Here is a 101665-nt window from a genome sequence, read left to right on the forward strand (position 1 = left end):
TCCCTTACTCAGACCTCCACAGTCTGAGCAGGTGTCTGGGCCTCATCTGTAAAATGGGGGACATAAGAGCCTGTCTCTGTCTACTTTGTGTCAGGAATAACTGAGATAAGTCACTTGCAGCAGATGAAGTACCTGGCACATACTAAGCACTCAGTTAAGCAAACCGCACTGTTGTTCCTTTGCCAGAGAAGCTTCAGCTGCAATCCCTCCCTAGGGGGATCCCCATCGCCTAAATGACCCCTCCTTCCCGGGACCCCGACTCGGGAGGATGCCCTGGCTGTTGGGTCCGGTCTCCAGACACCACTACCATCCAATCAAGTCAAGAATAGAAACCACCGCCTCCGGCCGCCCGCGGCCTCCCTCCCTCCCCCGGCAGCGATCGATGCGTCCTCAGCCGCGGGGACGGAGGCGGACAAGGAGCAGGAGGAGGGTGCAGCGGGGCCGCAGACAGCAGCGAGCTTCGGCGGGGCCGCCGGGACAGAGAAAAGCCCGAGCACAGCCAGAGGCTCCCCAGCCTCGGCGCTTTTGGGGACACACGCACAGGGCGCCCGGGAGGGCCCGCGACAGGTAAGGGGCCTCCTCGGAGAGGGGCGTGGTCCGAGCAAGGTCCCAAGTGGGAGACGGGGCTGCCTGGAGTTCCCGGTGCTCCTTCCCCCTCCAGGCGAGGCCCCCAAGGACGGAGCGACTTGGGGTGGCAGGCTTTGGGGAGAGCCAAGCCTGTCCTGCTTGCTCATCTGTAAAATGGGAGCAGAAAACCTCCCTGGCAGGGTTGCTGTGGGGATTAAACAGAGTGCGGTGTGTACAAAGCCCAGCCAAGCGACTGGCGGGTAGCAGGTGCTCAAAATAAGTGTGTGGAAATACTCTCCCATCAAAAAGCCTGGTCTCCAGCCTTATTTGTGCCGTGGACTAGCTGGGTGATTTTGAACAAGTCACTTAATCTTTCTTACTGATACTCAGATTCTTGTCAGGAAATGTTTGGCGAACTAATTAACCCAGTTCATAGAGCAGGAGAGTGAGTTCCAGATAGATGAAGGGATTTGCCCCATGTCATGCCTCTAGTGGGTGATGGAACTGGATTAGAAAGTTCATCTTCCGATGCCAAATCCAGGTGGAGGTGGGAGTGGGGCTGCAGAACACACATATTTATGCGCACAGGTTATGTGCCAGGGACTGTGCTGCCGATAAACATCTTGCATCATTTAATCCTCCTGGCCTCTCATGGAAAGTATAGTGTTGCCCAGGGTACAGAGGGGGAAACTGAAGCCCAGAGAGGGCAATGAGCCACTCAAGGTCAGCAGCTAGTAAGTGGCAGACTCGGAATCTGAATGCAGGTCTGACCAGAGGGAACTACAAGGGGTCAATGCTTATTGAGCACCGACTGTGTTCTGGGGCTTTGCACACATACAGTAACTGTTCATCCAAAGTGCCATTATCCCCATTCTCTTAGAGGTAAGAAAGTTAAAACCCAGAGCAGGTAAGAGACTGGCCTGAGGTCACACAAGTGACAGAGCTAAGGACCAGCTTAATACCAAGCCCAGGATAAGTGAAGGGCATTTGGGCTCCCTGCCAGGTACTGGGCTGGCTTGATGCATACTTGATCCTCAGTCCACCCAGGGAAGTAGGCATTACTGAGCCCACAGTGCAGATGACATTAGCAAGGGTCAGGATGTGAGTCACTAGCCCTCAGTTCCAGCAGAGCCAGGAGTCAGTGGGCAGTGGAAAGACCTGAGTCCCTCCTGAGTATCCACTAAGGCCGAGCACTTTCCATAACCTACCTTAATCCTCCAGCCATCCTTGTGGGTAGGCACTCTTGTCTGCGTTGTGCGTGTGCAGGAAAGTGAGTCCTGGAGAGTGAAGAGCTCCCTCAAGGTCCCAGGTGCATCAAGTGTGGATATAAACCCGGTTTGCCTGACTCCAGAAGACAATGACGCAGGTGGATAATTTTGTAAACCCCGTGAGCCAGGCCCAATAAATATATTAGATCACTTAATGTTTTTAACCGCACTTAGAGGTGGGTATTTTTATCTCCATTTGACAGACTCGGAAAGGTGATGTGACATGCCTAAGGTCACACAAGAGAGCCAAGGTTCAAGGTCAGGTCTATCTCTACAGATGCTTTACATAATTATAAGCCGGTGGCTCTCAAACTTGACTATGTATCCAAATCACCCTTGAAGCGAGTTAAAACAGACTGCTGAACCCCCACCCCCAGAGTTTCTGGTTCAGTAAATCTATGGCAGGCTGAGAATTTGCATCTTTCACAAATTCCCAGGTGATGCTGATGCTGCTCGTCCGGGGAACACACTTTGAGAACAACTGGTCTAAACTGATTCCACCAGCACCCCTAGATGGTAAGTATTAACATCCCCATTTTGCAGAGCAGGAAACTAAGATTCAGAGGGCCGGCATGTCCAAGATCCCACAATAGACTTCTGGTGTGCTTATCCAAGTTTGTCGGGGAACAGGAGACCCCCTATATGGGCACCCACCAGGTGCCCGGACACCCTGCCATTCCATTGCTTTCATAATCCTTCAAGGTAGATCTCAGCATTCGTTTTCCGCTGAAGGAAAATGAAATGGGCATGTGGAAGGTCACCGATTTGGCCAATGTGCCCCGTTGGGGGTTGGGGGTATTGAAATCCAGGCCTGACTCAGTCCAGAGGGTACTTGACAGCTACTGAGCATTTACCGCATACCAGGTACTTCAGAGCCTCCGACACCCCCTGGCTGGTGGATGGAGTAAGATATTTTAACACGATTTTCCTGGACGGGAGGCCTGGGGACCCCTCCTCAGCGCGCCCCTCCGGTGTTCGCAGGTGGGAGCACTGCAGCCACGGTGAGCGAGCCCCCGGTGCCCGACTCCGGGGAGCCCGACTCGGGGGTCCCCTGGCGGCGGAGCGACGAGGCGCTGCGCGTGAACGTGGGCGGCGTGCGGCGGCGGCTGAGCGCGCGCGCCCTGGCGCGCTTCCCGGGCACGCGGCTGGGCCGCCTGCAGGCCGCGAAGTCGGAGGAGCAGGCGCGGCGCCTGTGCGACGACTACGACGCGGCGGCGCGCGAATTCTACTTCGACCGCCACCCGGGCTTCTTCCTGAGCCTGCTGCACTTCTACCGCACCGGCCGCCTGCACGTGCTCGACGAGCTGTGCGTCTTCGCCTTCGGCCAGGAGGCCGACTACTGGGGCCTGGGCGAGAACGCGCTGGCCGCCTGCTGCCGCGCGCGCTACCTGGAGCGGCGCGTGGCGCGGCCGCGCGCCTGGGACGAGGACAGCGACACGCCGAGCAGCGTGGACCCGAACCCTGACGAGATCTCCGACGTGCAGCGCGAGCTGGCGCGCTACGGCGCCGCGCGCTGCGGCCGCCTGCGCCGCCGCCTCTGGCTGACCATGGAGAACCCGGGCTACTCGCTGCCCAGCAAGCTCTTCAGCTGCGTCTCCATCGGCGTGGTGCTCGCCTCCATCGCCGCCATGTGCATCCACAGCCTGCCCGAGTACCAGGCCCGTGAGGCGGCGGCCGCCGTGGCCACGGTGGCCGCCGGCCGCAGCGCGGAAGACGTGCGCGACGACCCGGTGCTGCGACGCCTCGAGTACTTCTGCATCGCCTGGTTCAGCTTCGAGGTGTCATCGCGCCTCCTGCTGGCGCCCAGCACGCGCAACTTCTTCTGCCACCCGCTCAACCTCATCGACATCGTGTCGGTGCTGCCCTTCTATCTCACGCTGCTGGCCAGCGTGGCGCTCGGGGGCAACAACCACGGCGGCACGAGTGGCGAGGAGCTCGGCCACCTGGGCAAGGTCGTGCAGGTGTTCCGCCTCATGCGCATCTTCCGTGTGCTCAAGTTGGCGCGCCACTCCACCGGGCTGCGCTCGCTGGGCGCCACGCTCAAGGTAGGACCTTAGCAGGCCGCGCTGCGGTGGAGGGAGGCGGGGAGACCTCGGGCAGGTTGGCGGGCGAACTTACAAACCTGGCACGTCCAGGCGCACATCGAACTGAGATGCAGTCCCTTGTGCCAGACACAGAGCCAGATGCTAGGTGTACAGTTTCACATCTGGTCTGACCTTCCCAACAGCCTTGTAGGGAAGAGCTTACTGTCACCTCTGTTTCCCAAGGAGAAAACTGAGGCATAGCTTTGCTTGTCTTTCCTTTTCAAAACAAACAGAAAACAAGACAAAGGTCACTTTTGATATATCCGTCAAACATAAAATAACACATAGCACACATGTGCAAAGCAGGATGCTAACTGGCTTCTCTGCCAGAGCCTTTCTTCTGGCATTATCGGGGGCACAGACAGTCATAGGTCTCCCTTAATAGGCAAAGTCTAGAAATAGCCCCCACACTAATACTGAGCCCTAAATCTGTGCCCGTTTCACATCCATTATCAATTTAGTCCTTAGGACAGCTTCCTCAGGAAGATGCTATTATTTATTCTCTTCCCGTAGATGAAGAAGCTGAGGTTGGAGGGTTGGCTTTTAAAAGCCTGGTTGCAGTTTATTGAGCACCGTCCTTGTGCCAGGTGCTGCGCTGGGGGTGAACCAGTGCCCTGGCAAGCTTACACTCGAGGCAGGGAAATTAGCCTGGTTTGGGGAGGGAGGCAAGGTGAACCGCTTGTGCCAAGGCCTGGAGAGAGGGCAGGATGAATGGCTGGGAGGGGGGCATGAAGGGAGGAGGTGAGATTGCAGAGGTGAGTGCAGCAGGGTACTGAAGGGCCATGAACTCCTGGCCCACAACTTTGGATTTTAACCCAAGGGCGTAGGGAGCTGGCGGGGACAGGTATTATTGTGGATGTGGAAACTGAGGCTCCAAGAGGTGACAAGACTTGCTGGAGATTCCTTAGTAAGTGGTGGAGCCTAGGGAAGAACCCAGCTGTGCCTGGTTCCAGCGCCTCATGCTCTGTCTCCTAAAGCTCCCTGCAACCCTGCTGACGCTCCCCAGAAAATGGTAAAAGATCCCTTCCACCCATGGCTTAGTAAAGCCTCTTGCATGCCCTTACGGCAGGGCTACCAGGAGACTAGGTACTGGCAGGTGACCTGGGCAGAATCCTAGGGCACTGGGCAGGTATAGGGAATTCCATCAGCCAGACCCCCTGAGCTCAGCATCTCTGCAGGGAAGCTCCCTCTGCCCCAGAACTCGCCTTGCCTCCACCATGCAGAGAGCCAGGGCCTGGTGCTGCCAGCTTTGTCTGCAAGGAGGGAGAAGAGGATTGATGGGAACTGCCGGGGCCTGATATACAGGTGTAAGATAACCCCAGATGAGAGCCTTGCAGCTGAAAGTGAGGCCGCTGACCACTGGCAGCTTTCTCATCACCTGGAAATTTGCTAGAAGTGCAGACGCCCTGGCCCTACCCCAGATCTACTCAATTGCGTTCTGCTTTTTAAACAAGATCCCTACGTGATTCCGCCACACATTACAGTTGGAGAGTTCCTGGTCCAGGTTAGGGGTTCTCAGCCTTGACACGGGGGACCAGATAATTCTTCAATGTGGGGAGTTGTCCTGTGCATTGTAGGATGTTTAGCAGCACCCTGGCCTCCAAGCACTAGATGACAATAGCACACCTGTCCCAGTTGTGACAACCAAAAATGTTTCTAGACATCGCCAAATGTCCCCTCAGGGGCAAAATTGCCTTTTTGAGAATCACTGCCCTGGTGGTTGGCCTCAGGGATGGAGCAAACGGGGACTGCCATAGCAAAGTGCATCCTGTGCATGGTCTAGGGAACCTACAGCCTCTCAGCTTCCTAGAGGGGCAAAAAGTATTTTCCTACTTGTCAAAACAAATCAAAAGTACATGAAACCAACTCTGCATTGTGGAATATAAACTATGGTTCTCTTGGTCCTGCAACAGTGTGAAAATCACAAGCTCTTCCGTCACTGGCTACTGCCACCAGTAACCCTCAAGTTAGATGAAGCAGTGGTGGCCCAGCCGGCACCTTGGACGACAGAAATGAGGCTTGTGTTCAATCCCAGGGAGCTTTGCTTCCTATTTTAGTTGGAAGATTTTAGTTTGGAGTCAGGGGTTCTGGGTCTTGGTAGCCCCTCTACCTTGCTCTGTGACTTGGACCTGTTCCTTATGCTCTCCGGGCCTCAGTTTCCCCATATACCCAATACAAGGTCTGTAAACCCGGCCAGCTCTGATTTGGGTTCCTGCATTCCCTTTCAGCACAGCTACCGTGAGGTGGGCATCTTACTGCTGTACCTGGCCGTGGGTGTGTCAGTGTTCTCCGGCGTGGCCTACACAGCTGAGAAGGAAGAGGACGTGGGCTTTGACACCATCCCGGCCTGCTGGTGGTGGGGCACAGTGAGCATGACCACCGTGGGCTACGGGGATGTGGTGCCGGTGACATTGGCTGGCAAGCTGGCAGCCTCGGGCTGCATCCTAGGGGGCATCCTGGTGGTAGCGCTCCCCATCACCATCATCTTCAACAAGTTCTCCCACTTCTACCAGCGCCAGAAGGCTCTGGAGGCAGCCGTGCGCAACAGCGGCCACCGGGAGTTTGAGGACTTGCTGAGCAGTGTCGACGGGGTGTCAGACGCGTCTCTGGAGACATCCCGAGAGACCTCTCAGGAGGGAAGGTCTGCAGACCTGGAGGCGCCCAGTGAGTCTCCAAAGCCACAGATTTATTAAAACCAGGGCTCCATGACCCCTTCCCACGCCCCTGCAGTCAGCTGGAACAGAGCAGAGATTCCTCCCCTCTTAAGTTCTTCGTGGTAGTGAACCTCTCAGGACCACTCATGCTGGCCTGAGGAAAGGGACTCAGAAGCTGCATACCTTCCTCCCAAGGCCCGGGGCAGGACATGGTAATACTTAGATTCTGCAAGATTCTGAGAGCAGCCTGGAAGCCGTCCACGAAGCAGGCGTGAGCAGGAGAGAGAAAGTCGAAAGGATGCCAGTGATTCCTGAGCACCTCCTATATATTAGCCAGTGTTTGGCCCTGAGAATTATCCCCATTTCACAGATGAGGAAACCGAGGCTCAGAGGAGCAATGACTCGCCCAAACCCACACAATAGAAGTGGCAGAGTCAAGTTTGGAAGCCAGGCTTGTTGGTCTGCTGGAACCAGTGCTCCATCAACTCCCTCTTTCTTCTGAACTCATGAAGTTTGCATGAGGTTTTAAGGGGTTCCTGGATCCCCAAAGTTGATTCATAGGGTGAGAGGCCCCTTTCAGAGTAAGACAAAAGACCAGACAGGAGATTTGGATGAATGATACCTGGATCTCAGCTATGGTTCTTTTCTAGAAGCTTCTGACAGGAGTCAGCTCTCAAAGATGAGTCTTGAGAGAGAGAAGGGAACTGCCTCTTCAGCTGATGTGCAAGATTTGCTAAGCAATACTCTCCCGCACCTTCCTCCCAGGGCTGACTTGAGTTAAAGAAAATCTGAAAGGGCTTGAGGCTTCAAGTCTAGACCCAACTGTGCCAGGACCTGCCATGAGAGGTGGGCCACTCCCTGCCCCCGTCTCCAGATTCCAGCCCATCTGTCGAAGGGTCACAAGTCCATGACCCAGAGCGAGAGGAAAGCCAAGTGGAGCAGAGCGGGCACTAAATTCAAGCCAGCCCAGCTCAGAAATGTTGGTGGCAGGGGGTCTGCCATGCATGGACACCTGCCTCCCAGACCCCTCCAGTCTGACTTTGGCAGTTCCCTCTTGCCCGCCACACAGACCCCCAGCCCTGCCTTGAGTGGCCAGCCAGGCCAACACGTGAGACTTTTGGCCAGCTCCAGCCCCTCATCCTTGCTGGGGCACAGCTCTCATACTCACCTGCTGAGTCCTCTCTCCCCTTGCTGAGAAGGTTGGGGGAGGAGTTCCCATAACCCTTTTCACATACGGTGGCTACAGCACCCATCGCTGACTGTCACTGCCTGACTGTGGCTCTATCTGCCGGTCACACTGAGCCTCAAGACGGAAGACATTGTCGGAACGCCAGGTTTGGTGCAGAGTAGACACTTAGTAAATGTCGAGTGGGTCGATCAATTCGTACGGCCTCCTGGGTGCCACGCATGGAGAGCAAAGAGGAATAGCAGAGAGAAGAGGAATAGCAGAGAGACCCAGTCCTCAAAAGGGTGTGAACAAGACTGCAATGGAGGCCCTCTCAGCTCTGCCACCCCTGTCCCTGCTTAGTTCTTTTTCTTTTTTTTGAGACAGAGTCTCACTCTGTTGCCCGGGCTAGAGTGTCGTGGCATCTGCCTAGCTCACAGCAACCTCAAACTCCTGGGCTTAAGTGATCCTACTGCCTCAGCCTCCCAAGTAGCTGGGACTACAGGCATGCACCACCATGCCCGGACAATTTTTTCTATATATATATTTTTTTAGCTGTCCAAATCATTTCTTTCTATTTTTAGTAGAGATGGGGTCTCGCTCTTGCTCAGGCTGGTGTCAAACTCCTGACCTCGAGTGATCCTCCCGCCTCGGCCTCCCAGAGTGCTAGGATTACAGGCATGAGCCACTGTGCCTGGCCCCTGCTTAGTTCTTAAAGTTTTTACAATGACGTCCTTGTAGGTTCTTCACTTACTCATTCAACAAATATCTATTGGAAGGATCTTAAGTGAGGGCTTCACATGTGGCCTGCAGACATATTTTATTTAGCTGAACAGTATTTTTAGTATATTTAAAAAATTTGAATTCCCCTGGGTGAGGCCTGGACTCTCCCAGTCCCCATAGCGTCTCGCCCACCTGCCGCCTGCCCCCCCCCCCCCCCCCGACTGCCACACACACACTCTGCTGTGTTAAGCCCAAGCACTCCTCAGATTTACTTGACCCACCTGGTCTCTGATTTACTGACTGCTCAAGAGAGACAGTAGTGGATAAAATACATATCCCTATACTCGTGAAGCTTGGACTGGTAGGGGAGATGGACATTAATGCAATAATCACATAAATATATAATAGTGCGCTCTAAGTACAAGGAACTCTAAGTGTGTATAATGTAGCAGGGACCACTGTGCACGCAAGAAGGTCAGAGGCTTTCCCGAGCAAGTGACAATCCAACCCGCCATCAAAAGGATAAGTAGCTAATTAGGCAAAGGGGTTCCTGGGAGGAATATTCCAAGCAGAAGGAACTGCATGTTGAAGGTCTTGTGTCATATACAGGGCAAAGCACGTAGTGGGTCCCCAATTCACCCATGAATCCCGAGTCTCTGGATTGGAGCAGAGCCTGGAGCCAAGCCAAAGGTGCTGTCACGAATTCAGCACACTCCAGCCCTCCCACACACTGGCCTTTCAACGTGGGGCCCCGATCAGAAGGGCTGCATGCACCACTCCCACGGTCTTGTCAAACACACCAAGAAGCCAGACGGCTTCCAGGCTTTCTGACCCTGCAAACAAGTCTCTAAAGCTGGAGTGGGGAAAGCTCAGGAGAGAATCACCTGGGCTGTGCCCCCCACAAGTTTGTGTGTGGTCCTGGCAGAAAAGCAACTGACAACTCCTACTCCTGTGTGTCAGTGAAACCCATTATGCAAATAAAGAGCCCTGCCCAGGGACACTGTATGGAGCTGGCTTCTGTGAGTGACTGGGGGTGGGGGGAAGCATGTGGAGTGGCTTGGAATCCACAGTCTCCGGCTCCAGTCTTGGATCTGGCACAGGCTTTGTCTGTGATTGTACCAGCCAGAACAGGTTGCAAGTGACAGGAATCCAATTGGAGTGTAACTCATTGGAGTAAATCATTAAAATGAGGAAAAACTGTTTCAATTAGAGTTCCTTGGTTGCAAGCAACAGAAATCGACTGACCATCTTAAGCAAAAAGTGAATTTATTGGAAGGTGTATTAGTTTCCAGTGGCTGCTGTAACTAATTACCACAAACTTAATGGCTTACCAGGGGTGGGGAACCTGCGGCCTCAAGGCCACATGTGGCCCCCCAGGTCCCCAAGTGTGGCCCCTCAACTGAATCCAAACTTCACAGAACAAATCTCTTTATTAAAAGGTTCTTAACAGCAGAAATGTATTCTCTTAAAGTTCTGGAGACCAGAAAGCCAAAATCAAGGTGTCGGCAGGGCCACAGTCCCTCTAGAGGGTCTCAGGGAGCGTCCCCTCCTTGCCTCTTCAGATTCAGGGGGCTGCCAGCACTCCTTGGCCTTCTTGGCATGTGGCTGCCTCACTCCAGTGTCTGCTTCTGGCACCACATCACCTCCTCTGTGTGTGTCAAATCTCCCAATGCCTGTGTCTTATAAGCACACTTGTGAGGACATTTCCTAAGACCCATCTAATTTTGCACCAGCCAAACAGGGGAAATTAGTGGTGTTTTGGTAAGAGTCATCACCCTGCAAGTTCTGTGGTACAGGCACTAATCTCTGCAGCCTCCCCAAAGATGGTTCTTTCCACTGTTGATTTTTGTATTTTGAAGCAGTTGTTCAAGTGGATTCTATTGGCCTTTTATTAATATATCGTAACAGCCCTTACTCCGTGCATCAGGGAGCCAATGTGGGGATCTTTTCCAACTATCACTCAGAAACTGGAGACAGAGGATAGCTTTGGAATCCCACTAGGCCTCCAATGACGTGGACAAAAGTCAAAACACTATTTTTCACGATAGGTTGGCCTACAGTGGTGCTCTCGAACCCAAGAAATTGGCATCAGCTCAAAGTCTTCATCCAGGCTTCCTTGAAAGGTTCAGGTATTTCCCTTTCTCCAGCGTCCAGTTACCCTGGTAAATGGCCATAGGTCCTTTTAGAAGGCGAGAGAAATATTTGCATTACGCTCATGTCGTAGTACAGCAGGGGCCCTCCTCAAGGGTGAGTAGCATATGCTTCAATCCAAGGGACTTAGGTCAATAGACTAACTCAAGCCTAGTGTTGGGTGATGATCTGTAACTATCATGATGGCTCAAGTCAGGACTTTTTTCTACCAGAGCTAGAGAGTGTTTTTGGATTTTTTTTTTTTTTTTGCTTTGTTTCTTATATTTTGTTGGTTATACAAATCAAGTAAGGCTTTGGTGGGTCGCCTTTGATTTAACTTTCTGAGGCCCTACATCCTGAGTTCTGGCCTCATCTGGAGCCTGCTGAATATTATAATGCTCATTATCGCTTCATTTCTCAGGATTAAACGCTAACACCTGGCCTCCCACACCTCTACATACTTCTTCCCCTCTGAAATCAGGGAACGTATTTCAAATTGCATTCCCTGCACCGGGCAGCATTCCCGATCTGGACTTTCCTCAAAGCAAGGATAAAGTGTGAGGGCCACAGTTAGAGATATTTGTGGGAAGAATGCCCAAAATAGACCCAATCCAGTATCCTGTCTTCAGAAATCTTTTTTTTTTTTTTTTTTTTTTTGAGACAGAGTCTCGCTCTATTGCCCCTGCTAGAGTGCGGTGGCATCAGCCCAGCTCACAGCAACCTCAAAGTCCCGGGCTCAAGCAATCCTTCTGCCTCAGCCTCCGAAGTAGCTGGGACTACAGGCATGCGCCACCATGCAATTTTTTCTATATATATTTTTAGCTGTCCAAATCATTTCTTTCTACTTTTTAGTAGAGATGGGGGTCTCGCTCTTGCTCAGGCTGGTCTCGAACTCCTGACCTCAAGCGATCCTCCCACCTCGGCCTCCCAGAGTGTTAGGATTACAGGCGTGAGCCTCTGCGCCCGGCCTTCAGAAATCTTTAAATCCCTTCCCCTACATGATGCCAAGGACTTGGGGCCTTTAAGTTCCATTTCACATGGGCCAGCATTTGGTCCAGGTTTGCATTAGCCAACTCATCAAATTGTTAGAGCCCAGCCGGCTCCTGGAGCAGCATGGAGAATGCCAAATCCCTGCTAAGTGACTTCATATCAAGAAGATCAGCCTGGTCCAAAATTACATTTCCCCTTCCTTGATCAAGCACCACAAAAATACATTCCCACAAATATTCCCCAAATTTTGGATGGTGTCAATTAACACATTTCTTCAATTCTGCACGGGTCCGAGATTCGTTCCTACTCAGAGTCTACTTTTCACCCTCTAGGCCAGACTGATCCCTGCCGTCCAGCTAAGCAGCCTCGAGGGGTGGGGCAGGCAGGGAGTGTGAGGAAGGGTGTGAGCTGTTTGCACCCGCGTTTTAGAGAGCTTTGACGTTCTCCCACATCCTCTCATACGACCATTCCACTTGTCATAATCCCACACCCTATCAATGCCTAACTTCGTAAGAGTGAAGCAGGGCTGTGAATTCAACAACCTGCATAACTGGGTACCAACTCTGGCATTTGGAGAACTCAGCCCTACTGCAAATCATGAGATTCATTGGTCATAGAAATGCTGTACATGTCATTCTGCGCCCAGAGAGGAGGAGCGGGGATTGATATTTGGGCTTGCTTTGTGGACTCTCCCTTTACATTATTCTATGCAGCTGAAACAAAACATTCTATCACACAGCCTGGGCATTCCTCACTTCCTTAAAATCAAACTGTGACAGATGCTACCCCTTCTCTGAGATCCTCATCCTCAGTGGTCTGTACACGTTCAGCACAGACACAATTTTTCCCTAACATTCTTAACCCATGGTTGGTCGAATCCATGGACGTAGCACCCGTCTACGCGTAGGGCAGACTGTTTTCCTGATGGCTCTAGTGGAGGACACATTCATGAAGGCGTAATTTTGAAAAACACAAATCTGATCATGCCAGTTCCTCGCTTAAGACCCTCTGACGGCTCTCCCTCAGGAGTGACACCCAAATCCCTTCCCACAGACCACAGGGCCCTGCACACGCTTGCCTTCACTCACCTTGTTCACGCTCTTCCAGCCACATGGCCGTCCTTCAACAGGCCAACTTTTGTTCTTGCCGCAGGGTCTTTGTTCTTGCCATTCCCTCAGCCTGGAATGCGTATCCTCCGGTGTTCCACCAGCCTGGCCTCTTCGTCTTAGTCAGGTCTCCCTTCAAACGTCATCTCTTCAGGGGCTGCCCAGATCACTCTGTATGAAGCCGTCTCTCCCAACACATGCTCTCACACACGTGAGCGCACTCATGGTACTCTCAACCCCACGCCCCTGCTGTGTTTTACAGTACTTCACCACTCTCTGAAATTATGTTTGCACGGTACATAGAATCTCTGTGAATATGACAGCTACAAACCTAAACGGATCTCGGTGTGTTGTCTTGCACTAGTGACTCAAAACTCACCAGCATCGCTGCCTGCCACTGATGATGTGATTTTTCCGAAATAAAGAACAACTCTTGGTAAAGGCCCGAACAAAACAAACTACAGGCATCTCTCCACTTCTACGTAGTTCATTCTTAGAAAATTAACTGTGAAACCCTGTACCAAGTACTGTGTTGACATGTAAATGAAATTTAGTTTAGTTTCAGATATTTGTAAACAAGTTTTTCATGAAAATAAATATCCAGCGAAACATCTCAGTGTTGTGCAGGACACATGACAGTTTTTTCTCGCACAGGACTGCCACTGCTCCTGTGTGAATGGCAGAACATCTAGCAAACCTGCCCCTGCCCATTAAATGCTGGTGGAGCCCCTCAATCCCTGCCACAACAAAACCCTCCCACATGTGTCCAAAACCCCTCCTCACCGGCAGCACTGCACACTGTGAGAATCACAGATTTATAGAAAGGTGTTCGTTACACACCTTGGAGTTTGTGTGAAAAAAAAATGGAGTATTTAATCTAGAAGGCTCTGCATTGTGTCTGGCATATAACAAGTGCTGAATAAATGTAAATTCACTTCATCCCTCCTTCTCGCCGCCTTCTGGCCGTAGATTTTCAGTCTGAGCAAAAGGGAACATCTGTCATCAACCCTGGCAAGGGTAAGGAAGGTACATGAAGTATTTCAGGGAATGAGGTGAGTAGATTAGGCAACAATAAACACACATAGCACCCCACTCCAAGAAAAGCCGGCAGAATTAACGTGACAGTTATACAGACTGTTGAACTGTATTAAATATTGTAGAGCAACTTGACTCAAGAGACGTACACTTACTTTTCAGTGTAACTCTGTTCCCTCCCTGCTGCGAGGTAAACTATTAAGACTTAGAGTCTAACTCAGGGTCAAGCTGGAAAATTATTCCGGGTAAGAATGGGCTATACAAGGGGAGGACCCTGCTGTCCCCACCCACCCCGCTCCCCATTGCTGGGCCATGCCTGGCCTGGCTTCATGCAACAGCAGCCAGGGATGAAGGCTTCCAAGGTGACCTACATAAGACTCTCACACCAGGCCCTTCGAACAGGCTGGGACTTTTGTCTGGGATGCCGTCCCTTCCTCACTGCCTACCCTTTACTGACCTGGCTGTCTCTTCCTCATTTTCCAAGTTTCAGGATGTATTACCTCCTCCAGAAGAGCTTTCTTGGATACCCCAGCAGAAATGATTGTCACTCCCTTCTGTGTGTGTGCACAGCCCGTGTACTTCCTTCTCCCACAGTATTTCCAACATTGTGTGTTTTTGTGCTTGGCTGACTCTGCAGCTGCTCTGCAAGAATTGTGTCTGATTCATCTTTAAGTCCCTGACAATGAGCTCGGTGCCGGGCACACAGCAGGTGCCCAACAAAAGTTTACCTACCTCTCCCCGGCATTGGGCCTTAGAATAAACACACCAGAGTCATGTCATGAAGATTGTTCCCAGCAGCATTATCCAGGCTATATATGGAGAATCTCATGTTTCAAAACGGAATAGTCTGTGGTCCAAAGGACAGTTTATTTAAAACAGGTGACAAGGTATAAGGAGGAGGAAGGAGAACAATTCTAACATAAAAGCACACAGGAAGCATCTCAAACTGTAAAAAAAAAAAAAAAAAAAGGAGGGGGGCAATGGAGGAAGCTATGTCTCATACATATACAAACTGCTGACCGCAACTGATTATTTACATCCAAATCTTACAAAATAGCATTTCAAGTCAGCACATAAGCCAGTGTTATTAGTTTTTGTTACAAAAAGTTAAAGCTACAAACTTCACATTTTTTAATTGTACATCAGCAACAGTATTTAAGCTTTTTTTTTTTCCAAGTTGGTCCGAGTGCAAGCTGGTGGAAGAGATTCTGTTTCCAAACACAAACAAGAACATGTGTTCCAAAGACAATGAATATAATCCCGATGAAAACACAAACACAGTGCTTAAGAAAGGGTGGGGTGGGGTGGAGTTGTGGATTGGGCAGGAACGATTTTCCAGTAAATGAGGAGCTGCAATCTTTAGAGGCAACATGGTGTGCTAGAAAGGACACTGGAGTAAGAATCAGAAGACCTGGACTTGAACCCTGGCCGTGCCATATCCTAGGCCACATGACCTTGAGCAACAGACTTTACCTCTCCCAGCCTCAGTTTCCTCATCTGTAAAGTGAGGACAATAATACCTACATCTCCCAGAGCTACTAAGTTTCAACAGATAAAGGGCTATTCAGATTATCTTCCTTCTTGAGTGAGCTTTGGTACTTCGTATTTTTTAAGGAATTGTCCATTTCATTTATGTGGAAATTATAAGCATAAAGTTGTTCATAATATTGTTATTAGCCTTTTAACAGCCATAGGATCTACAGTGATAACACCTCTCTCACTCCTGATATTGAAAAGAGCTACAGAGTTTTAAATCGTATCATAAATTTCTGTTATCTGGTAGGTGCTCAATAAACGTTTCCTAAGGCAATCTGTTGTAGCCAATAGTGGTGGGGGGGGGGGGGAGAGAAAAAAAAAAGAAAGAATGTTTCCTGAATCAAGCTCTACAATCTCAAGGAGTCAAGGCTACAGTTCTTCAGTTGCTTCAGATGACTGGATTTTTTTAAAGACACAATTAGGGCATCACTTCTTGGAAGCAGAGAACAACTGAGCGTCTCAGAGTTCCCTGGAAGCTTGAGTGGCAAAGGTTCAGGCAATGACTAAAGCTCAGGGCTCAGTGAAAGCAAGCTTATCTATCTTGGATTCAGTATTTAAGAAAAGAATTACTAGGACTTGCTCCTCTGTCTTTTAGTCACTAGAAAACAAACACACCTTGTCAGGAAACTTCTCTGATCTAAGCAAAGGGCTGTCTGGCTAGACTGGCGAGCAACAGACTTTGTTGGACCAGCACATTAGGTGCACGCATGCTTGAAACAAAATAAACTCTGGATCAAGGTTGATGGCCCAAGAATATTTATGGGGGAAAACTGAACTTTCTTTTACTTGGATCTAGCTTAGGGAGGGAGAAAGTGGGCTTTCTCCTCCCTGTCTGGCCAAGTGCAAAGTTCTTTGTTTAAAAAAGAGACTGACACAGAACTATTAATTAGTACACCGAATGGCATGGGAGTATGCATGCCTGATGATTTGGTTTTTAAAACTCTAACTTGGCTGTTAGATTTTACTATTAATTCAGCTGTTTTCCAACCTAAAAATGCCCAGTTAATTACTCTATGCAAGAAAAAGTGGTCACTTCATTCTACCACTTACTAGCTGTACTGCCTTGGGAAGGAATCTTTATCTCTGAACCCATTTCTTCTTCTGTGAAATGGAGATGAAGTACTTAACTCACACGGTTATTGTTAAGTTTGGACCCTCCCTCGCTCAGTGCTAGGTGTATAACAGGTGAGAAACAAATACTAGCTGCCCTTTATTATTCCAGCAAGATCCTCAAATTATCCTCTATTTTCTGTATCTGTCACATAACTACTTCAGTGGCCAAGCCCTGAAGACCAACAACTGCCTCTTGTATTTTTTTAAAACTTGCTTTAATTGCAAAGAACAGAATCTGGCCACAGAAAAGGAACATTCCCTGCCTTTCCATTGATTCCCAGGTTTAGGGAGCAAAAGCAATTATGGAGTCAATTTACAGTATCCTGAGGTGCAACCCAGTCATGGCTCCCCTAGCTGAGGGAAAGAGATAGTAGAAGAAAATGAACAGATATTTGTCTTTCTCGGCTGTCACACAACTTTGCTGTGTGATCAAATGGCATGTGACCTTGAGCCAAAGCTGCAGGAGGATGGCTCGGTGCTGCCTTTTGCAGAGCCCTCGGATCTGCGTCAGGCCCTCAATCTGCCTCCGCGGGTGCCGGTCTGCTATCTGGCAGACGCCGCAAGGCTCATGGCTACGCTGGGACCGAATGATCTGGATCCTCTGAGGAAATTCCTCACAGCCAGGTCACTCACTGAAGAGGCGAGAGCAAGTTTCCGTCAGCAGGTTCCCTGGGATGACTGGACCAAAACTGACGCAGTCTCTTCCCTCAGAGAAGGGGCTGCTTGGCTCAGTGGCCCAGGGCTGAGGACCCTGAGTATCTAGTCCCAGCTCTTACTCTAACTTGCTCTGTGATTTGGGCCACATCACTTGCCTGCTCTAAGCCTCAGTTTTCCTATTCACACAAGAGGGTCGGGCCAGATGATTTCTATGGTCCTTTCCAGCTCTGACACGCTGTGTCTGGGGTGAGCCTCCTGGGGAACAAATCTTAGTCTGAGATTCATTTATCCTTTCCGGGCCCCTTAGCAGTAAAAGAAAAAAGAAAACAGTCACATATTTGAGTGTGGGTCACAAAAGCAAATGCCCTCTACCCCAGTCTGTAAGGAATGAGGAGCAAAATGCCACGTGTATGATTTTCACACGAACAATGAGAGTGTCAAAAACCCTTTCTCGTCTGTGGACGGAGCACAGCCCCGTGTTTGCCGAGAGCTCCTGGTAGGCCTGTCCCCCCGCTGGATCGCGTCTCCTCTTAAGGCACTGGGCAGTGTCTGCGCTGTGACTTTAGGCAGCCGGGCGAGTGCAGATGCATGAAAGGCGCTGAAACAGCAAAGGCCAGTTTGCAGAGAGGATGCCAGGCTTCTGGGGCTCAAAGAGTAAACACAAACTCGAGGCTTGCCCGTGGACATCACCAACAGCTCCAGAAGCCGGTGGTGACCACACAAGGCTGAACCCATGGTGAAAGGGCTGTCACCTAATTTTTAACTGCAGCCCTGCAAAGGGTGAGGTCGGCTCCTGGGACTCAGGGACCCCTAACAGCCTCGTGGTGTCCCCTGCCCTCATGTCCCACAGTACCGTACTCTTACAGAAAAGAGGCAAATTGTTTCAAACTGTACCTGTACAAAGATGCCACCACACGGAGTGGGGAATCTATTTATAATTTATATATATATATGCATATTTATATATTTTTTAAAAGTCTTCCAGAAAGAACAATCGAAAGCTATTGGGAGAATAAAAACAAAAAGACAATGTAAAACTTTCCCAGCTATCACTCAACTAGGAGTCTCTGTTCCTGGGGTTTAAAACTCTGAGTTAAAAGCGCCAATATAAATCCTTTGAAGTAATACACCTGACCAATGGAAACACACAAGGTGGCATGCTGGCCGTCAAGGTAGCCCTTCCCACTGGCGCACATTCCTGAGTTCACAGAGGTGCTGTGGAGAAACAATAGAGCAGAAGTGCAGGCTAACAGGCGTGAGGCGTGCCATCCAGAAGTCACCAAAGGCCTGGGTAGAGGGTCCCCGCCGGGCCTTGCTCAGAAGTTCTGTTGCCGCCTCTTCTTAGCCTCAATGGCATCCAGGATTGGCTGCCGCTTGGACTGGTACTTCTGCCGGATCTCTTCAATCTCCTGCTCCATCATGGGGTCCAGGGCCAGGAGCCTCTTCTGAAGGTCCTCCACTGTCCAACTCTTAAGCTGGGAGAGAAGTGGAAAGTACAGTCACGACAAAGCCTAGGCTGGGGGCAGGACAGCAGGGAAGCCCGCTCTTCCAAGGCACCCAGAGGGAAGCAAGGAGGAGGAGGGCAGTGGGGTCGGCCCACATGTGGGGTGGTGGTGGTTGGAAAGTGACAATTCCTTCCGATGAACAGCACACCTCAAAGCTTTTCTATACAATTTATTCCTGGAAGAGTTCTAAGTGTTAACCTCTTTGATTTAATGAGCTCTGACCAGGACCTTAATGAATAACACTTTCACTTCCCCTATCTTTTAAATTAATTGAACACAGATTCATTATTAGGACATTAAAATAACAGTAACTTGCTATATGTAAAATAATGCCTCCCAGTTCTTGTCCTATCCATAAAGGCAAGTGTCTGGACAGTGGCCATCTCTCTTTTGGGCCACCATGCCATGGAGGACGGATGCTGACCGAGGATCGGATGCTGTCCCCCTCCCCTGCCTTCCTTCCCACACCCTCACTGCCTTGGCACTGTCATACCAATCACCACTCACATTTACTGGGGGCTAATTCTATGCCAGGCACCACTCTAAGCCTCTTGGGAATACAGACACAACCAGTGGTAGGGGTGAGGGGAGGGGGCGGGTAGTTGGAGAAACCCTGAAACTTCTGACATCAAGTTTCCATCATCCAGAGGAAAAACGGACTTGATATATAAATTAATACTCATGGCCAGCACTTATATAGTGCTTTCTATGTGCCAGACACTAAGTGCTCTACATACACTGATGCATTTAATCTTCGCAACAACCCTATGGTATGAATACATTATCTCATGTTACCGATGAACGGGCCAAGGAAGAGCGTGGCTAAATAACCTGTCCCTGGTCTCCTGGCTAGTAAAGTGGCAGAGTCAAGACGTGAACCCAGGCAGTGTGGCTCCAGGCTCTTACCCAATATTACAGAAGAGCAGACTAGCAAAATTTTAGAACTAACTCATGTTTAAAACGTGGTTCTGCCTGTTAAATGTCATGAGATTCTGGCAAGTTATTTTACCAATCTCTTCAGGCCTCCCTCATCTACAGAAAGGGGACAGCAGTGCCTCATCACGTGTATTCTAAGAATCGAATGAGATCATGGCTGTAGGGATCTCAGCACAGTGCCTGGTGCACTGTATGCTTAAAGATGGCCGTGGGTGTCGTAACCTCTCTCTCTTCACTGAAGCCCAGGAGTGCATCTGTGGCCAACCTGTGTCTGTAGCCGTGGGGCAAGTGGCTCTGCTGCCGTGTGTGTAGATTCCAAGCACGGCCGGTCTTGGCTGGGGGGGGGTGGGAATGAATGCCGACATTATCTACCTCGGGTGGCAAAACTTCAACCTGTCTAATAGGTACAGTGTTTCAAGAACTCAAAGGCTCCCCCAAGTCTTACAAGTGGTCTGTTGTGCCCATATTTAGAAAATCACCATCCTCAGCCCCTCCCGAGGCCTCAACAGAAAAGTGGTACAGAAGGTGGGTGAAGGAGCCTCTTTCTGTCCACCCCTCCTTTTGGGGGTGGGGTGTGAACGAATGTGAAGTGCTACAGTGGCCTCCCAAGAAATGGTTTAGTGACCTGTCACCACAGGAATTTTCCTTGGCCTGCTTCCGGGAGGTTGTCTGAGAAGTGAAAAAGCCTAATAGTTCAAGATGAAAGGTTCTTTGTAATGTGAGAATGGAAAGACTTGAGAATGTGGGGAAAAGCTGGAAAGTTGGGCTGAAAAAAATGCACCTTTCTTGCCAGGCTGTGGTTTTATACTACCTTAGAGGTTGGTGTTCTTGGCCCAGGGACACCCTTTTCCAAAGACAGAACTCCCAAACCTAATACTGAACGTTACTGGTAGGTAAGAACTTAATCTTTGGGATCTTGGATCCTAAATCTGTACTGGCTGTGTAACCTTGAACATAACTTTACTGCTTGAGCTTCAGTTTTCTCCTCTGGAAAACAGACAACAGTAGTCCTCCACCCCTGGGCTGTAATGAGGCTCAGAGGAGGTAACGGGTGTGATGTTCTGGGCTCAGAACTTTGTTTGGTGTGTGTTGGGCAGACTCATGTAAGCATTCCATAAATGGTAGTTATCACTGTTGCTATTGTTGCTGTGATTCATGTCATTGTTATTGTTGATATTATTGGTAAGTCCCTAATCTTCCATAAAGAAGCTGCTCCTATAACCTCTGATTCAAGCTAGAATCAAACAAGTGAAAAAGAAACTATTCTACTCTATTTCATGCTAGCAATGCCCAAAGGCTGGTGCTTCCCACAAAGCCCGTTAACTTATTTACAGATTGACAAAATATTTTTCATCCATTTATTTATCAAATATTCACTGAACACCTACTATGGGTCAGGCACTGTTTGAGACACAAAACATACTTCAGTGAGAAACACAAAGAAACAAAAATCATTGCCCTTGCGAAGCCGACATTTTAGTGAGGCCAGGAAAATAACAATAAACACAGTAAATTAGTAAATTATTCTTACATTAGAAGCTGCTTTGGGGGGAAAAAGGAAAAACAGAGTGAAGGAAGGGGAGCTGGGAATTGAGAGGGCAGACTTGCTTTCTGTTCACCCATCAGGATGAAAAGTAAACTAAGTTACTGGAACTGCGCCAGCTTTCTAACTCATCTGCGATGTTGGGCAAGTGCCTCCCTCAGTTTCCCCATGCATGAGAGAGGGCTGACTGGATGATCCTAGAGGGTTTTCCAGACTCGATGTTTCTTGGTGTAGGATCTATGGATCACTGCATCAGAATCACTTATCACAAACAGACTCCGGAGCCCCAACCAGAAGATGCTCAGACTCCCTGGAGGCAAGGCATAGGACTGTGCATCTTAAAGAAGCTATTCAGGTATTTCTTATAAATCTCAAATTTGATAAGTATGATCCTACTTCTTCCTTCTTGTTTATCTGTTAGTAAAATTCTCCCAAAGTAACTGCTGCCTGTCCCTGGTCCAAGGCTTCTTACAGGGTTCCAATTTCTAGGCAGCTTTGTTGTCCTTGATTCTAATCCAGGGGCAACAAGCACCCTTGCTTTATCTCAGCCACCTTCAGACTAATTTATGGTTTCCATAAGGCCTTTGGGGCTTAAGTTACACCTGACCTATTAGAACACAGCCTGCAAGGCACTGCTGATGACTCGGTCACACCATCCAGATATGGATTTTTGTGAAAAACAAGCTCAGACGATGGTTTTATGGCGCCAAGTATAGCATTTCACCTTCCTGGTCCTTGGTAGCATAAATAAATTTCAAATGGTATCTTGCAGTAAACTGTAGTTCTACAGTTTTGCAAAAGCCAGTATTCCAAAGAAGCAAATTCTCAAACCAGCCCTGTAGGTAGCTTGAGCTATGTTCACTAGGTAAGGGAAATATCACCATTTAGTATCTCATCTATCCCCTAGCATTAAATGTCCTCTCTATACTGTGAGTCCCGCATTTATAGCTCTAGTCCAGAATTCTCTAAACTCCAGATTCAGACATCCAAGTCAGATGCTACTGGGTCATCTCAGCCCCTGATTATCTCATGGGAATCTGCAACTTGACACAGCCAAAGCAAAACTCTTGAGCCCCATCTCTCCCTCAGCCCCAAACATCTTCCCATCTCAGGAATGGTGCCACCATCCCCCCAGGTGCTCAGAATCACCCCGACCCTTCCCTTTCCTTCACCAGCAATCCTACCGGATCTCCTCTCTGAAACACTGGCATGACTCAAACCCAACCACTTTTTTCCATCTCCATCCACCTCATTCCAGGTCACCATCGTCTCACAGCAACAAACATAATTAAAAACACAGAAACGAATCCAATCACATCACCCTTATGTTTCCAACTGCATTTAGAATCAAATCCAACTCACTAGGGACTACAAGGGCCAGCCCCCACCTCCCCTCCAACTCCATGGCCTACGGCTCTCCAGTGTGCTCTGGACCCTCCAGACACACTTTATTTCAGATCCTCAAACGAGCCACACGTTTTCCAGCCTCGGTGATCTAAGGAGTTAATGATCCTTTTGCCTTCACGGCTCAGGCCCAGTTCTTCCTTATCCTTTAGGTGTTAGCTCAGATGACAACTCCCTGGAGGATGCAAGCCTTTTCTGACCATCTTATCCAGAAAGGTTGCCTCTTCTCCATTACTATCTCAGTTCCTTATTTATTTCCCTCCCAAAAAATCATGCACCTTGTAATTATTTTTACCTATTTTCTTTTACTTGTCATCTCTCTTACTAGAAAATAAATTCTATGAGGGAATGACCTTGTCTCTCTTCTGCTAATCATAATACCGGTTGAAAAAATGAATAAATTACCCTTCATTTCTAGTCAAGTAATAATGATAGCCACTGAAACCAATGGAGCAAGCTTACATTGAGGTGCTGGGAGGACCCAGTACAGAATAAGAAGTGAGTTTTGCCCTCAAGGGACCTTTAAACTTAAAGGTGATTCCCATCAACATTCTTTTGAAATAAAAAAAAAACCTCTGCTCACCTAATGAAAATGTCTTTTCTTTTTTTGGAGACAGGGTCTCACTCTATGGCTTGGGCTAGAGTGCTATGGCATCATCATAGCTCACTGCAACCTCAAACTCCTGGGCTCAAGTGATCCCCCTATCTCAGCCTTCCAAGTAGCTGGGACTACAGGTGTGCACCACCACGCTCAGCTAATTTTTTGTAGAAATGGGGTCTCACTTTTGTTCAGGCTGGTCTCAAACTTCTGGCCTCAAGCAATCCTCCCACCTCAGCTTCCCAGAGTACTAGGATTACAGGCGTGAGCCACCACGCCAAGCTTGTTTCATGTTGACTGATGTCTCCAGTCCTGGGTCAGTCATCTCTAACGGCACGCCCATTTTAATTTTTTATTCAGACAAAAAATAACTTCCACTGTAAGAAACTGCACTTTGGAAAGAATGAGATCATCAGAAGATTAACAGACAGGATGCTTCCAGACAAGATGAAATAAATGCCAACCCTAGAGCCACAGCCTCATTACTGAAGGTGGGTTATGCTAAAGAGAACAGACCAAGCACAAGAATTTCTGACTGTTTTTCTGGGAGAGGCCACAGAAGGAAGGAGAAACTAAAATAAGCCTCTTAATCACAGCTATTTAGAATTTCCTGACCACTTGAAGGCTAATCAACACATTGGTCTTAGGTAAATGGAAAGGGATGGGAGTCTGAAAGACTCCTGCCAACATCAGTAACACTGCTGATGTTCTGTGGCCGCACTCACTGTTGTCTAATAAACACCTAGACTTCACTCACCACTGCCTTTTACCCAGGCCGATGATGTCTCAGGCCTGTCAGAGGACATCAGCGCAAGTAAAGGCAACAACATGTGTGCAGAGGAGATTTCTCTGAAAACATGTGGCCTCTGGAAATGTGTTATATATCTTAAACTAGACCTTTTTTAGTCTAAAATTCAGCCTCATTGTATCCTGTATTCAGCAGGATATGATGCTGTCGTACTATTGGATTCTACACACACACATGGAAGAAGTATGCTAATTACTTCCCCATTTGCCATGTGTTAGGTGCTAAACTGTTTTATCTGCACTAGTTTATTAAATCAATCTGTAAGGTAAGTATTATTATTATCCTCCTCTTATGAGGTCAATGGAGATAAGAGTAGGCAAGTAATTTAACCAAAGTGATACAACACGGAATTGGAAGAGACAAGGAATTGGAAGAAAGCTGAAGGGCTTCTGGAAATGGGGTCATGTAAGTGAAAAATGTGGACGCCTGGAAGAACTGTGAATCTGGCTGACATTAAATATGTCAGATGGCCCTCACGTTCAAAAATGCCACTAGTGGTGATGAGCGACTTTAAGAAAGTGACTTGTCTTCCCTGGGATTTAGCTTCTTCGTCTAGAAAACAGGTAGGCTGTCTACTTTGCTGCCTTTCTTCGTGTGAAAACACCAAGTGTTTACTACATACGTGGCACTGCTACTGAGGTGCAGCGACTCAAGGTCGCTGAACGTGATTCAAATCGAATCAACCAACTTTCCTGGCAGCTATACGAGGCCAGGAACACTGCTGCGCAACATGAATATAAAGGGCAACGTATCTGTCAGAGAAGCAGCTAAGTTTAGGGGCAAAAGTACTGGCTTTAAGTCAGACAGACCTGGATTCCCTAGGAGGTCTGCCGTTGGTAGCTGGATGCCTTTGGGTAAGTTATCTAATATGTGCCTCGCTTTCTTCATTTTCCAATAGAAGACAACAGTATTTATCCTACAAGGGAAGCTGTGAGGTATACAGGTATTGGTAAAGTGTATAACATAGTGTCTGATGTATACCTGAAAGAAAATGGGTAAGTGAGAGCTACCACCTTAAATCTGTTTTTTGGAAAATGGAGGAAGTATGTAACATAAATAGTAGCCACTATTGCTGTAAGATGAGCTCACAATATGGACACATACCACAGACACAGAGGCATCTCTAGTGAATTCTAGGTAAGAAACCCCAAATCACATCAATCTGGCTTATTTCCTCTGGCCCAGACCTCAGCAAAATCCTCGGATTGCCTGCATTAGTATGAAGGTGGAAGGCCCACGGGAACCGAGTCTTCTCCAATAGCCTCAGCAACTCTGAAATTCTGAATCACATCGTGTCAACTTTGGTTGCACAACTGGCCTGGAGACCAACTGGGAAGCCCCAGCTGATGTTTCATCACAGGAATTACACTGACAATTAGCCTACCTTGAATCAGCAGGGTCAAGTGAAACTCAGTATATAAGAATGTACAGCAGGGTCGCCCTGCCTTGGCAATGAGGCCCACAGAAAACACAAGCAGGTCTGGCCGATATCCAAGGTACAGCATATAGCCCTGTTTCAAAGTTCTGCTCTCTGCTGCCAGAAACCCTCACCTCAGAAGTCTATTGTGCAAACGGTGTAATGAGATGTCCCTAAAAACCTTCAAGGAGAGACTTGCCAAAGCTTTTAAGGACAAGCTTCAATTCCATCCATATTGTACGTGAACACTCACAATTCTGCCTCCAGTGTCACAAACAGGATTTCTCAAATACAGCACCTCTTCTGGATGGGAGAGTCAAACCAATCCCCTATCACACGATATTTTATTGTGACCAAGAATGAGGAGAGAATACACCTTTGGAATTTAGCAAGGTGACAGGGAAGCTTGACAGATGCTAACAAGTAAAATGAAGCTACCAACAAGCCATCCCATACATTCAACACCAGCCATGAGAAAGTCAGCAAAAGTATAATAAAGAAAACACACAAAGGTTGGTCAAAAGGCATCTAGAACATTGATTTAGTTCCACCAAAGATATTTACCTTTTCTTAATGTGAACTTGTCTCTATCTAGGAGTGGATTCTAGGCTGGGGAGAGGTGACTCTGGTAAGATGAAATTCTCAGGTGATGCAGTAGTGTCTCATCGGATGAGGGAGAAGGTAGCCAAGCAGAAAATCAAGGAAGCTGGCAACCAAATCACAACTTGTGTGGATTAAGCAAGCACCACACCATCAATTTCAGAAGATCTTGCTCCTCAAAACGAACCTTGTAAGAATTTTAATGAGAGATTTCCTCTGATTCCAATTACGGTCATGCCGAATTATTCTTCCATCAGTTCCCTATAAAATCTTCCTAAGGCTTCTCCAATAAGGAGGAAACACAGCAAAACCATTAGCGGTTAACGATTACTTTAATCCCATTTTGGTTTTATGATTACTTCAAATCAACACATGGAATTCCTGTTATCAAAATTCCACCCAAAGAAAACATGACTGCATGGATACAAAATATGTACCAGGAAGACTGGGGTGAAATGCAGACTATAAGCCTGGGTAGAACAAAGAAATGTGGCTCAAGTAGGCATGGCAATGTAATGACAAGAGCTCTGACATGGGTCTCGTAGAAGATTGGCCTCAAACAACCGAAGACTTGGCCCACAGAGCCTCACACCTGTAGAGGGCTCAGGAAATACCGTATGTATGTGTGTGCATGTGTATGTAAAGGATATGATTTGGTAGATGGCAAAAACAAAAACACAAAAAGCAAGAGTTTTCTTCTTTAAATCATAGGATTTTACTATGATACAAAGTGCTTGCATGATGTTAGTTATTTGTGAACATAGTAGTCCCCCCAGCCATGGGGTGGGGAGGATGTGTTCCAGTGGATGCCTGAAACTGCAGATAGCACCAAACGCCATCTATGCACCATGTTTTTTCCTATACATACATACCTATGACAAAGTTTAATTTATAAATTAGGCAAAGTAAGAGATTAACAAACAAGGGAGGCATTTTACAGCTTCCCTTTGGCAGATCTGAATTGCCAGCATCACTACTCTCCTGCTCTGGGACATTATTAAATAATATAAGGGTTACTTGAACGTTGACACTGCAATACTGGGTCAGTCAATCTGATAAACAAGACAGCTACTAGGTGACTAATAGGTGGGACAGCGTGGATATGTATGCTCCGGGCAGGATGGGGCAGGACAGTGTGAGATTTCATCACATTAATTGGAACCTCACGCAATGTAAAACTTATGAATTGTTTATTTTTAGAATTCTCCGTTTACTATCTTCAGACCATAGATGACTGTGGGTAACTGAAACCACAGAAAGTGAAACCACAAATTGAGGGGGGACCACTGTAATTGAAAATCATTCTTAAGTTTACAGGACAAAATTAATTTTTGCATGCTTAGAATTGACTCCAATTCTATTCTGGCATGAACTTTTACAGTTTACTCTAAAAATCACAATGCACCTATTTTGTTTTGTTTTTGTTCTGTGAGGTTTATGATAGCCTTTGGCTAAAGGTAATACAGTTTTGACCAAACTTAGATTTTTTCCTATCTTGGCTCTGATTCTCCACAAGGAATTCTCATACCCCCAAATAAAAAAAATTTTTAAAAAGGGATCCCCAAAGGTATTACATTGCTAATAATTAGCATTATATCTTTAACTATAAAAATGTAGCCCTGGCACCCGCTGTGTCAGGGACAGGGATAGGATGATAGAGGGGTGTGCATGAGTAAGAGTGGGACAGGAAAAGTACCTGGCAGGCTCCCTTCACACTAGAAGTGGAGAGGAATGAGGCAGATAAGTCATGAAAACAAACTACAGTCTGAGGCATTTAGTAGGTGCCAGTGATCACGAACAGTAATTAGAGCTACTCTTAATTGAGTGCTACGTACTAGGCACTGTGTTCAGTACCTTACATGCATTATCTCGAGCAATCCTCACAACAGTCCGTGAAATAAGTAGCATTACCCCACTTTTACAGAGGCGGGCACTGAGGCTTAGAGAGAGAGCAATATACCCGTAGTCCCAGAGCTTGTAAGTGGATGAGTTAGGACAGGAGCTCTAGTGTGTCTGCCCGCAAAGCCCGGCCGACTCTGAGTCCAGGCAGTGTGTGCTACAGGAACTGAGAGAAGGATGAATCCCTATGGTCACAGTCTCTGAGAGAAGGATCTTATCTTTTTATATATTTGTAGTACAGATGAGAGGTGGTTACTCTAATTCAGGGAAAGGTCTCAATGTTAGAGCTTTTAAAAATGAAATGCAAATTTTATTTCATGTAACACATTTGGGATACAGAGAACTATTTAATAATAAAATTAGGTTAAATAAATGAAAAAACTTAAGAGCTTATCTGTCAATATTACCAATAACTACTCAAATTCCTTCAGGTGTCATGTTTTTCCACGGTCCCTTGCTTCTGCTGAATCTAATTCTGTCTTCTGCTTAGGGGACTGCCCATTCAGCCCACAGCTCAGCTCAAGCTCCAACTTCTCTCTCAACCCTAATAACTTTTTATTTTACTAAAATTGAAAGTATAGACTATATCTAAGATATTTTCAGAGAGTCAGGACAGCAAAACATAATTCTCAAATACTTAATAAAGAAATATATATTTAATCCTTAAGCCTCTACTCGAAATGACATACTGACTTTTTACTGAGTCCTCTCAATCACTAGTAAGACACTGAGCTTTCAGAAGCTTTGAAAGTATATAATCAATACGTAAGCCCAGGAGGATAATATAAGTTTGTTAAATAAGGTTGTGTCAATTACACAAAATTGACCCATGCAGGCCAAAATCAAAATGAACGGGTCATCCAGTGTCCTGATTGCAATAAAGTTACGAGGAAAAATGAACATAAAAAGTAGTCCCTCCTTATCTCTGGTTTCAATTACCCTCAGTAACTGAGGTCCGAAAATATTAAATGGAAAATTTCAAACTAAACAATTCATGATTTAAATTGTGTGCCGTTCTGAGTAGCATGATGAAAGCTTGTGCTCTCCTGCTCCATCCCACCCGGGACGTGAATTATCCCTTTATCCAGCACATCCACGCTGTACACACTACCCACCCCCCCATTAGTCGCTTAGTAGCCGTCTTGCTCATCAGATGGACTGCTGCAGTATCAGTAGCAGTGCCTGTGTTCAAGGAACTCTTATTTTACTTAATAATAGCCCTGAAGTGCAAGAGTAGTGATGCTGGCAATTTGGACATGCCAAAGAGAAGCCATAAAGCGCTTCCTTTAAGTGAAAACGTACAAGTTCTTGACTAATAATAATTTTAAAAAATCATGTGTGAGGTTGCTAAGACTACTGAACACATCTTCTACCTGTGGAATTGTGAAGAAGAAAAAAGAATTCAGGCTAGTTTTGCCATCGCACCTCAATCTACAAAAGTTACAACCACGTTGTGTGATGAGTGCTGGGTTAAGATGGAAAAGGAGGCCAGGTGTGGTGGCTCATACCTGCAATCCTAGCACTTTGGGAGGCCAAGGCAGGAAGATTACCTGAGGCCAGGAGTTCAAGACCAGTCTAAGCATGAGTGAGACGCCATCTCTAAAAAAATTGAAAACTTGGCCAAGCATGGTGCCTCATGGCTGTAGTTCCAGCTACTTGGGAGGCTGAGGCAGGAGGAACACTTGAGCCCGGGAGTTTGAGATTGCTGTGAGCTATGATGACGCCACTGCACTCTAGCCCAGGAGACAGAGAGAGATCCTGTCTCAAGAACAAAAATAACAAAAGACAAAAAAGGCATTAAATTTGATGGCAATTGGGTTTGGTACTATCCATGATTTTGAGCATCCACTGGGGTCTTGGAACCTATCCCCCATGGACAAGGGAGGACTGCTTACTCTAGCTATAAATTGATGTATAAATTTCACACTTAAGGAAGCCAATCTGCGATAGGAAAACTTTTAGGAAGTTAGTAAACACACATTAAACCTCCTAGAATAATTATTAATGACTACAGAGAACAGAGTATAAGAACAGAGGTGAATGTGCTGCTCTTGATGTTTGAAAGCACTAAAGGGAAACATCAAAAGTAACCTCATTCTTGTAGGGATATTAATCTTTCAGAAGATATGAAAACCTAAAACACCAAGTGCACCAAGCTGCTATTTTAATGTAGCTGAATAATTCAGGAAAAGAGCTAGCTAATCACATAAGAATCTGCCCAAGCCATGCCTCTGTACACTTTCTTGGGCTGGAAATTTCCAAGACAGTAAAAGGGCCAGGCTTCTCTCTCTTCCTGCCAAATAAAAGAAGCCCAAAGAATCCCAAGCAAAATCTGAGAGCTAAAATGCAAATTAATCTCACTTTATTTAATAGATGCAATCTTAAAAGTTATCTTCAAACTAAATAGGATCCAATTTTAAATCCACTAAAAGAACAAAATGTTTACAGAAAACTAGTCAAGAATGCAAATAAAAACTTCCTGGGTAAGCTACTTTGCAGACCTACCTTTTTGTAATTTGGCCTTTCTTAAAGTGGGAAAACTTGCAAGTAAACAGCACTCAGTTTCCAGAAAGTATGTAAAACTCTGTAAGCGCTTCTGGGCACTCTCATGTAATGAAGGGTCAGAGATTCACAACCTAAATATGCACACAGAAATATCCGCTCAAGCAATCCTTTGGGTAAAAAAAGAATTCTGCCACAAAAGCAGACAAGTTCTATCTGCACGGCATGTCAGAATCTTTCTGCAATGGCCATAAAGTCTTAGGACTTGAACCCCTAACGATGTCAAAAACAAAAGTTAGGTCTAGATAGGTAGGTATATGTGCGTAAGACTTTAAATTCTGCCAGAACCACATAACTCTTATATAGAGGTTTTCATGATTTTTTACTTTTATTTTTCTGGCTTAAGACTCACTAGAAAAGGTGAGTTTAATCTTTATTATATAAAAGCATTAATATGTATATGTCCTAGATATTTTGGGATAGTCCTTTATTCTTTTCAGCAGTGTTTAATTGGCATAATAAAATGTGACTTAATTTATGCCATGGTAATACTTTTCAAATGTGTATAAATTCATAAACCAGAAAAAATTCTTTGTAAAGAACATGTGTCTTAGTGTTTTGGTTCAGAAAGTAATGATCACCATACTGCAAACAGTAACCATCTAAGCTCAGGGTTAAAAACACTTAGCTTCTCTGGTATGAAATTATTCTTTAAGATGTGCATCCTAGATGTTTTCTTCAGGAGCAAGCATAATGAGGAAAGTAAGTGCCTCCGATCTGAGGGCTGGCTTACAACTTGGAATCTGTGATTCCAATGATTGGGAGAGGAGAGACTAGTGACAATACCATGATTTGTATATAACACAGATAAGTCCCATGGGAAGGTATAGTTATATGTGTCTACAAACATATTCTTTGTTACTTGAAACTTTGTAAATTCTAATTTTCATAAACTCTTTTCCCCTCATGGAGGGTCTGACTGTTAATAGCACAATCATATAGTTAGTACTGCTTTTGACTTGATGGTATTTCTTTTAAAAAGAACAGAGAGAAGCTGGGCATGGTGGCTCACACTTATAACCTCAATTAATTGGGAGGCTGAGGCAGGAGGATCGCTTGAGGCCAGGAGTTTGAGACCAGCCTAGGAAACATAGTGAGAACCCATCTCTTTAAAAAAACAAAACAAAACAGGGAGAGTGTATCAGTTATTAATTCATTGCCTGTAAGCTCCAAATGCACCCTTCTATAAATGCTCTGCAGTAAGCACTTCTCCTCTGAAGAGTGTGTGATGTGAAACTTTCTCAGTAAAGTGCTGGGAAGAGGCTGTCCTGAGTGTCCAGCCTCTGGCAGTGTGGGTGTGAGGACAGTGGGTGGTGTGGCCCAACCACACAACCTAGAACATGGTCTCTCTGTGACCGTGCCGCCTCAGCACAGCCTAGCCTTTTGAAAGCTCTTTTGACATGAACACCAAAGCCTCCACGTGTCTCTCATGCTCTGAAGGCCTCCTGCCCCAGCCAGTGCCCAGACCCTGCTACATGTTCATATCACTGGATGCTGATGGCCTGCTCCTTGCCTGCACTCCAGAGGGCAGGCAGGCTAGTCTCTTGCCCAGAGACTTTGGACCAACTCCAATCCAGCCAAACCAGAGAACTCTTCTGCTGTTCCACGGGCTGAACCACACCTTGTCCAATGAGGTCTGAATCCCTGGCAGTTTGTCTCTCCTTAGGTATACCCCTTCAGCCCTAAGGAACCATACAGAGTTTCCCTGTATCTTATAGCTACTCTTTTATCATTATAATTTATAGTAAATGTCGCCTGTGTAACCTATTATGTAGTTTGTATTAATATCTCCTGAGTGGACCTAGACTGCTACAAGGAAGAAAGGTATAAGTGACTACACATGAACACTAATGCCCACCAATGGAAAAATCTCCAAAATGCCAAAACCCAAGTAAATATTTAAATTTGAAAACTGCCAAGATACTTTCAAATCCAGAATAGTCTGGTATGTATATTTTTGGCCCAAATACAGAAGTAAAATACCCTCATTTTCTCCCACTGAAAATTAATGGTGAATAAATGAATTCTGGTATATCCATACAATAGAAACCACTCAGCAATAAAAAGTAACAAATTCCAGATATATGCAACAACACGGATGAATCTCAAAACAGTATGCTAAATCAAAGAAGCCAGACACAAAAGGCTATATATGCTGTATGATTCCATTCATATGACATCTTAGAAAAGATAAAACTATGGGACAAAAAACAGGGCATAAAGGAATTTCAAGGGTGAAAGAAATGTTCTATAGCTTGACTGTGGTGGTATTCATTGAACTGTATCTGTCAAAACTCATCAAACTGTACACTAAGTTAATGGGTGCAAAAATACAGTTAGATGGAATGAACAATATTTGATAGCATGACAAAGTGACTATAATCAAGAATAAGTTAGGGTATACTTCAAATTAAATGAAAGAATGGAACTGTAATGTTCTTAACATAAGGAAATGTTAAATGCCTCCTAAGGTGATGGATACCCCAATTACTCTGATTTGAATAATCCACATTGTATGTTTGTATTAAAACATCACATGTTCCCAAAAAGATATTCAACTATTATGTACCCATAATAATTAAAACTTTTTAAAAAACTGTACACTAAAAGGAGCAAATTTCATGGTATATAGATTAAGCCTCAATAAACCGGACTTTACAAAACAAAACAATTACAAATCAAAAATTGTCGAAGGTAACTAAAATAATATCTATAGGGAATTTTATAGCCTTAAATGAATATATTAAAAAAGGAGGATAATTGAAAATTAATATGCTGAATTGTCCAAGTGAAGGCAAATAATCAGAATAAACCATAGAAAGTAGAAAGAAGAAAATGATAAAAGGTCAAAACATAATGTAAGGAATTCAAAAGTTAATGCACAATAGCAAGGATCAGCAAAACCAAAAGCTGGTTTTGGCTAAAAAAATTTTTAAAACCTGTTAAGGTTAATGGGCGGGGGACACAAATAACAGGAATGAAAAGCAAGCTGTAACTACAGACACTGCAAATTTTAAAATCCAAAACTTGATGGCAAAAATTCAAAAGTAAAGAATTTGGATACAATACAGATTTCTTAGGGCAGGGGATGACCCAGATTAATCTAGAATGAAACCAAACAAAACCAAGGACTAAGAAATCTGGACCACAAGGACAAAGCAGAATGAGGTAGATTGTTAAAAACAGGTACACAAATGATAAAGCCACAGAGGATGAAACAATCTTTGAAAATAAAGACAACCATGAATATTGAACAAAGGTGTTTTCCTCTAAGCAGGAAAAAAAGAAAAAAAAAAAAGTTAATGCCCAATTTCCAGTTCTGGCAACATGGCAGGTTACCGAGACAACTTCTGACACTTCTTCCTGTGAGAGAAGCAGGGTGTCCACATTGTGTGTATGCCACCTCCACCCCTTCTTAGGGTATATCATTACTCTCTGTGAATCAGGTTAGGAGGAACACCAAGGGTATCCTACAGAGAGAAAGGACAGGTAGGACAGAGGGCAAGCAGATGCTCTGCCGCACTGCCCCAGTGACAGGGCAGGAGTCAAGGACCTATTGTGTGGTGATTACAGCAATAATAACAATAGCAACAATAAAAGCCAGACTTTTTTTTAACATTTATTGATTGTTCATTTTTAGTAGCCTTAAGCATTACACTAAATGCTTCACATGTATTAATTTCATTTGATCTTCACTGAATCTTACAGCTATAATTACTAACCCAATTCTACAGATGGGGAACTTGAGGTTTGAAGAATTACATCATCGTATGAGGTTACACAGCCAGCAAGTGGCAGAGATCAAAACTAAATCTACTGGACCCTAGGGTTTATACTTTTAATGAAATATCACCCAACATCTACTGTTGGTTAGGTGCTGCCACGCTCATATCTCAGTTAAATAGAGAGAGAGAGAGAGAAGCACGGACACCAATAAAGCCCATATGCTGGGCAGTGTCAGAACACAGAGAATCCACAATTTAGCTGCTTGCGACGGTAACAATGAGCTAGCACAAGGCTGGCAAGTTCTACTCAAGCCAATTTACCATAATAATACCAAGTGGTCAGGGACAAGAGATGGTGACTTTCTCCATCTGTAAAACAGAAAATCCATATAATCCCAACTAATCTTTTGCAAAGTCTTTGTGAGAAATAAAGTGTCACAGGCAGAAGTTCCCTGGGGACAAATTTAGGCTGAAATAAAAAAAATGTAATATCTTTAGACAGAGCTTAGGGCAATGATATGGACTACTTCCAAACCAGAGAATTCTCCCTTGTTCTCAGAAACAACCAGAGGTGGTCAAGAAAATGTTGCACAATGCCTCTTGCTAGAGATCAATCTAGGAGCTGTGACGCATGCCCTTTGAGACTCCTTTCAGTCATGAAAGTCTGTCACTCTTTGACTGATACATAGCTTACTGAGAGAGACAACAGCTTCTAGGAATTCAAAACATGCCAATCACATGTCACCTGTGATTCCAGTGAAGCCACATGGAAGGGACTTCAGAATAGTCACACCTAGGGCCTAAGCTAGCAAGATACATATTTACTGCATTTCTCAGGATCCAATTCTGAGCCATTCTGGACTCAGCTCTTTGGCTTATCATGTAGCTGAGATAAAAAATTATCCTGTATTTTAACATCAGAGAATAATTGGCCATAAGAGTGAACTTTAAAAAGGGCTGCCAAGCAGCCGTGGATCAAGCAGTCTCAGAACCAAACAAAGGAAATGGAAAGCAGTGTCAAGCTCACACAGGCTAACACCATTTTAAGTAACCTCCTGGGGTCACAAACCACAAGCATTCAAGTCTTGCTCTTAGTGCCATTTCAATAACTGAGTTTACAACCAAGCTCGAATCAGCTAGCATGATTCACTGGCAGAACCAGGCTACTGTGGTTCTTAGACAAAGACGACATTCATTAGCCATGTGGTTTCTCAGAAAGCGTATCTACACAGCAGGTTTTCCTGGCAATTTTGGATACATATGTCTTTTTCTGACTGCTGTTCTTGGCTAGTTTTCTGAAAGGAAAGAGTACAAAATCTCATTATATTCCAAAGTACAAATGAATTCAGTCTCAACATACTTTAAACCCAGCTTTACAGGAAAAATAAGAAGTTGAAACAAAAATAGTGTACCCTGTCAAGAACAATTTAGGATAGTCTTCTCAACCAAAAACTGCTCGGCATGATTACCCCAGGAAAGATCCATTAACATGCAACTGGGGTTTATCCTGGCCAGCTCCTGGGTACTCACATGGCACTGCTGGGTCAGAGACCTAAATACTAATCATAGTCTCCATTCATCTTTCTCCTAGCACAGGAGTATGAAAAGAAACTCGTCAGAAAAAAGTTAAAAAGCAAACAACCATGGAGATTGTCCAGAAAGGTGGTAGCAAGAGTTGGAGGGCATACAGTCTAACGGTTAAACTCCTAGCTTAATTCACATACTCAACAGGGAAAAAAAACAACAACAAAAGCAAACATGAATCCCCAATCCCTAAACCTCTTGTTGACAGGAAAAGAGCCTGGCTTAATAAGTTAGAATGATCTAACAGCAACCCAACTCCAACCAAAAAAAGCCCTAAATATTAAATGCCAAATAAAAGAGAATGATTCAATCAATCAAAATAATATAATGTGTTATGTAATATCAAAAATGATGATTTTTATAAATGTTTTAAATGATATGAGAAAATGTTTAAGATATGTTAAGTGGAAAAAACCAAGATATTATACCTACAGAATGATCTCAGCTGAATAAAATAATATATAAGTATAAAAAACTAGAAGGAAATATGTTAAAATATAAATTATGATTATTGCTGGGGGTAGTGGTAGAAGAAATGAAATGTAGGAGACATTGTCTTCTTCGCTCTCTTTTTTTTTCGAGACAGGGTCTCACTGCGTAACCCAAGCTGGGGTGTAGTGGCACAGTCACAGCTCACTGCAGCCTCAAACTCCTGGGCTCAAGCAATCCTCCTGAGTAGCTGGGATTACAGGCTTGAGCCACTCAGCTGACATTTTCTTCTTTAAGATTTTCTTCTACCTCTAAACTTTCTATAATGGGCATGTATTCTTTTTACAAATAGGGGGGAAAATAACACTGTAACATTCTAGAAGAGCAAACTAACACTGAAAAAGAAGAAAAAAAATAACATTTATTAAGAGCTTACTGCAGGCCAGGGACTGTCCCAAATGCTTTACACCATTACAGGTTGAGTAACCCTTATCCGAAATGCTTGGGAACAGAAATGTTCTGGATTTTGGCTTTTCAGATTTGGAGTGCTCAACATGTATCTCATTTGATACTCACAACAGCCCTATGAGATAGGTATGACTTTATCCATGTTTCACAGATAGGAAAGACAGGTAACATAACAAGTGGAGAAGATGGGCTATGCACCCTAACAGAATGACTCCAGTGGTTTTAACCACTTGTGTATACTGCCTCTCAACCACAACGGCAGAATCTGTCTCCCTGCCTGCAAGCTTGACCCAAAAACAAGCCTCAATGATAAAATCTACTTTTAAAGGCCCTATAATAATTTAGAAGGATGAATCCCAGGTATTAAGATATTCAGGTAAATTTTCAAACCAGAGGAACTTAACAGCTCCCTAAGAAGCTATAAAGGAAATCTACATACTAGAGCAACACATCACTGCAACTGAAAATAAACCAGCACAACAAATTCAACCCACAGCTAAATTTTACAATACAAGAGAAAACTAGGAATAACTGTCAAAGAAAGACCCCTGATATCCATTTATCAGATTGCCAAGAAGAAAGACAAGTATTTAAAGATAAAATTATGAGGACTTGGATAGAAAGGATCTGAATTTGCCCTCCAAAAAAGTCCCCCAGGAATAAGAGGCATGGACCACTAGAGACTAGAGAAGAGAAAGAAACTTAAGAAAACAATAAAAAGCATTGTTATTGCTACAACTTGTCTGCAACCAGCTTAGGAAGACCCCCTTACTTTTTTTTTTTTCAGTCTAGCATTAAAGACCTTTTGCTTAGAAATAATCAATTTTGCTTGGCAAAAAGGCATCAAGACATACAAGTACTTTGGATCAAATTCTGTAGAATCAGCCTATTTGAGATACATTAAAGTTAATGCCAAAACCAATATGGTGTTCTGTTCACAGTTCCTTGCTAGAGGTTTTAAAAGCAGAAAAATACTGAAACTCCAAGTCTGAAGTGGAAACTTTTTATCTGTAAATACAAACCACCTTTAGATACTAACCAGAAGCTATCAAGATTTGATAACTCCAAATTAATCATGTATTTTTTAAATCCTTGATTGTTAGGAAAAGTGGCTGTTTAGAAAAACATAAAGCTGAGTTGGTACCTTCCCTTTACACCAAGACAAATTCCAGAAGTATCAGATGTTGAAAAGGAAAAAAAATTCTAAAATAAAGTAGGGATTAATATTTTTGTAATCTTAGAATGTGAAAAACTTTTCTAAACATGACATAAAATTCCAGAAACCACAAAGGAAAAGCTAATAAATCGAAACATATAAAAATTAAAAATGTCTGAACTGTCAGAGACCATAAACAAAGCTTTAAAAAATTAGGAAAATATCTTTACCACATGTTACAAGGTTCATAACCTTACCTGATATATGAGAACTCTTTAAAATCAACAAGGAAAATGAGTGCATTGAAAATTAGATATATAATACAAACTGGCAATTTTCACACCAAAAACAACAGGGAAACCTAACAATGTGTATCACAATTTCAAATTTATGAACAGTTTGACCCAATAATTCTACTTGTAGGAATTAATTCTAAGGACATGCCATATAGAGATATTCATTAAAACAATGTTTATTGACATTAAAAAGCTGAAGTCCACCTAAATGTCCATGAATTGGGGATTAATCAGAGGTCACAAACAAAATGTTTTCAGGGGTTGGCACAGGCGGTAGAAATAAACTCCACAGGCCAGTTGCAAAACAATAAACAGGAAGTGGTGGGATCCGTGGTGAACTGGAAAGCTAATACGCATTTCAGTAATTCAAACTGTAAAAACTGTGTGTGCCACAGGCCAAACTGGCTCTCCCTTCCCCAGTCCCCACACACTGGAGGGTTAGATGTGTAATCTATAGCCATGGGACAAGTACTGCTGCCTATTCTCTCTGTGACAAGCCTAAGAGGGTCCCCTTACTCGGAATGCTCATCTAGTCTATCACATTTGAATAGGTACAGAAGAGTTCACTGATGTGGCAACAAAGACTGTCAGGATTGGACAAAATCTTAAAGGTCACTTGGTCTGACAGGAAACTCCGTGAGGCCGCAGTCATTCAGACTTGTTTAGATCCAGGTAAAGAATGTAGAGGGTGAGGGAAGGACATGGAAAGTGATTGAGTAGAAGGCCAGAAGTCAGGGAATGAGGACTAGACTAGGCTTTCCTGTGGGATTTTCATTTTCCATAGGAATAAAACTAAGATGGGAAGGGAGGTGGGAGAATAGAAGAGGGTGAAATCCTGTGCATCACACACCATCTATGTCACCGTACATAAGACTCCATATATAGATCAAATTCCAGGAACTCAAGAACTACTCTCATATAAACGGCTGAATTCATAATACCATTGTTAAACATTCCTTTAGCAATAAACTTCTGGGCTGCTGTTATCCTCACTAACCAAGCCAGCACAGGGAAGTTGCTACAGATAATGTGACAGATTGTATATGGTATTTTTATTGCAAGATCTTAATTCATCCCAGGAACTGTTTTAAATTATCCTAGAATGGTTGTAGTTTATAATTACAGTCTCAGCAGCACTTCCAAAAGTGGAAAACCTCCACTCGAACCTGGAATGGAACGTTTCTTCCCAACTTGTGAAAATAACTTTATGCTTGGTCCTGCCATATCTGGGAATGGACAGCAAATTTTCTGACTTCACTTCATTTTAAACTCCACTCCTCTAAGGTTTCTGAAATTCAAACTAGATACATCCATGTCTGCAGGCTCCAAAATCTTAGAATAATTTTTGCCATGATTTTCCTAAATAAAAAGCAATGGAAGTGACTGGTGGGGCTATGAAGTGGGTCCAGGTCTGCCCTTCTTCCAGCAGCTGGTCACTTTCTGAGTCAATGCTGTGTGCAGTATGAGCTCAGTGATGCAAATGGGAGCACTGGACAGCTGACGGCTCCCAGATAGATCTCTCTGCCTGTCTATAACACACACACTCACTTGAGTTACTTTACACTAATAACTGTACCAATAGGATTAAAGCTGTTCTGAAAAAAAAAAAAAAATCAATGTAGGAACTATCTAGGCCTTATAGCTTCCAAGCAGGCACGGAAGGGAAGCAATGTGGTCACAGAAAACATAAAAGGTCTGTCAATGTTTCAATTAGCATGCTTGATATTTAAACCCTAGGAACAAGAAAGTCATAACAGGATTAAGCTCATTTTAGGTATTAAATAAATGCCTCAAAGCAAACAACGTTTGCTCTAGGAAGTGGGAACTGCCACAGCAGAGCTCTCAACAAAACTGGGAAATAAGTGTTGGGGCTTCCTCCTACCTCCCTTTGCTTGGGTGGCCTGCCTCAATATCTTTAACTCTTTCCCTTTTCTGGTGGTTTATCCACCTCTCCCACCTTAAGTGTTACAGAAGTAAATAAAATCTACTGCCTGCTTACTCTGTCAGACACTCTGCTAAGCACTATAAAAGCATTTTAAAATGCAATCTTCTCAATAACCCTGAAATAAACATGATTAGTATCTTCATTCTAGGTTGAGTGACTTACCCACGGTCTCATAAATAATGAAGCCAGGATGGAATCCAGGTCTATCTGGCTCTTGGTGAGTATGTTATACTGTCTCCTATCCTCATTTTGGTCTCCAAAGCACCTCTTTGCATTTTAGGACAGGGAAAAAGCCTTACATATGCTGAGCATCATTTCCACGCTTTACACAGGCTCTCTTGCTCAGGCCCACACAATCCCTATGAGCGAGATGTGTTAGGCTCCATTTTAAAGACTGGCAAACAAAGACCAAGAGAGTTTGAGGGCTCTTGAAGACTTTAATCTCACCTTTAGCAGATAAAGAAACAGAGCTCCAGAAAGGTTAGGTGGCTTGCTTAAGGACACAAAGCTATTAATAGTTACTGTCAGAGCTGAGACCTGATTCCTGATCCGCTGCTCTCTATAAGCCGTCATTCTGAAAGGAACCCACATATTAATAATAGAGTAGGAACACCAGGCACTTTACTAATGTTTTATGTGCTTTATCCAAGTACAATCAAAGGGATTCCCAACACTGCAATTCCAGTCAATGTTTTTCTAATAATGTTTTATCAAAGGGGGAAAAATCTAAATTCCACATCTATCAAATTTATAGTCCAATTAATGTGTTCCTATACACACAGATGAATGGATATTACAAAAAGAAAGTTTTGCAAAGAATGTATAAGGAATTCAAACAACATAATCAAATAACACATTTCTGAGCACCTGTGTTCTGTGGCTGTTTGCCAAGTGCTGGGAACACTGGAGAAAGAAAATATGCAGCGTTGGAATTAGATGAATGCTCACCATTGGCGCATATGTAACAGTTCTCACGTTATTCTGAGAAAAATAATGGTCTTGGCATAGAAAATGTGGATTTAAAGCCTGACTCGATCATATGCTGTGATGGGACAGGTCACTTAGGGGCTCTAAGCCTTTCTGTCAAATGAGTGGGAATAAGATCCACTGTGCAAGGATAATGTGAGAAGCAAATGGGACAAAACATTCACAGGGACTGAACACAATAAGCACTCGATAACTATTTTCATCAATTCCTTCTCAAATTCTATAACCTAGCTTTAAGAGAGAAGGTGCCTCTGCCAATAAAATTTAAAATAAGATAATGAACAATTAGTATGAATATTACTAAAAATATTCAATATCAGTGGAGTAAGAAAAGCAAATTAACAGAAAAGCTATTACTGATAGGACAATAGACAGCAGGGTATAGGAGAAGAAAAATTAAGAACCAAGTGCCTGAATGAGACTGACAGAAACACTGTGACAGAGACATCACCAGAAAATATGCCAAATGTATGCTGTCGCCATTAAGATGCCTCTACAATAAACACTTTTGTTTCCACCAAGGTTACATTTGGTCAAAACCAAAAATGTTCTTAAAATAATAATGTCTCTTTAGTCAGCATGACATTTTATAACAGCACAATTACCGCAAAACCCATCCATGCAAAGTAAATAAGAAACAACAGCAAAAAAAGGTAAAAATTAAATTGTTCCAATAAGAGAAATTATTTACAAAATAATTAATGAAACGTAAAACTTGTCAATCTGCATTGAGCTCTGAATAGCATGAAAAATCCATTTTGAGTCAATAACAAATACTCCTCCAATGTCACAAAATTCCCGGTAAGACGCAATTAACCTGAAACCATTCTTCCTGGTTATTCTAGTTCCTATCACATATTATTTTAAAGCTGTTTCTGTTTTCTTTTTTTTTTTTTTTTTTTACATTTACCACAATAATGAGTACATAAGAAAGATGATTCTTTTTCCTGGTTTATACGATTAAGTACCCAGTAGGGCTCACAGTGATTTCTGTTTGTTTTTGGTTTTGTTTTCATGTGAGAAAATGCCTAAGAGTTCATAGGGACAGGAAGCAATCTGAGGATTTGGGTTCTACACTTAATTCTGGCACTAAGCAGGAAAGATAGCTCTGTCTCTGGACTCCAGTTCTTCAAACTATAAAAGGGAATAAGAAACCCCACCTTGCTCCCTCACAGGAACATGGTAAGCATCACCAAATGAAAGAACAAAATATGAACACACCCGTAACTATCTGAAATGCAACATAAACCTAAAGTGACAATAATTTTACTATCATCAGCAAACAGGCATACCAGAAATCTGGACTTAACTGTTCCCTTGGCTTTCCCCTGCTTTCTGGATTATTTGTCATCAAAGAGCTGATGATTTTTTTTTTTACAAAAGTAAAATAAAGTGTGAAAGAATAATATAATAAGTAATAACACTTAATACACAATGAACCAAAACCAAACATAAAACAGCTTTATAATTCTCTAATAGAATTGTACCATAAAATAAAAATCCTACCATAATTCTGAAAGTAAACTTGGTTCAAATATCCAAGGCTACATTTCATTTGATCCTATGTCCAACTCTGTGGGACAAGTATGACAGGTGGCATTATGCCTGAGTTTTACAGACTAAAATCCTGAAACTCAAAGCGTAGAGCAGCTCACCCAAAGGCCCAGCTAAAGCCAGGGCCCTTCACCATTCTTATGATGTAATTTAATGTTCATTCTACTGGTCCCATGTTATGAGGTGCCCCTATTTTCAAGGAAATTCACTTTACACAACGTCAAACTTCTAGGCTGGTAATTTTATCATTCCTTTTACACAGCTTCACCATAAGGGAATTCCAGAGGGGAGACTGTGCACACAAGAAGTGAAAGGGTGGCATCTATTGGCAGAAGTGTGTTGCTGCAATGGAAGTAGTTAGAGCTTCAAGACTGAAAATACCAGCAACGTCAACAGTTCATGAAAGTGAGTGGAAAAAACAACCATATTGATAGAGGTACAAGGGGAAGAAAGCAAGCAAGCAATGAGAAGTTCTAAAAATGATACTAATGATCACTTTGGTGATCAATTTCAACCAGAAATAGTTTTAATTCCTTTGTTTTAAAGCAGTTTTTAAATCAGTCCCTTTGGGAGCAAGTTTTCTTTGGGGAGGTAGCTGTGGTTTTATAATGGAAGTCAATGGCAAATCACTGGGAAAAAGTTTAGGTAACTGAAATTTACTCCATGAACAATGTTTCAAGAAAGGAAGGGAAAGTGGAGGAGGAAAGGAGGCAGCTGACGTTTATGAAGTGCCTACTGGTTAAGTATCCCTGATGCAACATGCTTGGGACCAGAAGTGTTTCACACTTTGGATTTTGGAATATTTGCATTATGATTAACTGTTGAGCATCCTTAATCCAAAAATCTAAAATCTGAAATGTTCCAATGAGTACCTGCTTTTGAGTGTCATGTCCATGCTCAAAAGTTTTGGATTCTGGAGCATTTTGGATTTCAGATTTTCAGATTCAGGATGCTCAAACTGTATTATGTTGCAGGCACTTTATATGCATTTATCCCATTTAACGCTCACACAGACATAAAATATACCCTAAGGTTCTAGTATTACCTGAATTTTACATTGAGGAAAATGAAGCTCAGGGAGAAGAAACTGGCTCAAAGCTACTCAGCAAATGGCAAAGTCAGGATCTGAACCCTGAATACCTGACTCTGGTGATCTTAACTACCAAACATATACTGAAATATCACTTTGGTACACATAGACATGATGTCCATACAAAGAGATACAACTGCAACTTCATAAAACCTTCTAAACAAATGTGAAATCTAACATTTTTCAGTCAAAAAATTTGGATGTATAGAACAACCAATACTCTGAGTTGTGTCTTTTTCTCAGTAGCAATCCAATAAATTATCATCAAACCTCCTCTTTGAATCATCTCCTCAATACTACTTAATCCCTACATTGTCAGTTCAAAATCTCAGTTATATCAGCATCGAACTCCAACAGAGAAAAGAAAGGAAGAGACATGCTTTCCATTCAAGAAATATTATGCTTGGTGTAAACATGTCATCAAAGATGAAAGATGCTCAGTTGTGTTGTATTTCATTCGAGTAGTGGAGCATCAGGATTTCTATTAAGTAAAAGTGGTCCTGTTTGTTGGGAGAGGGAAATGACATAAGGACATCTTAGATAGTGAAAAAGCTTCCACATCATGCTTTTCTTTCACAGACACTGGGCTACAGAAGCAAGTATCACTTTTCAGAGTTCTAATAGAGACTCTTTGGATGGGGGGGTGAGCAAACTGGCACACGATCTTCTCCCTTGCCTTATCAACATTTCATGTCCCAGGAATATGGATTACTGAACTGTCAAGAGTCTATGTGAGAAAAAAATGGGTGGTGAAGCTGAGAAGAAAGATATCTCTGACAGCTCAAAGGAAGAAGAGTAAAAAATATACATCTAGGTGAATGAGATCATAATTGAAAGTCATGGTTGTGGATCTAGTAATAGAAAAAATAATTTACATTCACCTCAGCTAAAAACTAAAAACTTTGCTTTCTAGAACAACTAATTTACATTTTAAAATATTTTTCAGACTTTGGAAGCTTCTTCATGAAGAATAATCAACACTGAGTTTACAATCATTTATCTTTCTCTTCTCTGACTTCAAATCATAGCAAAATTAAAAAAAAACTGAACCAAATCTGGCCTTGGTTGTAATGAGATTCAAACTCAAGAATTTTCAGGGTGTGATTACAGCAATTAGGAATTCCAGGCCTCCAGGTTGTTAATCCCAACCTGGCAATGTTTTGACACCTGGGGCAGGCTAACAATGTTTGCCAGGAGACTGATCACTCACTCTCCCGCAACACATAATGTCATGACTGAATTAGAGTCTTAGGGGCTAGTTTATAGAAACACACCAGACAGTGGCAGAGAGAAACTCCTAAATAAATCTACTGCCTGCAAAGGTAATAATTATAAAAAGTATCATTCACTATTTATGAATAGGTTTACCAAGCAATTAACTTTAAAACCACTGCAAACAACCTAAATGTGTATCAACCAAAGACTGCCGAATAAGCTATGGTACACGCTTAAAATAGAATACTAAGCATCAGAAAGAAAAGAATGAGGACTTTCTCTATATATTGCTATGGAGTGACTTCTAGGATATACAGTTAAGTGAAAACAAAAGTAGAGGAAAGTATGTGTAGTACACTACTGCTACTTCAGAATGGGAGTACAAATACACATGTATTTGTGTGTGTGCATATGTATATACACACATAAATCCCCAAAACATAACAACAAAAAAAAAGAGGGAAAAAACAGAGAGGGGATTGGGATAGAAGCTAAATCTGAATAACTTTGTTTTGTGGATTTACCTTTGGAACCATATAGTTTATATGAAGCAAAACAATAAAAAAGCAATATCTAAAAACAGAAAACAAAATGAAACAAAAAATCTATCTGCATATTTTTGTTTGTGGCATAACCACATAGAAATTATCCCCAGTACCTTTTTTTTTTTTTTTTTTTTTTTTTGAGACAGGTCTTGCTTTGTCACCTGGGCTAGAGTGTAGAGTGCAGTGGCGTGATCACAGCTCACTGCAACCTCAAACTCCTGGGCTTGAGTGATCCTCCTGCCTCAACCTCCCAAGAAGCTGCGTGCCACCATGCCTGGCTCCTGCCTTAGCCTCCCAAGTAGCTGAGACTGCAGGTGTGAGCCACCACACCAGGTCTCACTCTTGTTCAGGCTGATATCAAACTCCGGGCCTCAAACAATTCTCCTGCCTCAGCCTCCCAAAGTGCTGGGCTGCAGGCATTAGCCACTGCACGTGGCTTCCAACTAGCTTTAACATACAATAACTTGACTGTACATCTCTACTGGGAAATGCCCTAAGGATAAAGAGAACTGCAACACAAATCCTAAATTGTTTTCAGTCATAATTGTTGGTGGAAGTACAGGTATTGTGTTTCTGAGGCTGACATTTACGGTGGAATATAGAGCAAATGAGTAATTATATTGGTGTTGCTGGGAAGTTAAGATATTTGGCATGGGGAAAGATTACAGCTGTAGGATCAAGGTCGTTAAGTGAAAAACTGGCAGTGTTCAATCTGTACTAGAAATAGCATAAGAATTCATGAGTTTGCAATAAACACATTTCCTAGTTTTATCCATTCAAAAGGCCTAGAAAAAAATGACCTAACAGCAACGGTCATACATTATACCCAGACTGTGATCTCTAAATACCATTTCCCACTAAAAGGAACCAGAGTTCCTTCAAAAAATGGCTATTTCCAGATTTGGGGTAGGGAACAGACAAGATGAGCCTGGAACACTTCACCATACTAGAAAGCAAGGAAGCTCTCAAAAAACTACTGGGAAGTAAATCATACCTCAATAAACCAGATTTTTAAAAAACTACAGGGTTTTATCAAGATGAAACAATTTGAACATAAGGAAAATTGAAAGGATTGAAACACATCTAATATTTTTAAATCCATGAATTCATAATGATTTAAAAAAATCACTGGTTATCTTTCGAGAATGCTAGAGACCAACTCATTATTTTGAAATGATAAATAAAAAGAAAAAAATTAAGCACATATTCTGTCTTCTCTATATAAACTGTACCTGAGAGTAGCTACATAAATAATGAAATGCTGCTTCATGGAAGTATTTCAGTTAGTAAACAGAGAAGGAATGATCAAATGTCACCATTTTTAACCTCTAATGAAATGGCATGTAGGCAATGACCTTCAGTGGCTTTTAACAACAGAAAAAGAGAGATGGCCATGTAACCAAACATTATGAACCTCCTGATGGAAGTACATACCTAGGAAATATCCTTGCCAGGAAAAAAAAAAAAAAAAAAAAAAATTGAACCTGAGTCTGATCAAGCTTCTAGATCAGCATTTCTCAGAGTAGCCTGTGGACCCCTGGGAGATCCCTGATACCCTATAAGGAGGCCTGTAAGATCCTACTATTTTCATATTAATCCTAAGACATTATTTGGCTTTTCTACTGTGTTGACGTTTGCACTGATGGTACAAAAGCAGTAGTAGGTATGACTGCTAGCCTTAGTATGAATCAAAAAGTGGCACCAAACAGCATTAGTAGCTAATACATTCTTCACCACCACAGGCTACAGTTTTTAAAAAAATCCAGTTTCCTTAAGAACATCCATGATGAAGTAGTAAAATGTATTAATTTTATTAAAGTTCATTTCTAACAGTATCTATGATGAAATGAAAAGTCTGCACAAAGCACTTCTGTGATAACTGAAATACAATGGTCATCTTGAGGCAAAGCACCTGTGCAATTGAGCTATGAGTGCAACCAGCTGCTTTTTTTGTGGAACACCATTTTTACTTGAAAGAACGACAAATTGTGGTTATTCAGGCCTGGGTAGGTAGCAGACATTTTCTCAAAAACGAAAAAAGTGAGCCTGTCACTTAAAGGAAAACCACTGATTGTGTTTTTTGCCAATGATAAAATTCAAACTCTCAAATGAAAATAAGAATTTTGGAAAACTTGAATGCACTGCTGTGAACTTCACAGCTTCCCTACATTCAGACACTTTTCTGATGAGATATGGTCATAATTTCAAGGAATGTTACTTTTTTTAATACTGTATAATGAAATGTTCTAACATTTAGAAGATCTACGTAATTCAGTGGACCAATGTTTTCCAAATGACCAATGGGTGTTACAAAATCATGTGTGAGTAAAAGTTCCATTCAAAATACAAAACAGACCAATGAACTTTAATATGCAGAGTAAGAAAAGTTCATATGTAGTTTCAGATTCTACATTGCCACTTACCTTTAAGAAATCACTACTTTTTGAGTTTTGGTACAGAGTCAAAGGAGAGTATCCACAATTATCTGAAAAAGCTATTAAAATACTTCTCTCTTTTCCAACTATACATCTTTGCTAGGCCAGACTTTCTTGATAAACTTCCACCAAAATAATATATTACAACAGACTGAATGGAAAGCAGGTATGATAATCTGTCTTCTACTAAGCCATACAGACTTTTAAAAATGTAAACAATGCCATTCTTCTCATTTGTTTTTGTTTTGGGAAACATGGTCATTTATCATAAAAAATATTTATATTAACATATAATTAGTTTATTATTAAGTGAATTAATAAATTCTTTAAAATTTTTGTTTTAGTTTCTAATTCAGTAAATACCAGTAGATATAACCCACATAAACAAAAGCTCTTTGGGGTCCTCAATAATATTTATAAGTGTGAAGGGGTCTTGCAAAACACTGGTCTAGATCAAACTACCAATTTACTAGACATTCAGGGAACATATTAAACAGCATCACTTAGGTGTAATTAGCATGTCCAGAATGTGGGAAACTATATGGGATAACAATTGGGTTTCAACAGTACCACAAAGTATGGGGGCTGCAGGGTTGCAGGAAGGAGGGGCTATAAATTAAAGGCAACTTAAGAGATATATCAACCAACTGCAAGGTATGAATCTAATTCAAACAAACTGTAAAAAAATATTTATATATGAGGAAAACTAAACAGTGACAAGGTATTTTATGGCATTAAGGAAATTATTCTTTATTTTTAAAGGCATGATAAAGGTATTATAATTATATTTTCATAGGGGTCTTTAATCTTTTATAGATATCTATAAAATATTTAGAATGAAATATGCCTAGAATTTGCTTCAAAACAATAAAGAGGTAGGGACAACAAATAGTGGAGGTGAAGAATCAAATAAAACAAGAACAGTTATGAGTTGATGACTGTTGTAGCTGAGTGATGGGAACTTCATTAGATTTTATCTTACCGATGGAGGATGGTATATTTAACGATATGCACTAATTTTTTAAACTCATTTTGAAACAAATGAACGGTAAATTCAAAGAATGTTCTGGGAATGTTCCTTTTGTCTCTATGAAATGGCAGATAGAGTTTCAAGTTTGGGTTCCCAAAAAACATCAAGATGCATCCTTGAGAGCATTAACTTAAGCATAAGCAAAGAAAGCATCTCTACTACCATATCAATCATAATTTTAAATTACAAATAAGGTAGTAATAATTCTCATCTCCCAGCAAATATCTAATTTCTAAAGTATATAGCCAAAAAAGCAAAGAGTGTATCCTAACAAGAAATGAATAATTGACTGTGCTTTGACAATTCAGTAAAGCTTCTTTATAAACACCCAAAGAAATCTCAATTTACAATCAGATTTGGAGCCTTGATCTGGGAATGAATAATTAAGACAGTTTCAGAAATCATACGTTATTGTCGGCCTCCTGGGAAAAGCTAAGGGCTAAAATTTATTCTTCTTTGCCACAAAAAAAGCCATCTGAATGGCTTATAATTATCCAGGGAACCCGAACGATCAATCTTGTGCAGGTTCTGTTACTTTCATCAAATTAATTTTGAATTAACACTTTGGTGGTTTTCTATCCTGATGGACCCATTATTGCATAGAGGGATATTAGCTCTCTGTGCTGCATTAGGATTCTATTTTTAATTTCTCTCATAAACCAAGGAAAAATCTAGAATAGTACTAAATATTTCCAGGACAAAAAGGGTATACTAGGCACTAATTTACTTCACCTGAAGGTCTCTCCTTCAGTCCCTCCCCCCCTTTCCTACAGCACCCACACTCTTGTCTTCCCAGCCACACCACAGGCGTGGGGTTCCCACAGACATGCTTCATGTTTCAAAATACACTTCAAATAAGACTCTTGATGCCTTCTCTGGGGTTCTTGCTGAGGTTCTTGCTCTCTTTTCTGGGCTCCTACAGCACTTTTTTATACGTAGAATTTACCAGAATAGCTTAGAGAGAGGCTATATAGTATACACGGGTAAGAGGATGCACTTCGTAACCAAAGTGCGTTGGTTCAAATCCCTACTGTGCCACTCACTGTCTGTGTAACTGTACTCAAGTACCCCCTGTAAGCCTGTTTTCCTTTTTCTTTAATTTACAAATAAATAAAAGAATTGTATATACGTAATATGTACAACATGATGTTTTGAAATATAGTAGGCCCTCCTTATCTGCAGGGGATAAATTCTGAAACCCCTGGTGGACAATAAGATATTAATAGAACAATTATATAACAACAACATACAGTTTACAATTTCATGGATAAAATATTCATTATTACTATAGATCTTAGTAACTGTAGCATATGACTTTTTCTTTCCATATTAAGTCTAGAACTTTCATCTTTTCACTTACAGGAAGCACTTTACGGCTTCTCTTTGGCATGCCCGAATTGCAAGCATCACTACTTTTGCACTCTGGGGCCATTATTAAGTAAAATAAGGGTGACTTGAACACAGGCACTGCAATACTGCAACAGCCAATCTGACAACTGAGTTGGCTGCCAAGTGATTAAGGAGCAGGTGAAGTGTACAGCATGGAAACGCTGGACAAAGGGATGGTTCACATCCAGGGCAGGACAAAGCTGGACAATTTTAAGATTTAATTACGCTATTCAGAATGGCGCACAATTTAAAACTTATGAATTGTTTATTTCTGGAATTTTTCATTTAGTATTTTTGGACTGCAGTTGATTTCAGGTAACTGAAACCTTGGAAAGGGAAACCGTGGACAAGAGGAGACTACTTACTGTATGTACACACTGTGGAACAGCTCAATCAAGCTAATTAACGTGATTTACTGCACATACGTATAATTTTTTGTGGCAAGAACACTTAAAATATACTGTTACCAATTTTTAAAATATGATATATTGTTATTAACTAGTCAGCATATTGTGCAATAGATCTCTTGAATTTATTTCTCCTATTAAGCCTCAGTTTTTTTACCCATAAAACGGTAATAGTAACATTACCTACTTCATAGGATGGTTGTGAAGATTGAGCTAACATATATAATGCCTGGCACATAGCAAATTCTCAATAAATCTAAGCTATCACTACCACAACATATCAAAATCACTGGATTATTTTCTCCTACATTATGAGCTCTCTCAGGGTAGTGACAGTATTTGAGTTTAATTCAATTAGTTGAATTAAATATTGAATTAATTCAGAGACTATGTCTGAGTTTAATCGAAAATAGCATGCTAACTTTAAGCCAGGCAATTGCTAGGTGTTAGGAATACATAGACGAGTAAAATAAAGTCCAGGCTGTCAAGGATCCTACAGTCTTGCCTATTCACACATAGTACACACAGAGGACTTCAAAAAATATAGATTGAATTAATATGAGGGGGCCACCTACTAGCAAACCTTTTTATAGTGTAAGTCATAAGAAATCTGAAAATGATTTCATTTGAATAAATAAGAAACTTACTTCAAAACCTAAGGATTCCAACAGCTAATACTCAACAATACTTGCAAAGATAATAATTGACTGAAAAGTACTGTTGGTTCCTCTCTATCTGCAGAAGCCCTGGCTAACACAATTTAGACCAAAACCAGGAAAAATCTAAATAGAAAGTTTAAAACATATGTTGCTCTATTTTTTTAAGTTAAGCAAGTAATATGTTAACAACAGTAATACACTCTCTTTGTAAAAGCAGCTAAAACTAAAGTTCTCTCCAGAGGCAATGACTCTTATCAAGTTATTTTTATATCCTGTCTTTTTTATCTGTGCAGCTGCATGTGTGCATATATATACAGGAATGGGTAGCATGGCTTTAATATACTCTTATATACACACACGTATGTTTCTCAATTCTATTCTATAACCTTGATCTATATTCTATTCTTATGCCAATATCACAGTACTTTCATTATTGTGGTTTTGTGGTACGTTTTGATATCTGGAAGTATAAGTCCAACTTTGCTGGTCTTGTTCAAAAATATCTTGAATATTTTTATGCATTTATATATCCATATGAGAAATAAATATGGTATTATATTTGAAACATCTATCTAGGTTTCCAAATTTAATGACATAAAATTATAAATTATAATCTTTGATCATTCTATTAATAACATTCTTCTATCTCTAATAATGCTCTCTCCCCTATCCCCTACTATACTTTATTGGTATTGTCTTCCTTTTTAACTTGATCAAATCTGCCAAATGTCAGGTACTTTCAAAGAACCTGCTTTTGGTTTTATAGATCAACTTTTTTGTTTGTTTTCTATTTCATTAAATTCTGCCTTTATCTTTATACTATTTTTTTTTTTAGCTTATTTACACCCTTTCTTGTACCCTAAAAAGAAAACACATTTAAGGGTATAAATCCTCCTCTGAATAACATTTTTTGCTGCATCCCATAGGTTGTGAATTACAGGGATCTGAATTTTGTAGGGTTCTTATAATTCATTTCTAAATAGTTTATAGTTTCTATTTTGATTTAATCTTTAAAGCAAGAACTATTTAAAGATATATTTTTGCATTTCCAAATGGGATAAAGTAGCTTTGGCTACTTTTTGCTGTTAATTTCTAATTTTATTGTATTATAGTCAGTCAATGTGGCCTGTGATTTCTGTGTGGAGATTTCTTTCTGTGTACTTTAAAACACAGTCAAATTTTATCAATACTCCAAATATGTTTTTAAAGTATCATGTATATTTGAAAAGTTTTTCTATTTTCTGTTTTATCAACCTTGTTAATAGTGTTAGTTTTTTGTCTAACTGAAATGTCAATTTCTGAAAGGATATTTAAGTCTTCTTGTTTAACTTCTTAAAACTATAGTTTTCTCATTGCTCCTTCTTGCTACACATTCTTGGTGCCATCCAAGACATACTGTTTCTTCACTGTTTAGAAACACACCAACCAACTCCCTTGCCACAGGACCTTTGCATGTGCTATTCCTGCTGCCTAAAAAGCTTTTCCTCTGGATATTCACAGTTCATATCCTCATCTTCTTACCAAGGAGGACTTCCTGAAACTACTCTATTTTTAAGAGCTACACCCACATAGACACTCTCTCTCTCTCTCTCTAGCTCTTTGGCTTTATATTTTCCACAATACTAGCACCATCTGACACATTAAATATTTTACTTATTTTCCTTCTTCTAGAATGAAACTTCCATGAGGGACAGGTTTCTGGCTGTTCTGTTCACTACTATATTCCTAGAATAGTGTCAAATACATAATCACACACACACAGAGGCACTAAATAAATAAATAAACATACAAGATGATAAAAATAAATGAAGCTGACTCTAACATGGGTTCAATGACTAATCAATTCAGTAACCTCGGGTGAGTTATTGTGGTTCTCGAAAGATCTCTCTCTAGATATCTAAGACCTCAACTATCATTAGTTGCATAAACTATGACATTCCTGCTATTTTACAAAAGTAGAAATTAGGTTATGGAAGAATGACATCATTTCCTCTAGGCCAGTCAACAGTGGAAAGCCAGGACTAGAAAGGCCACCTGAAGTTCAAATCCAATGCTTAACTAAGCTCTTTTAGAAAAAAGAACAGAATTATGACAGCTGAATATCAAACTTCAGGATTTAAGGATATAAAAATAAAGAATTCCTAAAGAGAAAAATCCTTTCTAGAAATATTCAAAACAGGCATACAGACTCCTTAGCTTTCTTCCCAAATTTTTTAGTGCCTCTACTCATTAAATCCTTGTAAACATTAATAAGAGTCTGTGGTTGAAAGAGAATGTTCCACAGCAGAGAAAGGAAAAACACACCCAGTGTTTCATTAGAAACTTTGGAATACTTTATATTTATCCTCTGAAAAAATTCAGAATAATCCTCTCAGAGAGCCTAAAATTAGGAGAATGGTTAGCAGAACAACAAGGACACTACAAAACAGTAAAAACTGTCTTCCAATCTAATTCTTAAATATAAAATCAAAATCTCAAATAAACTATTAAAGACAGTTACATCTTCATTTGATGGAGTACTGCTTTCTTAATTTCCAACTAGATGAAAAAAAAAAATATGGCAAGTGAACAAAAGATTTTTAAGACAAAAAAAGATGCCACTAATTAGGGACCCAAGAACTGCCCAAACCTCAGGAGCTGCTGATGGGGACAGTTATAGGAGACTCAAAACTGTACAAAAAAATGCTCAAGCACTTTCAGTGAAATGACAGAATTGGATGTGCAATATTGCAAATAACTTCCCCCTGAAGATATAACCATTTACTTTTAACTACTTACAAACTCATAGTCTCCATCCTGTGGTACTTTCCAATCTGCAGAATTTTTCAGTGGGCCAGGCACACTCTTGCCAAAACTGCTGATCTGGTTTTCCTTTTCTTTTTGTTCAAAATATTCCAGAAAAGATGGTTTTGCAGGCTGCATGGTCTCATCCCTTCCTGAAAACCAAGAAAAATAAAAAGTGAAAAGGAACACTCTTACATTTTAGGTAAGTTTAATAAATAGATCTATCTCCAGATGGGCTACAGTCTCTGGATCAATGGGTCTTTCTATTAGATAAAAGACTCCTCCTTCAAGAATCTATGAAACTACAAAAAAAGGGACAAATGCTCACTCAAAATATTTCTCAGAATTTCAAGAGGATGCAAGGCCTCCCAAAATACACGCAAAAATTTCTCTGAGGTCTCTTTCTCTAGATGGAAAGATTTGGGTGGTGCAATGATTCTGAGTAAGCTGCTCATAATACATTTTAGGTCTCCTATAGCAAATAGTTTCTGTAATCTTTAGACTGAAAACAGAGATGCAAGCAAAAGTATTTATTTAGCATCTATCATATACAATATTCTCTAGAGACATTGGAATAGGATGACACAGTAGGATGACTTTCCTTGATAATCTCCTAACCTAATTGGAACGACAACAAAAATATGCATAATTAAATCACATTCCATCTACTCTATGAAATATCATGTAACTTTTAAAATACTATCTATAAATGGTTTACAATAAAATTAAAGGGAAAATAGGATAAAATATTACATACACAGTATAATCTCAACTCTATAAAATTATATACATAGGAGAAAAAAAAGTCTGTAAGAAAATACACCAAAATGTTAACAGGGTTTGTCTCTAGTAGTAGGACTATAGGTGTTGTTTTTTTTTTTTGAGAGACAGTGTCTCACACTGTCTCCCTGGCTAGAGTGCAGTGGTATCATCATAGCTCAATGCAACCTCAAACTCCTGGGCTTGAGTGATCCTCCTGCCTCAGTCTCCCAAGTAGCTGGCACTACAGGCACGCATCACTATGCCCAGCTAATTTTTCTATTTTTAGTAGAGATGGGGTCTTTCTCTTGCTCAGGCAGGTCTCCAACTCCTGAGCTCAAGCGATCCTCCCCTCTTGGCCCCCCAGAGTGCTAGGATTACAGGTGTGAGCCATGGTGCCTGGCCACTACAATTACAGGTGATTTTATTCACTTCTTTTAATCATTTTTTAAAGGAGATAGTACTAAATAGGTATTAAATAAATATAATTAATGATGAGAGATACATGTGTCCAGATCTTGCAGGTTGGGTGGTCAGGGAAGACTGGTAAAGCGGAGCTTAGGTTGGGCCTCAAACCACCCTGGAGAACAGAATCAGCAGTTACCTTGCAGCCGTTACCATATAAGAGCAGAATACAGCAATTACTAGTTATTAGTAATAATAGCAAAAAGAATTACTTTACCTGGCATAACTTAAAAACTGAGCTAGCTGAGTGTACCTGCTTCATATGTTAAAGTATCTTTATGCCTGTGATTAGTATTCTAACATGGGGAAACACAGAAGTTTTTTTCACTGCTTTCCAGGAACATGTGGGTTTACACACCCCTTTCCCACAGTAACCAGGAAAAAGAACCAGAAGGTTCAGAGCCTTAAGAAGTAGATGGGTAGAGGGCTAGAAGATAAAAGAACAGCAAGTATTTCTCTTTGGGCATCCTTGTTCTATGCAATCTTCCTTATCTCATGACACTTGCCTGGTCCAGTTTGAAGCCAGCACCCTGACTACCTCTCAGACATTTGTCATCTTTCTCACTGTCACCACTGCCAAGTTCAACAGTAGCCAGTCCCAGATTTGCCCACTTTCAGATGTTGCCAATAGCTTACCACACTGTTGCTTCTCCACTTATAGAGAATTAAACACAAAATTTGCTAGGACCAGTTAACGAGTACATGGTGTTTTGTGTGCTCTAGGTGCTTCTCATGTTTATTTTGTTTAATTGTTAAATTAAATTGAAGGTATTACTTCATAATATAGTTCTGCAGGAGCTACAACAAAATAAGACTTGTACACGGTGGTGCTTTGGATGTGCCAACAAGTCAGGAAGATATGTCCTTTCTCAGTCCCCTCCTCTGAACCCAGAGGAGAGGACTGGCTCAGAGACAACTCTGTAGCAATGCTACACATAATCCTACACATTAAAAAAACATTGTTCAGAAAACCTCCTAGAGCCAGCAACTTCAACAGTACTGCCAACTGCTGACAGATACAGTATATAAAATATCCTAACAAGATATACCAACCAGCTGAACAGAAGAGAAAGTCCAGAAGCAAAACAGAAAGTCCAAATGGGTATTCAAACAAGGGAATAACTATTTGGAAAAAGATTAAATTGAATCTGTATCACATCTTAAACCTGGAATACTCCAAATGGATAAAAGATCTAATTGTAAAAATTAAAACCATAAATACTAGAAGAAAACATGTGCAAATGAAACTTAACTGTAGCAGAATGATTAATTAAAAAGTTACACGTATCAGATTACCAAAAAGCTAAAGTTGATTTTGGAGGCAGCACAACAGAAAAATCCCTCTCTTGGAATTTTATGTTATGTATATTTTAGCACAATTTTTAAAAATCAGAAAACAATCCCTATCCTGCAGTTCAAAGATTTAGATTTTGGTTCTGACTGTATGATTTTAAGAAAACCACAGGTTCCCAATCTGCAAAAAGAAGACACTAGGCCAGGTTATTTCTAATTTCCCTTGTAGCTTTGAAAATTTTACGACTTGGCAGTAGAATAGGAAAACATATTTATGCCCCAGTTATTGATAACTATTCAAAAGAAGTAGTTCTTATCTCCAGAGAGATTATGATATTTGATTCTTCTAATCTAAAATATGTTACAACCAGATGTGTATGGGCATAAAACAAAGACCAGGCCAAACTGAAAAATAGGGCTCAACAAACAGTTTAGTGACAAGAATGTCTCTTGAGTCTTTGGATTTCTTTTTGTCGTTGTTGTTTTGTTTTAACAGATGGGAGAAGTGATTCAAACTGTAATAAAGATATCATCTAGAGATACAGGTGATAAAAATATTTTATGTAACTAAAGCAGAAAAAAATGAATGAATCAACTAGTAGGGGAAGTCACTTCAACTGACAAAAAAACAGTATACATTCAAAAACAGTTAGGTGATGCCTGTATTTAGTGACTGCATAAATTAAATGCCTCCACCGTAATGATTCTTTCCTTATGTGTAAGGTTGCTTCACTGACAGATTAAGGTTGTGCGGAGGACACAGCATTCCTGTTGTGACCAGCATTTCCTTAATAACACCATAATTAAACTGTAGCACCTGTTCTCAGTCTGATTTTATAGACCAGTAATAATTCTCGGTAAACATATTTGTATTCCTACCACAATTAGTATCTAAGATAAATTGTTTTCAAAAATGGCCACAATAATATTCTCCTATTATCTTCATCCCTGAGTTACACCCTCCCACAATAGGCTGAGCTATCTAACTTGCTTTGGTCAATGACACAATAGCAAATGTATAGCAAGAAGAAACTAAAAATTATGTGTATTCTACTACAATGAAAATAAATCTGAGTGAGGCTGCAAGATGGTGAAATACCATGTGGAGAGGCCGGTCAGCAGATGTCTCAGCTGAGGACTTCATAAATCAGCCAGGTGACTAAAGAGCAGAGCAAACTAGCCCAGACTGGAAGAATTGCCTAGCTGAGTCCAATCTAATTGCCAACCTACAGAATCATGAATTAAATAAAATGGCTGCTATTTTAAGCCACTAAATTTTGGGGTCGTTTGTTATGCAGCAAAAGCTGATTACAGTCTAGTCTATCTGTCTGTCTGACTCTCTCTCACACACATACACACATTCAAACACACCACACTAAACCTACAAAAAGAGTTTCATTCTTTGTGAACTCAGGTTCAAATTCAACTAACATTTACTGAATACCTTCTATATTTCAGGCTTTCTACTAGGTGCTTTCACATGATATTCTCATCCAAACTTTATGACCCCCATATAAAGTAGGGAGGGAAGAGGCTTTGCACTTATTAGGCACCTACCAAGTGCCAGGCAATGTACTATTTCACTTAATCCTCAAAGAATCTTTTGAGGTATGTATTTTTATCCCCTCTTATAAGGTAAGAAATTTGCCTATGATTTCATAGCTAGTAACCAACAAGGACAGGATTTGAATGCCAATGATCAGGTTTTAAGTTTGGTGAACTGCATCTCGTATTGTAAATTCTCTAAAATCAAAAAGATTCTTGACATGTTAGAATTGCCATTAAGTTAAGTGCAGAAAAGAGTGAGGGAATGGAATTTTCCCAGTAACCTTATCTTTGAACTTTTCTTTCAACACCCTTTAGCTAGACAGATGATCAAGTGCGCTGGACAGCAGCCTGACAGCGCTGAAAAGCATGAGCGAATCATTCCAAGCTGATTAAAGGCCATGCTGTCCCCAGGGCTTCAGCTAGCTGGTGGGCTTTTTGTTTTGACTTGAGCTACAGTATTTTTTCAGATGGATCCCAGGAAATGAAGACGTTCAGTTGAATGATGATACAAGAAACCTAAAGCCATAGGGAAAATAGACTGAGCAAAGAAACCAACCCTTGAAAATAGTCACATCTTGCTCTGATTCTTTTATCTGATGCAAGAAATACATGAACTCCTATACTATGACTGGCCTATTTTTCGTTGTAAGCAGCATTTGTCAAGCTAAACGGACAATCTGTCTAAGCCCACAGACAAAGGAGTGAATTCATAAGCAACTGCACCTTCTATTTATTTTTCTTTGAAAAATGCTATGCAAAAGCAAAAAGACACAACAACCCAGATATCTATTAAGTGATGAACAGATAAATAAAATGTAGTATATCCATACAGTGGACTATTATTAAGCAATAAAAAGAAATGAAATATTGGTACATAAAACAACATGGATAAACCTCGAAAACATTATGTGAAATGACAGAAGCCAGACACAAAAAGCCACATATTGTATGATACCATTTACATAAAATGTCCAGAATAGGCAAATCCATAGAAACAGAAAGTAGATTAATGGTTGCCTGGGAATGAGAGGAGAATGGGAAGTGACAGCTAACAGGATTATCAAAAAGTCTGGAATTCAATAGTGGTATGGTTGCAATACCTTGTTAATATCCTTTAAAAAAAACCAACTGAATTCTATGCTTTAAAATTATAAATTTTATAACATGAATTGTTTCTCAAAAAATAGTAAAGCTTTAAAAATTAGATTACAGTGATGGTTGTATTATACAACTCTGTGACTATATTAAGAACCACTGAATTGTACACTTTAAATGAGTGAATTGCATGGTATGTGAATTATGTATCAATAACTCAATTTTTTTTTAAAAAAAGCAACAAGACTCCTTTCTTCTACTATTTGTTCTTATTTCTGGATTCATATGAACTATAGCACAATGTCAGGGTAGTTATAGGTGGGAAGGAGCTTGATCAAAGATTAAAGCCCACTTTTCCACTGGAATGACTACTGGACCTTAAATTTATGACCTTCCATCTCAAACCTTCATTTTCCAGACTGTTGCTAAGTAAACCACAATGGTCACTCTACTCTTTCCTTAATTCCTCTAATAACTCCTTTCTACCTAAATAGTAATGAATTCTGTTCAAACTAGAGAACTGGGCAAAGCCTGCATTTCCTTTTCAGTTTCATGCGTGAATATTTGCAAGAAAAAAACACCAGTAATCACTCATATTTTTTCTTCTGGCTTATAATGCTTTAATGTACATTCTTATCATACACTTTATTTTTTTAATCTAACATTGTTATGTGTGTGTGGTTTTTGGTTTTGTTTTTGTTACCAAATACTTAAGCACTTTACATTAATGAACTCACTTGATTGTACAAGTTACTATCCAAGTTGTTGTGTGTGACCATAAATATTTCTTTATTTATATCCCAGTGTTTTTTGAAACCACTAAGAATCACTAGAATCATAAGCTACAAGATTCCCTGGAGCCCAGAACAACTCTTCCAGTTAAGCAGTTTAGTTTTGTTAACTGCCTCTAAGTGAATTGAGTTGATTTCTGAGCAATGGTGCTCTAGTTGTTTTAATTCTGGTGAGCTGCAATACATCTATTCAAAAAGGTCTAAATCCAAACTTCAAAGGGTTACTAACTACAGCAATAGGGCAGCTCATCTAAAAAGATAGAAAAGGTTCACAAGTGAGAATGGTTATCACAAGAATTACCTAATTGGTCTCACCTTTTTCAGTCTTTTGAAACTCCATTATATCACTTTCCTGATCTTCACATATCCTATTACTAACAGAATCAAGTTCAAACTCCTTACTTTGGAATTCAAGGTCCTCCAAAATCCAGTCAACACCCACATATGCTTCAGCCAAACTGAACATTCGATATACATTTCTACCTTTCTGACTTTGTACCTGCCTGGAACATCCTTCCCCAGCCTTCCTGCATATCTGAGTCCTTGCCTTCCTTTTCACAAATCCTTTCACACTTTTTTGTACCACTCACCCAGCATTTGTCCTAGTATTTCACTACCTTCATATGTAGAGGTCCTTCCTTCTAAATAAGTTGTGTCATTATCAAATACCACTGTCTGAAGCACCCAGGGTAATATTCTATGCATGTAAGGAATTAGAAAAAACAGTTATTATACAGTAGGCCTGCTGTAAATATTAGATAATGATAATGACAAATATCATCTTCCCCTTTTATTCTCCAAGTTCCTGCTCAGCAGTAAATATCTCTTTTGGTTTTTGTACACTACACAGTAATGATACACATAGTGACTACCTAATATATACTTCTTGGTTGGCATTATTTATTTTTAACAAATACTGATACTAAGTTGATATTTCTTAGAGCATAAACACTTGAAGAGAATCATCTCCTTTCTCTTTATAGATCCATTTAAATCGATATTTGAAAATGCATCTCCATTTTTTTGCTGAACAAAAATAAGGTCAGAATAGCTTCCAGGGGTGGGGAACCTGTGGCCTCAAGGCCACATGTGGCCCTCCAAATGCCCAAGGGAGGTCCCTCAACCAAATCCAAACTTCACAGAACAAATCCTTTTAACAAAGCCACACTTAAGGATCCAGAAGGCTACATGTGGCCCCAAGTCTAACTTAGACTACCAGAGAAATATATTCTACTAACTCATCAAGACTGACTCTTACGTGTAACAAAGTATATCTTTTGAAATTCACTTTCCTTTGTTCTTTATTATTATTATTGTGCTACTGCCCTCTCTTGGAAAATATATTTCCCCTATGGCTGTTGTTGGCTCTTCTTTTACCAATATACTATACTGGAGCAGCTATCTTTCCAAAAATATAGGCCTTGAGCCCTTCACCCAAGTCACACTGAGATCTGGTACTTTGATATCCTAATACGTGGTCTGGCAGGGTCTTCTGAATGAATTTTCAGGCACCAAGAGTCTGTGCTTCTTGGCTCATCCCAAAAGAATCAAGAATGTTAATGGTTTCCAAAGATAAAAGTGGGCCCAACATCTGGACACAATAAGAAAAACTGCACAAACAATTAGGATTTAGTCTCCACTCTGGCAGGATGACCTTGAATTATTTGTGAAACTGTGAGAAAAGTCTGAGTACCAAGATGTCTGCTCTTCTATTGTAAACCTTACCCAGGAGGGAGCTTCTGATAAAATGCACAGTGAACCATAGTGATTATCTTTCAGAGATGGAAAAAATCCAGCTGGTAATAAATTCCACAGTATTAAGATAAGAGTTTGAAACTTTACAAAAGAAGGCTCATGTGGATTCAAAGTCTGGCCTTCTTTAAAATCTGTCATTGTATTTTGAGCTATTTAACAGATTCTCAAAAACACATATATTATTGCCAAGGAATTTAAAAGACACACACACACACACACACACTCCCTCTCTCTTCTTGGCACATTGGTAAAAATATGTTACTGAAACTGACAAGTGGCCTTCCTTTAGTTCAACCATCTTTATGCCAGCCCTGAGACAAACTTGAGATGACATTTAGAAAATACCATTAATACCAAGAGTAAAAACAAAAAGCATAGTTATCAAAAGAAAAGGAATTAGGATGAAGAAAATTGGCCCTGGTTGAAGGAATGTTTAGTTCAATGAAAAAACCACTCTCATATATTAGAAGATTCAATAAATACTTATTAAAATACCTACCATTTTGAGCATTTATCCACTAAGTATTTTACATATATTATCTCATATCATCTTGACAAAAACTACAAAATTGGAACTTTTATGCCCTTCAGACCAGGAAACTGAGGTTCAAAAAAGGAAATAACTTGACCAAGGAGACTCAGTTTATAAGACTCTGAGTCAAGTTTCAAACCAAAGACTCTGATTCCAAAAATCAATGCTCATTCCTCTACTCCCTTTTCCTTCTCTTGTCTTTACTCAGATATATGATTCCAACAAAACCAAATGTTTTAAGTTGTAGTTGTGGTATGTATAACTGCACTGATGCTATCTGAAACTCTCCTAGCTGTGAGTGGCAAGCACACATGGACACTTAATATTCTCTCATGATCGTTGTTAAAATCCTGAAAAGATCAGAAATTGGACAGAAAGCTTTTGTGGTAAGAGAAGTGTTAAAATACTTCAGTACTTTATGTCCTAATTACTTGCAAATGCTATAATCCAAGTCAGAGAGAGAGAGAGAGAGAACGCAAGAGAGGCAATATTGTAACAATCCCCTTCAAACAACTCCAGGTGTAAAGAAAATGGGCTGTGAGTCAAGAATTTCTATCTTATGAAGCTCTGAAATTAGTATCTGATGGATGGTGTAGAAATAAAATCATTTCAACAAGAGCCTGGGCCTTAGCTTGCTTTTAACATGAGGAAACTCACAGCAACAATAGGTGCCTTCATGAAACTTACGACTTTCTGGGGAACTATAAATACATGTTTTTACATAACACTATCTCAGTAATTTATAACTAAAATATGCTTCTCAGTTGCCCTAATTTAATTATGCCACTATGCTTTAAAATTCTTTTCCAAAGAGATTAACGTAGCATTGCTCTAGAGGAAAAATTAGAATTTTATTAACTAAGCACAAATTTTAAAGAGAAGTCATCTCCTCACTCCCTTCAGTTCACTGAGTCTAATTTAAAAGGCTTGAGTCAGAAAGAATCATCCAATTAGCAATCCAAGTTCTGCCTCCCACTGGCCTATTAAATAGCCTAGAGATGCGATGGGGAGACCAGCTGATATGCATCTCTTGGGAATCCAGCAAGGACAAGAAAATCATGACATTATACCCAATTGAGTCTTCAGAGGGAAAACCACTGCATGTCAAATCTTTAGCAGATGGGTACACATTATTGCAAGTGACCATCCTTTGGCCGGTCATTTCCTCATACGTGGCAAATGAATGTAACAGCTAAACTACAGATTTGTACAAATCAAGCTACCTCAGTTGTTCCAAAATGTTTTTGATTATCTCTGCCTCTGAAAAAAATCTTTTTTTTTTTTGCTTTCAAATATATAATTTACTTACAAAAATATTTTAATAATGTTTTTGAAAGCCTGGATTCTTTCTACTTCTAGCATGAACTAAATCTCCTCACCTTACTTCTAAATATTAATACCCTATTTGATAATGATCAAATAAAACACATGAGAAATTATCTTCCTTTAAAAAAGATGTCTGCTTCAGAATGGATAACAGTGAAACTTTTTCTGCATATTAAGACACAAAAAAGAGGTCGGGAGCGGTGGCTCACGCCTGTAATCCTAGCACTCTGGGAGGCCGAGGTGGGAGGATTGCTAGAGGTCAGGAGTTCGAGACCAGCCTGAGCAAGAGCAAGACCCCGTCTCTACTAAAAATAGAAAGAAATGATCTGAACAGCTAAAAATATATATAGAAAAAAATTAGCCGGGCATGGTGGCACATGCCTGTAGTCCCAGCTACGTGGGAGGCTGAGGCAGGATCGCTTGAACCTAGGAGTTTGAGGTTGCTGTGAGCTAGGCTGATGCCACGGCACTCTAGCCTGGGCAACAGAGTGAGACTCTGTCTCAAAAAAAAAAAAAGACACAAAAAAGGGAAAACATATAACTTAATATAAAACAAAAATATACACAAAATTTCATCATTTTTATAGTGCTACTAATGGTATTCAGTCCCAATATATTACTCTGGATGGCATATATTAATAATAATAATTAACATTTTCCCAAACCTCTATGATACACTCAATTTTCTGAAGCACATATTTCTACCAACATTAATGACAGAAATAACACCTGAATCAGTTAGTGAAAACCAACAACCTCAAGATAGCATTTTATTAGGGAACTCTTAAGAGAAACTCTCAGTTTTGGAACTATACCAAATTAGCCATAAAAATTAATAATACTCATCAGTGTTAAAAGCAAAGGGTTTTTAAAGTTTGGCATTTGTAATAGCAATAAAAATTATAAAGTATCTGAAAATAAATTTAACAAAAAGATCTAAAACATCATTGTGGATAAAATTATAAAGTTAGGCGGAGCATAGTGGCTTATGCCTGTAATCCTAGCACTTTGGGAGGCTGAAGTGGAAGAATCGCTTAGGCCCAGGAGTTTGAGACAGCCTGATCAACACAGCAAGATCTCAACTCTACACAAAAAAAAATATATAGATATATAGATATAGATATTGACATATAGATATAGATATATAAATTGGCCGGATGTGATGGCACATGCCTGTAGTCTCAGCTACTCAGGAAGCTGAGGCAGAAGGATCACTTGAGCCCAGGAATTTGAGGTTGCAGTGAGCTATGGTGATGCCACAAGTCCAGTGATACACTGATCCTGAAATTTATATGGGAGAATAGTGATATAAATTGGATGGAGTAAGGAAGCAAGTCTTTCAGATGGAAAAAATGACTACAGCTCATACTAGAAACAAAAACAAATTCCTGATATATTAAAGAAAGTCCTAAATGTGACCAGTAAAACTTTACAACTTTTAGGAAAAGAAGAGACTATTTTTAAGACATTTGGTTAGCAAAGAATTTTGTAAAGATGACACAAAAAGCATAACTGTACAAGAAAACTTAAGACAAATGTGACTTCATGAAATTGAAAGTTGCTGTCTAAGGAAAGACTCTGCAAAATTAAAAGCATGAGCCACAGCTAGGAGAAAACAAAAAACACTAACTAGCAAAAAAAAAATAGTATCTAAAATATAAATAAATGCTGCAAATCAATAACAAAAAGACAAAAAAAGGAAAAAGGGCAAATGCTATTCCCAAAGAAAACATTAGACTTTTGTGTAGTCAACATAGAAATAAGATTAAAACTAAAGAGACTAGGCAACAAAAGCTATAAAATGTCATTATTAATATTTAATACATAATATAACTTTCAAGCCAGTTCTATACAAGAATTATTAATTTCATTTTGAAAATTTACTCAATTACTCAAGTAGGCCATTTTAGCTGATGTTACTTTCAAAACTACATGCATGGTACCATGCTGCAGAAACAAAACACCAATTCTGGTTAAGTTCACTGAGAAATCTAGGAAGGGAGAGGAAAAGTTACTATTTTGAGATGTTGTGGTTGACTTCAGTCTTATTTGAACTTTGCCAAGTATGAGGTATCCAATCTCCTACCTAACTAAAAGCCTTGCTCTAGTGTTACTGTGGTTACTTAAAATATATTTTAAAATAAATAAATAATGGTCTTGATCTAGAATAAAGCCTACCATAGAAAGGGGATTTGTGAACTCAAATGGGAACACAATTATAACCCATAATTTATTACAGAGCTCCCTCTGCTGGCCCAGAAAAAGCACGATGATCCTAACACTGACACAGACCCTCTCAGTCTCTTCAATAACGTGCCCTTCAGTTCTTGAAGGTAAACAAGGTTCTTCTAGAGCCATTATTCAAAGATCAAACAAACAAAAAACCATATCTAGACCAACAGATGAAGCCTTCCAATATCCCCAATCTATTTACTTTGAAAACCCCTTTTATCCAAGACGGGGGTTTTCAAAGTAGTGTGGGCCATGGTTTGCCTCTATGGTTCTTCCAGGTTTTCTTGAGCTCACTTATAAAGCAATCAAATCCCACCTGGCTCAATCCCTCCCTTCCAACCACAATCTGACTCCTTACTATAGATTCAGATATACACTCCCAAAACAAATTCCCTCAGCTGTAACAGTATCATTAGCTTATCAGAGGCATGCCTCCTTTGAAAACCGTCTGCCCTTTCCTTCTGGAAATCCTGGGGACATATGTAGAGTAGCTCATTAATAAAATAACCCACAAGGAGAAGTATATTACTACAAGCTGAGACTTACCAACATATGAACGACAACATAAGCCTTAGTCCTGGCCCCCAATAACTTGATAAAAGGGCTCTGCTGGAAGCAGTATAACATCATGGTTGAGAGCATAAGCTCTGAAATCAAACATATCTGGGCTCCGAGCTTGGCTCTTCTATTACTCATTATGTAATCTTAAGTAAGTTACTTAATATCTTTGCAATTCAGTTTCAACTGCTGTAAAACAGGGTGTGATTACATTTACCACACAGCATGACTGTAATGATTAAAATATGTGAAAAGCTTATAAAGGATTAAGCACAGTGTCTGGTATATATTGAGTACTTAATCATTAATAATTATTATTAACAGTCATAACATCCATCCTACTGAGTATACTAAATAAATAACATATAATAAATGTTTCAAACAAACAAAAGACATCCCTGGAATCTCACTGAAAGACATCAGACTTAACATTAATTTTGATAAGTTTTACATTACAGATCTAATGCCCATGAATATAGGGGTAGGCAACCAAAATAAATCAGAAGTTCTGTGGAATGAAAATAGCATAGACTCTGGAGTGCTGTCAATTTCCAGTTCCACCACTTGCCATGTGACCATAAACAAGTAACAACCTCCCTGAACCTGTGCCTTATACAGAAAGCATAGAAACATTATCTCTGTAGAAAATTAAGATGACTGAATGAGCTGAAGTGCTAGAGGCCTCCTCTCCTGCTCTAAACACATAGAAATGTAAGACTTAAAATAAAAATACAGGCCAGGTGCAATGGCTCATGCCTGTAATCCCAGCATTTTGGGAGGCTGAGACAGGAGGATTGCCTGAGGCCAGGAGTTCAAGACCAGCTTGGGTAACATAGAGAGACCCCATCCTACAAAAAATTAAAAAATTAGCCAGGTGTGATGGTGCACGCCTGTAGTCCTACCTACTCAGGAGCTGAGGTGGGAGGACTGCTAGAGCCCAGGAGTTCAAAGTTGCAGTAAACTATGATCATGCCACTGCACTCTACTCCAGCCTGGGCAATATAGCAAGACCCTGTCTCTTAAAAAACAAACAAACAAACAAACAAAAAACCCAACAACACTCAAAACCCAAAAAGGAAAATCTCCAGATGCCAAAATGAAGAAAGGAACCCACAGCACTGAGCTGAGGATTTGCCACCCATTACAACCTCAATGAAAGGATGTACTTTAAGAAGAAAATGAGCCCAGAGGAAAAGAGAGAGCTGAGAGAAGAATAGGCAAGCAAGGATACTGGTTGCTCAATATGTTCATAAGTCTAAGTACTGACTATACATAGTTATTAGAGTAGCTAATGTGTGGATTTTAAAAAACCTGAAGGAACCAAAACAATAGACAACAATAACAAAATATGGGAGAGGCAGCTTGGAAAAAAGGCAAAATGTTTTAAGATCCTTTTTCTTATTCAGGAAAAGGATAGAGATATTAACTTTGGAATTTATTAGAAAAATAAAAAGTTAAGTAGGCATATACTGATGCATATACTTTGCCAGCAGGTAGCAGACAGTAGGGAGAGGGGATTAGAATAAGGATGGGGAGATGAGGGAGGCTGAGAACTCAATTCAACAGAAGGAAAGAAAGGAGAAAAAAAGTAGAAAAGAAAAATATGGTGAATAGAAAGCACAAAATAAGAGTAGAATTAAGTACAAATATAACAGTAATCACATTAAATAGATGAGTTAATTTAAAATATAACTGACAAGAATATCCATACACATCAACATTATATGTCAACACTGTTAGGATGCTGTTTTAAAGCAGGACTTAAAGGAAAATCTGTAGCTTTAAATCTATCAACTAGAGGAAATAAAGTTTGAAAATCAAAAAGCTAAGTGCTAAATTCAAGAAAGTAGAAAAATATAATAAACTCAAATGAGAGAAAGGAACTATAAAATGGTTACCTGTGGTGAAGACAGGAGAGGAATACAACTGAGGGAGGGCACACAGAGTCAGTTCTTCCATTAAGTACTTAGTATTTCTAAGGTGTTAATTTCTTAAACTGGGTGGTATACATACAAGCATTATTGTATTCTCTATGCATTTTTTATGTCTTAAATATTTCACAAAAACAAGAACACTTGATGTCCAATAGAATGGCAAAAGCCCTGGCAGTGTCAATTCTTAGAGAAGATACAAAAATACAGAATTCCCATCCACTGACAGTGAGAGTATAAGTTATTACAGTCACCCAGAGAACAATTTGAGGATTCTAAGTGTAAGTGAAAATAGGTATACCATGAGACCTAGCAAATCCCACTTCTCCGCATATCCCTAAAAAAAACCTGTCTTGTCTTCTAAGAGACATGTACAGAGACATGCTTATAACAGCAAAAAGCTACAAACAACTTAAATGTCCAGCAAAAGGGGAATGCCTAAATATTAATACAATGTGCTACATTCTTAGTCTATGTATCAACAAGCACATTCTCCCCCAAAAAGCTCCTTGCTGGACAAAAAGCAAGTTGTAAAAAGATAAACAATAGTATCTTTTAAAAAGACAAAACAACACTAGGTATGCCTTACGAATATATATGTATGTAATAAAAATACAGAAACAAAGCATGACAAGTTATATACCAAATATACCATTATATGATTAGAAAGAGGTTGGGAGGGGAATCTAACTTTATCAGTAAAGTCATGGGTTGTTTTATTCCTTAGAAAATCTAAAAAATATCAGTATCTGTTAATTCTGAGTAGTCAATACACAAATTTTTGCTAGATTATTATTTGTATTTTTTAAACTACAAATTGAAAAAGAAAAATAATATCCATCTTCTTGTTGGGAGATTAAACTATTTAAATGGTTGATATAGGAATGACACCTGGGATCTAATGGAAACTTTTAAAATGTGAGTTTTCCTTATTATCAAACAAAATAAGTATTCAGGTAGGCAGTTTGTAGGATATTTAGCCCTGCATGTGCTCTATAGAAAAGTGAGAAAAATTACTAATATGTTTTTTAGACCAGCACAATTGGCTAAACCTCCACTTGGCCATTAGGCTTCAGCTGAGATTTCACCCTCTGCTGGATCCCACACAAGACTGCCTTGGCTGACCCTTGTCTGGGACCCCACATGAGCTGTCCTCATCCCTACCTGACCATTTACCACACTGCACTCTAATTGCCTGCTGGTTTCTATGAGATTAAGGACTGCCACATCCTGGTATCTGCCATGCTGTCAGGCACAAAGCTATGCTTAATAAAGAGTTACTGAATGAAAGGTTTCTTTGGAAATATCCACTAAAGAAATTAAAAGTCTTTGCAGAAATACATACTAACTTCACTAATAACAGAAGAAATGCAAATGAAAACTAATCATGCAGCACATTTCTCATATATAATTATGTGACAATATATCATGCTGGACAAGCTATGGTAAAAGGAGGATATTCATACACCGCTATTTCCAAATATATAAACAAATTTCTATCACTTTAAGCTAATTATAATTTTTATCAGATATCACTAGAATACCATTATTTATTCTATAAATGTACAAAAGGAAGAGAATAAACTAAGAATAAAGGTGGCTGTTACTATCCTCATGGAATATAAACTGGTACAAACCTTTTGGAGGACAATATGAATATCGCATATGGCAATATATATGCACTAAATTGTTTGAACAATTCTGGAAAATTTTCCTAGGAAATACTTCTAAAAAGAAGAAAATTGATAAGATATTCCCTGCAGAGTTATTTATAACAGTGAAAAATCAGAAACACCAAAGTGCCCAGCAATGGGTAAATGATTTAAAAACTCTGTTAAGTGGGATAAATATTAAAAAAGACTATACAGTGACATAAAAAATGTAGTTAGTACTATGGTTAATAAGTGAAAGATAATCAGAAAACAGAATATTATCTATGCAAATTATAACCCTATAGGACTTATACAGGCGTGTGGTCAAGAATAGTTTCTTTGTTGGAGAGAGAGGATTTGGGAATGAATTACTTTCTTTTCTAACTGCATACTAATATTGCTATAATACTATAGGCATAATAATTTTTAATAAAGTAAATGAGAATAGAAGCAAATGAAATATATAACTTTTCCAAGACAAGAAATACCTTTTAAAGAGAGCTATAAAATACAGTCTGCTCTCAAAAAGTATCAAAAAAGTTTGGAAAAAGTTCTGACCTAGATGGCCTAAACAATAAATTATAAATCCAAGAGTCTTGCCACATTCATGTTAAAGTTCCTTTAAAATTACAAACTAAAATTAGATTCTATAAAACTAATTCAAATAATGATAGTGGTATGTACATCTTTTCTTGTTAAATATTGTATATAGGAGGTTAACAGTTAAAAAATTTTTTAAAGACTTTATTTTTTTAGAGATTTACGTTCACGGCAAAATTGAGAGGAAGGTACAGAGTTCCCATACTCCATCTACCCCTGCTCCCACACATGCACAGCCTTCCCCAACAGTCACCATTTTAATTTCCAAGGATAAACATTTCATATAGGTTCAAAGAAGGCACTAGATGAAAGCCTATTTATTTTCACAAATTTTAACTTCCAGAAATTTCAGTTCTGTATCAGCCATGAAGTAAATAATTTTTATAAATGTGTTGACTATTTGAGCCACAAGGAGTAATAAAAGTAAATCTAATAACTCTTTAATTTTACTGAGGCCCATAGAAGGAAAGTGAATGTATCTATATGATATAGTATTCCTTCCCTCCTATGAATGTACCATAATTTATCTGACCATTCATGTGCTACTGAACATTTAAATTTAATCTGGATTTTTTTACACTTATAAGTAATACATTTGGAAAAATTCTTGAATATGATTTGTCAATTATTTACTTAGACCAGATGTCTAGAAGTGGAATTTATTTACAGAGATGATGAGCCTGGGCCCCAAAACAGAAAAAAGAAAACCTTTTCCCTTCAAAAACAAAGGGGTCATTATAAATATACAGACTATGACCCGAAAGGTGAAAATTAGAAGAGACGCCTAAGAACCAAGGTCCCAGAACTGTCTATTCCAACCACAATAAACCACCTGCAGTTCCCAGGAACTCACTGACCAGTCTCTTGCCTCTAGGATCCTGAGTACACTGCTCCCTCTGCTGGAGCATCTCCACCCAGCCCCTGTGCTGCCAAACTTCCTGCCTTTTCCCTCCAGCAATTGTTCAGTAATCCCCAAAGCTAAATTCTCTTCCACTCTGCTTTGACAACACCCTCAGGTTACCCCTATCTTGGAACTCATTTCGTACACTGAATTATAATTAATGGTCTGTCTCCTAGACTTGACAACGAGTTTCCTCAGGATAAGGACTGTTTCTTCTTTCCCTGCTGTGTCCTCAGCACTTAGCAAAGTAGTTGGGATGCAGTAGGCACTGAAGAAAAATTTACTGAATGAATTAATCAGTTACAAAGCAGACAGTCTAAAGCAGGGCTCAGCAAACCGTTGCTATCTGTAAAGGGCCAGATAGCAAATATTTTGGGCTTTGGGAGCCATATGGTCTGTCACAACCATTCACTTCTGCCTGTGTAGTGCAAAAGAAGCCACAGATAACACGTAAATGAAGGTACATGGCTGTGTCCCAATAAAACTTTATTACCAAAAGCAGGCGGCAAACCAAATTTGGACCATGGACTATCGTTTGCCAATCTCTGGTTTAGAGGAAGGGCCTTTACATTTTAAAAAGGAAGGAAAAAAAGATATGAAAAGATCACAGACACTTAGTGCTTTAAACCTATACAAAGTTTAAGCCAAGCTGTACCTACACAACTCAGCTATTATTATTTTGTACTCCCAAATTCCTCTCCTCTGTGAGTTGGTCTGCAGCGCGCAGAAAAAGGGGAAGGGCAATAGCTGAAGAGGAGAGCATGGTGCTCTAAGATGGGAGCTGGCTGCCAGGCCAAAAAAGGATCACCCAGATACCAAAAGCAGCAGAGATGGGTTTAAACAAGAAAGGACTTGATAGAACTTTTAAACTTGTAAGATCTTGAATTCACTGATGGTAAACCCGGGTTAGACACACAGACTATCATGAAAATATACTGAAGATATATGTACAGTAAATAGCTCAAAATTTCATTACAACTTTGAGAGGAAATATGCATCAAAACAATGTGTGTGCTTGCTTCCATAGCTCAAGGTAAAGAAGGAAAAATGACAACATTCAACGAAAGAACGTTCATTCATTTTTGGAACCTGCTGTTCAGGTTCAAAAGCAAAATCCCTTCGCAGTGTTGATACTTTCTTGCCTCAGACACCACATGCCATCTCTCCCTTTCCCAAACCTCCTGCCCCCACCACAAGCCTCCAGTGCTTTTATTCCTCTGGTTGTGGCAATAGAAAAGGGGGCTCAAGACCAAGCCTGCATGGACCATGAGAACCCATCCTCTCTGAAATGTGCATGCTTTGTCCGAAAAGTTAGTGGATTTAATCAGAGCCTTACTTTTCATAGTCCCTTCTTCTTCCTCATCCTCAGCATTGATCACCATGGTGCCCAGCTGTGATGGCAATGTGTCATCGTGCTCAATCATGGTACTGGCTTCATCACTCATGGTGCTGGCTACTCGGACAGTACCCATGTCATCACCCACTGCTCGAACCATTGTGCCAGAATCCAATTCATCCTCCTCCTGTAAAAGGACAAAATCTCAAATTGGGACTAATCTGATAGAAAGACTTAAAAGTTTTCTGAATTTCTATTAGTGCAAATATTTCTGGATTTCACACTTATTCAGTTCTAAACTTAGTTTATAGAACTGAAAGCACTTTTATTTAAGCAAAGAATATCATAAATTTGCCCATCTAACCCTAAAGACCTCTTCCTCTGTCCCTCTTGAGAGAGTATTGCAACATAGATCTAAGAAGCTGACGTGAACACCCTTGGAATCTCAAGGTTGTGAGGGACTCTGTAAGTGTAAAAGCTACATGTTGAGAATGGATCTTAGATTCCCCAATAGGGAATGGAAAAACCAAGTCCCAGACCTGAGTGTTCTCTCTCCAAAATAAAAAGTTAAACTGAATAAAAGATACGTGGCAAAAGAGTGAAATTTAAGTGTTTTCGGAAGCACTGGGAGAAGAACAGGCAGAGACTCAAGCAAGCCTCTAGCATGCCTTGCTCCACGGTCACACAAGAAGAGTCTCCAACTCCAGGCTCATCCATCAGCTGCTACTCATCTCACCTGGCCTGGCAATCATGAAATAACAAGCATCAGTGCCTGACACCCACGGCAGTGCCTGCCACTCACTGAGTTTTCTTCATCGTCCTGGTCCACTTCCCGCTGCTGGGCTTCCTGGCGTTTCAGTTTCACATCCATGGCTTCGTTAATTAAGTCTCGCAGTATTGACACTCCTTTGGCACTCTTGACAAATGGGTGCTTAAACAAAAAAGTGGAAAACACTGGAGACAGTTTATATGGTGACAGTGCCACAGTGCCTGGCACACAGGAGGTACCTAATAACATTAGTTGAATCAATCAGTGAATCTAATCTTTCTCTTTATGCTGCAGGCAACAGCTAAACCACAGTCACTTTATAACTCTGTTCTCTGCAAGGGTCCAGTTAAGAAAAAGAAAAAATAAATAAATATAACTCTGAGCAGATGCACATTCAGGCTTTGCCCATCTTTTTCAGCCTGGCTGGATGCCTATGCCATTTCTCTATGCCAAATCTAGAAAAATCTCAATAGAGTGTATCGCCCCCTAGAGGAAGTTCTGCAAACATGCTGGGAGCACTATGCAAGCGATCCTGCAACGTGTGGAACTGCCCCACAAAACAATGAACTGTGGCACATTCTGCACGTATTTCAAATGTCTCAGATTGTATATGCACTTTAGTAGATAATTTCAAATTTTTCTTTCAAGAAATACGCAAAAAGGCCAGTGATTGGGGAGATGAATTTGGAGGGGAAATTTAATGGAATAAAGACATTGTTTAGAAATCACTGAATAGGCCAAGAGCAGTGGCTCACGCCTGTAATCCTAGCACTCTGGGAGGCCGAGGCAGGAGGATCACCTGAGGTCAGGAGTTCCAGACCAGCCTGAGCAAGAGTGAGACTCCGTCTCTACTAAAAAGAGAAAAAATTAGCCGGGTGTGGTGGCGCTCGCCTGTAGTTCCAGCTACTCAGAAGGCTGAGGCAGGAGGATCGCTTGACCCTGGGAGTTTGAGATTGCAGTGAGCTAGGATGATGCCACTGCACTGTAGCTGGGGCAACAGAGTAAGACTCTGATTTCAAAAAAAAAAAAAAATCACTGAATAATTTATTCATCTATTCATCTCACTTATTCTTTCTGTTCAATGTACTATAGCATTTCCATTCCATAAAAGTAATGAGAGTTTCAAAATATATATATTGGTTATAAAAAGAGGCATTGGGTCTGCAATGGTTGAAAACTATTGGCCTAGCCCAGTAATAACAGCAGATACTTATCAAACCCATACCATATTATCTGCAATACATGTAAAGCATTGTTCCAGGTTACACATTATATCACTTAATCATTACAACATATCAGGCAGGTACTTTATCCTCACTTTATAGATAAGAAAACTAGAGAAACAGAGAGGTTAAGTTACTTGCCCAAGGTCACAAAGCTAGTAAATAGGGAGCCAGGATTCAAACCTGGGCAGTCTGACTTCAGAATCCAAGCTCCTAACCACTGAGTATACTGCCTGCCAAAGCTCACCCATCCTTTAAGACCCAGGCACAGAAGCTACCTCCTCCAGGAAAGGACACCTAGCATCTCCAGTCCAAAGTGGCCTCCTTTCATCCTGAGCTCCAACAGCATCCACTAGTGATCTCAATTCTTTGTCATGATTGGACAGGCTTGATGGCCTTCTGCTTTGCAATCAAAAAGACCCAGGTTCTAATAGTTCTGCTATTTACCAGCTGAATGACTCTAAATGAGTTAACCTCTCTAAGCCTCCATTTTCTCACCTATAAAACTAAAATAATACCCACCCCTCACAGGGTCTATGTGATGATTAAATGGCATAACATGTGCAAAGCATGTGGCACACAGCAAGTGCTTACTAAATGTCAATTCCCTTTCTCTAATCCCATGCAACCCTGTATGTTCTTGCATTATTGTCTTGTTCGATGATTTAACATTCTTTTCCAAGTCTTTTCTACTCAAATAGAATCAAACCTCCCTAGAGGCAGAGAATGTCTTATTCTTCTTTACTGTCTCCATGTGGGTGGCGTACTGGCATTTTTCGGTCAGCATGTGAATGAAGTGGGAGAGGCGGCATCACAGGGTGATTCATACCTGTAGGAGCTGAGTGGCTGTGGCTCTCTGGTCAGGGCTCTTTACAAGACACTGCCTCACAAAATCCATGAAGTTATCTGACCACAGCTCTGGCTTTCGGAATGTGGGAGGAGGGTTTGTTGGAATCATGAAGATTGCCTAGTAAAAATAAACAAACAAACGAAAAAAAAATTGGTAAACTAAAAGTAAAGCTGCAAAAATATGTCTGGAAATAAATTTGAAGCTTGGTAAAATGATTTTTCACTTCTTCACTGATAAGCCCATCCAAATTCCAACAGAAGTCTAAGCATTTCAAGTAGGAAGCATGACAATTAGAGGAACTGATATATCTCTCTCCTCCTCTTTCCCTCTCATATGCAGTCTTGTCCCCTAAACCTCATGTCAATTAAGCTTTCCTTTTTTTTTGCTAACCACAGTACGCTGCCTTTCAAAGTGGAAAGGATCTAAGAGTATCCTTATCCTGAAGATAACCTCAGCCCCACAGTTGACAAGTTTCCCGCCTTCTTAAAAGTCACAACCAGGCCAGGCACAGTGGCTCACACCTATAATCCCAACACTTTGGGAGATTTAGGCAGGAGAATTGCTTGAGGCCAGGAGTTTGGAACCAGCCTGGGCAACACAGTGAGACCTCCATCTCTATGAAAGAAAAAAATGTTTTTACTATTAAAAAAATACAAAAAAGTCACAACCACCCCAGATGTCAACAGTGATGAGGTCATCAACCAGAAGTCCCAAATACCACAAGGGAGTCATTAACCTCGAAAGTCAAGCCAAATGAACCAAAAAAAAAATTTTGTATTGGCCTACTACATTAAATTCTACTATTTCAAAAAATAAGACTATTATTTACTGACCAAACAGAAGTAGATGGAGGTTGGAGAGTACAGAGCCTCCAAATAAAGAGAATCTGAGGATCCACAAACCAGACCTTACAGATTCAAACACCACAGGGGCCAGCCAGGAGAAAGACAACCAATGAACGAGGCTGGGTTTTAGTAACTTGAGTTCAAAAAAAATAGTTTGCTTGGAAGTCATATATTACACTTAGAAAAAAAAAAAACAGTTTGCTTTCCTCTTAACCTTGTTACGAAGAAAACATTAGAGAAAACACTGTAATAAGTGGCAACTGATACTTGGTGACAAAACAGGAAATCACGGATAAAGTGCAAAGCTCATGCCCTATATAAAAGAGACAACTGTTACCCAGCTGCAACTGATGTTGTCATATTAAGACATGGATGCCTAAACTATCAAAAGTATATGTGTGTGTGTTTGTGTGTGTGTGTATCTGTGTACTGCACAAGTCAAACTAAGCATTTCTATGGCCTATGTCCTGCCAGAGAGCTATCAATACACAACCTCTGAAACAGAGAGGGGCAGATCACACTTAAATTAATTAGTGACTACAATTAGAGTAAGTGGAAGTGTATCATCTATAATGACACTTCTCACTTACTTACAACTAACTCATTTATTGTTTGAAATCCAACCAAGTAAGCCACTGAACTACCTTTCTAATGATCAGTAACTAACCCCCCCACTGGATCACCAGATTTCTGTCCATTTCCTTACCCTCATTGGATGGATATCAGCATATGGAGGCTTTCCTTCAGCCATTTCTATGGCAGTTATTCCCAGAGACCAGATGTCTGCCACACAGTTGTACCCAATTTCCTGAATCACTTCTGGAGCCATCCAAAATGGTGTTCCTATCACTGTATTCCGCTTGGCCATGGTATCCTACAATAGAAGGGGAGAGACCAACACTAAGCATTAAAACTACTAAGAAAAAGAGAATTTCCAACCATAAAACATACCTTGAAATACATATAAAAACCATACTCAAGGCATGATCAAGAAAGTCACAAAAGAAATTCAAATGACCAAGGTCTCACACTCCTGACCTCAAGCGATCCTCCCACCTCAGCCTCCCGCAGGGCTAGGATTACAAACCACTAAAAACTTTTACTTTCCATCCTGTATACTTCTGTAACATTCTGATGGCTTATGTGAGCATGTATTACATATGCAATCAGACATATTTTTATAGATATATAAAAAGTCTCAGTTTGTGGATTAAAGAAGAATATGTGGATATAGCACATATTATGGCAAATTACCACTTGCACGGTTTCCCAAAATGGCATGGCCCTACTGAAAGAGAACCTTCACGTGGTTCCTATACTGTAAGAAGAGGATTTTTGCACAGAACTAAATATGCAGAAGGACTTCCCATCATCATCCCCAATGTTCCTTCTGAAATGCCTGTGACTTAGGTTATGCCAGTCAGGAACAAATGACAGGTAATACTTTCAAATCAATCTCACTCTGTCAGCCGTATGTAAAAAATTAACACAGGAACTAACTTACTGCTTAGTCATTTCCTTAGCTCTGAAACTCCAAATTTGCAGGGGTGTTAGTAGTTGTTTTCACTGGATTATTTCAACTAGAAATGGATACTTGGAAAGCTAAAAATTTTTTAAATTAATAAGAGTAATACTAACCCCAACTAGATCTGTATTACAAAGTTATATTAGTACAACAGCATAGCAACAGAAAATATTAAGTCCAGAAACAGACTGGTATATGCATATATACATACATATATATACAACACAGTCTTTTATATATGCCACATATATAATTAAAATGTCATTCAAAATCAGCAAGCAAAAGATACATTACGCAAAAAAAAAAAAAAAAAACTACTGGGCATCTGTCTAGTCATTTCTAAAACTACATTTAAATTCCTACCTTATACTTTCACCAAAATAAGTTCAAACAGGTTGAAATGTTAAATATTAAAAAAAAAAAAAAAAAAAACCCAGCCAGGCACAGTGGCTCACACCTGCAATCCTAGCACTATGGAAGGCTGAGACAGGTAAATCACTTGAGGCCAGGGGTTCAAGACCAGCCTGGACAACACAGCAAGACCCCATCTCTAAAAAAAAATTTTTTTTAAAAATTAGCCATGCATAGGCCGGGCGCGGTGGCTCAAGTCTGTAATCCTAGCACTCTGGGAGGCCGAGGCAGGTGGATTGCTCGAGGTCAGGAGTTCGAGACCAGCCTCAGCAAGAGCGAGACCCCATCTCTACTAAAAATAGAAAGAAAATATCTGGCCAACTAAAATATATATATAGAAAAACAATTAGCTGGGCATGGTGGCACATGCCTGTAGTCCCAGCTACTGGGGAGGCTGAGGCGGTAGGATCGCTTAAGCCCAGGAGTTTGAGGTTGCTGTGAGCTAGGCTGATGCCACGGCACTCACTCTAGCCTGGGCAACACAGCGAGACTCTGTCTCAAAAAAAAAAAAAAAAATTAGCCGTGCATGATGACACCAGAGGATGTAGTTTTCAATGTGGTTTCCTTATTAAGATTGCAGTTTAGATAACATGGGTACCGCTTACTTTTGTGTTAACAACAAAATGTTTTGGGGAGCCCAGAAATCAAAATACTGAATAAGCTTCTGATATTTTTTTAACATCAAAGCAATTTCTATGCTGCTGCAATACATATGACATTCCCTAACATACCATAGGCACATTTAAAATAAAAAATAAAAATTTTGCATAATACCAGTTCCAAACAAACTATATATATTCATTTTATCACCCAAGAAAACCACTTGATATATAATATTGTTGCAAATTTTAGTGTATACCTGTCGAGAACTGTTTCCATTTTTCCATATATGCTTTCACATAAATCTTATATATTTCATAAAATCAGATAATTCTAGACTTCCTATTTTGAAAACATAGGTTGTTGGTTTTTTTCTTTTTTCATTGCCATGCACTAGTGAGGTAGGAGGAGAATCAAGAGACTGTATCCTGGAACCAAATGAGAGTGTTTCCAGTACAGTAACTCTGAGGTACTACCTGGAAGTTGAATGAGATGACGTTCTGTCCTACTCCAGGAAATTTTTCTTCTTCTAATAAATACATGAATGTAATCTGATAGAGTACTCTATCATTTCTTGTTTTAGTTTTCATCTTTATAAAAGTTAAGCAAAGTTAAATTATGTGGCTTGAACCCCAGGTAAGGCTCTAAAATAACCTACTGGCTCTTTTGTAACCTATAGGTAGATTCTACAATTTTTTACTATGCAAGTATTATATTTAAAAACTAAGTGAATAAAAGGAATCGCTTCTCAGGACAGAACTGAAAGTTATCAATACAAGTAACATTTTTACTTACTGTAAGTTGACCTGCTACCCCAAAATCTGCAAGTTTTGCATGTCCTTCTGTATTTAGCAAAATGTTTCCTGCCTTGATATCTCGGTGTATTTTTCTCATAAAATGAAGGTATTCCAGTCCCTTAAGAGTTGACTGTAATATTGTAGCTATTTCATCTTCTGTTAACTGAAAGAACAAGAAGTTCAAATTCTATCAGTTTATATCAGCACATTAGAAAAAGGAAAAAAAATTTAGATCCAACCTCCTTTCTTGAATATAAGCAGATCTTATTCAAGCTGTGAACAGCATTTGATTGCTTATACCATCGATATGCTGATCACTCCCTACATGTTATATTTCCAGACCAGATCTTTCCCCAGTCAGATTCGTATATTTGCCTACACAACATCTCCAAATGAATACCTAACAAGCATCATAAGCATAACGTGTCAAAATCAAATTCTTTATTTCTGCCATCTTACCTCTCTCCCTCCCACCCATCCAACATCCTCCACTCTTCCCACAGTCCTCCTTCTCTCACTAAAAGGCAACTTTACTTCTTCAAGTTGCTCTGGCCAAAAACCTTAAGGTGATACTTGACTCTTCTCTATCTTCAAAATATATGAATATATCTGTATTACCCTGTCCTCTGTAATCACCCTGGTCCAAGTTGTCATCATATCCTGCCTGAACGATTCTAGTAACCTCCCAACTGGCTTCACTGCTCCCACCCTTGACTATCTACAATGTATTTTCCACACAGCAACCACAAATGAACCTTTTAAAATGTAAGCCAGATCTGCTAAAACATACCAGTATCTTCCTAAGTCACTTGAAATAAAAGCCAGTCCTCACCAAGGTCTTACGTGATCTGGCTCCCAGCTACCTCTCTAACTTCATCTTCTACCACTGTCTACCTTGCTCATTCTGCTTCAGCCACAGGGCCCTCCTTGCTGTTCCTGCACACCCCAAGCACACTCCCCTCCATGGCTCTTTTCACCTGCCTGTTCTCTACGCAGACAATGCTCTTCATCCACATGTCTGTATGATTTCCTTTCTTACTTCACCGTCTCTGCCCAAATGTCACCTCCTCTGAAAATCTGAGTGGCCTTCCTTGTTCCATTTCTAGATCATTCTCTATTCCCTTATCTTACTTTATTTGTCACTGCAGCATATCACCACCTGCCATATTACGTATTATTTGTATATCTATGTCATATCTTCCCGGTTAGAAAAATAAGCTCCATTAAAAATATCTTTATTTACTTTTATATCCCTAACACCAATAAAGCCACCTGGCACATGGCAGTTGCTAAAAAAAAAATTGTTGAGTGATAATGAATAAATGAAAGCAAGGATGCTGGAGACTAGCACAGAATATCTGATCTGTCCAGTGCTGACTCTGTGCATGTCCAATGCCAGCCCCAAACAAACTCAATCTATCAACAAACTCTCACACCGTTCCCCTTATGACAAACAACTCACATTTAGAAAGGAGTGTGATGTGGCACAAAAAGTATAAGATTTAGCCTTAGAAAGACCTAGCTTTTACCCTTGACTCTACTTTCATGTGACTTAAACCAGTTATTCAACCTAGTCTTAGTGTCTTAAATCAAAAAAACAGGAATGTAGCTTTTCTTTGAGTGTCATGAAAATCAAGTGATATAAGGCATCATGGTTTGATACCTACTACACTATCAATCAATCAACAAACATTTAATAAGCACCTATTATGAGCCAGGCACTATGCTAATAATATTAAAAATAGCTAATCATTACTAAGTGTTTTATCTATGTTAAGCACTATTTTTGGAATCTCATTTAATCCTTATAACTAAATGAGGTAGAGGAACTATTATCAACATCATTTTATAGATAATGAAGCTGAGACACGACAAGTAATTTGTGCCAAGGTCACAGAGCTAATAAATTATAAAGCTTTCACTAAAGTCCAGGCAAACACTACTGGCAAGGTAGCAGGTTAGAGTTTGGGGTACTTTCTTGTGGACAAAGAGAACAAAGCTTGTGACTTGACTTACTGATTCCTTACTCTAATGAACTGAGCTAATCAGTTCAAGCAGCACCGCCCAATGGAAATATAATGGGAGCTACAAATGTAATTTTTAATTTCCTAGTAGCCACATTTTAAAAAAAAACAAGAGCCGGGAGCACTTCAAATACTTGGGAGGCTGAGGCAGGAGGATCATTTGAGCCCAGGAGCTTGAGGCCAGCCTGGGCAACCTAGTGAGATCCTGTCTCTGAAAAAAGAAATAAAAAAAAAAACCAAGTATAATATTGGTAATATATTTTACTTAGCCATGTTTATCCAAAAATATTATCTAAAAATATGATCCACCATGTGATCAATATAAAAGATATTTTTACATTTTTTGGTATAATAATTCTTCAAACTCTGGTGTGCACTTTATACTTAAACAGCATATCTCAATTCAGACTGGCCACATTTCAAGTCCTGAATAACCACTGTGGCAAGTGGCTATTGTGCTAGACAGCACAGAGTTATAATATTTGGCAAAATAATGTATAATAAAAAATCAGTACTTAATAGTTAAAAATTATATAGACATAATAAACATTAAGATTTCAAAAGATACTAAAAGTGGCATCAAAATTGATTTTGTTTTAAAATACCTGAAACAAAATAACTTAATGCTGTATATACTAATAAGAAGCCTTAGAGCCCAATTTTTAATTTAAAAAATTATTCAAATTTTGGGACTTCTTGAAATATATCTTATGTTAGGATATTATTCCTAGCTAAAGAACTTCTTGTTTGATTAGGCAAACACAGTAACTCTGAATAATGTAAATTAAGAAAAGGAGATAGTGTATGGATAATCCAAAGTTAAAACTCAGTTTTAAAACACCCCCACCTTATATTTTGTATAACAACTCACAATTTACAAAATACACTTACCTATTAAACTGATTTTCACCACTTTTCATATACTTAATATGGGTATAATTATTCTTAGTTTTCTTATTACGACAAAACGTCTAAGAGCTAAGATTTCCCCTGCTTCTACTCTTATCCACCCACAATCTACACAGAAGCCAGAGTTTCCTTTTTAAAACATTCATCAGATGGTTCATACACTTGCTTACAACCCAGCAATGGTTTCCTATCATCCTTAGAATAAAATCCGAACTCGTTCCCATGGCCTACAATACCCAACATAATCTAGCCCTCTTTAGAGGAGAAAGAATCATGAGGTCTAAACCTTGGCAGAGGAAATCTGCCAGGCATCTCTGTACATACGGTACTAGGAAAAATGCACATGAATAAGAGTCCAGAGAAAAGAAGATGGCATTGTTCAAGAAGGTAAACTTACCGTTTTATTTCGTAATCGAATGATATCAGACACAGAACCAGCCCCACAGTACTCCATAACGATCCACAAGTCTGTGTTCTTAAAATAACTGCCATAATATTTTACTACATGTGGGCTAGAGAGAGAGGCAATATAAATTAATAGAAATGGCCTTAAAACATCTCTATTCATGCTATTAAATATATGAAAATTAATTCCTCATCTCAAAAGATCAATTATTCATTGTTAAGGTAAAAATGGGCAACCTCTTGATAAGAATTTACAATGGTGTAGCTTTTCTGGAGGGTAATAAATAACAAAAGTGTAAAAAATAGGTGGGTCCTTTAACCTGCATTTCTAAGTCTACAATTTATCCTCAGCAAAGAATTATAAATGTTCAAAAAGAAACAGTTACCATCATAGTACTGTTGATAAAAGTCAAAATTTAGATACCATCTAAATGTCCATCCAACATTAGGAAGTTTATTCAAGAGATAAAGACATAGCCATATAATGGAATATCATGAACCCACGAAAAATGTTATAAAGGTATATTTGATAACATGAGAAGATACCTTGTTTACAAAAGAAAGGGGTATGGGGCTACAAAATAGTAAGCACAGTAAAACTCCAAAAAGAGATAAGGAAGAATATGTATGTCAAGCAATATTTAACAATGATGATTTCTCCAAAGGGAAAAGCGATTTTTTTTCTTTTTATTTGCATTTTTCTGAGAAGTCATATGTAGTTTGTAGAAAACACACACACACCTATAATCTATTATGAAGAAAAAATGGTCAGGATCAGACCTGGAATTTTAGGTCTCAAGCTTGAGGAGAGATACCCAACATGAAATTTCAGAAAAAAATCAAACATCCCATTAAAATGAAATAATCTGCCTGCCCTTAAAGAGCTACCAGCTTTATCTGGCTAGATAGTTATCAGGGCCAAATAAAATCACATAACAACTGAAGATGCTAAAACCAAATCATCTTCATTAACTCTCAGAATTTCAAACACCCCTTCTTTCTTGGGAAAAATGCCAAAGACAAGAGAAGAAGAAACACACACACGAAATGAAAATTAACCGAGAAATGGATGACTAAGTCTCTAAGGTAAAGATCACTACGTTTGCTCTCCCTTCCCTAAAATCCTGTAGTACAGTGTTTACAGGAGTTAAATATTACAGGCAATAACTACTGTGTATCTAACGTACGAATACGTTCTATGTAGTCTTGCATTGTCGCCTAGATTTTCCTGTACATATATATGCCTAACCTGTCCAGTTAGTCCATAAACTTCCAACACATAAGAACTCTGTATTTAGCTATACTCCTAGAATGTTTTGCACAGAGTAGGCTCTTCAAAATATCTCTTTGCTTAGAGACATTTCCATACCCTGTTTGGACAGAGCTCCTGCATAGTCTATCAAAAGCGACTACGTCCGAATTTGCCAACTAGAAAGAACTTCTGTAACGTATCTTACAGAGGAACTGTCACCTTAACCTGATCAATTCCAATCAAGAGAAATGGGAGTTTTACCTAGTAGATAGTAACCATAAAAGTAGAAAGAAAAGAGGGGAAGGGAGAGAGGGAGAGAGAAGAGAAATGGCTGCATTTACAAGTCTATGAGACTTAAGGGCTCCTGGACAAATTTCCTGCTAGTTTGCCCCACCTGCCCCAATGTTGAAGTCTCATTCATAGGAGGTACTACGTTGATCTGCTGACTACGTTGATCTGCTCACCAAAAATGCAGCCTCAAAGGCAAGAATTTTTCACACTGCTTCCAACTACCTAGAGCTGGTATTGCCCCTAACTTTGCATTTCTCTCAAATCTAAATAGTGCTGGGGAAGCCTGCTGTATCACTGTGACCAGCCCATGTTGTCACAGAATTTCAGAGCAAACCACGTGCTTTTCTGCGGTTGCCTTTTGGCCTGACTTCCTGCTTACAGCATTTGACAAATCTTAGTTCCTCAAAAATAAAATACTTAACTACTTTTAGCTTGAATAATCTTTTTTAATGTGAAGGAAAAAAATAATAATACATAAATAAATATTCTCTTTTTATAGACCTATCTAATACCCTAAGGTTTCTAGCGATAAAAAAGCATGTGAATTTTCTCTCCTTAGCTATCTCTGCCGAGATGTTTTCTCAATAGGAAATAAAAGAGATCATTATCAAAAAAAAAAAAAGCAAGCACCACCTTCTGTCTCTTCTTCCTAGTTTCTAAAAGGGCTTACTGAAAAAAAGAAAAAGAAAAAAATATGCAGAAATAGAAACTATAAAAGTTTAGCTACAAAAACATACAAACTTTTTCATATTTTTTTCTGAAAAGAACATGCATAGTGATTCCATTAAACTCTTCCTTCTGCAAAATATCTAAGTAAATACATCCCTAGGTGTCAAACTCTAAATAATCACAGCAAATTCAAAACCACATTGTCTCCAAAGGAAGCCCACATGACTTTACCTGTCACATTGCTGCATTATAGAGATTTCTTTGATTATCTCCTGCAGGTCTGATTCCACAGGAACTTGCTTAATAGCAACAATCTGACCAGTCTCTTTATGAATAGCTTTGTATACACTGCCATAGGACCTATAATTGGAGGAAGGAGAACATTTATAAAGTCAAAGCAAGCCAAGAGATAAGAAGGGGCAAAACACAAGCAACTCACAGTTCTAATTTATATCTCTAGGTGCCTAATGATATATTATAATATATAATATTAATACTATAAGTATGTAGCTACACTTGCAAAACTAAGTCCTTAGGGGGGAAAAAACTGTCAAGAGAACCATCACAAAATGGCATTTTAAAAGCTTCACATCTAAACTTTAATGAATGTCTTATTATGACATAGTAACATAGTAGCTACCATGCGCTGTATGCCTGCTGTCTACTAGAAATCTCAATTCATTCTCACAAAAAAATGAGGAAGAGGTAATTATCCCTATTTTACAGGTAAATATAAAGAAGTTCAGAGAAGTTACCTAATTTGCCTAAGGCCACATAAGTGATAAGTGGTCAGTCCAGGACAGAACCTAGACGTTTTTCTGAAAACAAAGCTTGTTTTCTCTCCACATCTATACTGGGGTACAACAAGGAAGTGAAGGTCTTTGTTTTCTTGCATTCACTCTGGTACCACAAGATCTTTCTGTCCTTGTTCCTCTTACTTGTAGTAATGCTTAAAATATTATGCAAACTAATTAAAATCTAAACCTTTAATGCTAGTATCACGTGAACACAGCACATAGAAATTCTTCTTGCCTTCTACTCCATCTTGCCTTAAGAGCTTAATATGAAATAAAGTTTATGTATTCATTCAATTTGGGGGCTGTAAGAGCACAAATCTGGAACGTAAAGACCTAGAATTTGAGTCCTACCACCGCTACAATATTAGCTATCACTTATAGACATGGTGTAACTTTGCTGTGCCTCAATTTTCTCAACTATAAAATGACAATAACACAAACTACCTTACAGGATAGTTGTTTTGGTCACATGAGATATCATCACCTTACACAGATTACATTATCATTAAAATCCTGGGCAGCTGTCAGTGAAACAATACCGAGTAAACTGTCTTTCATATTTCCAAAACACACCTGTATCTTCATAGTGTCTTGGTGAAAAAAAAATCACAGTAACAGTGCCACCTGTCAAAATAGTAGAAAACTCTAGCTGCCAAATAGATGCTCAAGGATCATTTTAAACATAAAACTTTTTTTAAGTCTATGCAGAACACATAAAAAATTTCCATTCTATCAGAAACTCTTATATTTGTAAAACTAGTATGATCCTTAAATATGGCATTAAATGTTTTTGCCAGAAAAGAGTCAACTGTTGACCCTGTGTGGATGACTCAAACACTGCCCCTTCTTCTTTGCTAAAATAAGGTGGTGAAGTGCTTGGGCCCAGAGGATACATCATATTAGTCCAAGCCAGTCTTAGGAGTCCTACTCCTTTCTACCAGTGATGGAACTAGTAGCAAGCATATGACAGGGTTCTGGCCAATGAAATCTGAGGGGCCAATGAATTCTGCAAAAGAATTTCTGGGAAAGCTGCTCTTCCCTGGTAAGAGACCGGCACACAAGGCGGCTACTTCCCTTCCTGCCTTGGTTACTATAATGTGAGGGATCATGCTTGAAACTAATGCAGCCATCTTGAAACAGAATTATCCAAATGCCAAACCATACTATCAAGCCAATTAACTAATCCTGTAATCTCTTATCCCCAGATTTATTTAGATATTAAATGCCTTTATTGGTTAATCACTGTTAATTGGGTATTACTACTTAGATCCAAAGGCATTCCAGACACACCAGGTCCCATATGTCTGAAAATGCCTTTATTTCACCTTTCCTCTGAAATGACAGTTTTGCTGAATATAGAATTCTCTGACAACAGCAGTCCCTCAGTACTTTCAGTGCAGTTCTCCAGTATCTATTGTTGCTGAGAAGTCTGCCTTCATCAAATTATCATTTTTCATAGGTAACCTCCCCATACATTTACGATTTCCTCTTTATCCTTAACATTCTACAATGTTAGCATAATTTGGAGTTGATTTATTTGGCACTTCATAAACTTCTTCAATCTGAAGGCTCACGTAGTTCTTCAAGTGTACAAAATTCTCAGCATTCTTTATTTCTTCTCTTTATCTCTCCTAATATCTTCTTCTGGAATTCCTAGTAGATGTATATTGGACCTCCTAAATCCATGTTGTTTTCCTAGTTTCCAACACTGTATTTCTCTGTTCTGCATTTTGTAATCAGTCTCACTTCTTTCTATTCGCAAATTCTCTTTTCAGTTTGTCTATGTTGCTGTACATCCAATTTATTGGGCTTGTATTATAAAACTTCAATTATTGTAATTTTCATTCTTGAGATTCCCAACTTTTTATTTTCCTCTGGGCTAACTGTTCATGTTAATAATCTGGTACTCTTCTTTTAAGAATTTTATTCCTTCCTTTTCTCTCTCTGAAAATCATAAATATACTCAATCCCTTTTTAGATTGCACCATTATTTCTATTTCCTTGAGTGTGAATTCTCTCATTCTGCTGATCACCTCATGGCAGTGGATTTCCTTGCATGGATTTCATTTTACCTTGAATGATGTTCTTCTACACAATCACTGTCAGATGGTTTCATGGTTCCCTCAGTCCACTCATATAGACTGTACAACTTAAACCAGGTCTTATACTGGGAGATTGGGCTTTTGGCCTTCAAGATACCATACTTGAATACAGTCTGGGCTCAGTTCCTATTATCAGACCAGTACCTCTACTTTTTCACAACTGCAAGAAAATGATACTCTCTAGTGCTGGTCAGGCAAATTTATTTCAGCTTTAGTTCATAAATGGGGAGCTTAGTCCCAGCCCACAACTCCATGTAGGAAACCCAAATGCATTTTCCTGACAAAGATAGGGTATACTTTACCCCCCTCTTATTAGTATAGCTTTTTCTTTTCTATTCCTTGTCCATATATATATTCGTATATTTTTTAAAAACTGATTTTCATTCATTATTCTTATGTATTAGAAATGGAAAGGAGAGGTCTCTCTGCATGCACTCACTCAGTAGTCTTGACTAGAACACTCTACGTTCCCTTGATTGCAAAGAAAATTCTGACAGCTCATATGAACAATTAAGATTCATGATTCCACACACCGCATTTACAGTAATCTGAGAGGACTTAGAAGACTTTAGCAATCACTCCCTCAAAGGCAAGTTCCTTAAAACCTGAATCCTTACGACAAAAATGAAATGACTCAATGCATTACAACTGGTGGAGAGCAAAGAGAATGAAGAAGTGTTTCATATAAGCCATACAAGGCAAGGCTCAATGTAGACAAATGCTAATAACACAGTATCTGAAGCCAAACTAACCAGGTACAAGTCTTAATAGCACTCACTAGCTGTGAAACCATGGGCAGAATGCTTTTGTTATCATTCTGTGACAGAAACTTAAATGAGTCAATGTGTAAAACTTTTTAAGTGTAATAGAAAAAGGTGCTAGGCTCCAAATCAAAACACTTTCCAAGTGCTCTCCACTCAACTTGGTCTGGAGCTTTGGCTCTACTCTGCCACAGATCCATACGATTTCCTCGAAACACAGAACAACTGCGGCATTCAATACAGTCTGTGAGCCATAGCTCATTTCACAAGACACAAGTCAGTGAGAGTTCACAATCCATTCATTCTCCAGAGCAATTTAAGGATGACATAGCAGAATGTGTTTGGAAAGAAGTTCAGTTAAGGTCTTCCTTCAGGATTTTGCTAGTTAAATGAAGTTTGCTTAATTTCATTCAGTCAAGATGACAAAAATCCAAGCAACTGTGGTATCATTTAAAAGAGCACCATGGTGACAGCATGGGAAGAAAGAGCTGAAGCTTTATTTGTTTTCTCCATGGTGATATCTTTAAAGGGAAATTTCCATGTTGCTTGCTGAAGACATCCACACATCTAAAACATAATTCAAAAAATCATAATTAGCTTAGTTTTTCCTTACATTATATTCCTGATATATTCTGTCTATAGTTTTAACAATCCCCAAACCAAATCAACCCAAACAGAGCTATCTGTAAGAACACCTAAATATACTTTAAGACTTAAGATTTAACTTTGATTTGACATGCTGAGGTCTGAAAAATGCTTCAGTTGATATACTTAAAAATGAAATAATAGTTGCCACTTACTGAGCACTCACTGTGTGACAAACATTGTACTTTGCACTCTACCCCTATTATCTCATGTAGTAATACTTGTCACAACTCTATGAAGTAGATACTATTGTTATTCCCACTTTATAGATGAGGACTGTGAGCTTCTAAAATATTAAGCAATTTGTTCAAGTTCACTTGTTTATTATGACCAATAAACAAGAAATCAAGGAATTTTATTTTCAAACAGGGTCTCTCTCTGTTGCACAGGCTGGAGTACAGTGGCATCATCATAGCTCACAGCAACCTCAAACTCCTGGGCTCAAGCCATCCCACTCCCTCAGCCTCCGGAGTAGCTTGGACTACAGGTGTGTGCCACCACGCCTGGCTAAATTTTTTTTTTAATTTTTTGTAGAGACAAGGTCTCGCTATGTTGCTCAGGCTGGTCTTAAATTTCTGGCTTCAAGCGATTCTCCAACCTCAGCCTCCCAAAGGATTACAGGAGTGAACCACTGTTACCTATAAAGTCTATGTTCCCACTACTATAAAATGCTTTTCTTAAAAAGAAACAAATTAGTTACATAGTCAATTATGCCTACTAGTCTTCATTCTTATTCTGAGTACAACCTATAAGCACTGTTAGATTAAGGGCCATGGACTCACTGCCTTGAGGAAAACAGCAAGGATGTCAAGCTGAAAATGGCTGGCAAGAGATATAGAGGGACTGTCATTTACCCATACCTTTAATGATGCCGGTCAACTGGCAGTCTTCAGATTCATCTTGGACTTGTCTTTTGGCAGCACAGTTGGTGTCATTTTTTGCTTTTCTTCTCTGCTTGATCTCTTGCTGGATTCCAAAGAGTATTTTTCCAACTTACAAAAAGACGATGACTAATGTTTTTTACGAGGTGGTAAACTACAAGAAACTATTCTATGTAATCAGGATTGGGTCTGACATTATTGTGGATCTATGCTAGGCATAAAAAACACTAAACCCAAAAAATAATCTAATGATATACAAGAGATGAGTTTTAAAGAGCAGTCATGAGATAGTAAATGTTTTTAAAAGTTTTATGTCAGGTCTTCTCTCCATCCAGAAGTCCCCCTAAGAGATTAAAAACACACACACACACGTATCTGCTCATATATGCATAACCTATCTCTGAAAGATACACAAGAAGGTGCTATACTGGTTGCCTCTGGGTGGCTGAGAGACACAGGTAGAGGGCAGATCTTTTTATTACACACATTTTTATAGATTTTGAATTTGAAGTCATATGATTTTATTACCTATTCAAAAATTAACAAAAACTTAAGTATGCCCCTAATACTATAATGCCCTGGTTTTTACACAAGAAATAAATCACAGGATTAAATTAAAAGGATGTATAAAAGTATAAAAAATTATGATGTAAACTTTATTGTATCACAAAAGTCAAAAAGAGGCACTGCCTATTACTAAACATCATTTCCTCAGTGTTTTATAAACTCATTCACAATTCTCTGTTTCAAGAAGTCGACTGGCTCCCAGATCTCCTGGGAAGCTGTAAAGGTGGTGACAGTCCTTGATTTATTTACAGTATTTCACAAAGCTGCAAAAACTACAATGCTGAATTCCATTGTTTTTTATTGAAACAAAAGTTATAGCATACCAATCAGAAGTTATGAGCAGCAAATCTTCAAAATTTTATTGAATTATAATCTAATTAGTGCTATCCTTTAAAAAGATAAAATCACGCAAACCACACATTCTACAAAAGAGAAAACAACAGATGTCCTTGGTGTTAGGAAGATCAGGAATCACTAAATCTGTCTAAAATAGTGACTGGGGTGAAGTGGGGGAGGGCATTTCAAGCTGTAAATTTACCTCCCACCACACTGGGAGCCAGGCTGATAAGCAACATTCCTCTCTCTTCTCAGGTTTGGGAATTACTGCCATGAGAAAGGTTCACATGCTTCTGGTGCTGGCGCAGGAAAAAGACTGAGACCTTTATTTTCTTTATACTTACCCTTCTCCAAGTTTCTCTAAGACATCAAACACTTCTTCTGGTTGTTTGGTTAAACTATCTTCATCCAACTTTTTCAGCTGCCTGTGAATGAACAAATATGAACACCAAATACATTTTACTTGCTAGTAACTAGAACATAAAATACATAATTTATTTTTACAATTAGCGTCCTCAGAATTTCTCTACAAAGTCTTTACTAGTAAATAACAGCAAGGCAAACTAAGATACTTTTAAGGGACACTGAAGTACTGTTCTATGGAAGGATAACACTTGTTCTCGGTCACCCTGATAAGCAAAATCAGGACCAGAAGATGGAGAGATGCCAAGAGTCAGACTTCAGTTCAACACAGGTAAGAATTTTCTAACAATAAAACTTGTCCTACAACGGTTTAGATTGCCTTAAGAGGTCCCTAGTTCCTCACTGCTGGAAAATTTAAACAGAAAATGAATTGTCATGTGGCTGAAATGCTGCAGAATGGATTCAAGCAAGAGATATGTCCTTTATAATCCACTGCTTTGTTTTTGTTTTTGTTGTTTTTAAGAGACAGGGTTTCACTCTGCTGCCTAAGCTGAAGTCCAGTGGCCCAATCATAGCTCACTGTAACCTTGAACCTCTGGGCTCAAGTGATCCTTCTGCCTCAGCTTCCCAAGTAGCTGGGACTACAGGGGAGCACCACCATGCCTGGCTAATTTTTCTTCTTTTCTTTTTAAAGACAGCGTCTCGCTATGTTGCCGAGGCTGCTTCTGGAACTCCTGGCCTCAAGTGATCCTTCTGCCTCAGCCTTCCAAAGTGCTGGTATTGGGAGTATAGGTCAGTGTAGAGCATTTGACTGCAAAGTGCTGGTATTACAGGTATGAGTCACCACACCTAGACCCTAAAATCCATTTAAATCTTGAGAGTCCACGAATTAAAATGACACAACTATCTCTTCAGAAAAGATGTTTAATGTAAGGTTAACCATGAATCGAAATATAACTATGAACTGGAGGCCAAGGAAGACATAGGAGACCTTTGGTCTCCCATTAGCAAGTTTTTGGTTAATTTTGTCAAAACACGTAAATTCTATAGGTATCACAGAAACAGAAAATGGAAAGTGTACATTTAGACATGTTCAAAAGTGAAAAATAACCAGGCAGCTGGGAGTTTCAAATAGTCTCACAAAGATCCTCCCACAAGCAGCCATGTACCTTTGACTAGTCCCCCAAATCAAAGGTACATGGCTGCTCAAAACTTCCAGGTAGTTCAGATTTCTCTATGTTAGACAATCATAACAAACATAGGAGGTTACAAATTAACAATATTTTTTAAAACTTTCGAACTTCTGAAAATTATTGAGCTTAAAGAAGGAGCTTGGTAAGGAATATCTGTGTGTGTGTACGTGTGCATCGTCTACACAATGGCTTCCTGAAACTACAAAAGGCAATGAAGAATAGAGAGCTCAGGAAATGGTGAAATATGGAAGTAGTCACACTGGGGATTTCTTTATAAAGAAAAAGATTTAAAGTAGCTACACAATATCAATTATTGTAAGAAAAGATGTGAATCAAAATACACACACACATAGAAACGTATACCCTCCTAAAGAAAACAGCAATAGCAGAAGACAAAAAAACCCTGACTACACCAAGTGTGTATTTACCAATAAACTCTGATCTCAAAAGGATAATTTTACAGAAGTTTATAAATATCAAGGACTATGTACTTACTAGAGAAATGGAGAACTGTTCCAAGTCAATAACTGCCTTAACTTGACTATCAACAAAACGACTACAGTGACCTTTGAAAAATCAAAAAGTCCTAAAAATTAAATTCCAATGACATCATAAAAACTCCCACCTTCAAAACAAAAAAGGATGAAGTGAAACTCATCTTAAACTTTAGAAATGAAATTTCTATGAACTCATAAGTCAGAATGAACATCTCACATGCCAGAGTTTTTTTGTAAGGCCCTGAATTATAGCTGTATAAACAATGAACAATATCTCATTTCTCAAGTGTAATTAAAGTTTTATAAACAGCTTACATAAAGAAAGATCAAATGTGTTTCTTTGAAGTGTTGACTCTTCGTGGTTTATAAAAAGCAAAATTCACTATTTCAACTACTACAGAGACCACAGCATAACAAAGGAAACTGCCACTGCCATGAGACAGCTGCAAGCCTCTGATAATACTTTGACAGACAAACTTTATATGACTATTCAGATACTTCTTTAAAACAATCTAAGTGGCTTTTTGTTTGTTTTTGATCTGGGGTTATTTAAAACAACTTGAACTTCAGGGGTCTTTGTATCTCTGGTGCCTTACAACCAAGAGGCAATCAAAAAATATTTGCTAAATATTAGCAAATGTAATGATGGGAATCATAAACTTCATTAGCAATCTTAGTTATCAAAACAAAACAGGATTTCACCTAAAAAGTATTACTGAGTTATCAACAATTAAGATTTTTATGAAAAAATCTTTTAATAAGTGACTCATAATGATATTTTATACCATGACTCTTGACGGAATAAACACTATTACCAAAACAGCCTGACTTCGATAAAGCCGCTCTTCCATCTGGGACTTCCCCAGGTCGTAGGCAGTTTCAGCACTTGCTCATAAACGAACAGGCCTGGACAATACAGCCTCCATCAAATACTGGTGGATGCTCTACTCCTAAGTCAGACGGCCACACATATGGCCAGCATCCCAGGACTGCACTCCACACCTCCTTCCACCACATCATTATCTAATGACAACTCACTTTTAAAATAATTAACTCCTATGTAAGACATCAATCCATGATCATTCACTTAGTCACACGCAAATGTCAAACTCATGAACACAAAGAGCATTTCCTGCACTGGGGTTGTTGGAAACACATACAATCTGATTCTCTGGAAAGACACCTGTATCTTTCCTAACACAAATAATGGTGTTTCTCAAGTACTCACTCACAGGTTGAGCTAATACTCAAACCTCTTTCTCCCATCACAGAACTCCCATAAAGTTCATTTTATCTTTGTATGACGATCCCTCTTTCTACACAGAATTCGATGGGTTACAACAAATATATAAGATAAATTGATGAAATTTTTTTAACGATAGTAACATTAATTGTTCCTTCCCCACCCCAACGCATACGTTGAAGTCCTAACTCCCAGTACCTCAGACTGTGACTGTATTTGGAGAACAGGGCCTTTAAAGAAGTAATCACAGTAAAATAAGGTCATTCAGGTGAACCCTTATCCAATATGACTAGTGTACTTACAAGAAGGAGAGATTAGAACACAGACAGGTTCAGAGGGAAGAACACGAAGACACAGGAAGAAGACAGTGACCTATAAGCCAAGGAGAGAGGCCTCAAAAGAGAAAATCCTGCCAACACTTTGATTTCAGACCTCTAACCCCCAAGACTATGAGAAAATAAATTTCTGGTGTTTAAACCACCATGATATTTTGTTATGGCAGTCCTAAAAAAATAATACAAATGATAATAAAATTAAACTGCTGCAAATTAGGTAGTCCACTAGTTACAAAGAGGAGGAGAGCAGTCAGTCGTCACTCAAGAACTCAGTCCTGCAATGCTCTTTTCTTGCACTTTTAGTACATTTTTTAAAATCCAGAAGGTACAAGAATGAACATGTCAAGGTTTACTCCTTTGCCTGAGGTTACACAACACAAAGCAAAAGGAGAAACAAAACTCAGATTCCTAATCCTCCTTTCAACTAAACTAAGGCCTCAGAGAAAAAAAACCAAGAACGGACAAATGTATTTCAAAAAGAAACATAAGCAGAGTCACTGCTTATGATCACTATGGTGCCACAGCAAATATCTGCTAACATACACGAAGACCTGTGAAAACAGGGGTACTTCTAGAGAGGCATCAGAGTGAGACAATGAAGAGCATGGACTTTGGACCAGACTGCCTGGATATGAAAATCCCAGCTCTGCCTCTTACCAGCTATAGGATCCCTCCAGCAAATCACTAGCCTCTCTATGCCTGTTTCATCATCTGTAAAATATGGATATAGGAGTATCCATCTCATAGGATTGTTGTGAGCATCAAATGAGTCAATAGTTAAGTTGAACCATATGAAATTACTGTTTTATAGGTCAAAAATTGTCAAATATCAGCAATTTCATATGGTTCAACAGGGGACATGGAAAGCACTTCGAACAGTGTCTGGCACCCATGAGCGTAACAATCATTACTACTACAGTCTCAGCACACCTACACTAGGGTGAATCTTAAGCCCATTCCAACCAGCTATTTGCCTTCTGCAATGTTTGTGCACTTCAAACACCCCCAAGCTCAAACAACCCCCAAGAGTGCTGTCCAGGCTGTCAATCTCTTCCCTTCACCTCTGGTTGCCCCGCACTCTCACATACCGAACACTTCCTACTTTAGTGTTCATTCTGCTTCAGGAAGTCAGATGTTGTCCGTGCAAAGAAGTTAACTACACTGCACCTCAGAGGAGCATGACTCCCTCAGTCTCTACTCGCTCCTTTTCTCCAGATGTGGTAGACAGACATAAAGCCCAGATGTCCACCGGAGAAATCAATGATACAACTGCAACCAAGCCAGGAGTTCAGAATTTCTAGGATCAGCCACTTCCCTGATCTTGACCTAAAACAATTCCACCTACTACTAGGATCTGGAGCTGATACTCACAAAACAAGAGTCCTGAAAAGGGCACAGTCTGGCCAGGAACAGTGACTCAGAGCAAAGAAAGAAACACATGTGTCTCAATTCTTCTGGACCTCAGTTTGCCCATCTTGAAAATATCCTTATTTCCTTACCTATCTCCCAATGTCGGGCTTTGAAGGGCTGAGGAGGATGTGGAGACAATTAGGAAGACACTCTGAACATCAGTAATAAAAAATGCCATCATCATCCTACAGTGGGGACACCACCAAGAGCATCCTCCCAAATGCTGTCCTCCACGAACCCCTCCCTTGCTAGACCCTCAGCCTTTCCTCACTTGCCTTTAGCCTTAGGCGCAAAGCTTTTCCGCTCAACAGATCATTTCCCCCCACTGCACCCTTCAAGTGGGACTTAGGACCCTTACAAAGTCTACCCAGCCTTCCTCTTTTCCAGTTCTAGATCCATTGCCTTAAACAGACCCCTAATAGGCTCTCATCCTGCTTCAGCACTCCCCCTACCTCCGTGAGACCCTTCTTGGATAGCCTTCCCCCAAGCGGCCCCGGCCTCAGCAGGTACTCTCCCTAACTTGTCCCCATGTCCCTCAACACAGTCCCCCCACAGCGAGGCTCCCCCTAACCAGCCCCAAGCTTATACCCCTTAGCGGGGGCTCCCTTCACCGGACCCCCACCCGCCAGACGCCCCCCCACCCCAACTCAGCAGGTGCCCCATCAGCTGGCTCGCCTAGCCCCGGTGCTCCCTGCCCGGCAGGAGCTCACGCACAGGTGTCTCCCCTCAGCCGGTTCCCGCCTTCCCCTCCCACCGCCCCCATGCCCTTCGTCTTAGCCAGTGGCCCCTCACCGGCGCGGCGGGTTCCTCAGCTGCACGGTCTCCATGGCGCTGCCAGCAGCCGCCCAGACCCGCTCACATCTCCATCCTCCCCCCGGGCCTCCCTGAGCCCGCCCCGCAGGCCCTCCCACACTTCCGCTTTCCGCCCCTACCGGAAGCGGCGCGCGGCGCGGCGGCAGCCGGGCGGAGCCGCGATCTTGATCACGTGGCACTGGGCGTGGGTCACGTGGTGCGACGGGGCGTGGACCCGGAAGAGCTGAGCGAAGGAGTCCCCTGCCCGCCCAATTTTATCTTAGGCAGGAAAGCGTCAACGACTTAGTCTTCTTGCGACGCTATTTGTCCGGTACACTCGGTCCCCAAGCTGGGAACCCAGCTCTGCCTCGGTCCTGGCCCCCATTGCTCAGACGGAGATACTGAGTCTTGTAGCGAAGCGCCGACTTGATAAGAACTGACAGTTCTTAATAAGGCAAGTTCTTCACAATTGAACTCTGGTCCCAAATGGTCCCCTGAACATTTTTTTCTTGGGGATTATCAACGTGCAAATTGCCCCACCGTCTTTCCTAACAGCCTCCCCTTAGAGTCAGTTTGCAGACATTAAAATAGTTAACATTGGTTAAGCACTTGCCATGAAGTACTTGTCTTCATTTATTATCTCATTTAATTCTCAGATCAAGCCGGTAAGGTTATCCTTATTTTTATATATTATTGATAAGCAGTGCCTACCACGTTCTCAGTGCTTTACTAATACTAACTCATTTAAAACTCCTAACAACCCTATACAGTAAATACTATTATTATTCTCATTTCGGAAGGCCAGAGAGATGAAGTACCTACCGTCCAGGTCACATAACTAAGAGTATAGGTTTGGGAACTTAAATCCAGGTCGGTGGGATTCCAGAGCCTACAACACCAAACTGGACAGTCATGGATGTGTACCCTCCGATTGGGCATGAGTGACAACCAAAAATAAGTGACTGAGGCAAAGATCTCAGTCAGTGGAAGTTTATTAAGCCAAAGTTTGAGGATCTGTGACTATTTTTTCCCAAGTGGGATTTGGGAGCTCAGTATTTAAGGGGAGAGGGCATACAGAAAGAAAAAGGGGAAAAAGAAAAAGAAGGAGGGAGGGTGGGTAGTGACGCAAATGGTTCTTGTGAGGCCCAGGAAATCTACATTTGATAAGGTAAATATCAAAAAAGGGAGTAAAGGAAGAATCAATTGTGTAGACGTCCCTGGGTAGGTGGAAGAGTGATTGATCTTGTGTCTGTTCTGCACCTGGGAAAATAAACCTGTAATCAGCATTACTAGTGTGGAATCATGTACTTGAATATGGGAGGCAAGCAAAAAATTTCCTTATGAATGATCTGTAGGGGCAGTCCTTGTAGATGATCCGGCTAATGCATAATGTTAGTAACAGCTATTCTTTTGGAAGAGAGTGTTGCAGGATTCAGCCTCCAGGCTTGACCTTCCCTTTTGTATAAGTAGTTTGGGGGGAGAGTGGTCCTGAGATTTTTATTTTACTTTGCAAGAGACAGACCTTCCTTTCAACTCAGAGCTCCAGTTCCAACTATTGCTATTCAGAATGACACCACCATCAATGAGTGTTAGGAAAATGACAGATTCCACCCAACTTGCCACTGGGGAATGTTACAGGGAAAAAAACTTACCCAGAGCAACCTTTCACTGTTTTTAATTATTCTGCTTTTCCCAAAGATATACCATCTGCACAACTTAACACCTGAGCAACCATCCTTCAGGGCCACTCAGGTATGGCACACCATGAGCCCAAAACTGGATGACCGAGCCATTCACTGGACACAGGAGGAAAACATTTACTGAGAAGTTACTATGTGCCAAGCACAATCCTGGACTTTCTCTTAATCCTCAAAACAGCCCTGTAAAGAGAGAAAAGAACTTTTATCAGAGGAACATGAGTCTTTTTAAATTATTAGTCCCAAAGGGACAGTAAGATGAGAACAATCATGTTCTATTTCCCTGGAGCTGTGCATTCATCTATTGAAACTGCTTGCTATTGCTACAAGTAACTGTAAATTAACCTAATAACACTGTAAGCCACACCCTATAGCTTAACAATGTATAGCCACTCACTAATCAATGCTATTTCTGTGAACCAATGAAAATTCCTGACAAACAACTTTGTATATCCACTCCCTATCCCCCCTCTTTGCCTTTAAAAACCCACTTGTAACAACGCCTGCTAATCCAAGTATATATTCAGAGCAACTCAAATCTATGTTCCTAGGTTGCAGTCGTCAAGCTTGGCCCAAATAAACCCTCCACTTACATTAATTTTGCCTGAGCTTCTTCCTTTTAGGATGACAGAAGGATTATTGTCCGCAGTTTGCAGATAAGGAAGCTGAGATTCACATGTGCACAGCTAGTGAGAGCAAAGATTTTAACCAAGGATTGTCCTGACCCCACAAAATCCTCGTTTTCTTTGCTACTTTATTACAAATTTGTACAGGCTGGGCACAGGGGCTCACGCCTGTAATCCTAGCACTCTAGGAGGCAGAGATGGGAGGATCCTTTGAGCTCAGGAGTTTGACACCAGCCTGAGCAAGAGCGAGACCCCGTCTCTACCGAAAAAAAAAAAAAAAATAGAAAGAAATTAGCAGGACAACTAAAAATACATGGGAAAAAGTTAGCCAGGCGCATGCCTGTAGTCCCAGCTACTCAGGAGGCTGAGGCAGTAGGATTACTTGAGCCCAGGAGTTTGAGGTTGCTGTAAGCCAGGCTGATGCCACGGCAGTCCAGCCCAGGCAACAGAATGAGACTTTGTCTAAAAAAAAAAAAAAAAAATTCTGCAAACGGCAGTGGAAACTTCCAAGATCAAGAAATGTTTCTACAAAGTTCAGGAAGCCATCACAGGGCTCTCCTGTAAGAAGTCAATCCTCTGTCCTCCGAAATCTCCTACCACTTTTCCTGTATTTCTCCCCGTGCACACTCTAGACTCTACTTTTTTTTCCTTTTCTTTTCAATCGTGCTATTTCTGAATCTACTTTTTATCTTATATTCTGGCTCTGCTGTCAACTCGATTTTTTTCCTCCTTGAGGTGCAGTTCTGTCTCTAAGCTCCCACTGTGCCCACACTCATCCCTGTAGATGAATAGGTATTAAATAAGCATTTTTAAAAATAAATATCAACTTACCATTACACAATGATAAACATCCCTTGTTTTCCCCTTTCCCAGGATTATTCCAGAAGATGGACTGACATTATGATGGCCCTCTTTTTCCACAGGGTGTTCAGTCCAACACTGCCCAATAAAAATTTCTGTGATGATGGAAATGTTCTATATATGTGCTATCCAAAATGATAGACTAGCCACATGTGACTATTGAGCACTTCAATTGTGGCTAGCATGACTGAAAAATGAATTTTTAATTTAATTTAAATTTAAACAGAGTATACTATCAGCCAATTGTACTATGATACTAGCTTAAGAGAGAACCAATGAGCAGGGTTACTGGGAGAGTTATTTTCCTATAAGTCAAAATCCTCATGCTTCATTCACTCAACACTTACTGAGCTCCATGTCCCTGGCACTGTACGAGGCTCTGGGTATACAGTTGGCCCTTGAACAACATGGGTTTGAACTGTACAGATCCACTTATACATAGATTTTTTTCAATAAAGATAGTCAACCCTCTGTATCAGAAAGTTCTGCATCTGCAACCAAACTCAGATGGAAAATATAGTATTACAGGATGCAAAACCTCAGTATACAGACAGCTGACTTTTTGTATCCAAGGGTCCTGCAGTTGTGTGAGTATGCTTGGATTTTGGTGTCTGAAGAGGTCCTGGAACCAATCCCCAGGGGATACCAAGGGATGACTATATAACAATGTTCAAGACATATATGAGTCCTACCTTTCTCCAGTTTGCTGTGTAGTGGAAGAGATAATTATTAGATAATTAATTAAAGTAGTGATAAATGATGATAGAAAAATATAATATGAGAACCAAACCAAGTCTAGTAGATCAGGAAAGCTGCTGAGAAGGCTGGGACATTCATTCATTGATTCATTCAACATATATATATCAAGTGTCCATTCAGGGCCAAGCATAGTACCAGGTGCCAGGCAATGAGCAAAATAAAGTTCCTTCCCTCCTGCATCTTACATTCAAGTGGGAAATATAGACAATAGGCAAAAAAGAAATACTTTTTTGTATTAAAAGTGATATGAGGAAAAATAAATCAATGTGTGGTATAGAAAGTGACAGGTGCAGCAGGGTGGAGAGTAGCTTTAGATCAAGTAGTTGGGGAAAGCCTTTCTGAGACTTTGAGCAGAGAAGTAACTGAAATGAGATTGTAAGTCACGCTGATGTTTGAAAAAAGAATATTTAAGACAGAAGGAACAGCAAGGGCAAAGACTTGTGTTACAAGAGCAGCAA

At 40.3% G+C, this 101665-nt stretch overlaps 2 protein-coding genes across 3 annotated transcripts; one reads left to right on the forward strand and one right to left on the reverse strand.

Annotated features, from left to right (window-relative positions):
• The first annotated feature begins 380 nt into the window (after positions 1-380).
• Positions 381-7090, forward strand: KCNS1 (potassium voltage-gated channel modifier subfamily S member 1). Its single transcript, XM_045529147.1, has 4 exons — positions 381-567; positions 2273-2351; positions 2817-3880; positions 6148-7090. The coding sequence occupies exons 2-4, from the start codon at positions 2276-2278 to the stop codon at positions 6610-6612; spliced, it is 1605 nt and encodes a 534-aa protein (XP_045385103.1). The 5' UTR covers positions 381-567; positions 2273-2275; the 3' UTR covers positions 6613-7090.
• Positions 7091-14570: 7480 nt separating this feature from the next.
• Positions 14571-97390, reverse strand: STK4 (serine/threonine kinase 4). 2 transcript variants are annotated; one of them, XM_045529148.1, is made up of 11 exons: positions 97265-97390; positions 91776-91856; positions 85574-85702; positions 83123-83237; positions 79791-79955; positions 77166-77333; positions 75594-75731; positions 73575-73703; positions 72773-72959; positions 53993-54150; positions 14571-18503 (listed from the first exon to the last, which is right to left on the reverse strand). In XM_045529148.1, the coding sequence occupies exons 1-11, from the start codon at positions 97297-97299 to the stop codon at positions 18345-18347; spliced, it is 1464 nt and encodes a 487-aa protein (XP_045385104.1). In that variant the 5' UTR covers positions 97300-97390; the 3' UTR covers positions 14571-18344. The 2 variants fall into 2 exon arrangements, with proteins under 2 accessions (XP_045385104.1, XP_045385105.1); XM_045529149.1 differs by lacking the exon at positions 14571-18503 and adding an exon at positions 35152-35320.
• Between the last annotated feature and the right edge of the window lie 4275 nt (positions 97391-101665).

Source organism: Lemur catta, chromosome 17 (genome assembly GCF_020740605.2).
Source record: "Lemur catta isolate mLemCat1 chromosome 17, mLemCat1.pri, whole genome shotgun sequence".
NCBI lineage: Eukaryota > Metazoa > Chordata > Mammalia > Primates > Lemuridae > Lemur > Lemur catta.

What these genes read in the sequence shown, in the direction of transcription:
- KCNS1 (XM_045529147.1), top strand. Translation starts at nt 2,276, where the DNA reads ATGCTGATGCTGCTCGTCCGGGGAACACACTTTGAGAACAACTGGTCT. An exon ending in TCCACCAGCACCCCTAGATG is followed by an intron (nt 2,352 to 2,816) that starts GTAAGTATTAAC and finishes CGGTGTTCGCAG; the next exon opens with GTGGGAGCACTGCAGCCACG. An exon ending in CGCTGGGCGCCACGCTCAAG is followed by an intron (nt 3,881 to 6,147) that starts GTAGGACCTTAG and finishes ATTCCCTTTCAG; the next exon opens with CACAGCTACCGTGAGGTGGG.
- STK4 (XM_045529148.1), bottom strand. Translation starts at nt 97,299, where the DNA reads ATGGAGACCGTGCAGCTGAGGAACCCGCCGCGCCG. An exon ending in CTGAGGAACCCGCCGCGCCG is followed by an intron (nt 91,857 to 97,264) that starts GTGAGGGGCCAC and finishes GTTCATTCACAG; the next exon opens with GCAGCTGAAAAAGTTGGATG. An exon ending in AGGACGATGAAGAAAACTCA is followed by an intron (nt 72,960 to 73,574) that starts GTGAGTGGCAGG and finishes GTCCTTTTACAG; the next exon opens with GAGGAGGATGAATTGGATTC.